The sequence below is a fragment of the Gorilla gorilla genome, chromosome 22 (assembly GCF_029281585.2).
Source record: "Gorilla gorilla gorilla isolate KB3781 chromosome 22, NHGRI_mGorGor1-v2.1_pri, whole genome shotgun sequence".
Taxonomy (NCBI): domain Eukaryota; kingdom Metazoa; phylum Chordata; class Mammalia; order Primates; family Hominidae; genus Gorilla; species Gorilla gorilla.
Window position 1 is genome coordinate 40,855,632 of NC_073246.2, and position 130,224 is coordinate 40,985,855.

The 130,224-nt window shown below is 46.7% G+C and overlaps 2 long non-coding RNA genes across 4 annotated transcripts; both read right to left on the reverse strand.

Annotated features, from left to right (window-relative positions):
- Positions 1 to 9,146: 9,146 nt before the first annotated feature.
- On the reverse strand, positions 9,147 to 17,911 carry LOC129529370 (uncharacterized). 2 transcript variants are annotated; one of them, XR_008674869.1, is made up of 4 exons: positions 17,825 to 17,911; positions 16,987 to 17,101; positions 15,238 to 15,381; positions 9,147 to 9,628 (listed from the first exon to the last, which is right to left on the reverse strand). It is a non-coding gene; the product is annotated as an uncharacterized lncRNA (long non-coding RNA). The 2 variants fall into 2 exon arrangements; XR_010132427.1 differs by lacking the exons at positions 9,147 to 9,628; positions 17,825 to 17,911 and adding an exon at positions 17,245 to 17,308 and having other exon boundaries at positions 13,964 to 15,381.
- Positions 17,912 to 28,133: 10,222 nt separating this feature from the next.
- On the reverse strand, positions 28,134 to 121,611 carry LOC129529369 (uncharacterized). 2 transcript variants are annotated; one of them, XR_008674867.2, is made up of 4 exons: positions 121,581 to 121,611; positions 50,747 to 51,108; positions 45,316 to 46,438; positions 28,134 to 30,576 (listed from the first exon to the last, which is right to left on the reverse strand). It is a non-coding gene; the product is annotated as an uncharacterized lncRNA (long non-coding RNA). The 2 variants fall into 2 exon arrangements; XR_010132426.1 differs by lacking the exon at positions 121,581 to 121,611 and adding an exon at positions 55,127 to 55,241.
- Between the last annotated feature and the right edge of the window lie 8,613 nt (positions 121,612 to 130,224).

Below are 130,224 nucleotides of genomic sequence, written 5' to 3' on the forward strand. Positions count from 1 at the left end.
TACTCCACTTTCTTTCCAAAGGAAATTCAAGTCTGTTGAAATGCTTGCTCTAAAACAGTTTCCAGTGATATTAAACAAATTGGCGGCTCTCAAAATACCTTGGGTGATGATCAATAAGAGTTGTATGCGCTTTACATGCTGATAATCACACCTAACCCACAGCATTTGTCTGATGCCTAAGTGGGCTCAGATTTGCCCAAGGCCCTGGTCCAAGGACCTCTGAGGGACACAGCCTCGTCACTCAGACAGGAGAGCCCAACTCAGTGACAAACAAAGGCCAAGGGATTCTGCACATGAAGACAAAACAGAGTCTTCCTTCTCAACTAGAGAATGGCTTATCTAAGAAAAAAATCAACTGGAGAGAAAAAAAAAGTGAGGATGTCAGCATTTAACAGGAATCTTGAAACTTTGACAGGAAGGGCGACACTTTTCGGTCAATCTGAAATGTATGCAGACAGGTCACAGATATATTCCAAATACATTTTTTTAATTGCTAAATATGTTTAAAGAAGATTTTTAAAATAAAACTCAATGGACCAGTTTATACACTGCAAATTCATTACATTTTTCCAACCACGCAGAGCTAGGCTTAAACTCAACTATACTGAAGGTTAAACTCAACTATTACCAGTGTTATTCTATCCCAAAGAACGAGCCAGGTCTAAGCTGATGTTTCCTCCTGTTGTGACAATAAGAACTTTCCCCATTGTCTTGCACCTTTCCCCTTCTCGCTCCACTTCCACCTCTCCAACGAGCAGGGAAGGCAGATTAGAGTTCACTAGAAACACAATACCTGAAACATAAAGGCCTCACACCTACCCACCTAGGAGTACAGCTCAGATGATCTTTCTAATAAGGAGTGGCAATGGAGCTTGCAGGCCGAAGAAAATATAACTTGGGTGTGATTAACAAGAGCTTAGGCTAACACATGCCTGCTTCTATAATTATATTCTGTTTGTCTAGAGAGAAAAAACAAAAAAACAATAAATCATCCAGTGGTGCATGACTGGCTTAGTTCTCTGTCTCTCTCTCACTGGGAAACTCACGATGAAGTTCTTCCAGGAAGAGGTTGCAACCCCACCTGCCCACCATTCTCCCTGACACCTGTCACTGACCAAGATGACTGGCACATGCAAGAAACACACGGGCCCCTGCAAAATCTCTCGATTCATTTTACTGTTTCTTGGTGAACTGACTTGTATTATCTCCCTTTTCTCTACCCTTATTAGTTTCCTGCAAACCACTACAAGTTAGCAGCTTAAAACCACACATGGCGGGGCGTGGTGGCTCACGCCTGTGATCCCAGCACTTTGGGAGGCCAAGGCAGGTGGATCACGAGGTCAGGAGTTGGAGGCCAGCCTGGCCAACATGGTGAAACCCCGTCTCTACTAAAAATACAAAAATTAGCCGGGCGTGGTGGCACGCTCCTGTGGTCCCAGTTACTCAGGAGGCTGAGGCAGAAGAATCGCTTGAACCCGGGAGGCGGAGGTTGCAGTGAGCCGAGATTGCACCACTGCACTCCAGCCTGGGTGACAGAGCAAGACTCCATCTCAAAAAAAAAAAAAAAAAAAAAAAACATGTACTATCCTACAGCTCTGGAGGCTGAAAGCTCAAAAATCAGCCTCACTGGGCTAAAATTATGGTGTTGGCAGCGCTGGTTCCTTCCGGAGGTTTTAACGGTGAATTGTTCCTTTGCCTTTCCAGCTTCCAGAGGCTGCCCACGTTCCTTGGCTCATGGCCCCTTCGTCCATCTTTAAAGGCAGCAGCAAAACCCAAGTTTTCTCCACCTTCTCTCCCTCCTTCCATCATCACATCACCTTTTCTGACTTGGACGCACCCAAGTCCCCCTCATAAAGTCCCTGTGATTACACTGGGCCCACCCAGATCACCCAAGACCATCTTCCCCCCTCAAGATCCTTCACACAATCACGTCTGCAAAGTCCCTTCTGCTGTGTCAGGTGACACATTTGCAGCTTCTGGGAACATTACTTCCTCTCCCACTGCATTTTGGCGAGCACAAAGCTGAGACATCTCACAAGAGTGATCCCTGATCTGGGATTTGAGAAGTATGGTCACTAGAAATCAGACAGAAATCTGCCCACCTGCACTGTGGGTGTCATCCCACTATTTAAAAACCAGCTAAAAAGCTCTAGGGTGTCTGCAGATGCCATCAGCCCAACTTCAATAATGACCATATCTATGTGGGCCTGTGTGCTTACCCACTGCAAATCTAAACAGCTGTCACCAAAACATCCCAGATCCATCCCCTCTCTCTGCCCTACTGCTCCCCCTGGTCCAAGACACCACAGTCTCTCCTGGGGACACCTACAGCAGCTGCCTGAACAACCTTCCCACTTCCTGCTGGGCCTCCTGTAGCCCCTGGCCCATGCAGCAGCCAGTGGCCTCCCCAGAAGGTATACCCAGTCCCATCAGTTCCAGCTCAGAAGCCCCCACTGGCTGCCCAGAACATATGGAGTTAAATTCAAGGCTCAAGGGGCCTCACAGCCCTCATCCTATGGCCCTAGCTCCCTCTCCAACCCCATCTCACTCCTCACCTGCTTAGTTCATCCTCCCTATGCCCAGAGTTTTCTCTTCAGTTCTTCATATGATACTGGGTCTTCTTCAGGCCTCTGGTCCCAGCAGTTCCATCTGCTGAATCCACCTCCAGGCCCCACCTTTTTGGCCTGGGATGGAGTGTGCTGACTTTGATCACCAGCCATTCTATCCTCCTCCAAGGCAACTTATGACTGCCTTGAGGAAGCTGGATGTCATGTCCCCCCAGGTTTCACATACCGAAGTCCTAACCTCAAGTACCTTAGAATGAAACTGTATTTGGACATGGGATCATTGCAGATGTAATTAGTTGAGATGAGGTCATCAGGGTGGGCTTTAATTCAACATGCTGGTGTGCTTATGAAAAGGGGAAACCTAGACATGGACACGCACACAGGGAGAACACCCTGTGAAGACAAAGGCAGGAATCGGAGCGATGTGTCTACAAGCCAAGGAGCACCAAAGATGGCCAGCAACCCAGCAGAAGCTGGGAAAAGGCCTGGAGGAGATTCTCCTTCACAGCCTCAGGAAAACCAACCCAGCTGACACTTTGGTCTTGTACTTCCAGCCTCCAGAACGATGAGACAAAAAATGTCTGTTTTGTTGTTGTTGTTGTTGATGATGATGGAGTCTCACTCTGTCACCAGGCTGAAGTGTAGTGGCACGATCTCGACTCACTGCAACCTCTTCCCTCCCAGGTTCAAGTGATTCTCCTGCCTCAGCCTCCGAGTAGCTGGGACTACAGGCATGTGCCACCACACGCAACTAATTTTTTTGTATTTTTAGTAGACTGGGGGTTTCACCATATTGGCCAGGATGGTCTCAATCTCTTGACCTCGTGATCCACCCGCCTCGGCCTCCCAAAGTACTGGGATTACAGGTGTGAGCCACCGTGCCAGGCCAAATGTCTGTTGTTTAAGCCGCCCGGTCTGTTACGGCAGCTCTAGGGAGCTGATATGCTGGGAAAGCTACCATCATATTTTCTGATCTGTTGCAAGGACTCTAGAAGAGTAGGCCCCCCAATTCAACTCAATGCCCTTGCGTAGGGTTTGGATGGTGGAGGTGAGTGGAAGCAGGCAGCTGTGTTGCTGCTTCTTGCCTGGTGCTCTTGGGTGGCCCAGCTGTGGCAGCACTGGGGGTTCCTACAACAGTGTCAAGAGGCTTTGTTTTGTGAGTGTCATGAGGCAGTTCCATGGCTACAGGCAGGCTGCTCCCAGACCCCTGGATCCAGCCCGTAACACATTCGTGTGTGTGTGTGTGTGTGTGTGTGTGTGTGTGTGTGTGTGTGTGTGTAGAGATGGGGTCTCACTATGTTGACCAGGCTGATCTCAAACTCCTGGGCTCAAGTGATCCTCCTATCCTCCCACCTCGGCCTCCCAAAGTGCTGGGATTACAGACATGAGACACTGTGCTGGCCTGTCACACTTTTTTTTTTTTTTTGAGACAGAGTCTCGCTCTGTCACCAGGTTGGAGTGCAGTGGCATGATCTCGGCTCACTGCAACCTCTGCCTCCCGGGTTCAAGCGATTCTCCTACCTCAGCCTCCCAAGTAGCAGGGACTACAGGCGTGCACCACCACGCCCAGCTAATTTTTGTATTTTTAGTAGAGACAGGGTTTCACCATGTTGGCCAGGATAATCTCGATCTCTTGACCTTGTGATTTGCCCGCCTCAGCCTCCCAAAGTGCTGGGATTACAGGTGTGAGCCACTGCGCCCAGCCCTGTCACACATTCTTGAGCCAGTGGCTACTACCCCAGCTACTGGTTCCTGATTTTCCTGACAGCAGGAGTGAGCACAGCTCCAGGCAGCCCACGGGGTGTGATGTGGGGAGCTGCTGTGGAGGCCCAGCCTTCTGAGGGATTCTGAAAGCACCTAATACCCTGCATTAAATCCTGTTCTGCTCAACTTAGCCAGAAGGACAGCCTTTCCTGCAGGTGGACACTGGCAGCCTCACGTTTAGAAACAGATGCTGCTTTCCTCACGGACGCCATCCACTCTTACACCACCCTCACTCTCACTGAGCTGTTTTCTATTGCACTCACAGGTATTTAAATGTGCTGCGTTTACTTGTTTGTTTGTGTACTTATTGCCTGAATTGTGACCTCCATGGAAACATTGACCTTGTCACTGGGCCTCTCTTCCGACATCCTCATGCCTAGAACAGCGCTTGGTGCAGTGGCCGCTTTGGGGTATTTATGGAAGAAGAGAGAGAGAGAAGGAATTTCTAAGTTTGGCTTCTCCTTGAAGAAGCTTCCAAAGGCATTTCTAGAACACTTAAAATATGTGAAAATAAGGGCTACCTGGATTATATGTTAAATGAATTATGCTAAAGAAGACTCAGCAGTTGCTAACTTTTCTCATCTGCTCTTAAATATCCCATTCTGCTGTTTCAAATTAGAAACTCAGTGTTCCAAAACAGTGAGATCGTTTACTTCTTTTTCTAAAAAAAAAAAAAAAAAAAAAAAAAAAAAGTCATTGGAATAACGGGAAGTACTTTAAGAATCTATGGGGCAAGAATAGAAGCTAGTCGTCGTTGTCTGTATAAACCAAAAATAAAATAAAATTCTAATGCCCCTCAGCTATCTGAACGGACCGCCCCTCTCGGCCAAGGGCCTTCCAGAGTTAACCTGAAAATCAGGCCAGGACGGGAAGTGGGGGTCAGACATGCCTCATCACCCCAACATCAACACAGACCTTAAGTCTGACAAGAAACATGTACAATATCTTGTTTCTGAAGCCTGCTACCTCGAGGCTTCCTCTGCATGATGAAACCTTGGTCTCCACAACCTTTCATCATAACTCAGACATTCCTTTGTATTGATAGTAACTCTTTCAACCAATTGCCAATTGGAAAATGTTTACACGTGCTTATGACCTGGAAGTCACCCTGCCCCCGCCACCAACTTCGAGTTGTCCCACCCTTTCAGACAGGACCAACGTACATCTCGCAAATATTGATTGATGTCTCATGTCTCCCTGCAATGTATGGAAGCAAGCTGTGCCCCACCATCTTGGGCACATGTCCTCAGGACCTCCTGAGGCTGTGTCACGGGCGCATTCTTAACCTTGGCAAAATAAAACTTTCTAAATAGACTGAGACATGTCCCCGATACTTTTGGGTTCACGTCTGTCACTGAGATGGTAACTGTGGTCATTTGAATACCCCCTCACATTATCCTCATCTCCTCACAGCAGCCCTATTCATCTGGCAAATTGAGGGGGATCACCTGGAATATTATGTTTTTATTAAAAATACGATTTTGGTTTTCTAAGAGATGCTCTGGGCTGCTCCAAACCAGGGACTGCAGGGCCCGCCTGTTTCTGCAAATGAGGTTTCATTGGCACTCAGCCGGGTCCATTTATTTACACATTGCCTAGGCTCCTTTCTAGAGCTGAGTTGTTGCGTCAGGGACCACATGGCCTTCAGAGCCTAAAATATTTACTCTCTGGCCCCTTAAGAAAATGTTTGTCAGCTCCTACTCTAAACAAAACCCCCGGCCACATGGCCTCTGGCGCTGTGTAAGGTCTTTGCTGTGCCCTTTGCGGACACGGACACGCTAGGGATGAACTGACTCCGAGCCGGCCAGTTTCAGGCTCCTTCCTGGAGGGATAGGAACCTGTAATTCTCAGCCCATGTGACCAGTACTGGCCAATGAAATGCAAGCGGAACTGACCTGCGCCTCCAGGCTGAGGCAGTGAAACGCTCCTGAGCCTTTCCCCAGTCTCACTCTTCTCCCCCATGGCAACCAGCAAACTTCCAGAGAGCAGAGGCAGGGCGCCTGCACCGGGTAGAGCGCAGACTCCGCCACTACCTACCTATGATGGGCTTGCAGTGAGCAAGAAATCAGCTGTTGCATATTATGGCACTGAGACTTTTAGGGTTGTTTGTTACAGCACGATAAGCCTAGCTCATTCTGACTAGGATGGTGGTCTTTTTGCTGTCATAATTAATTTGCATTTCTCAGGGTTTAAAAGGGTGCACTGCCCCCCTAGATCTCAGGTGGGCATTTTTGAACTTAACTAGATAACAAAACACAGCTAAGATAAGTCCTTTTCTCCAGCAAAGATGGCAATGCTCTAATACCTCTGAGCATATTAAAGATTCTCCAAGACTCTAGCCTCTGCTGCAAAAACACATACAAATACCTACTACTACTGCTGCTGTGATGATGAGGATGACAGCAATAGCGAGAATATTTTAAATATGCCAGGCATGGTGGCAACTGCTTTCCAAGTATTATCTTATTTAATCTGATCACTGCCCTATGAGGTAGGGAGTATTCTGATTCCCATTTTATAAATAAGGAACCCGAGGCTTAGAGAGCATCAGTGACTTGTTCAAGGTCACCCACAGCTGTCAAGTGATAGAACTTCGATAAAAATCCAGACTCCTTTAATGGAGTATGGAGGGAGGTCAGAAAACATAGGAAGTAAGGGATTGTGATTGACAATGCGTCCTTGCAAAGGGACAGGTTGAGAGACACAAGGGAAGCTGTCTGAGGTGTGCCATTCACCAGCTTCAGGAGAGAAGTGGCAGGCTACCTCCAGCTATCCAGCCCTATCCAGCCAAGGAAGCTTGGGAGACATGTTAGTTCCCGCCTTCATTTCCATCAGCAACCTCAAAGCCACCCCTTGAGATGATGAAAATAACATTGTTTGATAAAGAGTTGATATTCTCAATCTTATGAAAATATGGATTAAAGCATCTTACTGATTTATTTAATCTGAAACAAAACAGCTGTTAAAGTGAACTAACTATGGTCTGAGAAGGACTCCGTACTTCTTTCTTTTTTTTTTTTTGTGGATGGAGACTTGCTCTGTTGCCCAGACTGGAATCCAGTGGCACAATCTCGGCTCACTGCAGCCTCCACCTCCCAGGTTCCAGTGATTCTACTGCCTCAGCCTCCCGGGTAGCTGGGATTACAGGCACACACCACCATGCCCAGCTAACTTCTGTATTTGTAGTAGAGATAGGGTTTCACAAGTTGGCCAAGCTGGTCTCGAACTCCTGACCTCAGGTGATCCAGGCGCCTTGGCCTCCCAAAGTGCTAGGATTACAGGCGTGAGCCACTGTGCCCAGCCAGGGCTCCATACTTCTATATTTGAGTCCTTGTGGATGAACTGCAACCTAGCTTAATAGGTAGACAAGATTGAAAACCTAACTTAGGAGTATGCGCCTGTAACAATAGCTGAGTCTTGGCCAAGCCCAGCGGCCGTACTTCAACCACTCATATGCTGCTGAGTCTTTAAGCTGTGTTCAAATAAGGCAAACGCCATACTGCAACCAATCCAGCCATCCTGTACCTCACTTCCAATTTCTGTACATCATTTCCCTTTCTTTGTCTATAAATCTTCTTCCACCACGTGGCTGCATGGTAGTCTCTGCTGTGACTCTGGGGGCTGCCCGATTTGCGAATCGTTCATTGCTCAATTAAACTCCTTTAAATTTAATTCGGCTGAAAATTTTCTTTTATCAAAGCTAAGTAAGAATTTGCCAACATGTTGCATAAACTCAATCATTTCTTCCAACCAGATTGCATCCCCGAGTCTCTCCTTTTGGGAAATTTCAGAACCTACACTGCCACCCAGCTCTCTGCCTTCCTACAACTCAGCCCACCCATGACCGCACCTCATTCACGGCCCAGATGTCAGGGACAGGGCAAGGGTAAGGGGGGCTCATCCCCCTGATAATAAGAAACCCAATGCTCTTCCTACCTTCTTGGTAGAAATAGCCTCTCTGGGACTTCATGACAGCCGCCTTTCCTATGGCATACATCATTTCTCGTGTTTTAGTGGCTTTGGTTTGCTTTTGAATGTGTGGTGGGAAGTTCCATGAAATTTATTAAATAACCAGGATATCCTGTTACCTTATCAAGGCCTCTATAGAAAACCATTGCCCTGGGAGAAGGGATGAAGGCACCTGAGACATCTCATATGAATCATGATGGCAATGTCTCCCCTGCCCTGAGACAGCAAGACTGAGAATCAGGAGAGGTGGTTCTCATTATCCCTGAAAGCATTTTAGCTTGGATGTGGCCACTTTGAGGACTATAGCTGTAGGCACCCTAATTCGTGTTTTGTGATTATCAAAATATCTTCCGAATCCTGGACAGATCATGACATCCTTAAGCCCACTATCGTGAAGCCACATGGAGGTGGTGTCAGGTACAGAGCAGAGAACATTCGAGAGGCACTGGGTTGTCTGGGGGACCTCTGGGCTCCAGGAAGGTCCACATCTGCAGGGAGACAGTCCCACGGTTGATTCTGGAAATCCAAACTCTTACGAGAGTCAACCACCAGCTTCACTTCACTGTAATTACCCAGGCGAAGTGAGTGAACAATCTGAGCCTCCCCATAAAACTAGCCCTCTAATTGTTGTGGTTTAACAGCCTCAGACCTCAGGCTGGGTGGAGAGGAGGGCAGGCCTCGCAGAAGCCAGACACAGCCACCCCCGCAGGCAGCCAGGAGCGAACACAGTGCAAATACAACTGGCTCAGTCCTACAGCTCCTGTTTGGTTTACAGAGAATACCACCTCCAAGGCCATTCGCAAGCACGACGTCACTCTAGTGAGAAAACAAGTAAAGCTGAGCTATTGACAAAAATATCCCCAACCACCTAACAAAATAGTAAGCCCAGCATTATTTTATTCCAGTAAAAACCCAATGACATAGGCCAGGGCCACAGTTACTATACCTTTGGTTGATGATTGTACTGAGGTTTAGGAAAGTCCCACGGCCTATAGGAGGTCAGACAGCCACAGTGGCAACCCTGGGCAGCCCTGGGCCAGGCTCTGGACCAATACACAGGCCACAAACCTTTTTCAAAACCAAAAAGGAAGCACACTAGCAACTTATCCCCCATTCTAAACTCCTGTCACTTCCTGGGAGACCAGGTAAGGCTCTCCTGGATGTCTTCACAGAGCGGGCTTCATACGGGATCAGCCTTGACCTCCATTCATGCAGACAGGGATGGCAAGACAAAGCCTGAATACAGCATTCAACAAACAGACCCTGTGTCCAGGCTTGGAATTTCCCACTTAGGGCTGGTGATGGACGAGGACTCTGAGAAGTTCGTTCTGTTTGAACAAAAAAGAGGCCATGTCAATTTCAGAACCATGTATCTCTTAAATCATGCATAGTAATGTCCTCCATGCCTCTCTCTTGGAGGATCATCCAGAGGGTGATAGCATCAGAGCTTCGATCTTGGATTTTTGTGTCATCTATTCTGCCAATTTCTAATTCATTTGTCTCAACAGTTTTGCCACCGTCTTTTCCTGGATCAGGTAAAGCAAAATCCAGATCAGCCCAGGCCTGTTTGCAAACAGAAATGCAGAAACCGTGCTAAATCTCAAAGATTCTGTCCTGCCCAAAGAGCGTCCTTACTTATAAATGGAGCGAAGCCTCCTGCACCTGCTACATGGGCTCGTGTGCGCACCGAACCCAAAGCTGCTTTCTGGGCTTACCATGCAGTCTCTCCACCTGAGGCCCCCACCCAGCCCCACCCTGTGATGCCCACACTGTGGGTTCACCTCGAAGTGCTGACATTCATCACCCTTTGAGGGCATTCTGTGTTTCAGGGTCTGGGCTTACACCTTTGCAAGGGCATGTTTGTTTTGACTCTAACTTTCTTCTAATAGAAACTGAACTCTTATGTCTAATGGAAGTGATAGCGGTGTCAAGCACCCCCTTCACTTTTTTGTGGATGACCAAAACCTCATGCATAGGGACCCAGCCCACTGCCTTATGCAGGGTGGTGGGCATGCAGAAGTGTTTGTGGGCTGGATTTGAAAAGCTCCCACTTCAAAGATTAGGGGTCTATTTAATCCTGTGTTGTAATGTCAGAGCAGAAGGTTGAATCAGAGAGAATCTGAGAGGAGAAATTGCAAGCGTCATGGCTGATTGCTTTCCTTTGTGTCTGGTGATGTCGCTGTGCCTGAATCCACGTCACTAACAATGGCCAACTGGCTTATGCCACCTACCCCCGTGGTCAGGGGTGGCAAGGTCTGACATCAGAAAGGAGGGCAAGAGGTTTGGGAAGGTAAAACCAACATCCCCTCCAAGAAGAGAGAACCGGCCTTCCTGCAAGGCCTACCCTTGATGGCCCTACCCAAGGCCCACCTGCCCTCTCTTCCCACTGAGCCCTCTAATCTCCCCACAGCACCCATCTATACCCCCTTATGGGCCCAGCCACCATCTTCCTAATATTGCCTTTATTGATGGGCAGTTCTCATCACGGCTGCTAAGAGAGTGAGCAGCTTACATCAGCATAGCCTGTCGGTAAATGCTAAGTGATTGAAGGAAGGAAGCAAGGAAGGAAGGAAAGAAGAAGGAAGGATGATGTGTTCTCACATCTGTCTGCTAAAACAATAAAAAGTCATTGCTTTTGTCATGCTGTGATCTCAGTCAAGCCCCCTTTCCTGCCCTTAACTCCAGGAAGCTGGACTCCAGCAAAATCCTGCCCTTACACAAAGGCAAGCCCAGTAGGCCCTTGCCACATTGTTGGTGGTATTGTCCTTGTTAACCTGAGTGTTGGGAGAGGAACCCAGAGAGAGATCAGTGGCTTAGAAGGGCCCAGACCCAGCCAGTCTCCAACAGGGTGTGAGGACAGAGAAGAGGAGGTTGTCTTGCTGGGAATGGTGAGCACAGCCTCCCCAGAGAGGTGTGAGGCAGGAACAGGTGTGTTTCCACGCACCTGAACTCATGTCCCTCCGCAGGGCCCCAGCCTGCATTTTATGCCCCAGCCTTGTCTTCAGGGCTTCCCACCCCTTTTACTTTGTCCATCAGAACCCTTAGCCAGGTAATGATGGTTATTTGAAACTCCCCATCTGATCACTCCAACCTCTCTGTCACATCTGAGTCAGATTCTGATGCTTGCTCTGTCTCTTCTAACTCTTTTTTTTTTTCTCTTAGTAACCCTTGTAATTTTTTATTCAAAACCAGATATGTTGCACTGGGTAAATGGAACCCAATGCTGCTTCCCACAGAGGCTTTTGCTCCTGTAAGTTGTGATATTCTGCATTTGCCTGTCTGCCTCTCCAATTTCTGGGTCAGTGGTTTGCCCTGTGACCTCAACTCCCTGACAGATCTGAGAATTGCTGCTTTGGGGTTTGTCAGGCTCTTTTCTTACTGTGTGGATAGGAGTGATGACGTCCAAGCTCTTCACATGCCAGACCAGAAACTGCAAATGTCTCTATTCTTTCCATTCCCAGAATCCGCTACCTTCTGATATCTGTCTATGGCATTGCCTCCAAGGCTCTGATGACCGTGAACTCCACCTGGGGGCCCTCTCCCTTCCCTACTCTCCGTTTCTATGTTTGCAACCTCTGTTAGGTCTAGTGAAAGGCTCTTTCCTCTAACAGAGGTTTCCCTGACACCCTGACTGAATCTTTGGATGCCCCCGCTCCATCCCCATCTTGGCACATTGGATACACACCAGTCCCGTCATTGAGTACTGTCTCTCTTATGAGACGGAAGGCACCTTGAGCACAGAGCATTGGCCTGGTCACCTTCCCACCCCTAAGAGTGGATGCTTCACAAGTATTAGCAAGATAAATATCTATGATTTTAAATTCCCATCGTACCGCCAACCCATTTGTATGCATTTCTAAAAATGTATTATCTTGACATTAGAATACCTTTTAGGGAAGCACCTGTTGCTGTTTTCCAAAATATCTCAATACAGCTGCTTGGGGTGGAAATTAAGGATATGAGGACATGGATCAGTGTAAAAGAAATCACTGAATTGTGGCATTAGGAATTATCTTAAGAATTTGAGAAACGGGCCCGGCACAGTGGCTCATGCCTGTAAGCCCAGCATGTTGAAAGGCCTAGGTGGGAGGATCACTTGAGCCCAGAAGTTCAAGATCAGCCTGGGCAACATGACAAAACCCCATTTATACAAAAAATACAAAAATTAGCTGGGCACGGTGGTATGCACCTGTGGTTCCAGCTACTTGGGAGGATGAGGTGGGAGGATCACGTGAGCCCCAGGAGCTCAGGGCTGCAGTGAGCCATGATCACACCACTGCACTCCAACCTGGGCAACAGAGTGAGACCCCATCTCAAAAAATGAAACCAAACAAACAAAAACAGAATTTGAAAAAAGGAAAAGAGCAAAGTAGAGAGGCAGGAGAGACAAGGGGGCAGAGAGCTGAAAACCGTGAAGAGAGATAGGAGGCTGGAACCAAGCAAATGGCGCATGAAGGATGCTTTTAAGCACAGAAATATGTTTCCCAAAGTTGTTGGTGTTGCTGCAGCATAAATGCTCCAGCTCCCCAAGCCATTGGCCAAATCTGCACACACACACAACGTTTTGTGTGAATGTATTTATAATGGAGGGACCTGGAACTCCATGTCTCAGTAGACACAGAAAGAAATGGGGATTGTGCATGTGTGCGGGTGATGACATGGTCCCTAAACAGAATCAACTCAGCCAAAGCAGGAATTCAGAGGAATTGGACTTCCCATGACCAGCAGAGTGGGTTTGATGCAGCCTAGAACTTAAGAGGCCAAGTTACCACAGTTGACATCTGCGAACAGATGCATGAAAGCACAAATGAATGAACTCATGTAACATTCAGAGGGGACCCGATGTGTGGGCTCCATTTGTGATGTAAGAGTCAACACTGGCCGTGGGATAGAGTGTCAAAGAAATACCAATCGAGGCAGAAGTTATATGGAGAAAGGAGGCCCTGGCAGGTCTGTCTGTTCCGCTGTATTTTGCTAAGGAGACTCAACAATGACTTAATCTACCCCAAATGGGGAGAACTCGTAGGGATTTGCAGCCACAATCAGTCAGCCATGAGCTAGGCAGCCATGCAGATAGAAAACAAAGACAATCTGACCACTGGATTCCTGGCCAGCCTCCTGTGTGGGTCTTCCGGGAACCCAGGGTGACTGGTCCTCTCTGGAGGACAGAGACTGGGCTCAGGAATGGCCAGGAGTGGGATCACCTGCCTGGGTCATCAGCCCACTCTCACCTGGGTGCAAGCCTGGACTGGCCCTGCTGCCCAAAGTTGATTAACCTGGGATTAAAGAGCTAAAGAGTCAATCTTCCTCTCTCTGTCTCTCTGTCTCTCTCTCTCTCTCTTTTTCTCATTTCTATTATTTCTTTCCTAGAGCGAAAGTTCTGAGAAGCCTGCACCCTCATATCCCATCTGTAAAACTTCTAGCTACACGTCCCTTCAATAATCGCATTATTCAATGCGAGGAAGAAACCCAAGATGTTCCCCCAAATATATAATACAACATTAATGTAGCTGCTGGGAGACATCACCAGAGATTGCATGGAAACTCTACAAAAGCAAAGCAAATCCAAACAAAAAACCCTCTGCACAAGGCCAAGGAGCTGAAGTAAGTTAAAATGAAACATCAGTAATATTGTTTGGGAAAACAAAGAATCATATAACACATGGCTTCTAAAAGAAATTTATTGAATGCTTTCAAACAGCTTGAACAACAGAGCTTGGCAGATTAACGGCCGTAACTGTACCTGCAGGTGTATATCAAGTTCAGACATCTGATGCCAGGTCCCAGGCCCTGGCAAGGCCAGAAGTCCCAATATTAGACATAATCATTCTCGCTTAATGCCTTTTTCAAAGCCCATGTAATTCATTGCTGGGGTTGTATTTCATGTTTAGGTTGTCTGGCTTTCTTTGTTCTTAAGAAAACAACCAACCAATACCAGGAGGCCAAACGTTGTTTAGAATCATGAAACCATAGAATGTTACCACTGGGAGGCATCTTGGAAATTCAGACTCCAATTCTTCTGTTTTTCAGAAAAGCTAACTGGGGCTCAGGGAAAGAAAGCAAGTGGTCTCTTGGGCCAGAGGAAGGAGGAGTCCAAAAGAGGGAAGGGACAGCCCTAGGTAAAGAACCGGATTCCAGAGGGCACATAAAATACTGCTTCCTGGTTTCACACCACCTAGACTTAATGATAACAATGACACTCACTGTGTGATTTTTATTTCCAGTTTATAAAGAGCTCTCAATTGGAATTTCTTTTGACTTTCACAATCTGTCTCTAAAGGCATGGATATGACCTGCATATTTCAGAGTAGGAAACCAAGATGTAGAGAGATTGGACCAAGATTCCAAGGATTGGGGCTTAGAAGTAAGTTAGCCACATCCTTTTCAGTTTTGAGAGTTGAATGGTCACTAGTATGAATGATGACTGTCCCAGGGAAACCAGAGGGCCAGGTCACCCCACCCGTGCCCCAAGCCCATGCCAGTCCCATTCAGCCATGTGGCTCCCAATCCCATCCTCTATTGCATTAGGCCTCATATTTTTCAAAGCACTTTTATGGTTCTCGTGTGCCAAGTAACCCAGTGAGTTGGGCAGGATGGGCATGCTGTGCCATTTACACAAGAAGAAATGGAGTGTTCAGAAGAGGCCACGTAAACCACGAGAACCGTGCAAAGACAAGTTTCCTTAATTCAAATGCACATCCAGGGACCTTTAGTCCTGGTACATCGAGGGTACCTCGGACCTGCTGTAGATCCAGATGTCTTAGCAAATCCAGGGTTCCTTACTCCTGCTCTAGAATTCTCTTTCCCACATACATTTACTCCACCCAGGGAAGAAGAGAGGAAGGAAGTATTTAATAGATTGTAACATATGAGATCCCCCAAAAAAGTGTTTTTAAGTTAAAGAAATAAATGATGGGGGGAGGGAAGAGGGACCTACCTTCAGTTCAGCCTCCAGGCAAATTTCCAAAAGGCCGGCATGTTGGAGTCAGCTCTGGAACAGCAGCCCCATCCCACTGAGTCTTGGGGGAGATAAGAAGGGTCTCAAGTCCCAACAGTCACAGAGCACTCAGCTAGTGGTCTCCTAAAAAGAATAAAGCCTCAGCTTGGTTAGGTTGGCTCTCTGGGCCAAATGACAACCTGAACTGGGGGCCCCAAATCTGGCAGCCCATGGAAATCACTTGGAAGCAGGGTTATTCCAGATCTGCGGAATCAGAGTCTGCTTTGAACCAGCTCTCCAGGCAATTCCAATGAGCAGGCAGATGGGAAGCAGGGATTTGAACAAGACTTCATTACTATTACAATTATGTGAAGTAATTTCTAAAATCTCCCTCTTCTTTCACATGAGATAATGAAAGAAACCCATTTGATACATTTTTTTACATAAACTATATGATTGCTTTTTTTTACAACGTAGTTTTAGGGAATTTAGGGTCAGGCATGGGTTTGGGAAGCAGGACTTGGGTTGAGACTCTGGCCTTGACCCTAATGAGCAGTGAGACCTCAGGCAAGACATGTGACCTTCCCAAACCTCGGTTTTCTTAACTGTGAAATGGTGGTGATGATTGAATGAGCAGTGCAGGGCTAATGTGAGAGTCAAATTAAATAGATTTTATAAACTGCCTTGTGCACTGGGAGCATTTGGAAAATGGAAGCTTTTAGGAACATTGTTGTGCTGTCTCTATCCTTGGTAATGTGGGCAATTCACAAAGTGAAGGGTAATTTTTGCTTCTCTCACTGTATCACCGTGTCAGCAGCCCAGTTTAAGCCAGCACAGTAGACCATAGACTCCCCACACTCTACTCCCAGCCCTGCAGTCTAAGACAGCATCTTGTGGGGCTGAGTCTAAGGCAACTGCAGGGGCACAGATAAGTCCTTTTATTGGGTATTTTCCCCAGCTCAGGGTCAGACACGGATGCTCTTGGGTAACAAAGGAGTCCAGTGAAATCCCCTCCCAAGAGTAAAGCAGGAGAATTGCCGTGGCAACCCCAACCTGAAAACAATGTAGGCATGCCAATGGCGCAGTGGGGGTTCAAGGGCGTGATTGGGAAAGTGTTATGGAAGTGTCTCAGCTAGACTTTGATGAACGCATGGGATTCGTGCAGGTAGAGATGGCTGGAAGTGCTCTCCGGGTAAAGGAACCAGCGCAAAGAAGAGCTCGGAGATGGGTTGTGGTGGGTCTGAGTTAGGGTGGCCATGCGACTTCATCAGACCAGTTGGTGCTGCTCCCACACTTGGGGGAGGGGAAGCGTGTTGTCAGCCCTACCCACCCCCACACTGCCTCCCCAGCAGACTGGGGCTGCCAGGGAGCTGGGATGGGCCCCTTCCTCATCCGTGCAGGGTGTTTCATTCCACAGGATGTGGCCGACCTGAACCAAGGCCACGGCTTCGGCTCTACAATTAAGAAACCACCACAGTTCTGACTCTGCGAACAACAGAGGTGTTTATCCTGAGAGTTATCCAAGTTAAACTGGAGGATGCCTGTATGCTAGAAGGTTCTATGGAGGCACTGAAGAGGGGTGAAGCCACCATGATGTAAATTAAAGGTGACATCCTAGTCATGTGGTCTTTCTGATGGACAGCACCAGAGCCAGGTCTGGATTGGTTTAAAAAAGTGGAGTTGGTTTCAAGGGCCACAAAGACAGCCTTCATAACTTTAAGACTCATTCCATATGGGTTTAATACTTACAGTTCCTGAGAGCTAGGTGCTTTGCTTAGGTACTGAACGCATTGCCTTGCCATCCGAAGCCCTGCATTCAAGACCATGAACTGTGAGTCAAACTAAATGTTGAGTGTTCCTTTTTCTGCAAGAAAATGGATGCCTCAGTTGAAAAGACAGATAAGAAGTGCAGAAAAAGAAAGCAAAGCAATCAGCGTTTCAAGATAACGATCCCACTCCATGGAATGTGCGCTCCAGGAGGCAGGCATGGGGTCCAGTCTCATTTACCTTTTTGTCACCTGTGTCTGGCAATTGGAACTGCTCCATAAACAGTGGTTCAAGGAATGAAGTAAGAGAAACTCCTCTCCAGCTAAGGAAAGTGAATGTTTCTATGGGGATGTGGCAGTTATGAGTGGCAGGGGCACTTGCTTTGTATTTAGGCTTTTGCATTTTCTTTAGCCCTTAAAAGAACATTCTCTAGGTAGAACATTTATCAGGACAGGCCCTGTTTTGAGAAAAATTGAAATATTGGCACTTTGTATCAAAAGCACAGGAGTGAGAACATGCGGTGTTTGGTTTTCTGTACTTGCGATAGTTTGCTCAGAATAATGGCTTCCAGCTTCATCCATGTCCCTACAAAGGACATGAACTCATCTTTTTTATCGCTGCACAGTATTCCATGGTATATATGTGCCACATTTTCTTAATCCAATCTATCATTGATGGACATTTGGGTTGGTTCTATTTTTTATATTTTATTTAGAATAATGTATATCTATATTAATAAATGAGATTAACTAAGAAAAAAAAAGCACAGGAGAGCTACCGTGCCCTCTGGAACAGTTTCACATGGAGGAATTTTGCTTACCTGACCCTCAGCAGGGTTCCCCAACCTGGAGTTCACTTGGAGGTGCTCATTAGAATGCAGGTTCCTAGGCCTACCAAACCAGATTACCTGGGACAGGGCCAAAAATCTGCATTTTAAAAAATAATTTCAACTTCTATTTTAGATTCAGGGGGTACACATTCAGGTTTGCTTCACAGATATATTGCATGACACTGAAATTTAGGATAGGAATGATCCTGTCACCCAGATAGTGGGCATAGCCTCCAACAGTTAGTTTTTCAACCCTTGTCCCCCTCCCTCCCTCTCTCCCTTTGGAGTCCCCAGTTTCTATTGCTGCCATTTTTAGGTCCATGAACACACATTGTTTAGCTCCCACTTATAAGTGAGAACATGAGGTATTTGGTTTTCTGTTCCTGCATTTCATTCCCTTAGGATAATGGCCTCCAGCTACATCCATGTTGCTGCAAAGGACATGATTTTGTTCTTTTTTAATTGCTGTGTCATATTCCATGATGTGCATGTACCACATTTTCTTTATCCAGTCCACCATGGATAGGCACCTAGGTTGAGTCCCTGCCTTTGCTATTGTGAATAGTGCTGTGATGAACATATGGGTGTGTGTCTTTTTGGTAGAATAATTTTATTTTGGGTACATACCCAGTCATGGGATTGCTAGGTCAAATGGTAACTCTGTCTTACATTCTTTTTAAAAATTTTTTTTATTTTTAATTTTTGTGGGTACATAGTAGGTGCATATATTTATGGGGTACATGAGATATTTTGGTACCAGCACACAATGAGCAATAATCACATCATGAAAAATGGGGTATCCATCTCCTCAAGCATTTATCCTTTGTGTTACAATCCCATTAGACTCTCTTCTCTTTTTAAAAAATTTGAAATATATTGGAAAACATGGTTTTTGTTTAGTTTTTTATTTAACTTTTAAGTTCGGGGGTACATGAGCGGGTCTGCTACATGGTAAACTTGTGTCATGGGGGTTTGTTGTACAGATGATTTCATCACCCAGGTATTAAGCCTGGCATTCATGTCAAGTTATCTGAGTAATCTCCAAGCTGCTTTCCTCAGTGGCTGAACTAATTTACACTGCCACCAACAGTGTATAAGCCTTCCCCTTTCTCCCCAGCCTCGCCAGCATCTGTTGTTTTAGCCATGCTGCCTGGTGTGAGATAGTATCTCATTGTGATTTTGATTCACAGGGAATCTGCATGTCTGAAAGTTCCTCAGATGAATTGAGTGAATACTAACACTTGTGAGCTAGCACTGACTTCTTCAAGCAGCATGCCTATCACCTGTGACAGCTCCTTCTGGGGGATGTGGTGCACACAGTACACAGCCATCTCCCCCAGGACCACCCTTTGACCTCTTTCAGTGGTGAAACCATCCCAGCTACCAACAAGTGCAGAGGCAGCAAAACCAAAGTAAACCAGGAAGAGAAGTAGGCAAGACCATATATGTAACTAATAACAAAGTTTCTTGCAAAATAAAAAAGACCTGTTATTTATGTCTGCAGTGACCCTGACCACACAGTCAGTGAGTGAGCAGGTTTACAAGTTCTTGAAATAAATGTAAGCAGCACTACGGTATAACTATCTTTCCAAACTGCATTTCATAACCAGAAGACTGGCCTCCACTGGCGCCATTCCCCAGGCACCATCTACCCACACCTGGGAGCAGCCCCCAGTGGGCTTCAGATAATCCGCTCGCCAACCTTTGCAATCAGCTCTTCATTCTTTCCTGTGTTCCCTCACACCACACTCCTTCAGCTGATTGTGGCATGTCTCCTTACCCTTGGCAATTAGCCATTATAAAGAAAAAAGTTTCACCTCCTGCAAGAAGCCTTCCTAGATTACAAGAGAGCTGGTTCCTCCCACCTCCTCACCCCAACATCCCCAGTGAACATTTGCAGATCCCTGAGTTACTGAAGCCGTGCAGGAAGAATAGAAAAACAAAGGAGAATCTAGAAGCAAATGCCAATTTTTTTTCTCTGTTTCCTGGTGGGCTTCAGCAGACGTAGGCTGAAAATGCATAGGCAAGGTGACCTGTGGGCTTTTCCTGCTGGATTAGACAAGCACATCCCAGGGTCAGCCTATGGGACATGGACGCAACTTGGTGCAGGGAACCATACTGAGTGCAGGATGCGGATGGGAAAGGATACTCAGGCCTTGTCCAAGGGCTCGGAGGGGTGCCTCTGCCCATTGTCCATGTGTCTGGGCACCTGGGTGATGGAAGATGCCCCATTCGGTCGGGGGACAGGGCTGCCTGCACTGAGCCCCCAGGAGGCTGAGGAAAGCATTTCCCCACCCCACCCCAGGCTCTGTTTGTGGATGTGGCCAGGTGACCTCAGAGAGCCGGCTGATCTGGGTGGGTGCAAGGAGCAGTTTTGTAAGTTCAGGGTTCTTGCCTCTCTCCCCTCCCCATGGTGCAACTCTGCGGGGGATTTATTGGCATTTTGGCAAATCTCAACTTGGTTCACTGCTGCCTCTTCTTCCTAAAGACTTTCCAGGACTTCTTGGAGTGTGGGGGTGTTTTCAGAAGGAATCTGAGAGCACCTCCCCACCTCCCGCACACATACACTCAGCCTGCAATGGTCTCTGTCATGCCAGGTTAGAGGAACCAGGCAGGCTGAGTGACCCGGTCATGTCTCCTTGTTTTCAGGAAAACCGTACAACTCGACAGAGAGGCATTGAAGCCACTCTTTCATGAATGAGTCAGGATGACAGGTGGAGAAGGATGTCCCCAGACCCCAGGATCCCAAGCCTTTCACAGGAGAGGTGGGAGCATCCACCAGCCCTCCCTTAAGATAAGGCCACCTGCCACTGTGGTTTGGCTTATACCACAATATAAAGTCTAAAACAGCAACTTCTCTGTAAGAAAGCCAACCAGGGGACCCAAGGCACACAGGGCAGGGGGAAGGTACCTAGAGTGGACCCACAGGCCCCCGGCTGCCTTGTGGCTCCAGAGCCCCTGAGGACAGCAGCCCGGGGATGGACTTCGGCGCACTGTCATCCTGTGACTCCCACGCTTTCCCGTGGGTGCGTTCTGGACCTTGATCACAGGCTTCCTCTGTTTCCCCAGCTGTCAGCAAGAACACAGAGTGGGTGATTCTTGTCCGGACCAAGGTATGCACAAAGGTGATTACTATGGCCTCCGAGATTTGCCTACAGCTTGAACCTTCCTCGCCTAAAAGGGCACAGGTTATGGAAGTCACCCTGTGTACCTGCCAAGCCCCAGCCCCAGTCAAAAGTGCTAAACAACCCTGGGACAAAGCCAACTCCATCTCTGCTTTCAATGCACGCCAGCCACAGTGAATCCCTTAGCCCACTGGTGTCTTCGGGAGCCCCTCTCCATGCCCCGTTCTTCCAGCAGCTCCCTGTTGAGGAACCAAGTGTGCCCAGCCAATTTCCCCCAGCACCCACTCCCTAACAAGCCCTACTCAGGCTGTCATGGTTGGAACATCAAAGAGTCACCTCCCTTTGGAACTTTTTCACTAGCATCATTATAAAACACAGATCAATGTTCAAGAAATCCCCCAACCATGAGGAAATGAAGGAATTGGGGTTCAATGGCCAGCAATTGCCCTTCCCCCAATCTCTGAACACAGTTAAAACTTAATCAAGTGAAATGCTCAAAAATGAGGAGTATAAGCTCATTTTCCCATCTGGTTCAAGGAAGCCGTTGCAGTCTCTGCACATCAGTGGCGAAAATCACAGTCTATCTTCTTGCCTTAGCAAGGGCAGTAGAGTCTATATAATTTTATCTTGCTTGTTTGAATGCAGGAGTCTGTACCTGGGGGTCACATTTCTTTTTTTTTTTTTTTCTTTTGAGACAGGGTCTCACTCTGTCGCCAGGCTGGAGTGCAGCGGCCTGATCTCAGCTCACTGCAAGCCCGCCTCCTGGGTTCAAGTGATTCTCCTGCCTCAGCCTCCTGAGTAGCTGGGATTACAGGTGTGTGCCTGGGGATCACATTTCTATGGCAATTCCACAAGACCCCACAAGAGATGGTGCTACAGTTGGCTGCTCCCTGGCGTTCATTGGAATGCGGCTGCATTTTCTAAATTCCTTTGTCCTCTTGTCTGACTCTCCTTTGCTTCTTTCTCCACAGAATTATTTGTCCAAAAAAAAAAAAAAAAGTTGAGTTAACTGGGGACTCTGGTTAGCTGTTCTGTAGTTAATGCAGGTATAATTATACAATACACGTGAACATTGGTCTAGAGCAGCGCCATCCGCTCACGACGCGCCCTGTCCGTGCTATGCAAATGGTAGCCGCTCATGACAATGGCAATGGAGGAATTGGATTTTAAATTTTATTTAACTTTATTTTATTGTATTGTATTTTCGAGACAGAGTCTTGCTCTGTCCCCCAGACTGGAGTACAGTGGCACGATCTTGGCTTACTGAAACCTCCACCTCCCGGGTTTAAGCGATCCTCGTGCCTCAGCCTCCCGAGTAGCTGGGACTACACGCGCGCATCGCGGCGCAAGCCACCACGCCCGGCTAATTTTTTGTATTTTTAATGGAGACGGGGTTTCGCCATGTTGCCCAGGCTGGTCTCGAACTCCTGAGCTGAGGCAATCCACCTGCCTTGGCCTCCCAAAGTGCTAGGATTACAGGCGTGAGCCACCGCGCCCGGCAACTTTAATAATTTTAAATCTAAATAGCCACATGTGCTTTGTGGCTAGCTTCCTGGATGGGGCGGGAAGGACATTGATAGGCAGCTCACGGGAGCACTGGGCAGGAGGCTGTCTGGATTCAAATACAACAGCCCTGTGCTGTCCACGTGTGGTTGTGGGAATTCACCGAGACGACTTAGCGGGAGCCCCACGCTCAGTTTCGGGCACAGTGTAGATTCTCAGGAAAGCAAGGCCGTGTTGTTCTGATGGAACCCAAGGTTTGGGGTCTAGATTAGGCCAGCTTCAGCTTCTCCATCCCCCCTGGTTTCTACACTCCTTCAGGCCCTTCCTAAGTCAGGCATTGTAGCAGGCTGGCTTGTGTCCTCAAGAAGGATGTGTTTAAGTCCTAACCCCTAGTACCTGTGAATATGACCTTGTTTTGAAATTGGGTTTTTGCAGATGTGATCAGTTTAAAGGTCTTGAGATGAAATCATCCTGGATTGAGGGTGGGCCCTCCATCCGAAGACTGGGTGCTCTTATTTTAAGTTCAAAAGTACAACTGCAGGTTTGTTACACAGGCAAACTTGTGTCATGGGGGTTTGTCGTACAGATGATTTCATCACCCAGGTATTAAGCCTAAAACCCATTAGTTGTTTTTCCTGATCCTCTTTTTCCTCCCACCCTCCAAAAGGCCCCAGTGTGTGTTGTTCCCTTCCGTGTGTCCATGCGTTCTCATTATTTAGCTCCCACTTATAAGTGAGAACATGTGGTATTTGGTTTTCTGTTTCTGTGCTAGCGTGCGAAGGATAATGGCCTCCAGCTCCATCCATGTCCCTGAAAAAGACATGATCTCGTTCTTTTTATGGCTGCATAGTATTCCATGGTGTGTATGCACCACATCTTCTTTATCCAGTCTACCATTGGTGGGCACTTAGGTTGATTCTGTCTTTGCTATTGTGAATGCTGCTGCAATGAACATTCCCTTACATGTGTCTTTATAATAGAATGATTTATATTCCTTTGGGGATGTACCCAGTAATGGGATTGCTCAGTTGAATGGTATTTCTGTCTTTAGGTCTTTGAGGTATCTCCACACTGTCTTCCACAATGGCTGAACTAATTTATACTCCCACCAACAGTGTAAAAGTGTTTGAAAGGGGTTACATTCCTTAGCCTCATCATGAGGACCTGGTTCAGTGAGCAGAGTTGAGGGAAGGTAAAACAGGACCTAGAAATGGCCACAGCTAGAGCGCCACCCGAGCTGCCAGGACCAGGCTGGACTCTGCACACGAGGTTGTCCAGGGCAGGGCAGGGCCAGGGCAGGGCCAGGGCATGCCTGGAGCTGCCACCACTGTAGCACAGAACACGGGGTCTTAATCTGGGTGAGGAGTCAGGAAGTCTGTGAACTTAGATAGGAAAGAAATTCCACTTTTATTTTCCCTGACTTCTAACTACATGTTGGCCTTTTCTTCCTCTCGAAGTCTTAACCTGGGTGAGGAGTCAGGAGGTGTGTGAACTTAGATAGGAAAGAAATTCCATTTTTATTTTCCCTGACTTCTAACTACACGTTGGCCTTTTCTTCCATTAGGAGCACAGGCAATGAAGCACACTGTGGGGGACACACCTGCGATTGTCGAAATCACGGATATTTTCATACTGCATTGCAGCTGTTGCCAGTATCATCAGTGACTTTCATCCTTCTCTCTGCTTTGTAATTATGGTAGTTATAAGGCGGACAACTCAATCTTGTCTTAAGCTATTAATAAAAAACACGTGCACTATCATATCACAGTTGGGAGGGCGGGGTGGGGATTGTTACATTTTGTTACATTTTGTTAGCTGTATTTCAACATACTGGTTTCCTTGGGAAGCCCATGTACTTTATTTCATGCATTTGAAGTCTGAATTCTGAGAAAGGGTCCATAGGCTTCCCCAGGCTGCCACAGGGGTTCATGACACAGAACAGGGTAAGAGCCACTGGCATGGACACTAGAAACCTACACCAATGCTGTTGTATCACTTTTCAGACAAACTCTGTGCAATAGGAATTTTTTAAAGATGCACTGTCACTTGAGGAAGACAGGTGATCTTCCTGCGGCACAAATAGAAGCAAAGAGATTTCTCTTCTTCTCTGTACAGCAACACAATTGATAAATGGCCGATAATCTCCACCAAATTGGCAGCAGTAGGCTGCCCGAAGGCAGCAGGCATATTCATCTTTGTGAATTGTTTTACTATGATGCTGTCACATTTCCAGGAATCAGACGGTTAAAATGATATATTTTTGTGGTTTGGCATTTGCAGCTTTGCTCTGACTTCGCTGGTAACTGCCAACATCTGCAAATTATTATGTGCTTAAAAAAAAATCAACCGCCACCGCAGGCTGCCCCCACGGTCCCCGGCTGGGCCAGGCCTCCTGCCAGGCCACAGGGCAGAGTTCTTGGACCAGGAGGCAGCAGGGTCAAAATCCAGGTTGCCTAGGAAGCCCCCAAAGACAGTTATGGATAGAGCTGGGAGCCCGAAACACACGCGGCAGTCTCTCAGTTTCCAGGTACCAGTTCTCACATCATCCACGCATGTGTTTGAGGAAAAACAAAAAAAACTGATGGTTGCCAAAAACAAAAATGCTTCCATATCAAAGTTTATCAGTGTCAATGTCAAAAGACTTCTGGTTCGTAGACTCATTTTGGCTTGAGGCCACCAGAAGTGAACTCTGGTTTATAAATGCAGAAGCAGAGGCACTGGCCGATCATGGAAGATGCATGGAGCTGTTCAAGAGGCCCAAGCCTGGTGCTCAGAAACTTGGCAGGATCAAGCATCTCGCCCAGGAATTCATCCCCTGCTTGTCTAAGCCGGCTGGCTCTCGTGACTGACTCGGAACAACAGAGCAGATGTTTGCGTGGGAGGCAAGCCTCACCCAACATCTGTCCTGCGGCGGGAAGGCCTGGGTGTTCACAGATAGAGCTGGAGTTCCCCGGTGGGTGGCACAGACAATTAGCTGGTGCTGCGTCACATGTAGTCTAATTACAGGGGGAAATAGGCTCAAACACCGGGTGATAAGCAGTGCAACTGTTTCGGGTGACTCTGTAATTTTTCCTCCGTTAATTTTCTCCATAACGCACATGACTGTCATAAGGGTTAATTAAAAAGAGCGTGAGTGGCCTCATGTCACATGTAGCTGGACCAGAAAGTGTTGAGTACCTGCTCATGCGTGCAAGAGGAGGAGGGAGGAGCACATCACTGAACTTCACATGAAATCGGATACCCGGGACTAGAGACAGTAGAGGGTTTTGGTGAAATCAGATACACATTGCAAAGCAGCACACCGCGATAATTCAATTTAGATATACTGAGATGGGCTGTATAAACAAGGAGAATGGAAGGCAAAAGGGTGATTCCAGGGAGGCTTCCTGGAGGAGGTGAGCTCTTCAAAGAGGTCATGTGCACAGGTAGAGGAAAGAAATAGAAAAAAAAAAAAAAACAGCACTAGAGCCAAGGACAGGAAGGATCACAACCATAGGGACAAGGATCCAAAACCATGAGGTTAGAACCTGAAGACAAGGAACCAGACTCAAGGAAAAAGTTTCCTTCAAAGATAACGGCTGATGGGTGCAAGGAGGTATCGAGGGATAGAGGATGTCCAACCCCAAGCTATAAGCAAAAGTCCAACAACTGATATCTCTTGTTTGCAACCCATCTCAAAGCCACCAAGCCTTGTGTAAATATCACCCAGAGTGGCCAAGACACCAAGTGAGCAGAGCCTGGTGACATCTAGGATTTGCACATAGCAGGTGATGAATAAACCCATGCTGTCTGACTTGGGAACTTTGACCTCAAGCTCATCACCTCTAGTATTTGTGGATGAAGTCAATGATAGAGTTAGTTCTTGCTTGTTCATGAAGCGGATGGTGCATCATTCTAAGCAACGCATAACATATCTGTTTTTAAAATGTTTTTATATGCATCTTGGATCACATTAAAATTACTTTGCATTTTGAACCATACAAAAACTGATGGGGTTGGGAGTAGGGAGTGGACACTCCAGCCCTTCCTGCACTGAAAGAATGGATGTGCAAGCCACATGCTCTAAGAGGGTGGAGGCATCCTCTTACCTAAATACTAGACTGGCATCAGCAGCTGCAATCCCCGATCTAATTGCCTTGCTGGCAGTATCTGAAGCAATTGTTTTAATTTGAGACTTCATAATGACAATCCAAAGCTCACTTGATTATGATTATCACTGAGGAAGGCACTATTCAGAGTGTAGCAAATAGATAATATAGCTTTATCTACACAGCATCGCTCAGAGTGCAGCAAGTAAATCATATGGCCTGATCTACACACACACAAACACACACACGTGAAGTCAGGAATCTCTGACAGTGCAGTTCTAGTGTCCCCAAGCCTGTGACGGGTGTGCAAGATAGCGCCGTCCTGGGTCTGGCCCAATCCACGGGGGTTTGGATTCTGGGTTTGCTCATCCCCTGGGCTTTCTCTGCTTCTGTGGATCCCACTCCAGAGAGTGCTGGCATCGCCTCTTTCTTCAGGCTCTGAAGCCTCTTTCAATTCAGAACTTGAAATTCATTGCAGAGAACCCTCAGTTGTTTTGTCTGCAATCAAGTGACGGTGACTGCATTAGTCCCTGGGGCTGCCATAACAAAGCACCACAAATGGGAGGCTTAAAACAACAGGAATTTATTCTCTCACCATTCTGGAAACCAGAATTCTGAAATCAAGCTGTCGGCAGAGTTGGTTCTCTCGAAGGACTGGGAGGGAGAATCTGTTCCGTCTTGCCTTTAGATTCCGCTGCTTCCAGCAGTCCGTGGCTGTCACATGGCCTTCTCCCTCTGGAGTGTGTCTCTGTGTCTGTCCTCCTCTTCTTGTGATATCACGAGTCATATTGGAATAAGGGCCCACCAGACACCAGTATGATTCCATCTCACCTAACTGCACTGGCAGTGACCCTATTTCCAAATAAAGCCAAATGCCGAAGCAGCAGGGGTTAGGACTTCAATGTATCTCTCGCAGGGACACAACTGAACCCACAGCAGTCAAATACACGGTCCTCATTAACCATACATGTAGGTCTGCTTTCTGCTGTGTCTAACAGATGCGCTTTTCTGTCCGAGGTTGAAAATTAAGGCAGCTTCCTCCCTGCCAGGGTACCCCCTGCACAGGCCCCTGCCACAGCTGGTGGTTACTAGAAGTCTTTCATACTCTTCAGTCCTGTGACAATAATTTCGTGTTTCCATGCACCCATATATAGACCCTAGCGCTTTTGGCAGGAAGAGAAGAATTTCTAAGTTGAGGCTGTTTAAAAGCGTCTCCCTAGTGAAGGGTCACCAGATTTAGCAAATAAAAATACAGGACACCTAGTTAAATTTGGATTTCAGATAAACAATGAATAATTCTTCAGGATAAGCATGTCCCATGCAATATTTGGAACACACTTACACTACAAAAATTACGAAAGTTCATGTTGCTGGGTGTCCTGTATTTCATCTGGCAAGCCTACACTGCCGGCACCAGAAAGTCCTTGAAGTGAGTCTCCTGATCCTTCTCCACCCCCACCCTCAGTCCTGGCTCCATCTGCCCTAGAGGCTGAGGGCTTTCTATGTAACCCCCATGGAGACAGGGCATTATAAGATGCAAGGATGTGAATGGAAAAAAATCACAAGATCTATACATCTGGAAAGGGGATCTTTATTTCTTCTAAAGGATTACAGCCTGCAGGGTGGCCATTCTGACAGGCCGGGAGACGCAGCCTCTGGCAGAAACAGCTGGCAGGCACCTGGAAGGAGGGGGCGTTGCGGCAGGAGCCTCATGCTGAATTGAGCTGGCCAAACATACATATTCAGGTTCCAGGAGGAGCTATGAATATTCACAAAGAGAGTCCTGAGCCGTGCCCACTGAACATGCACGTTACATGCGTCCCATGTTCACTTTGGGGTGGAGGCTTCACATTTAAAAGCATTACAATGAGTCCCTACACGTCAAAAGGTGAGGCAGGGACTCGAAGGCATACAAGTGTGCAGCTTCCATAATCAGCCTGAACCAGGTCTATGGTTGGCGGTCTCTTACCAGGAGACTGAAATCAGCCTCTCGTCCAATCAAAGCTATAGTCACAGCTGTGGAACGGGGTCAGCCAGCGTCTGCAGGTGGATGAGCTGCAGTCGTTTGAATCTCGGGGCCGGTGCGTGTTTAGCTGCTGGAGAAAAAGAAGGCGCTGTGTGTGAGAGCAGAGCCCGTTCTCTAAGTGTAGAGTGCGCGGCTTGACCCTTGCCTGGCGTGGCCTGAGGTGCTGCTTATAATTTGGTGTCTTATTGCCATAAGGAGTCTGTGCTGTCGGTCTCATGTCTCTATTTTAGCATGACAGCCAATCATCGTCGTCTAAACCACAAAGGGGAGGGACTGTGATGAAGCGTGTCCGATCGCCCGTCCCCTCGTGGCTGGGAGCTCAGCTTTCAGGTTTCTCTGGGGTCCCCTTGGCCAAGAGGGAGTCTGTTCAGTCACTTGGGGGACTTCGGATTTTATTTTAGTTCTGAAAGAGTAGCAAATGGGGACCAACATGGAATTTGAAATGTATAGGAGGTAATTCCCAAAGTAAACCGCTCCGTGGACGTGATTCAGATCTGACTCCATGACAGTGCTGTCCCCTTCCCTGCCACCGTACTCCTCAAGGAGCTGGACGCGTCCTCGCAGGAGTGAGAGCTGCCTCATCCACACCCACAAAGAAAGAACTCCGCTCACATATTTCCCTGCAAACAAAGGGGCTCTGTATGTAATTAACTGACAAAAACGCGGGTGGAATTGCAGGTTTGGAAATAAAGTATAAGGCTCTATAACTCAGCCTGGCTCCGCACACACAAGCCGTCAACTGACACCTGAGCTGGACTGAAGCAGGAAGGGGGCTGGCCCCTGGTCAACACACACTGAACCCAGCGGCCAGTACACACCCTGCTCAGCTGACATGGGCTCTGCAGAGAATTCCAGCTCCCTCTATTCCCCACCCCTCACACAGAAACCTCTTATCCAGTTTGAGAGAGGTGTGTGCATGCATGTATGCACGTGCGTGTGCAGGCTTGTGTGCATGCCTAATGAAAAGCAGCTTGTTCAGAGTTAGTCAAAGGCTTTGGGAATGAAACGCGGCTTTGAGCCCTTCCACAGCAGCTTTGAGGGGAGGTGTGTGTTGGTCAGAGCATGAAACCAGACGCCTGGAACACCGCCCAGCCAAACCCACCCGCAGCTCTGATGCAGGAGCTCGCACAGAGCATGACACGTTTCTCTGGGTTTGTTTTTTCTTTATCTACAAAGAAGTAGAAGGAGAAGGGAAAAGGATAGGAGTCCTAAAAGGCTTATTACTGCCCACGAGGGTCACTGGAATTGACTCAAGTCAGTGAAACGCTTTGAAGATTAACGGGCCCATATAAATGTTAATTTGTTATGAGGTTTCTGCTAGGACGTTAAACAGAGCAGGGAAGACTTGCCCATAAAACACAGCATGCAGTCCTTGGTTATAATTAGTGCCTATAAAGGTCTCTATATTGGATTCAGTCGAGGGCCTGGCAGGAGGGCAGTAAGGAGCCATTCCAGCTCCTTTTAGAGGCGAAAGTGGGGCTGTGGACGAATAGGTTCCTCAGAACAGTCACTGCCTGGGAAGCAAAACCACGGAATGAAAAGCTAGGGACAGTCCCCTAACGTGGGGGTGGGGCAATCAAAGGGAGCCGCCTTTGAAGAGCCCTGAGTCCCTTGAGGGAAAGGCAGCAACAAAGCGCCGCTTGTCCACCATCACCTGCAGCATGCTTTCCTTAATGAGGACGAGACCCAGGTGGCTCGGTCACTGCAGCTCCCTGGAAGGGACCCTCAGGCCCCCAAAATGGGAAGTCCCCACCTTCCCGCAGACTCAGGATGCTTCTTGTGGGAAAGCACACCCACACTTACAGTGACAGCAGTCATGCTGACCTCAAAAATCCTCCAGGAAAATCAAAATTACACCAATTCACAGGATGTTCCTCAAAGTCCTGGTTTCACAAACTGGAAAACAGCGCAACCCAGCTGTGGTCCAGAGGTCCTGGTGACCTGGCAGCGACAGAATCTTCTCAGGCTGCCTCTGTGCTGCCCTTCTGTGCTGGGATGCACCTGTTGGGGAAAGCTGGGGTTAGGAAACCCAGTGGGTGACCAGGGAGAACTCAAGAACCAGCAAAGAAAAGCAACAACAGGCATATTCACATTTTAAAATGCTTCAGGTGCAGTTTACATACTCTGTAGAGGTTGGTAAAAGTTACACAAATTATGCAAATATCGTGTGGCTCACCTACTGTCATGGACAATATTGTGCACCCCACAAAATTATGTTGAAGCCGAACTCCCAGTTAGGGGTGACTGTATTTGGAAGCAGGGCCTTTAAAGAGGCAATTAAGTTAAGATGAGGCCGTTTGGTGGGCCTTAATCCAATCTGACTGGTGTCCTTATAGAAAGATACAGAGACCCCAGGATGCATACAGGAGGGGCCTCTGCAAGCTGAGGAGGGGACTCAGGAGAAAGCAAACCCACAGGTGCCTTGACCTTGAACTTGTGACGCTGAGCTTCCAGAACTGTGAAAAATAAACTCCTGCTGTTTAAACCTCCAGTCTGTGGTCCTCTGCCATGACAGTCCCAACAAACCAATACAAAGACAATCAGAGAGCCAGAGGCCACGGGGCTCCCACCGGCTTGGGTGCCTTAGGCAACACGCCCCATCCCTGGGGTCCTGGGCGCACCAAACCCACCCCTGGCTCCTGGGCGCACCAAACCCACCCCTGGCTCCTGGGCGCACCAAACCCACCCCTGGCTCCTGGGCGCACCAAACCCACCCCTGGCTCTTGGATACCACCTCAGGACCACAGCTCCATTCATCCAGAGGCCAAGTGGGCAGCCTGAGGCAGTAAGAACACCACTCACTGGAATGAGCCGTTCAGGGCTTTGGGATCCCCTCCTCCAGGCAGCCTTCTCTGGCGGCAGCCACCCTCCTCTGAGCCAGGTACCCTGCACTCCTCCTCCAGGCTCTCAAAGAACCCTGGAGTCCCACATATCAGAGCACTTTCCACACCGTGTGCTGACTTCCTGGCTCCCAGAGCCCAGCCCTAGGAGATCCTTGTTCTGGGGCACGTTTCTGCCTTTCCTTATCCCTATCTTTCTCCTCCTCACTCAGCACCTGGCCCTCGATGAGCAGGGTTCTCATATTTAACAGCTGTCCACTGGTCATGACACCTGGGTGCTGGAGGGAGCAGGAGCACAGGCACTGAAGCCTGCCGGCGGGGGGTCCGGATGCTACTGAGCGGAGAAGGAAAGGTGTCTCGGCAGAGTGAACAGTGTGTGTGCCGGCCCAGAGGTGAGCCGCAGCAGCTGCGGTGGCTGGAGAAGTTCAGGAGGGTTGTGGGAAAAAGCAGGAGGAGGTGGGGAGGGCTTCAGAGTGGGCTGGAGAGGTTGGTAAGGGCTAGGCCACCAAGGACCCTATGAGCAGTTCAGGGCTTTGGGATCTACTGAGAAGGGAGCAACCCTAGGGGTTCTCTGCAGGTTGCAAGCCCTCTGGCCCCCAGTGGCCAGGAGTCTTCAAATCCCATAACCCCCACCCATGGTATTCTGCCCCTAAGGATGTCCACAGATGAGAAGATTGGCCTTCCAAGATTCTCCATCAACCCCTCAGTGAGGCTTCAGCAGCACTGAGCCCAGCAGAGACTTCTGTAGCACCCGAAAGCCTCCTTCTGTCTTGGGAGCCTCATCTGATCTGCTGTATCATGCGTCCCTGCCCTCTCCTCTCTGGGGCCTCTTTCCTTCCATCATCAGGGGAACTCGCTCCCCTGAAAGGAGAGGGCCAAGATGGGAACATTGTGCTATGTCAGCAGCCAGACACACAGCCCGCTGAGCTCCAAACAAAAGAAGTGCCAGGACCCAGGCACCTTTGTCAAAAGACAGCCAATGTAGCCTCTGTTCCAGGAAGGCTCCAGCCTGTGGCCTGTGGGGGTGAAGACAAGCTCCTGCACAATCTGGCCCATTGGATATAAAACATCTATTTGACTTCGGAGAGGGGAAAATATATCACATTGCTAAAATGTCCTTGGTTGCAGTGAATAGCCCAGGGAGAGGTGGAACAATTCATTCCAGAGACCAGCATGAGTGAGGAAGTTGACAAGCACAACGTGGGGCTTTCCAAACAAAAGAAGGAAGAGGCCAAGATAAGGATTTGGTACATTTGGCCAACAAATGGAGGAAATAATCATTTCCAAACCATTCTTGAATGTGCATTTCATCCGTATTTATAAGAATGCAAGCCTGCACACGCTTTCCACCCTGTGTCACCCCATCATGGGCAGGGACTTGGTTTACAGACTTTTATATTTGCAGATGGCATCTCTCATGCACATACATTTTGCGTATACTTTGACATAAATAAACCCGGTTTGGTTTTAAGAAATTTTAAACAAGTGATGTAAAAATATTGAAATAAGATGCTAAGGTTTATTTGGAGTTCTCCTAGGATGCTGAAGAGGTGGAAAGAATAATTTCCAGAATGAAATTATTCCTCAAACATGTTAGACATTATATCAACTCTAGCACAATGCTATGTATGCAGCAAGAGGGTGATAGTATCTGTGATTGGCTGAATTAATTAATCAATCTTAGGCATTCAACAAATATTTATTAAACAGTTAAATGAATAAATGAATGGAGGCAAGGGATAGGATTGGTGCATTTAAGTTCACATGTTAACGAACCCCCATAATAAGCTTCAGTAGTTGTGCAATTTGTTGTTGGCATCCTAAGTTCTGAAATGCAATATATTCTACATTTTCTCCCCCTTATTTCCTTTCCCAAAGTTTCTAAAAAATGAAACAAAACATCCGTGTGCATGAGTGATCCCTGGCAACCTGCCATAGTCCACATTCCTTCTCTCTGAGACTCTCTCTGATATTCAGTTCTTGGCCTCCACTTGTCCCCAGATCATGTCCAGACGGCTGCAGGCTCCAAATGCCCAGAAGTCAGCTAATCCCAGGATCGGCAACAAGCCTTGGCTCTGGGTAGACCTCTTACCTTTTCAAGAGCTTTTTCATTGGGTCTTTGATTTTATTTCACCAACTCTGTGAGTCAGGACAGGCATGTTCTCGTATTCTCACTCTCTCTTTCATACAGACACACACATGCACAAACATGAACACTTACCCCACATGCTCATGCTCACCTGGTCCAAGGAACCCAAGGCCCTGGCATCCAGAGAATGAGAGCTCCCAGGGCTAGCTGCTGAGGGTCAAGGCCGAAACCAGCTCAAGATTTCCTTCCCCCACCAGTGCCGTCCCTGTCCCCATGCAGGGCAATGGTCCACCCATTCCCAAGAAAAGGCCTCCAACTCCCTTCGTCCAGTTCCCTGCCCCTGGGCCTGTCCTCATTCTCGCTCTGCTGAAGTTGACACAGGCCTCGCTCCTGTGCAGGGGTGGGACGGGGTGGGGGAGCTACATTTAGACAAGGAAAGGGCCCCCAGGCTTCTGAGTGCGCGTACACACAGACAGGCCTCTGGGACACATTCTGGATGGCTCTGGGCAGATGGCTGTGTTTCCTCTTTTTTCCAGAAAAAAATTCCAGACGACGCAATGATCACAAATGCCAATATCCTAGTAATTGACAGGACTGGATCACACTATGTGAAAAGAAAAGGCGCCCCACAGGCTTTATATACATGTGCGCCGGGCACGCTCTCTGTGTCTCTAGCTGTGTCTCTGTGGACCTGTGTCAATGCTCTGTTGGTCTCTGTCTCTCTTTGTGTGCCTCTGTCTCTCTCTGTAGCTCTGTCTCTCTCTGCCTGTGTTCCCCTATATCTCTGTCTCTCTGTCTCTGTCTCTCTCTGCCTGTGTTCCCCTATATCTCTGTCTCTCTGTCTCTGTCTCTCTCTGTAGCTCTCTCTCTCTGCCTGTTTCCCCTATGGCTCTGTCTCTCTGTCTCTGTCTGTCTCTGTCTCTCTGTGTGTCTCTCTGTCTCCCCTCTCCCTCTCTCTCTCTGTCTCTCACACACATATCCCTCACTGTACGTCCAACTCAGCTCAAGCCCGTCTCCCTTGCACTTCCTATAAGCCCCTCCTGGAATGGCCCACCCAGAAGGGGCACTCAAAAGTGGGGATGCATTAACTTTCAGAATATCTGACCTCACCACATGACCTCAGCCGGACTCTGGGTCCAAGCAGGGAGTGGAAAATATCCCCAAGTGTAGCTGAGATGAGGCCTTGGAGTTAAGAGGTGAGCAGAGGAGAAGAAACCAGAGAAGAACATTAGAAAGAGGAGATTTGGAAAACTTTCTTTCATTCAACAAATGCCCGCCATGGCCAAGCACCTTTTGTATGTGAGGTGCTTAGTCACCGGGCCTGCGGCAGGAAGGATGAGACAGCCCACCCGCAGGAGGCTGACTGGAAGGGAACAGCCTTGGGAGACAGACGAAAGACAGGAATGAAGCGTTGGGCACAGCCAGCAGTAATACATGCAGCAGAAGAATGAAGCAAGGTGAGGGAAGAAAGCGTAGGGGGTGCCTGCAAACTTAAGCAGTGAATTCATCCACCAGGGCTGCCATCACAAAGTCTGCAGACTGGGCGGCTTAAACAATACACATTTAGTTTTTCACACTTCTGGAGGCTACTAGTCTGAGATCAAGGCGCCAGCAAGGTTAGTTTCTCCTGAGGCCCCTCTCCTTGGCTTGCAGGTGGCCTCTTTTCCTCGCCAGGGCTTCAAACGGTCTTCCCTCTGTGTGTATCCTAATCTCTTCTTATAAGGACACCAGTCGGATTGGATTAGGGCCCACCCCATGACCTTCTTTTATCTTAATTACATCTGGAAAGACCCTATCTCCAAATTCAGTCACATTCAGAGGTGCTAAGGTTTGAGGCTTCAGCCTATGGATTTTGGGGGACACGATTCAGCCCATAACAGATGTGGTGCAAGCTGGACACCCTCTGTGTGGACACGCAGACCCACCCTTCCTGCTTTTCTTCTCTGCCCTTTGCCCCAGGACACTGACCTACAAAATGCATTTATGACTCCCTGCCTCCCAGCCCCATGAAGCGGGAGCACATGAAGACATGCCAAGGAGGGAGGAGGGTGTTTATCCCCAGCCCCTCCCTGCTTGCTTGCTTCAGGCAGGCAGCATCTCTCTACCCTGAGGCAACAGCACCTGTTAAGAGATGCACCTGCTCCATCCAGCTCTCTCCCCAGGTTCTGCTGATGATAATTGCTGCCTCCCCTTGGCCCTTCAGACAGAGCACTGGTAAGTTCTCCCCACTGTCTCTAGACCTGGGGTGTTGCAACAACCTAAACCCTGCCCCCAGCTTTGTAATAGTACCTTTACTAAATTCTACTCTTAAATTGCCACATCTTAGTGGGCCATCCGACCAATACAGGGGGATCAGGCAGGAAGAATCAGAGAAAGAAAAAGGAAATCAAGAAAAAATGGTGTCCCAAGATCATTTCAAGAAGTGGGGCATGATCTTATGATAAGAGTTGCAGAGGTTAAGAACTTGAAGAGAGGCCATGCATGTAGGAAGATGTGGGGCCCAAGCAACCCCAGTGGTTGGGGCAGTGGAAGGCAGGATGCTCATCAAAGCAAAATAAACTTAGTTAAGGAGAAGTAGGGGCAGATTTCATAGTCAGAAAACACACAACAACCTTATCCATGCCACAGTCCACATTCAACAAGCACTTGTTGCCTTGAAGCCCTCATGACTCCCCAGTCCTGCGTGCAGGACACCCATGAATGTGTGTGCATGTGTGTTTGTGTGTGCATGCGTATATGGACACATACACAGACAAGTGAATGACCTGTGATATGGGGTTTTATTCAATTACTGTATATAGTATACAGATATCTAACTCCCAGAATGCAAGGCTGAGCAATAAATATTAAATAACAATAAATATTAATCTAGCTTTGACAATAAAGCCTTGTTTATGAAAGCCAAACCTCTCCAAAGATATGTTTTATATTACTCCTTAATTTATGATACAATCTTTATATTTTTGTTATTTTGGCACTAAAGCCCTTTCTTTTTTAATAGACTTTATTTTTAAAGCAGTTTTAGGTTCGCAGCAAAACCGAGCAAAAAGCACAGAAAGTTCCCATGTACTCCCTGTCCCCGCGACCCCACACAAGCCTCCCTCACGATCAGTATGCCACACCATAACGTCCAGTTTTAAAATATGCTTCAACCCATTTAAACAACCATAGAACGTTCCCAAAATCTTCCTGACAATAAACAGCATGAATACATGCCTACTGGCCGGGAGTGAGAACCAAGAGGTTGAAGACTTTCTTCCATATTGTTCTCAAAGCCAAGACTTAGGCCTACAGCAAACATCCAGCCACCTCCCTCTGCCTTGGCCGTTCTGTCTTGATAACCACAGCTGTATACTTCAGCAGTTTCAACCACTTACTTCCCAAGCCTACAAAATCTTCCTTTTGCTCCAGTTGCAAGGGGGAGGCATTGGCTAAAGCAAATCATAGTCTCTGTGGGTACACCTGGGAGGCAATGAAACGCAATAGCTGAATGCCCCCATCCCCACAGAGACAGAACTATAGTGGCCTGCCATTCACTCACACTGCAGAAACATCTTTGTCTAAGCATAACTTCGTCCAGCCAGTTACAGGAACAAGTGGCTTCATCTCAAAGTAAAAGTTAAAAAGAAAAAAAAAATTAAAGGAAACTGGGATCTTTTGGCTCAACTAGCCAGTCTTGCATCTGGAACTAAAATCAGAGGCCAGCCTCAAAAATGGACAAAGGACTTGAATAGATGTCTCTCCAAAGAAGGCATACAGATGGCCTGTAAGGACCTGAAAAGACCTGCAACATCACTAACCATTAGGGAAATGCAAAGCAAAACCACCATTTACTACCGCTTTTCAACCATCAGGATACCTAGTGGGTTTCTTTCTTTCCATTCCTTTCTTTAAAAAAAAAAAAAATTTTATTTTAGGTTCGGGGGTACCTGTGGAGGTTTGTTACATAAATAAACTGGTGTGTCATGGGGGTTTGTTGTACAGATTATTTCATCACCCAGATATGAAGCCCAGTAGCCAATAGTTATCTCTTCTGCTCCTCCTTCCTCCCACCCTCCACCCTCAAGTAGACCCCAGCGCCTGTCATTTCCTTCTGTGTTCATGAGTTCGTATCATTTACTTCCCACTTATAAGTGAGAACATGTGGTATTTGGTTTTCTGTTCCTATATTAGTTTGCTAAGAATAATAGCCTCTAGCTCCATCCATGTTCCCACAAAAGACATGATCTTATTCTTTTATATAGCTGCATAGTATTGCATGGTGTATTATGTACCACATTTTCTTTATCCAATCTGTCCTTAATGGGCATTTAGGTTGATTCCATGTGTTTGCTATGTGTGCATGTGAACAGTATTCCATGTGAACAGTGCTGCAGTGAACATTCGTGTGTATGTGTCTTTAAGGTAGAATGATTTATATTCCTCTGGGTATATACCCAGTAATGGGATTGCTGGGTCGAATGGTAGTTCTGTTTTTAGCTCTTTGAGGAATCGCCGTATTGCTTTTTACTATGGTTGAACTGATTTGCACTCTCACCAACAGAGCATAGGAGTTCCCTTTTCTCTGCAACCGTGCCAGCATCTGTTATTATTTTTTTTTACTTTTTAATCATAGCCATTCTGACTGGTGTGAAATGGGATCTCATTGTGGTTTTGATTTGCATTTCTCTAGTGATCAGTGATGTTGTGCTTTTTTTCATATGCTTGTTGGCCGCATGTATGTCTTCTTTTGAGAAGTGTCTGTTCATGTCCTTTGCCCAATTTTTAATGGGGTTGTTTTTCTTCTGTAAATCTGTTTAAATTCCTTATAGGTGCTGGATATTAGACCTTTGTCAGATGCATAGTTTGCAAATATTTTCTCTCATTCTGTAGGTTGTCTGTTTACTCTGTTGATAGTTTCTTTTGCTGTGCAGAGGCTCTTAGGTTTAATTAGATCCCATCTGTCAACTTTTGCTTTTGTTGCGATTGCTTTTGGTGTCTTTGTCATAAAATCTTTGCCCATTCCTATGTACAGGATAGGATACCAAATATTTTTTAAAAAGAAAGAAAGAAAAGAAAAAGTGTTGTCAAGGATTTGGAAACATCAGAACACTCGTGCATTGCTGGTAGGAATATAAAGTGGTACAGTGTCTGTGGCATGGTAATTCCTTGAAAAATTAAACATGGAATTACTACATCATACAGCGATTCCACTTCTGGATATCTACATTAGAAAATTGAAAGCAAAGACTTGAACAGATATTTGCACAACAATGTTCATTATTCACAATAGCCAAAAAGTAGAAACAACCCAAATGTCCATCAATAGATGAATAAAATGTGGTACATACATGTAATGAAATATTATTCAGCCTTAAAAAGAAATGAACTTCTGACTCATGCTGCAACATAGATGAACCTTGAGGATATTATGCTAAATGAAATAAGCCAGACACAAAAGGACAAATACTGTATAATTCCATTTACATGAGTTACTGAGAATAATCAAATCATAGAGACGGAAAATGGAATCGTGGTTACCAGGAGATGAGAGGAGATGGGAGGGAGGGGGTTGGTGTGTCATGGGTACAGAGTTTCAGTTCTGCAAGATAAAAAAAAGCTCTGGAGATGGATAATGGTGGTAGTTATGCAATAGTATGAATGTCTTTAGTGCCACTGAATTGTACACTCAAAAAGGGCTAAAATGGTAAATTTTATGTTAGGTATTTTACCATGATTTTTTTTAAGTTCACTTAAAAACAAATCAGGAGCCTGCACCCCTTTTTGCACCAAGTCTTCCCATCAGAGCAGGGACAGGCCAGGGAGGCTGCCTGTGTCACAGCCACAGGGGACAGTGGTTTCAGGTGGGGATGGGTCCTGGAGACATGGACAACCTCATTCTCTCCTGTCCAATCTCTCACCAGGGATGACATGCAGCTAAGTGGTGGAGCCAGCAGCCAACCCAGAGACCCTTGTCCTTATCCATCTTCTGCTGTCTGTGCCCACAACCCAGTCTCCACCACTGTGCTGAGGTCCGTCTACTCAGGCCCAGGCAGACCAGGCACCATACCTCCCTCTCTGTTCCTAGGTTCAATCTTTGCCTCAAATGCCCTTTGTTCTCTCGAGCTGGAAAAAGAACATCTGAGGAAGATATTGATGGCTGACAGCAGGAAAATCAGAAGTATCTTTGCCAATTAGAAAATAAAGTAAAAGACCTCATAGATACACTTTCTACAGAAACTCAGCTTTGTTTCCCTATTCTCGTCCCATCATTGTTACATTCCTGGCCCAGCTCACCCTCGGCACCGGGTGGCACAGCCCAGGAGTGAAACCGTTCCTCACCTCGACAAGCCGGGGGGACATACAATCCACAGAGCCCCCAGTTTATTTGGCCTCCCCGTAGGTTTCTGCTGCAGCCTGAGTGAGGTTTACATTTATAAGGAGACCCTCATTCTCAATCTTATAAGGTCCTCTTGGAATATTCCAGACAGGAATGGAGCTGACAAGATGCTTGGAAGGGTGCAGGGCTGCACGAAGCCACCTGTCCATTTCCCCACCCTGAGACAGGGTCGCAGTGGATAAGCACCCACTTTTAGGGACATTGGAGGTGGGAAGCCCATTGTCACTCCTGTGTTGACATCACACGCTAGAAGGGAGTCTGTTTCCTCTCCCTGAATCCCTGACACTGCAAGGAAGTTATTTCCTCGAACTCTTGGGAAGTAGGGGAACTCCTGGCCACCAGCCTTTGTTTAACAGCCCTTCCTGTTGTCAAGGAGTGATGCCCCCACCGCCCCCTGGCTCTGCTGCAAAGCAGGTGATTTAACTTTGAGTCATCTGGGTGAGTTCTCAGAAGCCATAGAGGCTCACCATGGCCTGTCACAATGGGAAGACAGCTGAGTGTGAGACACATGGAGACCCAGCCTTGACCACCACTGGGGAGGACAAGCTCAGGAGAAGGAAGAGGAGTGACTGGGAGGGAGGAAAACGCAATAGGACAGCCAGTTAGGACAGTGGCTCTGCAACTTGAGCGCCACAAAATCCCCTGGGGCCTGTGAGAACACAGATGTCGGGGCACCTCCCCAGCATTTCTGATTCAGGAGGGCTGGGCAGGGCCTGAGAATCTGCATTTCCAATGAGTCCAGGGTGGCGCTGAGCCTACTGATGTGGGATTGGATAAGGATGCCCCGTGCTGGACATTTCTGGAAGGGACCCACCCACCCTCTACTGCCTCAGGACCAGCCTTGGTGCCCACCCTCCTCCATCCCCACCTTTGTGCCCACAGCAGGGCTGAGTCCTCCCCACACCCACCAACCACCCCATCTCTGCTGCTGCTGTGCTCTGCTCCTCGGACAGTCCTGGGTATTTCCGTGTCCTGCTCTGCTCTGCATCTCTGAACGCTGCCCCGGGCCTACACCCTTCGCAGGGGCCCTGACCTCCGTGACTTGCCAGTTACCTGCTCCTTATAAAGCCCCCACCTGCAACCTGACTGACAGACTCAGGGATCCTTGTACCTGCCTGTGATGTCTTTTCCTACCCAGCCTGACCTCCCATCTGCAAAACCCTCCCATCCTTGGATGCCCAGCTTCACATCCTCCAAGGATTCTCCTCTCCAAGACTTTCCAACTCCCAAGCATTAAAAATACCTCTTTCTTCCCTAGTGCCCACAGAGCAGTCACTGTTTCTCAACTATGACTTCTTATGAGTAACACTGAAAACACAGATAGATTCCTGTCTCTACCAAAAACCTTTAAAAATTAAGAATTAGCTGGGTGTGGTGGCATGTGCTTATAGTCCTGGCTACTCCGGATGCTGCAGCAGGGGGATCGCTTGAGCCCAGGAGTTCAAGGTTGCAGAGATGTTGCCACTGCAGATTGAAACCCTGTCACTAAAAAAAAAAAAAAAAAAATACATAAAATAAAATAAAAATAGGTAGATAGATGATTGATAGATATGAAGGTATGATATAGAGATATATGCCATACTTCATTGTTATTGAGTGTATGCTTTTGCAGACTCATCCCCTATGCACACTGCCCCACCTCTCCAACTCAGATCTGGAATACATCCCCAGGCAGGAGCTCCAATAAGTCACTCATCTATGTTGTATTATAGTAATTGTTTATACATATACAAACATAAATTTACACTTATTGTTACTATTTGTGTGTACATATGTTTATGGTAGGCAGATTAATATCCTCCCCACCTCCAGCAAAACATGACAAAATAGGGCTATCTCCTAATCCCTGGAACCCATGAATATGTTACTTTCCATGGCAAAAGGGACTTTGCAGATGTGATCAAGGTTGAGATGGGAAAATTCTTCTGGACTATCCAGATGAGCCCAATCTAATCACACGAGCCTTTAAAGTGGGGATCCTTTCCCCGATGTGGGCACGGAGAGGTGTGAGCATGGAAGGCTCAGAGACAGACGAAGGGGCCACCAGCCCAGGGGCAGGAAGAAGCCGGGAAGCACAGGAGAACAGAATCTCCAGAAAGGAGAGCAGCGCCGCCACCTTCACGTTAGACCCAGGAGACCTGGGTCAGATGGCTAGCCACCAGGAGTGTAAGATGCTAAGTTTGCATTGTTTTAAGCCACTGTGTTTGTGATAAGTTGTTAGAGCAGCAGCAGAACTAATACAGCGTGTGTGCGTGTGTGTGTGTCTGCATACACACGTGTGCACTTGTATCCCTGCTATGCCAGAGTTCTTAAAGACAAGATGCATGCTCAAATCACCTTTGTATCCCTTATGGAACCCAGAAGGAACCATCACAGTGTGAATATATTAGTGTAATTCCACCCATATATTAGTAATTCTTAAATGACACAGAATGTACATTGACCGGGGCTGACATCCATTTCTAAGCCAAGAAAAATGGTAATGAGGTGCAAAGAGGAAACCTGTTGCCCTTGGGATTATCAAAATCTCTCACCTCAGAAGAGGCTTTCTGGGAGACGTCATGGCCCAAATCAGGCCACAAGGAACTGCGTCTCTGGCCTGTAATTATTTCCTTTGACAACGATGAGCTAGACTCATGCTGCTGCCAGTAGAACCCTAGAGCCACTGCACCTCCTTCCAGGGCCTCCACCTCCCACTGATCCGGCCCGGAGGCAGAGCAGCAGCTACAAGGGCCAAGTCACAGCATGGGGCATCAGAAGACCCCAGGCCGGGCCCTGCCCTCTAGCCCCTCACCCCTCTCCTTGCTGAATCTGGAAGCCAGCTAAGTCCAGGCAGGTGGTTGGAGGGATAGAGAAGCCCCAGGGAGGTTCTGGGTGCCAGACGCAGGAGAGGAGACCAAAGGTGGGGAGAAGAGGGTGTTCCCAAGAAGGAGACGCCCTGCTGGGAAACCCTGACCCCAGCCAGTGGTCAGGATGCCAGCTCTCTGCTGAGCCTAACAAGCCTGGTCGCACATACAGCATCGAAGCCCCAGTCCCAACCAGCTGGCCAGGCTCTAATGACCCCGCCAGGTGACCAAAATCAACCTCAGGTCTGGGATAAAGAGTCACTGACATGATAAATACTGAAAGCCAAGCCGATAAGATGAAATGCGTGGGTGGTTTCCCTTAAAGAGTTACTGAAGGGTTGTCCAAGCCTTTGACAACCTTCATCAGATGAACAATTATTGGTTGCATGGTTGGTGCGAGCCAGGTGTGGATGCAAAGGTAAGCAACATGTTCCCCGTCTAGGAGGAGGCAGAATAATTAAGATTTCTTGGGAATAAAATCTGACCCAGCTCCTAGCACCTGCTCAACAATCTTAGCTCTTTTATTTACATTTATTCAGTCTCAGATTTGCTCCCCGCTTCCTGTCCCCATCCCTCAGCTTTTTCTTTTAGTGTAAGCATCTAGTCCTTCTCTTGATACCAATGCAAATAGCCGAGACCCTTCCATTCATGTAAGACCCCATCTTCTTCCACTGCTAAAGAACTCTTGACTTAGTACAACATAAAAGACTTAAATTGTTTTCGGTTTATCTACATGAAGCCTGGCACTCTAAAATTTCCAAAGGATATGGAGTTGCTTTGTGACCTTTTGCAACTTCCTTTCTTTGCAAACCAAAAAAAGGTGTCCATCCTTCAAGCAGTCAGTTAGGTGGTTGATAAATACCCGAGTTCTAAGAAAGAGGATTACCAAGGGAAGAGATAACTTCTGCACCTCCTCACAAGAGTACAGTGTGCTTGGGATCCTAATTTCTGAAACTGGGTCTTCCATTTCTAAGTCATTCTAATGGCAGATATTATGAAAATATTCTCACTCCCCCACATCGCTCAGAATCTTCTTGTCATCAGATAATGTCTCATAGAGGAAGGAGTCATTTTCTGGGAGCTCTAACCACAAAAAAACATCTGGAGCCTTCTTAGAATCCAGGGTTAAAGGTCAGGGTGACTGGAACATTTGGGATGGTCACATCGTTCCTCTCCTAGCTTTACGTCAGGGAAACGTGGTACCACAGTGTGATTCGGTACCACAGTGTGATTCAGGGCTACGTGTGACATCAACCCGCATGCTCTGGGGGCACGAGTGTGCCCTCATTAAAAACAAGCCCTCAAGAGATGAGAACCAATCTTTGGAGACACCAGCATTAAATGCCAGGAGCTTGGCGGTTGGCTGTAGGAATTTCCCAAACAGCAACATCTGTTACTAAGGAAACGACAATATCACTGCAATCCTCTAGCAGCTACTGTTTTACGGCACGGACCAGAGAGACAATAGTCCTGCACCTGCTCACTCACTCTGTCCTCCCAGCAGCCTTGCCAGGGATATGTGTATGACATCCTCAGCACACCCTCGGATGTGATATTGTGTGAATCAGCCCATTCCTCAGATGAGGAGACTGAGGCAGCTGGGAAGTGTATCCTGCTTGGGTCACATAGTGAGTGAGGGGCAGAGCTGTGACGACGAAGGTCTCCCACTCCAGCCTCCTCCGTAGAGCCCTGTCCACGGCATTGAGGCCAACCCTCACACCCGCTGGGTGGCTGTTTCTCAGAGTGTTTCCATCGGTTTCCTCAGCTCTGCAGACCCGGCCTCCTCCACTTCCTCCCTTGCCTTTATCTCTCCAGCACATGCCCACAAAGAGGAAAAAGGCCACCGCAGTAAGCCAAGCTGTCTGTCCAGCATGGACCGTGGGCTGACACCACGTCAGGCCTCCTCTTGAACCTATTCCCTACAGAGGCCTTGCCAGCAGCCACAGAGCCTTGAGCAGGAAGCGGGCGGAGGGGGGGGGAAGGCGGGGGGGCGCAGGGGGGCAGGGGGAGTGGCAGGAGGGTGGGGGAGTGGCAGGAGGGTGGGGGAGTGCCGAGGCTGGGCCATCACCCTGCCAGATGCTGGAAGGCACTTGCTTTTATGCTTTCAGAGGCAGGTCCCTGGAAGAAGGTCTCCCCAGCTGTATGCATTTCCTAGGGCTGCTATAAAAATGACCACAAACTAGGTGTTAATTCTTTTGTTCTTAAAACAACAGAAATTTATCCTTTCATAGTTCTGGAGGGCAGAAGTCTGGCAACAAGGCAGTGGCAGGGCCACGCTCCCCTGAAGGCTCAGGGAGGAACCTTCCCTGCCTGTCCCAGCCACCATCCTCGGCATTCTTTGGCCGTGGCTGCACCGCCCTCATCTCTGCCTCTAGCTTCACGCGGCCTTCTCCCTGTGTCTCTCTCCCCTTCCTAGAAGGAGAGCAGGCATTGGATTTGGGGTCACTCTAATTCACTATGACCTCATCTTGACTTAACATCTGCAAAGACCCTGCTTCTAAATAAAGCCACATTCTGAGGTTCTGGTTAGACATGAATTTGGGGGGGGGACATTATTCAATCCACTTAGCAATGTCGTGTACTCACCTCCTCTGCCAGGCCTCTCCGGCAAACAAGCAGGAGTCTACCTGTCACCTTCCAACTCAGGAAGGTGGGGCTTGGGTCCCAGCTTCCCGCTTCCTGCCCCCATCCCTCAGCTTTTTCTTTTAGTGCAAGCGTCTAGTCCTTCTGTTGATACCGACGCAAATAGCCAAGACCCTTCCATTCGTGTAAGAGCCCATCTTCTTCCACCACTAAAGAACTCTTGGCTTAGTAGAACATAAATGACTTAAATTGTTTTGGTGTATTTACATGAGGCCTGGCACTCTAAAATTTCCAAAGGATATGGATTAGTGGATGGGATGGGGGGATGAAAGGACATCAAGTTTGACTCCATCCATACTTGGGGAACAACTGCAAAGTTTCCTGGGGTCTATGTAGGCTGGAAAAGACATGGTCCCAAAGTTACACAGCCTTCATTTCTCAGAGATTCAGTCTTGCACAGAATGTCAGGCAACCCGTTTTCCAACTTCAGGTTTCTAAGTCAATTTCTTCTCAAGTTGTATGCATCTATCTATTGGAAAGTCCTGCAGCTGGGGTCGGACGTCCTGGCTGAGCTTCAGGACTTTATCACATTGGGTGAGCCCATGGGTCCTCAGTCAGAGATTCCACGGTAACATATAGAGAGATGAGGGTAGAAACGTAGCTCACTGTGGCAACCCCGTGACCACCAATGGGGACCGCCACAGTGAGAGTGCTTCCCAAGCTCCACGAGCCACCCAACCCTTCCTGGTCAGATCAGATCACCCCAAATGACTGTGGAGATGCACTCAGTGGGTCAGAAAGGCAAGTGGGTAAGAGCAGATCACAGCCCTCCAAGAGCAACGTTCTCTAGGAAGGAATGATCCAGAGAACAGAGTGAGTGTCAGATGACTTGGGAGAGACACTGTTCCGTGTAGTTGAGGAGATTCAAGATTTAAACTTGAAGAGCTGAATCAAGTATGAAATGGGGCTTCTGTTTTTCCACTGGGTTTATTCAAACAGTAGGTCCCCTGCTTCTTCCAGCCCTTTCTGTGGTCGAAAGACATCATCGGTCATGTACTTTCTGTTTCCTCTGTCCTGCTGGCCCCCAGGTTCCAGGGAATCCTTCTGCCCTCCAGCAAGATGACACCTGATGAAAAAAAAAGAATATCAAGTCAGTTCAAGCTGTGTGCATCTCCACAGCACAGCTAGCTGCCCCAGGGGACTGCTCAACTCACTTTGTACTTGAAACATTTCTTTTTTTAACCTAAACTAAATTTAGGAGCTAGCCAACAGAATAGAATAACAGGAAAACTCACGCCAAAGCCCTGGCACCTCCCACCCTGTCCCACCCAGCTTCCAGCTTCCTCTTTCCTCAGCCAAGAACCCTGACAGCCTGACCCTGCCGGCAGAAGGTCCTGTATTTCCCAGCAGCTGATGGCGAAGATTCAGAGCCTCACACTGGAGCCCACCCTGCAGAGCTCCTTCCAGCTAAGGAACAGGGGCCAGAGAGCTGTGCACAGCCCACGGCCCCTCACAGAGGGGGATCCCAGGCAGAAAAGGACTCAAGATCCAAATCTGGCCATTCACAATCCCCTTCCTGCATTTACTTCCTCATTACGCTTACAAGTATAGAGAGAACAGAATCGTTTCTGTTTCAGCATAATGTTTGTTAGACAGGTTGTACTCCACGGGTGTGAATTTTCTAGAAAAATGTTTCCATTTTATATTTCCATTCAGTTGACAATATAAATTTTAAAAATTAGTCTACTTTCATAAATTCACAGTTGAAAGACAGTTTTGTAGAATAAGACTAACACAGTATTTTACAAATGAGAAGAGAACCCATTGTTTTTCCCCCTTTAAATGGGATCTAAGCATTACTCAAATTTGGAAGAGAGAAAAAAAGCAGCATTAGAATAGAATCGATAATCCAGTGGTCCTCAAGGTGTGCTCTTGGGGCCAGCAGCGTCAGCATCACCTGGGAGCTTGTTAGAAATGCAAACTCCTGGGCCTCACCCAGATCTTCTGAATCAGAACTCTGAAATCCGTGTTTTAACACGCCCTGCAGGGAATTCCGACACAACCTAAACCTGAGAACCGCTGTTGCAATCTAATGAATATTCAAATTGTTATGCTAGAACCTGGAATTCTAGCATCTCTTAGCACATATTTTTAATTGAACCTAGGGCGTTTCTGCACATATTTTCACCTGTCACCTATTTCCCTTTGGAATGGGTCCCTTTGACCTATTACATGATGCCTCAGATCCCAAGAGAGATTTCAGCACAACTCCTGGAGTTGCTGTATGATGGAGTAACTACAATTCACAGGGTTTGCACCATTCGCTGAGCAGGTACCAGACACCAGGCACTGCACAAATTCATTTAATCCTCCCAACAACCGATGGGATTTAAAATAACAAACTAAAAAAAAAAAAAACCAACAACAAAAAACACTCTATTAACTTCATTTCACGGATGAGAAAACTGAGGCCCAGAGAAGTTAAGCATCTTGCCCAAGGTCACACAGCTGATTGGGACAGAGTTAGAGCTGGAGCTCACGTTGCCTGGTCCCCATACTCACAAGATGTTGACCCTGCAGGAAAGAAAAATTATCTGGGATGCTTTCTAGAACAGGATAGACATCTAAACCTCTAGGGACTTCAGAGGCAATGAAGTCCACTCCTCTATTTCACAGACGAACATACTAAGGCCCAGGGGTCTTACAGGGCAATGGTACAGGGTCCCCCAGCTGGCTGCAGCAGAACCAGGACAACCCTGAGGTCTACCATACTGTACTCTTCACTTAGAAAAGCCACAGGCCCTGGGTGGCAGATGGAGAGGACAGGGCTTAGGTCACGCGTCCACAAGCACTTGGCCCACTTCAAAAGCTTTCACGGTTCCCAAAATGCAAGAACTAGAGGCCTGACCTCATGTGAACAAAGCATTTTTGAATTCTAATTAATAATGAGCCACATAATTATCTTCTTTGGAGGAGCATATTTAACAGGAATAACTCCAGCGCTAATAAATCAGTTTTTTCTAAGGAAGTCACGACTTTTCCCACCTTGTCACCTCAGACAGGATTTCTGCTCTAAGCTGTCTGAGCCTGTTCCTGGTTTCTATGAGGCAGAGAAGCCAGACTGTGCTGGTGGAAACCTCTCTCTTTTTTTCTTTTTCTTCCTCCGCCACCCTGTTGCTTGTTTTCAGGTGCTCTTGGCCCCCCGACCCTGCTCCCGTCTGTGTGTCTTCTGCTTTTACAAAGGGTGAGTTTCCACTGTTTCTTCTGCAATGCTCAAACATGATTGGCGTCCACCCCTCTCCCTGTGTCCGGAACTGGTGTTTGAGCCTTAACCATTTCCACAGCCTTGACTGTTTTTCCCTAACAAAATATACCTTTGAATAAATGGCCTTATTGTGCCACCACCTTGGCCTCTTGAATGACAGTTTCTCCTCATGTGATTACCGTGTAGCTTTCACTGGAGATTTGTTTTTCCCAAAACAGCCTCTGGGATAAAACCCCTCTGGCCCTGCTGTGGGGTCACTGGTAGCAACATGCCTGCCTCGTGCCCACTTCCACACAAGGCATGGGGCCATCAGCCATCATCCCAGCCCTCCAAGAGGCCTTGTAAATTCCCTGGGAAGACAAGGCATATGCTGAATTCAGGAATATAATGCATCATTCAGTAACTTCAGTAATCCCCATCCTGGGGGAGCCACAGACCGGGGGTGAGAAATCACAGAATTACGACAAGGTGTCTGGGAACTCAGGTGTCCAACAAGCATTGTCTGAAATCTGAACAAATCTGATTGACTGTTTTGCAATAAATATGTAGGTGCTATTAAGGCTAGCAAAACCCCAATTGCCTTAAAAGGGTCAATAATTTATTTATAACACCTATTTGACAATAGTTATTTTCTCAACCAACAAATACCAACCTATCCCATGAGTCTTTAAGAAGTGTTGACATTACAAAGGACCCTTATTCCAAAACACCGGGAACCCCTGATCCAAGCAGTGTGTGTCCTGGGAGGTGAAGATATGGGGGTCACCTCCGCAGGGCCTGGGGAAAGGCTCTTTGTGGGGAGGGGCTTCTCACCTGCTTTTGTACAGGCAGTGGGGTGGCAGTGGGACTTAGGTAAGTGGGCAGTGAGTGGGCAGGGCCCACGTTCCCCAAAGGCAAGAGACTGTGGAGGTGTGGGGGAAGAAACAGTCTGACCTCAGCTTTTGTTGTGTCCTCCCTGCACTTTCTTACTAGCAGCTGGAGGTCAGAAAAGGGTGTTTGTTCAGGGCTGCTTGAGTGGGTAACGAGCTGAACCTCTCTGAACATGGCTTCCTCTTCACAGCCTCCAGCACCCATGACCTGGCTCACTCCCCTCCTGGCCAGCCAAGACCGGTCAGTTGGAAATACAGCCCCCAGAGCCAAGGCTGACGCTGGCCCAAGGCACTGGCTGTGTGTTCCACTCCAGCCCTGTTGGGCCAGTGCCTCCAGTAAGGAAAAGAGACTTGCTCCGTGGAGCTTCCAATGTGTTTTGGGGTAGGAGGTAGGGATTTGGAGAGGAAGTTGGATCACCTAAAATGCTGACAAACAGATGTACCTTTGCACAAACAATGCCAACATGCTGGCAGGATTAAAGTCATTCTTGTTGCTGTGAAACCATTTTGATTATATAAATAAAATAGTGCATCCCCATTGCTGACCTCCAAGATAAGGAAAGCTTGCCCCACATCCATAAAATAAGAATATTCTTTTGAACTAGCCACACCTAGAGGCTGGCTGTCAGGGCTCCTGAGGGGCCCTACTGGAATCAGAAGCCATCCTAGCCGGCTTCTGTGCCCTCATTCCTGATGCAGCCTCTTCCTGGGGGGATAATTGAGAAAACCCAACGCGGATCAGGCCCTGGTCTCCACTGGCTCCCTGACCTTGCAGCCAGGGCTACTATCCTGAGTCTTAAGGCTCAGTGGCACCAGTAGCTTTACCTCCAACAGCCAGACCCCGCTCCCAGTTTCAATCCTTGCTCCTCCCCATGGCTTCCAGGATGGACCCAAGCTCCGGAGAGATGTGCAAAGCCCTCCCAGCTCTGGCCTGCTGGCCTCCCAGGCCACGACCACATACACCCTCTCTCCTGCCACCCCCAGGCCTCCCTCCAGCTCCCCTAGCCAGGCTTCCCTAGCCGGTGTCCCAGGAGCCCGGCCACTTCATCTGTGCCGCTGCTGTTGCACAAGTTCCTGCCCCCTTTGCTCCTGGTGTACACACCCTCAGCCTTTGCATTCCATGTTCATCTACCCCTTGGTCACTCCACAACTCTTTGTGGCCCTGCCCTGGGGTGGGTGCTGGGGGTTATTGAAGAAGACAGAGGCTCTGGGGTCTCATGATGCTTATGATCTATTCTACTAGAGAGAAGCTGAACAGTTATGCATGTTGCTATTTAGTGACAACTGGTATCAGCGCTACCTCGGAAAAGAAGGCTGAATGCAGGAAGAGGATGCCAGGCTGGGGCACTGAGGAAGAGGTGGCGTGTGGCCCACAGGAAGGCATGAGGGGCTGTCCTTCTGGAACAGGAAGTAGAACATTCTGAAGGGCGTGTCACACGTTCTTCAAGCTCACTCTGCCAGCCACTGGAGAACGGACATAATGGAGCCAACGATGGCACCAGGAAGTCACGGGGGCAGTGTTTGCTGTTGTCCAGGTAGGAGATGGTGATGGGTGCCCTGTCCCGGGGGGAAGTTGTGGAGGCTGATCCAAGTGCACAGAACAACTCTGTGCTGTAGGAGAGGAAGGGGGTATATCCTTCAGAATTCTCCAGGAAACTTAACCTAGAAGACATAGACAGATAGAGATGTATTACAACGAATTGGCTTGCGTGATTATGGAGGCAGAGAAGTTCCAAGATCTGTGGTCAGCAAGCTGGACACCCAGGAGAGCTGAGGGTACAGTTCCCATCTGAGTTCAAAGGCCTGAGAACCAGGAGAGCCCAGAGTGTAGGTTCCAGTCCAAAAGCTGCAGGCTCAAGACCCAGGAAGAGCTGGTGTTTCAGTCCTAGTCCAAAGGCAGGAAAAAGCCCATGAGCTAGCTCGAAGGCCGGCAGGCAGGAGGAATTCTCTCTTACCTGGGGGAGGGCCAGCCGTGTTCTACTCAGCTCGGGACCCTCAGCTGATCTCATGAGGCCCCCCACACTGGGGAGGACAATCTACTTTGCACACTCATCACCTTAAGTGATAAACTCATCCAAAAACAGCCTCACAGAAATGCCCGGAATCAGGTTAAGCCAAATATCTGGGCACCCCATGCCCCAGTCAAGTTGCCACATAGAATTATTCATGGCAGGGAGTTATGGAGGTTCTGAGAAGCAGTGTGGGGAGGTGGGTGCAGGATGTGCAGACACACACACAGGTGTGGAGCTCAGACGAGAAGAACGAGCAGGGGTACAGCCAGGGAAGTACAGACATATGGAGGTTACTGGGGCCCCGGGAGGCCATGGAGGCCCTAAAGGAAACAGGCTGGAGTTCAAGGCACATCCAGGACAGAGCCCTGAGAACCCCCAAAGACCCCACTGCTGGAAGTTTGAGCAGATCGGAAGGTGCTGGAGGTAAAAGCACCTGGGAAGGGGCTGGCATGGGACTGGCCCAGATGGGTCAGAGGGACCCTGTGCAGTGGGGCTCTGCACCCAGTGCACCTACCACTGACCCCTCATGCACCTGCCCATTCACCCAACAGTACAATTCGAGGAGCGAGTGAGAAAATCCTCATCTCCAGCTACCTGTCACCCTACCCCTAGCTTCCCTAATCTCATTTAAGGAAAAGCAAACCAATTTCCTTTATAGAATGTGCCTGTAAGGCAACGTGACACACAGCTTACAGCAGCCACCAGCAGACTTCACTCATGCCATAAGTGGCGCCCTCTGCCACACTCTTGTCCTCAGAAGCCCTGAGCTCACCGCACAGGGCACCTCAAGATGGGAGGGGAGCGCCTGTTCCACTGACAAAGTTAGATGAGTAAGACACCTGCTGCAACCTCACCCCTCACACACACACACACTCACACACACTCACATTCATGCTCACACTCACGCTAACACTCATGCTCACATTCACACTCATGCTCACACTCACAAACACTCACACTCATGCTCACACTCACGCCTGCACACTCACTCATACACACTCTCACTCACTCTGGTGTCCACACTCTCAGGCTGATGTTCACCAACATACACATATGCATTCACATGCACACATACACACACATACATGAACACCTGCACATATACTCACTCTCACTCACATATGCTCACATACACTCATGTATACACAATCACACTCACTTTCCCAATACACACATACACATTCTCATTCATGTACCACATGCACACACACACATGCACATGCAAATGCTCATTCACACACACCACATGCACACATGCACACTCTCACTCACACACATTCACACACACCACATGCAAACACACCACATGCACACTCTCAAATTCTCACACACATTCACATGCACATCACATGCACACACACGCACAATCTCAAACGCTCACACACATTCACACACCCCACATGCACACTCAAACTCTCACATTCACACACACATCACATGCACACACACATGCTCACATTCACACACCCCACATGCACACACTCCTCACACATCCCCATGTTTCCGGCCACACCTGCCATTCCATACCCATTCCCTGTGGCCTGAGAGCCTGTCTGCAGGAGAAGGGGCCTACCCCAGTGCACAGGGAGTGAGGGAGGCTCAGAAGGCCAAGCCATCAGCAGACCATTTAGGGGACCCTTCCAAAGCAGCGGCTCATCATAGAAGTGGCAGTGAAACGCAGGATAAATGGAGTGAGGAGGTGAGGCAGACACTAAAGAGAGGCACTAAAGGGAGACACGTTTCATAGGAGGCTCTGCTGCCTCAGGGAAACACAGCAGAAGGCAGGACCAGGGTGCAGCCTGTATTAGTCCATTTTCATGCTGCTGACAAAGACATACCCAAGACTGGGTAATTTATAAAGAAAAGAGGTTTAATGGACCCACAGTTCCACGTGGCTGGGGTGGCCTCACAACCATAGCAGAAGGCAAAAGTCACATCTTACATGGCGGCAGGCAAGAAAGAGAATGAGAACCACCCCTTTTTCTTGTTTTTTTTTTTTTTTTTTTTTTTTGAGACAGAGTCTCGCTCTATCGCCCAGGCTGGAGTGCAGTGCTGCGATTTCAGCTCACTGCAAACTCTGCCTCCTGGGTTCACGCCATTCTCCTGCCTCAGCCACCAGAGTAGCTGGGACTACAGGTGCTCGCCAACATGCCCAGCTAATTTTTCCTTTCTTTTCTTTTTTTAGTAGAGATGGGGTTTCACCATGTTAGCCAGGATGGTCTCCATCTCCTGACCTCGTGACCCACCCACCTTGGCCTCCCAAAGTACTGGGATTACAGGCGTGAGCCACTGCGCCCGGCCTGGTTTCCCCTTATAAAACCATCAGATGGCATGAGACTTATTCACTGCCACTAGAACAGTAAGGGGGAAACTGCACCCATGATTCAATTATCTCCCACTGGGTCCCTCCCACAACACATGGGAATTATGGGAGTACAATTCAAGATAAGATTTGGGTGGGGACACAGCCAAATCATATCACAGCCCTCCACTGTCAGGTGCCTGGCACTGTACAGACGTGGGAATCCAGGCAGGATTCTCTGCCTGAACCTCTCTCATGAAGACAAGGAGGGAACACACAGCAGGCAAATCCCAGGCACAAGCCAGGTCGTGACTTTGTGCCCCTAGTGAAAGAAGGAGCTGATCATTTCATTCATTGTGAGGCAGTCTATGTGCAAACAACATGTGAGCACCATGATTGGCAGTGCTTTAAGACTTCTATAAATTAATATTCAAAATTGAAAATAATCAGATTAGATTATTTTGGATTTGGACTTTTTGAATTCATTTCTCTAGCATTTTCATTTCACATATTTTTTAAACTTTTAATATTGAGAGAAGTATGAGCCAATTATCTTTTTCAGGCAATCACAGTATTGGCGTTGTGTCTCAGCAGGCCGGGGGTTGGGGCCCTGGATTCAAAGCATCCATCTGAACACATTGTCACCCATGCATCCTGAGAGAGACAGCTTCATGGAGTGGAGGTGTGTGGCCTGGAGGCCCCAAGTAGGCCACCAGGCACGTTTTCCACGAAAACCGAAACTTCTGACGGGATTACTAACATTGGGAGATTTCCGTTTCTTGGACGCCAGTGGAGGGGCTGCACCAACCTTAAAAGAAATCATGTGAGCCTCCACGAATCAGCAAACAAAGGAGAAATTAAGGTTCTGCCCACTTTTGTGGTTTTTGCTTTTCTGGAAAGTTTACGTTGTGCATCCTTAAGTCATTACGTAACACTGTATTAATAAGCAGTTGACTCAGAACTCCAGAGGGCTTCTGAGCTGGTGAAGTCCATTCATGTTACTAAGTTTATTCTTCCTCCCAGAATAAAATCTTCCATCTTCTCTGAGTTAGGCCTTCCTCATCAGAACCATTTCTTTTCTCATTCAGCTCTCTGAGGTTTTCTACTTATCATCCAACTGTAGTATCCACTGATAAATTACACGGATTCACAATCCAGCCACTTACTTTGTTTCCTCCTAACATTTGGAATAAGCTACTTCCTGCACCAGAGCCTCTGTCTGTCATGCCTTTACCAGATCTTATTTTGGGGGGCTGACCAGTTGCCTAAACCCACATGCACCCTCTCACCTGGGTTCTCAAGAACTTCTATTTTGGACATCCACCAAAAAAAAAAAAAAATCTTGTTAAGTAAGATGAACACTTACCTGATGGCAGAAGCCTGTTGTGCTCATCCAAACTTTGAGATAACCAGGGTTCCTGGAATCTAAATCTTCCTATATAAAATAGCAGAGTAGCCGATCAGATAAGAGTCAGACAAGTAAGGTTCAACTTTGGAATCAATAAATGGGGCTGGACGCAGTCATTCACCTACATTCAAACAGCAAATAGGCTGGGTGTGGTGGCTCACATCTGTAATCCCAGCATTTTGCGAGGCAGAGGCAGGCAGATCACGAGGTCAGGAGTTTGAGACCAGCCCGACCAACATGGTGAAACCCCATCTCTACTAAAAATACAAAAATTAGCCAGGTGTGGTGGCCTGCTCCTGTAATCCCAGCTACTCAGGAGGCTGAGGCAGGAGAATCACTTGAACCCGGGAGGCAGAGGTTGCAGTGAGCCAAGATCACACCATTGCACTCCAGCCTGGGCAACAGAGCGAGACTCCGTCTCAAAAAAAAAAAAAAAAAAAAAAACAACCAGCAAATACCTGTGAACAGCCACCTGGGCTTTGCTGAAAGGTTCTCCCATTTCTGATGAGGGTTTGTCTCTTTTTAAAATTTCATGTACCTAAAAAGTGAATTGATCACAAGAGATTGTATCCAAGGAAAGCCCCTCTCCCAGGAATGTTAAGGGGAGAAATAAATTTGAACGTAGAGCTGCGGGCTCCTGGGGAAGGAAGTGCTCAGTAAGTATAGTACAAGGCAGCATGACACTAATATGAGGCTGAGGTGACTCTGTAACCACTGGCTGACTACAGTATCAACATCCATACAAAGACAGATTAAAGGAGGACACACATGGCCTGCCCTCAAGCTCATTCACAGCCCACCAAATCAACTCTTTGTTCAGCTTCTTGACTTTTCACAGTCTGCTGGCTTCAAGATGTTTTCCCTGGCCTTCTTCCAATGCCTCTTCCCTAATCCCAGGTAACATTACTGAGGGGGGTTACTCATTTGATATATATGTAAGTTATTTGAGAAAGTTTATTAAGGCACAGTGGCTCACGCCTGTAATCCCAGCACTTTGGGAGGCCAAGGTGCGTGAATTACAAGGTCAGGAGTTCAAGACCAGCCTGGCCAAGATGGTGAAACACCGTCTCTACTAAAAATACAAAAATTAGCAGGGCATGGTGGTGAGCGCCTGTAATTCCAGCTACTCGGGAGGCTGAGCAGAGAATTTCTTCAACCTGGGAGGTGGAGGTTGCAGCGAGCCAAGATCGTGCCACTGCACTCCAGCCTGGGTGACTGAGCAAGACTCCATCTCAAAAAAAAAAAATGCTATCCACAAAGTTGGATAAGTACAGAAACATTGTCCCAGGAAATGAAGCCAGTGATTAGGGCAGGGGTTGGCAAGTGTTTTCTGTAAGAACCACATAGTAAATATTTTCGGCTTTTACTGGCCCATTTGGTCTTTGTTGCAACTGCTCAACTCTGCCATCAAAATGCAGGCAACAGCCGTGGATAATATGTAGTGAATGGGCATGAGCATTGTCTTAGTTAATTTTCTGTTGCTTAAAACAGAATGCCTAAAACTGGGTCATTTATAAAGAAAAGGAATTTATTTCTTACAGTTATGGAGGCTGAGAAGTCTCAGGTCAAGAGGCCACATCTGGTGAAGATCCTCTTGCTAGCCAGGACTCTCTGCAGAGTCCTGTGGTGGTTGGTGCAGGGCAACCTGTGGTGAGAGGACTCAAGTCTCACTTCCTCTTGCTACAAAGCCGCCAGTTTCCCTGCCACGGTCTCCCTTCCTCTTCTTACAAAACTGCCAGTTTCCTTGCGATGATCAACCACCAATCCGTTAATGCATTAATCCATTAATCCATGAATAGATTAATCCATTCATGAGGGCAGAGTTCCCATGCCCCAATCACTTCTTAAATGCCCTATCTCTTAATATAGTGACATTAGAGACTAAGTTTCAACATGAGTTTTGGAGAGGACATTCAAACCATAGAAGCGTGTTCTAATGAAACCACGTTTATGGATGCTAAAATGTAAACATATAATTTTCATGTTCCACAAAATATTCTTCTTCTGATGTTTTCCCACACTATTAAAATATAATACTATGACTAGCTTGTGAGCCACATGAAAAGAGGCGGCAGGCTAGATTCGGGCTGTGGGCTGCAGTTCGCTGGCATCTGCTCTAGGGCCACTCTCTCAGTAACAAAAGTATGCATTCGCCTCTAATAACACGCATGTACATGTGACACTACTCAAACAGTGAGCAAGCTGAGACTGAAAAACGTATCAGTTGACACTCCAGAATTTTCTTGCTGAAATCTTTCAGTGGATCATCTTATAAAGTCCTGGGAATGCATGCTGAGGCAACTGACCTAGAAAATGAGATGAGAAACTCCTGTAAGATTGGAGTTTTCTGTTAGCCCACCATCTCCAGAGATTAAAAAATAATCATAAATAATAATAACTGTGGTGCATTCAACATCTCAATCTGAGATGTTTTAGTAAAATGAAGGCATGCTCGCATGTATTCACAAAGCCTAGAGGTGAGAAATAGAAAAGATCTCAGTATTTCAAATCTGAGTAGCGCTGTGCTTGTATCATTCAGCTCAAAATCTGCAGAAGCACTTGGACCAGTTAAAACTGTGCAATGGGGTCAAGAGTTCAAATATTTTATCTCGATCGAGAAGGAGGATGTGGGATGATGTGGGATGCCCTGCATCCTCTCCTCCCTTTTTTCCTGGAGGGTTTGAAGCCATCCCAATTCATTTTTTTCCAAAGTCTGACAATAACTCAGTGGGTCATCCCAGCCTTGGAACGAGCCATTCCTGGATGCCATGTAAATTGTCTATGGGGGATGCCTCCCCAGCTATCTTCTGCAGCCTACATCTGGACCAGTCAATAATCCGAACCCTCAGCTTCCTGGATGTGAATCTTTCCCCAGACTAGCTAAGAACTAGGGGTTGACTCAAGAATGCACTAAACAATTCTTCCCCCACTACCCTGTACCTCCACAATCAAAAGTGTTAGGGGCCAGGCAGGGTGGCTCATGCCTGTAACCCCAGCACTTTGGGAGACGGAGACAGGTGGCTCGCTTGAGCCCAGGAGTTCAAGATCAGTCTGGACAACATGGCGAAACCCTGTCTCTACTAAAAATACAAAAAAATTAGCTAGGCGTGGTGGTGGGTGCCTGTAATCCCAGCTACTCAGGAGGTTGAAGCAGGAGAATCACTTGAATCTGGGAGGTGGAGGCTGCAATGAGCGGAGATCGCACCACTGCACTCCAACTGAGGCAACAGAGCGAGATTCCATCTCAAATAAATGAAGAAATAAAATGAAAATAAAAAAGAGTGTTAGGAATAAAGCCTGTCAAATCATCATTACTGCTCCTAAGCATCTCTGGGTGCTTCTGAAATTGCTGTTAGGCTATTTGCAAGACACTGAACATTCCAGAAAGTGTGCTAGAGCATTGAGAATTTCCCTCAGGGACTGTAGCTGCAGACCTTGCTCTCACATGCAAGGTGACCACGTGGCCTGCACGTTCCAGGACAGTGCCTGCTGCAAACAGTCTACCCCTTTACCTTTTACATAACTGTACTCACCGATCAGGAAAACAGACCTTGGTCAGACAGAAGCGATGGTCATAATTTCTCTGCAGATGGACTTATAACTACATTTCTTCAAATTGCAACAAATGTAAATACAATCAGTCATACACACTCTATGCTACCACCTTCTCCCATTTTAGGGTGTTGAAAGCCCAAATTCATCACGGCTGGGTGGGGCAACTCACACCTGTAATCCCAGCACTTTGGGAGGCCCAGGTGGGGGTGGATCACTTGAGTTTAGGAGTTTGAGACCAGCTTGGGCAACACGGCAAGGCCCCATCTCTACAAAAAAATACAAAAATTAGCCAAGCATGGCGGTGTGCTCCTGTGGTTCCAGCTACTCAGGAGGCTGAGACAGGAGGATTGCTTGAGCACAGGAGGTCGAGGCTGCAGTGAGCTGTGATCACACCACTGCACTCTAGCCTGGGTCATACAGTGAAATCCCGTCTCAAAGGAAAAAAAAAAAAAGTCACATGTGAAAACTTCTGGAGAGTCCAAAGACAAACACCATAGCTCATGGGCCATTAAGACAATCTGTACAAACACTCAATGAACCAATATGAAGACAGAAATCCTGGTGAATTGTATATGTATTCCAGAAGATTAAAATCAGGAAGGCAAAGGAAAATGGAGAGCTGGCACTTGGCACCCATGAAAGACCCACTCTCCCTGCCCTACCAGGTGGCATTTCTCCTTCCCACCCTCAGGATCAGCCTGGCATCAGCGATTATCTCAGCCCACTGAGGCCTGGATGCTGCTGGCTGATTTTTGTCTCTGCAGTCAGGAGCCAACCACAGGCCTCCTGAACCTCCAGCACCCTGGCTCACCCAGGACAACAACACAGATCAACTCCCAAATAAATTCCTCTCTGTTGTCCTGCAATGTGCTAATTGCCCATAATGAGCACATCATAATAATTAAGGATGACTACGCCAAACCTTTGACTGAGGTAGCAATCCTTCACCGACAAATGGCAAGGCCTTTCCTAAATCTTAATTAAAGAGCACACCAGCCACCTGAGCTAAGGCAGAGTTCTCCCACTTTCGAGATGGGGAAAATGGAGGCTCAGGGTGGCAGTTTTCTTATTCTATTCCATAAGGCACACTTGTACATTTTAATTGGTTTAAATTAAGTGCTATACATAACCTATAAGGAGGTTGTTAAATAAATTGCTTAGCCGTTGCAAAGAATGATAGGTAGTTGTAAAAATTCATGTTTTGAAGACATGGGAAAATGCTTGTTATGGAATTTTAAGAGAAATTAAGAAAGATAAGTGTTGTATTTGTAGGACGGTCTTGGTCGAGTGTGAAAATACGCGTGCTGGTGTGTGTTTGTGTGTGTGTATCAAGAGTAGATCATAGTGTTAACACGGGTTCGCAGTTTCTTGGGTGATTCAAGATGAATTTTCATGTTTTCTATACTTTTTTGTCATTTCCAGATTTTCTACAACAAACATTTAATCTTTTATAATAAGAAAAAGATACATGTTTTAAAGATTTTTAAAGGTATTTTACTTTTTTTAAAAAAAGATATTTTAAAAGACTTTCCTATTCTGTTTTAAATCAGGCCCCTTGGCCCTCCCTTATTAACTCTTTAAATGCATGCAGGACATTCGCTCGGCAGCCCTCTTCTCCTGGGTCACCTGTACTTGGGTTTGTGGTGAATTGACAAGCATGTCATCGGGGTGGGACTCCTGCTTCAAGGGATGCCTCCCTGGAATTCACTCAGAGCGGTTGGGAATATCCAGCAAAGTCTGGGGATGCAATGTGGGGCCAAATCCCAGGTCTCCATCCAGAAGCCCCCATGGCCCCTGCTCAGAGTCCATGGAGTGACCTTTGTGGCCACAGCTTTCCAGGAAACGGACGTGTGTGCCGGGCACCTCCTTCTCAGCCCACCCAGCTGTCTGGTGGTCAGCGAGAGGAGAAAAGGCAGCCCCAACATCAAAGACATAGCAACTGCCTGGTGACATCCTCCCTGGCCAGCTGGAGGTGTCAGCTCGAGGCCGGACTCTGTTTCCTGCTGCGAGGGCAGCTGCTTCCCTCTTCCCTTCAACTCAGAGGTGAAAGGTTCGCACCATCCTGCAAACGCCACCCTCCAGCCTTTGACTCCCACACCCTAAACAAAACAGCAACCAGACATCATGAGCCCAAACTGAAACCCACCCCCCACCCCAAGGATGGGCAATGTGGAGAGACCTTTGCCCACCAACAACATTTTCCCACTACACCCCAAAAGGAAGCAGCCATCCTCCCTTAAACGCCTTCCGATCTGACCCTGGATGCTCAGGCCACTTGGCTGTTCCCGGGTGCAGGAGCAGGGACCCTGGGAGGCTCCGCGTTGCTCAATGCCTCTGAGCACAGGCTGACTCTCTTCACAGCAATCTGGGGAATTTGGGCTGTTCTGGGGTGGAGCTGGGGACAACGGTGTGTGTCGGGCAACAGCAGCGGCCTCGACTTGTTCTGGCTTTTGGCTCTGCAGGGAAATCCAGGCAGACTGGGACTGAGGAAGGCTGGGTGGGTGGGCAGGGCTGGTGGACATGGGGAGCAAGGTCGTGGGCCACCCCGTTGACAGACCTCTCCGGGAGAGAAGCCTGTTGGAGCTGGGCCTGGGCGCAAAGGGGGAGAGAGGGTGAGGCGCTCTGGGAGGGAGCCCTGAACACAAGCTGCAGGAGGGGGGAAGGGAGGAGGAAAGGGGACGGGCCTGGGTCCCCCTGTGGAGGGCTGAGCTGGGGACAGGCACAGAGCAGAAAGGAAGCCATCTACCCTTTAAAATGCCTTCAAAAAAATAATCCCAGGACTCCCTTGTACCTTCCAACTTGCCTGTCGGCATCTATTGAGTGTTTTTCGTGTGAAAAACAGTCTGTGCCACGGCAGGCTGGCCAGCTGCGGGGAACCCTCCCATTTGGAGGGAAAATGAAGACTGCAGGATGGTGGAGAGAAACGTGGGGGCCTCCTGGCCAGCCCCCTTTTCCCCGGCTCCAGAAAGCACTATGAGAATTCCTCAAGCCCTCTCATGTTTATAGCTTCTGACCCACACCTGGCTGGTCTTCCAGGTGGGTCCAGTTCTTTCCTCTCTCCTAGCACCCACCCAGCCCCCAACACGCATCCCCAGGATCCACCAATACCACGCCTCCAACTCCGCCTCTGGCGCCCTTAGGTTCCCTGCGAGGGTTCCTCCGGCATCCGCCGTGGAAGCTGTGGCTCAGGAAAGCCTCATTCACATGCTCGGCAACCGCACACTGGAAAGCAGCCAGCAGCCCCAGGAGCCACACTTCACCTGATCCATCCACAAAATGGGCTGAACGGACCCAAGGCGAGAGAGCCAGGTCCAGCCGCCCAGCTGGCCAGACCTGTGCACTCGCTAGGGCACGATGTCAGTCATAGCCTCGACTGTTGTTAATCCCACAGACAGGTGTCTTTTGGTCCCAAATTTGTGACAGGCACGAATCACGGAGCTGGGAATCTGGAAGACTTGGATTCCCACCTCGCTTCTGGCTCCCGATGCTGTGGAACTACAATTCAGCCTCCACTTCCTCATTTATCAGAAGTTGTTGATGAGATGCCTTGGAAATTCTTGCCAACTGTAAAATCAAAGAGATGGCAAGGACAAACCACGTGCCTTCAGAAACTGCTTCCCCAGGCACCTGCATGCTCACTCTCTTACCCATGTCTCCACCCCTAATCCCTCCAATGCCCCAGGAGGGGGCTGGGTGAGTGTTGGGTGGCAGTGAGGCCCAGTCACCCAGCTGGTGAGCAGGTGAGCCAAGACCACACCCAGGGCCGCCGTCCTACCTCCCAGTCAATCATGCATATGGGAGATAGATAAAGCCCTAAATGCTCATTTGGAGCTGCTTGAGAAGAGAATATAATTCATGGGCCAAAGATACAGAAATGTCTTTCCCAGTGGGAGGCAAGCCGGTGGCACCTGCTCTCCAGGGCCTAACACCCTCATTTCCGCCTCTCCGGTACCTGATGCTATCAGAGGATTGACTCCCTCTAAAGGCCAACCTGAGACCTTTACTTAGCTCAAAATGTGGTTCAGGGAGAGAAACTAACAAAAGGGAATGGGAGTGGGGGGAAGAAAAATCATCTTTTTCTGCCACCAAAGAACAGCTGCAAACATAGAGAACGTGAAGTAGCCGGGAAGTCGTCGTGGCTGGTGTGAATTCAGTCCCAGGGGAATCGGCCGCACTGAAGTGCTGAGCGAATGCTGCCCAGAGAAAGGCAAGCCCAGCGAAAAGGCAGGCCCCTCCCAAGGTCAAGGCTTCCTCGATTCGGAGGCAGCCTTCCATCGCAAACTGCACCCCCGCCCACAGTGTCAGGCTGCAGCGTCAGGAACAAAACCAGCAGCCCAGAGCTGATGAGGCGCAGGCGGTGCCCAAGCCCATGGGAGGGTTAATTAAGGCCGCCCTGAGCTGCATACCTGAGTCTCAACACTTGGGCTGAACTGCAGACCTGAGTGCCGAGGACATGGGGCCAAAAGCCGAGAAGGAATGTGAGGCTGCCCACGCGGCCATCTTGGCCGGCAGCCACGGCTGACCTGGAGGGGTGAAGGCCTGGGATGCCATTCCTCCATAGGAGACTGCATTAGCCAGGGCTGGAGGAACGCCAAGGCCATGACCCACAGAAGCCCATGAGAGGCTGAGGCCCAGCCCGGCCCATCTTCTCAAGCCTGGCTTGACCCCCACCTGTGACATCCTGCTTGGTCCCGGAATCAGTGTGATGTGATCAGGAAAGGCGAATTTCTGCTGTGTATTTGACAGAATATCAACTCAGAGTCCCTGGGGCTGCCACAACAAAGTAACACAAACCAGGAGGCTTAAAACAACGGAAATGTATTGTCTCACCTTTCTGGAGGCAAGAAGTCCAAAATCAAGGCTGCTGTCCCTCTGAGACTCCAGACAGAGCCCCCCTTGCCTCCTCTAGCTTCCGATGGTGACCATCAACCCTTGGCACTCCTCAGCTGGCAGCTGCATCGCTCCACTCTCTGCCTCCATTGTCACACTCCATGTGTGTCTATGTCTCCAAATCACATTTTCCTCTACCTATAAGGACCAGCCATATTACAATGGGATCCCACCCTAATAACCTCCTCTTTACTTGATCACAACCGCAAAGACCCTATCTCAGCATCACTCCAATCTCTGCCTTCATTGTCACAATCCATGTGTGTCTGCGTCTCCACATCACATTTTCCTCTACTTACAAGAACAAGCCATATTAGATTGGGATGCACCCTAATGACCACCTCAACCTGGTTACATCTGCAAAGAGCCTATCTCCAAATAAGGGCTCGTTTCCAAACACCAGGGGTTGGAACTTAAACACATCTTTTTGAGGGACACAATTTGACCCACAACAGAATCCTAACACTCGGGCTCAAAAGAAAGAAAAATGTCACAGCTCAAAAATCTTTATAAAATAAGCATTATTGTTTAAAAATATAGAGAAATAGCCTGAAGATACATCATCTGGAGCTTTCATTTGTTGGACTATTATGCAGTCACTGAAAACTATTATTCAGAGACAATGGGATGAGGTGACAATATATTTCTAACAATCTTAAGTGATACCTATGGTGGTGATGATGTGAAAACGTCACATGAATAATGAGGCCGGGGTGGGGAGATGAAACTGCTGTGGGGGAGTTGGGAGATTATGGACAATTTTTCTCATTATATTTTTTATCTTAAACTTCTTTGTATTTAATATTTATTTATATATTTATTTTTAAATTAATATTAATTAAGTGTATATTTGTATTTAAATATTTTTAAATTAAAAAGAAAGGGGAAAAGGTGAGCTTCAGTTTACACTCAGCGACTATAGGATTTGGGAAGGTATTAACCTCTGCACTCAGTTGTTTTTTTTGTTTTCTTTTGTTTTGTTTTGTTTTGAGACAGAGTCTCACTCTGTCACCCAGGCTGGAGTGCAGCAGCATGCTCTCAGCTCACTGCAACCTCCTTCACCTCCCGGATTCAAATGATTCTCCTGCCTCAGCCTCCCAAGTAGCTGGTGTTACAGGCATGCACCACCATGCCTGGCTAATTTTTTGTATTTTTAACAGAGACAGGGTTTCACCATGTTGGCCAGGCTGGTCTTGAACTCCTGACCTCAGGTGATTTGCCCACCTCGGCCTCCCAAAGTGCTGGGATTACAGGTGTGAGCCACCTGCACCCGGCCTGCACTTAGTTTTCTAAGTGCACATTAGGCGAAACATACATCCCTTCCACCTCTGAGGGCAGCTGGGGTACTGACACAGCTGAAATGAATGTGTTAGGCCATTTTTGCATTGCCATAAAGAAATACCTGAGGCTGGATAACTTTAAAAAAAAAAAAAAAGAGGTTTATTTAGCTCACAGTTCTGCAGGCTGTACAGGAAGTGTGATGCCAGCATCTGCTCAGCTTCTGGGGAGGCCTCTGGGAGCTCTCACTCATGGTGGAAAGCAAGGGGGTGGGGTACACACATCACACTCGAGAGCAGGAGCATGAGAGAAAACGGGAGGTCCCAGACTCTTTTAAACAACCAGATCTCACGTGAAATGAGTGAGAACTCGCTCATCACCAAGGGGATGGTGCTAAGTCATTCATGAGGATCCACCGCCATGACCCAACACCTCCCACCAGGCCCCACCTCCAACATTGGGGATCGAATTTCAGCACGAGATTTGGAAGGGGCGAACATCCAAACAGTAGCAATGTCCTAAGGATACAACCCCCCCACCCCCCGGAGAACTCTATGGCATTCTAATGAAACCATTCACCCTTCATGTTATTACAGAGCAAGGCTGCATTTCCATCATTGTCCTTTTAAATGCTTAAGTGAGCCCAGTTACCAATCAATACTACTGACAACAGGAAGAGGAAAAGAAGGAAGAATCAGCGATACAAAGAGCACAAAGTCAAAGTGAGTCCAACCACTGGACATGGGTGTCACTGGCAGAAACTTCCAGAAGCTTGGTTCAACATTACCTGCCACAGGCTCAACCTTAAGGCTTTGAGCTGCTACAAGAACTCCAAGAATTGTTTCCTGGCACAATTTCACTCATTTGCCAAGTTCTACAGCGTGGGAACCTGCAGAGCCTCCCCATCTCATCACCACTACGTGACCCATTCATTCCACACTGGCCTACGGGGCGTCCATCCAGGGAGGCGTGTAGCTGTGGCCAGGATGCAGCAGAGGACATCTCGGAGTCCCTGCCCTCATGGGTTCCTGGGACTGTGAAGGGGACAGTCAACAAACAGAAGAGTGCTGGGAGTGTCAAGAGGTGATGATCGCCCAGAGGAAAAGACAAGGTGAGAGGGGAGCCCAGCCCAGGGTCGAGTTCTCGGGGGCGGGACGTTTGCACAAAGATGCTGTGAAGTGAGGGGGAGCAAGCATTCCTGTACTCAGGGGACAGAATGTCTCATCCAAAAAGGACCAGCAGGTGCTTCCAGGAACATCAAGAAGCAGGTGTGTCTGGGGCAGAGCAAGTGAGCAAGAGACAGGAGGAAAGAGGCCAGAGGGAGGCTGGGGCCAGAACAGTCAGGGCCTGGAAGCAAAGGTCCAGACTACAGATTTTATTCTTCGTGAGAAGGGGGCCGCTGCAGGGCTTTGAGAAGGCAGTGTCACTTTTTTTTTTTTTTAAATAGAGTCTTGCTCTGTCACCCAGGCTGGAGTGCAGTGGCATGATCTCAGCTCACTGCAACCTCTGACTCCTGGGTTCAAGTGATTCCCCTGCGTCAGCCTCCCAAGTAGCTAGGACCACAGCTACATGCGACCACGCCCAGCTTATTTTTGTATTTTTAGAGACGGGGTTTCACTATGTTGGCCAGGCTGGTTTCAAACTCCTGACTTCAGGTGATCCTCCAGCCTTGGCTTCCCAAAGGGCTGGGATTACATGTGTGAGCCAACGAAACCAACCAGCAGTGTCACCTTTAAAGGGATATCTCTGGATGCTGTGTAGAGAACAGCTGGGGTATGGTACCCAGAGTGAGGAAGGGGCCAGGGCAATAGCTGTGGGGTTGCTGAGAGGGGGCAGACTCTGGACAATTGTTGAGGGATTTGCACAGAGCATGCCAGGATTCAACAAGCCCAGCATGTCCACCTTTGGAGCCAGGACCCCAGGGGAGCCACAGCAGGGCCAGAGCAGAGGAGAGAGAAGACACACTGGGATCCATCAGCACCTCTGCCTCCATCCATTGATTTTCTGAGACTCACACTAGTTCCTCTTGAGGGGTTGTTATGTAAAATACAGGATGTCCCACTAAATTTGAATTGCAGATCAACAGTGGATAATTTTTTAGGCATAAGTATTTCCCATGCAATACATGGGATATGGTTACACTGAATATTTGCTATGATTGATCTGCAATTCAACTTTAAATAGAGGTTCTGTTATTTTGTTTGTTAAATGGGCCAAGTTCTATCAGAACTCCCCAGAAAAGGAGACTCTGGAAAATGTATTCCCAGCTTGACCAAGACAGAGCTCCTGTCCCCAGGAACTGACAAAAACAACCACTACCAACACTGAGTGCTTACCATGCACCCAGCACTGTGCCCACATGTTCAGCACTTCATCTAATTCCACAGCCCAGAGGATTACATTTTATTACTACTGGTTTGCAGATGAGAAAACTGAGGTTCACAAAGATACACCAACTTACCAAAATTACACAGGTGGGCATAATAATAGCTAACACTTACACAGCACATGTAAGCTCAGGCATGGATCTAAATGGATCTCACTTAATCCTTTTTCACAGCTCTATGAGACAGGAACTGTTATTGAACCCATTTTACAGATAAGGAAACTAAATCGTATTGGTGTTAAGTGGCCCAGTCAGGATTTGAACCCAGGCAGTGTGGCTGCAGAATCTGTGCTCTTACCTAGCATCTTAAACTACCACTGAACCACTTCTGAGGCCACCTCCCCACTCTTAATGAAACAACATTAATGCACAAGAAACACTCAGAGAGTCCTAGTGGCAGGAATGGGGCAAACTGACAACAGAGGAGATGGAAATCATTGAGGATTGGGGGAACCTAGGGAGGGTTCATGGAGGAGGAGGCAGACAAGTAGGATATCTGAACAGTTGAAAGATGTGACAAAAGGGAGGCTGACTAAACACCCATGTTAGGAACTATAAATACATGAAGTAAATATCACTGATTACTGAGTTCTTCATATAAGCCAGGTGCTGTACTAAGCTTAGAATTTATCTCCCTCTAGACTGGGTAATACAGTGAGACTCCATCTCTACAAAAAATTGAAAAATTAGCCAGGCATGGTGCTCATGCCTGCAGTCCCAGCTACTCAGGAGGCTGCAGTGAGAGGATCCCTTGAGCCCAGGAGGTTGAGGCTGCAGTGAGCTGTGATTGCACCACTGCTGTCCGGTTTGGGTGACAGAGCAAGGCCTTTGTCTCAAAGAAAAAAAAATACCTCTCTCAGTCCTTGAAGTCATCCCCAAGGCAATATGGTCCCCATCTTGCACACTAGAAAACTGGGATTCAGGGAGGCCAAGCAACTTGCCTGATGTCACCCCATCAGGAACAGACAGATGCAGGATTGCAACCACCACGGCAACTTCAAAGCCAGTGCACCTGCCATGTTTCCTTCCCTCTTGGCATGCCTGGAAGGACTTCCATCCCTAAAGTCAAAACAGGCACTTGCAGAATGGCTGGATTCAACAAGGTCATCATGGCTTCTGAAAGAAACAGAGCAAGGGGATTTGCTCTGAGAAATACAGCCTCCATCTCAGAACCCTGCAAAGATGCCCTCCCTGGCTGTCTGAGCAGCCTTTGCTGTCAGGCCCTGTTGGCAGAGGAAAGGTGAGCCGCCTGCCCTGGGTCAGGGAGAGCTGCAGCCCCCTCCTTGGGCAGAGATTTCACCCAACAGAGAAAACCTGGGTGGAAAATTGCATCCAGGAAGAATAGAGGAAAGACAAAGGAAATGGCTGCCTTCTCCCCTGGGCACCCGCCCCCATGGCCACCACCTCTGTTGCTCACAACTTTATCCATTCCTTTCCTTGGGAATCCACGGGTGTTCCAAGAGCTCTTTAGTGCAGTGCTTCAGAGCTTTGACTTTAGGGCAAGATTTGGCCACTGTGAGCAATCTGATGACTCCGTTTCTGTTTCTAAAAACCTTCAGGAGGCAAATGCAGAAATAAGTACAAAAAAAGTGAGCAAACCTAGAGAAAACCTGCCAGCCTGGAAGAGAGAATGGATGTGCCTATGGGCAAGGCCATCCATACACATGATGACCAGGCTAACTGTGAATCACAGATTAGAACTGGGGCAGCTCTGGGTGTTAGAATGCAACGTGGAAGCACTAATGAATCCCAGCATTCAGCTGGGATTCAAGAAAAATGGAGTTTGGCAGATGCAGACTCCTTGTCTAAGACTTCTTTTAGGAGCCCTCCTTGCATTGCGGTATCTTCTATTTGCTCCATCAGCCCTGGGCTCTCAGTGATTGGAGGGGTCTGTGTGAGTGGTTCCAGACCAGCTCAGCATGTTACTAGGTTGTATTATCAAGTAGAAGCCTGCAGCTTCTGTAGCAGTCTCTGTGCTTTTTCTCGATAGTGAGCTATGATTAGGGTGAGCTCAGAGCTGAAAGTCAAACAGAAATGCAGATGGAACCAATCAGCCTCAGATTCCAAAGCAGCTGATAAAAACATAACATACCAAAAAGAATGTTGGTCGCACAGGAAGGAAGCCATAGCCCCTTGCCGTCTGCATTAGGGAGGATTTTAACTTTTTGCTAGTTAATTTTGTAATTTTTTAAATCTTGTATAAGATTGTGCACCATTTGAAATAAGAAAAAAATCTTTAAAAAAACTTTTTTAAAGGAGATAAAGATAATGAAAGAAAGGAGCCTTGAGGACAGTAATTGCCAAACCATACTGCTGAGTTCAATGCCTGGGTGACAGACATTTTACCTGCAAAACACATAAGGTTTTCCTTCTTAGTAAACTCATGCAGGCTTTACTATTAAAACACAGAAGCACTATCGCAGGAAGGACATTGACATAAAGTGCTTTCAGGGCCCTTGAAGCACGGACTTTAATCAATTTTCCTGTGTCTACTGAAGGAGGCTTCAGCTCTTTGGTTTAAAACAACCCAGTGGATGGCCCTTAATTTCAGAAATTGTTCTATGCAGTTTTTTTCTCAGCAGGATGCAGAAAGCAATCCCCACTGTGGCTGAGAGGAGAGCAGGCCTGGTGGGCTCCACTCAGTGGCAGCCAGTGGTCACTTCTGGATCGGTTCCTGGCTGGGGTCCATTGTCCTGACCTGCTGGTCCCACACCCCACAGAGGAAAGTTGCTATTAATACCCTCTTCAGGTCCCTGCAGGAAGCTTGGCCTTCTCCAGATGCCACTTAGGAGTCAATCCTTGTTCCAAAGAAAGAGAGCATAGAATGCAAACTTGTGTCAGGTTGAAGAGGCTGGGGACAGGGGCATTCCAGGCTGCTCATCCACAGGTCATCGTCACTCGGCTCCTAAAGAGTACATCGTCGTGGAGGAAGGACAGACAGAAAACATGATCTGCTGGCTCCAGACCCACACCTCACTGGCTGCCCCTCTGGCCTCTCCCATCACTCACCTGCAGGGCAACCGCCTCCAGCCCTCACCTGCATTCCTGGGATTCCTGCAGCTACATCCTCCCTGGTCTCCCAGCTCTGCTCTTTTGAGCCTCCACATGGGGCCCAGAGATATTCTTTCATGAAGTGAGTCAGGTGGGAACCACCCAAATGTCCGTCACCTGATGCATGGAGAAATAAATTGTTGTCTGTCCACGTGATGGACTATTCCTCAGCCATGGCAAGGGATGAAGTGCTGGCCCACACTCCGACGTGGATGAACTGAAAACATTCTGCTGAGGGAAAGAAACCATCACAAAAGGCTTGTAGGATTCCATAGATATGAAATACCCAGAATAGGCGAATCCACAGACACAGAAAGTGGTTGTCAGGGGCTGGGGGGAGGGAGGACGTGGCGTGACTGTGCATAGACTAAGAGTCTCTTTCTGGGGTGATGAAAGTGAGCCTGTTTTGGGGGTGATGAAGTTCTGGAATTAGAAAGTGGTGATGGCTGCACAACATTGTGAATCTACTGAATTAAACAGTTTAAAATCACTAAAATGGTGAATTTTATCTTATGTGCCTTTTATACCAACTTTTATTACTTTTTTGAGACAGAGTCTTACTTTGCTGCCCAGGCTGGAGTGCAGTGGCGTGATCACAGCTCACGGCAGCATCAACCTCCGGTGCTCAAGCGATTCTCCCACCTCAGCCCCCTGAGTAGCTGGGACTACAGGCGTACGCCATCATGCCTGGCTCATTATTTTATTCTTTGTAGAGACGGGGTCTCTCTATGTTGCCCAGGCTGCTCTCAAACTCCTGTCCTCAAACAATCCTCCCACCTCAGCCTCCCAAAGTGGGATTGCAATCCAATCCAAAGTTGGATTGCAAGCATGAGCGCCAATTTTTTTTACAAGTAAGCCAGAACATGACAGCACTTAGCATAAAACCGACCAGACCAGAGGCTCCCCCATCTCACCCTAAAGCCTCACCACGACCTACGCGATTCTCCCAGTGTGCTCTCATGCCTGGCCACTGCCCAGCACCTCCTACCTCCACTGTTCTGTCCCCATGCTCTTCAGCCACGCTGGCTCCTTGCTGAACCTTGAACTGCCCAAATACACTGCTGACTTGGGGTCTTGGCGTAAGCCATTCCGTTTGCTAAAAACATCTTCCCTGGGTCTTCCCACTGCTTCCTCACTCCATCAGGCCTCATCTCAGAAGCCACCTTCTCTCACACGCTGGGCTAAAATGCCTCCCTCCCCTGGCCCACTGCTCTCCTGTCTGGCCTCCTTCCTTTTCTCTTGGCAACACCCCTCCTGAACTCATACACTTGTTCACTAATGTATGTGGTTGTTTAGAGTCTGTCTCCTGCACAGCAGGTCAGCTCCGCGAGAGCAGGGACCAGGTCTGGTTTTGTCCACTGCAGTATCTCAGTAACCAGGACAGTGCCTGGTACATAGTGCTGAATAGATCCAGTGACATAGCATCGTTTATGTCTAAATTATTAGAAAACCAGGCCGGGTGCAGTGGCTCACACCTGTAATCCCAACACTTTGGGAGGCTGAGGAGGGTGGATCACCTGAGGTCAGGAGTTCAAGACCAGCCTGGCCAACACGGTGAAACCCCATCTCTACTAAAAATACAAAAATTAGCCAGGCATGGGGGTGGGTGCCTGTAGTTCCAGCTACTTGGGAGGCTGAGGCAGGAGAATCACTTGAACTCGGGAGGCAGAGGTTGCAGTGAGCCAAGACAGCGCCATTGCACTCCAGCCTGGGCGACAGAGCGAGACTCCATCTCAAAAATAAAATAAAATAAAATAATAAATAAATTATTAGAAAACCATATTTATTTTGAGTATTGATATTATCAAGTAAGATCGTTTGTACCACCTACTACAAGAGACTCATAGACACAATGTTATGGGGTTTAAATAAAGGAAAAGCTTTTCTACCTTGGCATGAGGGGGGCTCAGGGTAGAACGGAAGCCAAGGTGTGTGGCTAGGTAGTCCCTGGGCTGGGGCAGGACACAAGAAGGAATTCATTCGCTCAGGCAGCAAGGGAGCGTGATGCTTCCCTGTGCCCTTGCTGACCCTCATGATCATCTTTAAAGCTGACCAATTATATTAGGTGACAGTGGCATTTTGTATTAATTAACGCTTCTTTGATTGCTAGTGAGGTTGACTGTTTTCCACATGTATATATTAATCATTTCTATTCATTCTTATAGTTATCTGTAATTGTGTTCATTGCCCATTTTTCCACTGGATGTTTGCAGTTTGTTAATTTGTTGAAAGTGTTCCTTATTAAGACACTGATGCTTACACACACATTTATATACACGTGATACAAATATATAGCATATATAGCAAATTGAAATTTCTGGTTTATTATTTACCTTTTCATTTTAACATCATCTTTAGATATGTAGTCAAATTCTTTTTTTATGCTGTTCTTTTTGCTTCTATATCTAGAAATGTCTTAACTCTAAAAATAGATCAGTATTTATCTTTTTTGTAACTGTTTTTATAATGCAAGAGTATAGAAGATGACACTTTTACTTATAAGTAATAACTTTTATACTTGTGGAATTAATTTTGTTACATAGAAGAGCCATATGTACCAAGAATCTTTTAAAAAGTTCCCACTGTTAACCCAGCAATTCCATTTCTGCAACCCTCTGCGAAGACCTGTTTCTCACCCAGGCACCCCCGAGGCATAACATGAGAAGTAGCAGATGAGATCTGAGGCCTCAGGGTCCCCAGGGCTCATCTCCCTGGACATCCATTGTACTGAAAGCCTTTGCAGGTAGGGCTAAATTAATGACTCATTTAACGGATTAGTAATTGAAGACATTATTTTAACATTAAAACAAATCAGATCACTTTCAAGAAGAAAGCAACATTCTCCTGAAATTCTAAGAAAAAGGTGAAAACCTCAAAGCTTCTCTTTGGGGGATACACTTTGGCAAGATGTTGGAGAATCACTATCCACACCAACAGATCTGAGATATGCACTGAGATTTATTTATTTACAATGTTCACTGCAGCATAATTGTGCAAAAAAATGGACACAATCTAAATATCCAACAGTAGCAAATTGGCTCAATCAATTATGATATGATCTCATATGATGAACGGGGTCCATTGAAACTGTTTCCATGACAATAATTTTAGTTGCAATCACTTTTTTCAACATCTAATGTAATCATGAGAACATATTAGAAAAAATATCGAGCAGGCAGTCAGCCAAAAGGTTACCAGTGGCAGAACAGCTGAAGGCGGTTATTTTCTCCTTGATACTTTTCTGAACTTTCACTTGCTCCACAGTGACTTTATGATTTTCTACTCAGAAGAAGAAAGTGTGGGGTTTGTGGCTGCTGTTTGGTTTGGCAGCTCGCTTTGTTTTTGAGAGAGAAGTGGAGCGGAGGGAGCGGCGCTGTTCGTGTAGAGGGCCTCGGGGAGACGCCTGGGAACGGGGCCCCTTCATGCCTTGTCTGCATGTTAGGAATAGAGACACGTGAATATTTTTACATCGGTTTTAACACCTTTGCAGGCCTGTAGGTTGGAAATAGCTGGTCAATGTCTGGTGCGTCCCAGCATGGGAGGCGCGTCCCTCTCCAGCCCCATGCGACATTCTCGGGGTTGACTTGGGGTCACAGTTGTCTGCTCCCAGTGTTTGATCAGCTTCATTTCCAAAATGGGTCACTCACAGGGCGGTGTGTGATCATGTGTGTGACGTGGCTCTTCAAAGCTGTTTCCTGGTTGGGAAATCTTCACACACACACAAAGGTCAAGTCTGCTGTCTGTCCAGCGTTGACGGTGCCTGCCACACCTCACGTCTGCACCCTCTCCTGTCCCCGCCTCCGGGCCTTCTGCCCATAGCCAGGTGTGACAGCCAGGGCTGCCGCCTCCCGATCAGGCAGTGCACAGCCCTGGGACCCCCAGGGACACAGACCTAAGGGAAAGTGAGCCCCCAAACCTGCCTTCCAGCCAGCCTGCTTGGAGGAAATGCCCTAGCTTTATTGAACACTTAATTACTTAATAAATATTAGATGATACCATTCTCCACAAAAAAAAAAAAAAAAAAGATTGAAACCCAGAGAGAGATGGGCAAGTCACGAAAACAAGAATAAAGAGGATTATTCTTCAAGGTAACAGGATATGAAGAGAAGTGCCCCCAGGCTGGTCCGCTGGAGCATTTAGGACAGCAGAAGAGAGGCCTCTTTATAATCTCCCGGCCTGAAATTCACCCTCATCGCTCCCAGCTTCACATACAACCTGGAACTCCGGGGGAGATGGGGAAAGCCGGGGGGCAGCCCCTGTGACCTGGCTGACCCAGGTCTCATGACAGAATGTGAAAGACTCCTTTATTTATAATTCTCTGTACTCCCAAGTTGTAAGCCCCGATTTTACCTACAGGTACCTTTTGAGTATTTAAAGATGTGCCAAGCACACAGTAGAGAAGTATCATAGGTGGAGCCCAGGGCAAAGAGCTCAGGCCTGGGTGAATCAGCACCATCTCCCACCAGCTGTGTGACCTCAGGTAGGAGATTCAACCTCTCTGCTTCAGACTACACAGCTCCCAAACAGACAGAATTGCCAACCTGCCCCACAGCTATTGTCAAGGTTAAATGAGGGTACATCCATGAAGTGCTCAGAGTGGGGCGCATCCTGAGTGTCACAAAGGTTGGCAGCTGTTATTGTCTTGTTTTGATGGTTGGGTCATCGTCATCATCATCATCATGATTATTATCCCCATTTCGCAGCAGTGAAAACAAAGGCTCAGGTCAGTCTGATTCCAGGGCTCCTTCTTTCTCATCTCCACTTTGCTTCCACCAATAACACCCAGTGGGGGCCCCAGTACGAAATCGTCTAACTCCTTACCTTCTTCACTATCTTTTTTCTTTTTCTGTCTCCTTTCCCCACTCTCTTTCCCATCTGTAAGCCAAAAACCCCAACATCTAGGAAAAGCCAATCATGAAAAAAGTCATCCTCCCACCAATTTGTGCCTCCAGCCCAGACCTCTCTCCCAAATTCCCAACTTACATGTCCAACAGCCAACTCCACACCTCAGCCTCAGCATCTCACACTCCCTTCGCCCAAGACTAAACTCCTGCTCTTCATACCCAACTTGCTGCCTGCAAAGACCTCCCCATCCCCAGTGACACCATCCTTTTGGCTGCTCCAGCCAAGAGCCCTGGAGCCCCTGTCCATTCTCCTCTTGCTCTCACTCCCTCCCTCCCCTCTTCCAGTTGGTCAGGAAGTCCTGCTGGCCCTTCCTTCAAAGTAAACCCAGGAGCTAACCACTTATTATCCTCCTGCTCTGCTCGCTCCAGGATTCCTGAACCAGCTTCCTGGCAGTCTCCTAAGGTCAAGTGGCATGTGTCTTCTACTCAGCCTCCTGTGTGGCCCCCATATCACTCAGCGCTAACTGCAGGGGCTTCATCATGGTCTCCAAGACCCTGTGTGATGCCTCGCCCACATCTTCCCTCTTCCATCCATGCCTCCTGCCCCCACCACAGTGGCCTCATTGCCCCAGCTCAGGGGCTTTGTCCCAGCTGCTCCTTTGCCCTGGAACCCACCTACTGCAGGGAGCTGTTTGGCTTCCCGGCACCTCCTCTAAGCTCATATCCCACCTTCTTTTCCCTCCGTGGCCTACCCTGACCACCTGCAGTGGGTTGAATCACGTCTTCCCCAACATTCATGTCCATGGGGAGCCTGTCATTGTGACTTTATTTGGAATTAGGGTCTTTGCAGATGTCATTAAGTTAAAGATTTTGCAATCAGATATCCTAGTTTTAGGGTGAGCCTTAAATCCAATGATTGGTGTTCTTATAAAAAGAGGATAATACACACAGAGATACAGAGACAAGGCCATGTGAAGATGGGGACAGAGACTGGGGTAATGGGGCCACAAGCCAGGGAAGCCTGGAGCCACTAGAAGGTGGAGGAGGTAGGGAAGGATCTTCCCTAGAGCCTGCAGAGGGAATGCAGCCCTGCCAGCAACTCGATTTTGGATTTCTGGCCTCCAGAAGTGTGACAGGATAAATTTCTGTTGTTTTAAGTCACACAGTTTATGGTGCCTTATCAGGGCAGCCCTAGGACCCAAGTCCACTGTCCTATTGAACATCGAAGCCTGTCCCACCCCTCAATCCCCATAGCCCCACGTCTTCCTGCCAGTCTCTGCCACTTCTTTGTCCTCGTGCAGTTACCACTGCTGGCACGTGCTGTCATTTCTGCCCAACTGTGCTTATTTTTATCAGCTGTCTCCCCACACTGGGACCAAAGGGCTATGAGAGAAACTTCTTTGTCTTGATGAGCCTGGCAGTTCACAGGGCTGAATCAATATCTGTTCAATCAATAATGGAATAATAAACAAACTCCTAAGGAATTGGAAAGGACCAGAAAACCCTTTCGGAATCTACATGAACTCTCCATCTTCCTCCTCAGCCACCTTCATTTAACTTCATCAAACTGACAGCCAGCTTTGAAAACTAATGCTTTCTAGTTTTTGTTCTATTGAGTTTAGTGACAAGCATTGCAATAGTGATCGTATCTACTATACTTCCCTGCACATTCCCTGTGTGGCTGGTAGAATCAATCAGCTCTTCTACAGCAAGATGGAAGAGTACTTGTCACTAAGCCCAGGAAGCAGAGGTTGCAGTGAGCTGAGATCAGGCCACTGCACTCCAGCCTGGGTGACAGAGCAAGACTCCACCTCAAAAAAAGAAAAGAAAAGAAAAGAAACACTGCAGAGAGCTGTTGGTGGAAAGCGTCCCTCGTCATGCCCCCTCCCAGGCTCCCCATTGCTTGGGATCTAGTGTGGTGCGCTGTGCCCCGCCCAGCACAGGCAAAGAAGAGAAACTGATCTTACCGGCTACTCTGGGTCCTTTCACAACCACACACCCCAAAGAAGGATAAAGCCATCCACGAGTAACCCCAAGTCACCATAAGAGGTGCCCTTACTTCAGAGCTAACCTAGCCTCTGGGAGCCAACAAGAGCAAAGAAAGCCCCAAGACACGGATCTCAGCCCTTTGTCACTGGATGGTGTCCTCCCAGCCTGCTCACTCCTATGGGGCAGGGGGCCAGAAGCAGGAGACAGCTTCCCTCTAAGATCCACACAAAGAACACTAGGAGGGCATTTGGGGAGTGGATTGTCACCTACAGATCAGAGGTTGAACGAGCTCACTGGGGCCTCTCTTGGCTCCAGTTCACTAAGGAACATGAAATGCTTTAGGGAGCATGGAGTACATACGCTGGGAAGAAAAGATCCCCAGCAAAGCAAGGAGAGCCAATGCCAACATCGAATGGTGACCGGAAAGGCTAACATCCATTTACCCAGCAAGTCAGGCCACCTCGGAGCCCTCTGCCTGCCCCAGGCCGCTATTCCCAGGCCAACCCAGGGCCTCTCCTTCTGGTGCAGGGGTTCTCAAGATGGCGTCCCCTCTTGGTTCCAGGTGGGCAAGGGTCAGGCCCTCCTACCTGGGTCCCTCAGTCCTGTCCATGTTCCAGGGTCTCAACCTCAGCCAGAGGCCTGGAGGGGCCTCTTGAGGACACTCGTCTATACCCTGGTCTCCTCTCTAGCTCCCCCACTTTCAGCCTACAGGTTGACTCATTGGGAAATGATTCCTACGTCATTTCCTGCATCCTCTCTGCTTTATGGAGAATCTGTGATGTCTGAACAGGAGGCCTGGCCCTGGGGCCTGTCTCTGACAACATCCCGACTCCTCTGAAAGGTGCAAATGACACATCCTGCTCTGCAGAACTTCTGTCTTGGCTGGGCTGTGGTAGCCAAAGCCCCTGGGCTTCACGTTCTTCTAGAGAAGTGCCTGCCATGCCCAGCCTAGAAGGCTGGCTCCCAACGCTAAAAGGAAGCTTTTCTCTCTTAAGAACCCAGCTTTGTAAATAAAAGCCTCCTGTGTCGTTATTATTGTTCTTTTAGGTAATTTTTTTCAAGTTGGCATTTTGAAATAATTTCAAATTTACTGAAGAGTTGCAAAAATAATACAGAAATGTCCTATATAAACTTTGCCTACCTCCACCAATGTCTTAAAATTATTAACACCATTGTTAACACAATCATCCCGTCTTAGCCTCAGTTTCACTTTCTGAGGTTTCAGTTACCCGCCATCAACTGTTGTCCAAAAATATTAAGATATTTTGAGAGAGACAGAGAGAGAGAGAGATCATATTTACATAACCTTTAGTACAGTATATAGAAATCATATTTACATAATCTTCAGTAGAGTATATTGTTATAATTTTTCTATTTCATTATTTATTATTGTTGTTGATCTCTTACTGTGCCTAATTTACAAATGAAACTTTATCATAGGTATGTGCATATAGGAAAAAAACATACAATGTGTAGGGTCCAGTACTCTCCGAGGTCTCAGGCATCCCCCGGGGGTCTTGGAACAGATCTCCATGGATAAAGAGGGCTGCCATATTTGAGGAAAGGAAAATGCACGAAGTAACATTTCCAACTTTTGTCTCATCAACTAAACTGAAACTTTGACACGTCTATGTAACAGAATGAGAAACATGTGCTTCTGAAACATTTTGAAAGTGATGCTTTTCTGTCAGTACTCAACCCTTTTCTTTCAAGACTCTTATGCTTGAGATATCTACAAAGCCCATATACATTCCTCACTTGCATTTAAAAAGCCGCTACTGTCCATTCCTCACCCTTTGTTGCTTGAGAGCTTCCCCAGAGATGTAAGCCAACCATGCTACCCCTCAGAAGCTAAACAGCACCTCCTTCTTGTAGGAACTCCTTTAGGGGTGACTCGGGCTCCAACCTAATGAATTTGCACACTCAGGCACTCTCTCGGGGCATGTTCACAGCACATGAAACCTGTCCAAAGACAACTATTAAAATTCTAAAATTCCACCCTCTGTCCAACAAGTTTCTGAACACTTGGTCTCTATGCCTCCCTGCTAAAAACCAAGCTAAAGAGATGAACCATGGATCAATAGAGGTTTGCTTTGCTGAGCCAACTAGTGAGGACTTGGGTTGGTGCCTTTCTGCATTTATCATGGTTACATGGTCATTAAGGGTGACATTTGTTAAAACTGAAAAGTCATTAACCCCAGGGGCAGGACTGCCCCGGTTCACAGTGGGGCTATTCCCTGTCTAGAAAAATGAAGGGGTTTTAGTTAAAAGGATTTGAGCTGCTTGCCATCTGGATTTTATTTTGCTTTTCTATTATTTTTAAGCAGATTTAATGTTTGAATGGGTAATGCATCTACATGGTATCAAAAAGTTTAAGAAGGTGTATATATGAGCAGTTCCTTCCCTTTCCTCTCTCACAGTCACGTTATTCCCACCATGGCCTATGAGTTTCCATTCTTAATAGATGGTTTTATAGTCTTCAAAGGTTACTACACGAATACAAGCAAAGGTATACTCCCGCCCCCACCACAAAGACTGGCACTCTACAAAACTTGCTCTGTGCCTTCATTTTTTATTTAACACTACTTCTTGGAAATTTTTCCCCACTGGTACAAGAAAACACATTTTTGTTTGTTTCAGCCCTATTGTATTCCATTTATATAGACATCCCACAACATACTTAACTAGTCTTCTCTTAGGGGACAATTACATGGTTGCCAACACTGCAATTATAAAACGACGCAAATCTATGTGTCAGATGGTACCTGTTCACTAGCGACTAGGATGGTGCCAGAGGAGGACACGGAAATGGTAAACAAATCACATGCGGGGGGACCCTCAAAGGCTGTGTCTCAGTTGTGAAAAACAGATTTTCATCAGGTAGTACACATCTATACTCCATTTTACACTTTAGATGGAGCTAAAGATGTTTCCCTCTCCACCTGAGTTCTGCCAGAAATGTGTCTGAGAATTTGCCCCCAGTCTAAGGACATGAAACCCCTTGTTCCCAATATACAAGCGTGGAGGGGCACCACAGATTAAAGTAAGATCAATGTTACCAGAACAATAAAAGGGCCCGCTAGCACCTTTAAATTTCCACTAATACTTTATTATTTTTACTCCAAACCCTTTGTTACGTTAAGAGACAGCAAATTCCAAAGAACAAACTAGTTTTAGCCAGAGAGAGCACAAGCAACATGCCTATCCGGGAGGAAGTGCTCAGGAAATGATAGCTTCAGATAATACACCACCCATATCCTACTTCCTATAGTCAGTAAAAAGAGCACTAAAAAGTCCCTCAAAACACACAAAGAAACACTAAAAGTAAAGTCCAATGCCTGCAGCCCACTTCAGTTTCCTTCAGTCCCCAATTTCTAGGTTAATGCTCCAAGATCACAGCCAGACTTCAGCCCCAGGCCTCACCATAGCACTAGATGTTGCTTCTAGAATCAAGCACTGAGTGGCTTCTAGAACTGAGGCACTACATCAAACCTTCAGAAAGGCCAATGCCCGTGGTTCTCAAAGTGTGGTCAGGCCAGGGACCCCTGGGAGTCCCCAGACCCTTTCAGGGCCCCCATAAGGTCAAATGATTTTTATAATCATACTAAGATGTCATCTACCCTTTCCACCCTTACTCTGTCAGTGTGCAGTGGAGTTTTCCAGAAGCTTTGTGATGTGTGGTAGTGCAACAGATTGAGTACAGAGGCAGATAGGAGAATCCAGCCATCTTCCAGCTGTTAAAGAGACTTGAAAAAATGTAAAATAATACTGCTCTTCTTATTAGACCATTTTGCCCTTAAAAATTTAGGGTTTTTTAAAATAAAAATGTTATTTATATCAACATGTAATAAGTTTATTATGTTAAATGAATTAATAAATGTTTTTAAATGTCTTAATTCCACTTTCTAATATGGTAAAAAAAAAAAAAATGCTCAGCTTACCATAATACACACACAAAAAAAAAAGCTCTTTGCTGTCTTCAATAATTTTTGAAAATGTAAAGGGGTCCCAAAAACAAAAAGTTGAGAACCACTGCCTCTACAAGAAATGAAGGTATGCCGATGATCAGCTCATTACCGTGAAGTGCTAGGGGGTCAGTGAGCCTGCTTTCTCAGGTCACTCTTCCCTTCTTCATTTTCCTAGCACACAGCACAGTGCCTGCCCAGGGTGGGTGTCCCATGCATGACAGAGGAAAGGAGGGACGGCATAAGGAAAGCAGGAAGACCTTTCCATTGATTATTATTGAATAACACAACTAAGTCAAATCTAGAAAAACTCTCTGAAAGTAAATGGCAAGTTATTCTGGGTGCCCTGCTTACCAGTGAGGAAAACAGACAAATGGAAAGAGGTGTGGGGATAGATGGGGAAGAGGAGGGACGGGTGCATGTGAATGGAATGTTCCCCACCACCAGGGATTGCCCAGAACATCTGGCCCACCCCTCTTCCCATTCACTGCTCTACAAAGAGCTTCCCCACATCACCCACCACTACCCCAGCAGTGGGCACACAAGTGTGTGCAGCTTCCCAGGACCACCCTTCACACCACACACACACATCCTCACCCACGTCCCAAGCATTGAATCCCTGCCCAGCAGCACCACAGCTGCAGAACGGAGCGTCTGTGCCAACTTGGATTAAGTGTCCCCATGTGCTCTCAGCCTTCTGCCCCATCTGCACCTCCAAAGCAAGGCTGGAGGGCTGCTCTATCCACTCACCCACCAATGCTGAGTATAGATGGCTTTCTTGTGTGGCCTAATGGATTTGAAGTGATATCTTCTTCTTGTCTTTGCTCCTCTCTCATTCCTAATGAGAGTCTCCTCATATGCTTGGGTATTTGGGGAAGGTTACCTCTCTTGTAAATTACTGTTTATATCGTTCACTCATTTTCCCATTAGAATTCCTGCTTTCTTTTATCAATGTGTAGGTATTTCTCAGATATTCTTGATTGATTTTAGTTATGGACATAACCTTCTGCAAGCTGACACCCTCTCCAATTCCATCATCTTTCCCTAACTTTGTCTTATGGACAATATTTTAACATTTTTTTATAATATCTTTTGCGTTTTTGTTCACTAATCCTTTCCCATTCCTAGGACCAAAGATATCATTCTACATTTTTTCCTACTGAATTTATGATTTTACCTTTCACTTTTAGGTCTTTAGTCCAGCTGGAGTCAAAGTTTCTAATAAAGCATTTTTTAATTACAAGACAAACAGGGCAGTAGCCAATTATAAAATCTAGGCATTTCCTCAGCAGTCATGACAGGCAGAGGGTCATGGTTTTGAGCCTGTACCTCTGGGGATTGCTCTGCAGGTGTAATGGCTACCTTCATATGTCAACTTGCCTGGGCCATGAGGAGCCCAGATATTTGGTTAAACGTGATTCTGGCTGTGTCTGTGAGGGTGTTTTGAAAGAGATGAACGTTGGATTCAGTAGGCTGAGTAAAGCAACCGGCTCCCTCATGCCAGTGGGCCTCATCCAATCAGCCAAAGGCCTGCGTAGAACAGAAAGGCTGACTTTCCAAGAATAAGGAGGAACTCTTCTCTGCCTGGCTGTCTTCGAGCTAGAGCACCAGTTTTTTCCAGCCTTCAGACTCAGGCTGGAACCACATCCTTTGTTCTCCTGGGTCTCCAGCTTGCCTGCTGCAAACCTCCATGACCACATGAGCCAACTCCTTATAATAAATATAAATCTCTTCATTTAAGGAGCATATGAGACATATTTATACACACACACAAGCAGGTACACACACACACACACACACACAGAATCTGTCCTGTTTCCCTGGAGATCCCTAATACAGTGGATATATACAAAATTCAAGTGGCTGATGGCACTAGTGATGATGATATTTGCAATTCTGGCTGGTGGCACCACAGAGGATACTTTAACAGAGCTGTTCCATTCAGACCACCTGGAAGAACATTGTTGTCTTACCATGAACAGCCCCACTGAACACCACCATCTTTGGGCTCATTTTGGTCCATAGTTTCCAATAAAAATGAATGCAGGTTCATATGTGTTAGGAATGGGTGTCACCTGGGAAGTGTGTGAAACACATCCATGTTTCAATAAGCAGCACCTGCAGTCACTAGGACCTGGGTGAGCGTTCTGCACACTTCATCCTGTGGCCTCATTGGTGGCCTAAGTTCCCATTCAAGCCACAATGGAGACACTCCAGGAAATGCTGAGACACAATCAGTGAACACAGAGGGACACATCACACCTGGAGAAGCCTCCCGAAGGTCATTGGCCAAATTTCCTTCCAGCACCAGCTTCAAAAAGCGATTCTTGTGTGACTTTGAGCCCAGGCTTTGCTGGGGAAAATGGTGGCAACTCGACTTCTTTAAATCCAACTGAGGCAAAGTCAGACCCACTGTCAGAGACTCTCACTATCAAAGCTGTAGCCAGATGTCAGGTGGAGTTCCCCCTTCCCCTCAGGCCTAGATGAAGTGGGCCTAAACCCCCAGCTCCATGTGGACTGTGGCAATACCAGGCCCTTTCCATCATCTCCGATGGTTCCTAAGGTTACAGCCTCAGAGTCCCAGTGCCTGGACACGTACTCCTGTATGCACTGTCTCTGTCTCCATCTGTGTTGACCTGGCTGGAACACACAACCTATATATACATATAACTATATACAACTATATATATAACTATATATATAACAATATATGCATAACTATATATATAAAATATATATAATGGAATATTATTCAGCCCTAAAAAAGAATGAGATCTTACAATTTGCCACAACATGGATGAGCCTGATAAGCCAGACACAGAGAGAATATTGCACGATCTTACTTATATGTGGAACTCAAAAAAATCAAATATATATATATATAAAATGTTTATTTATCCCTTCATCCATTGATAAACACTTGCGTTGTTTCTGTATCTTAGCTACTGTGAATATTATTCCCAATGGCATCTCTTCTCCTAAGGATACTAATCCTATAAGATTAGGGTCTCACACTTAAGACCTTGTTTAACTGTAAGTACCTCCTTAGAGGCTCCAAATATAGCCACAGTGGTTGTTGGGGATTTAACAAATGCATTTGTGATGCACAAACATTCAACCCACAACATGGTCTTTAACCACTTCATGCTACCTCTCTGCACCAATATATCAACGTGCAAAAGTGACATTAATATTTTAGGTATTTTCAGTCACAACATCCTAAACTGAGACTCAGGTCTTCACTGACCTAAACAGTTTTTCATTTAAACTTTTTTTGTTTAACTTTTTCTTATTTATGAAGGAGAGACATTGGAAACACTCAGATGCAGGAATCCAAGTTAGGAAGATAGAGCCAATTGTTTGCTTGATGATTTCCAAGAATTCTTTGTGCCTTTGAACCTCGCTTTCAATTCTCTAACAGTTTTAGATATTACAAATATTTTCTCCCAGTCTGACACTTGCCTGTTCACTTTATCGAAGGTTCCCTATCTTGGACAGAAATTCTTCATTTTAATGTGATCGATAGGATACTGATGTGATCAGGACAGATACATTTGGAAAGACAAAGAACAACTTGCAATTTTCCTTCGCTAGGCTAACCCCCATAGTGCCAGCCATGCCCAGTAAATCTATTCCACATTCAGAACACTGTAGACTTAAAATATTCCCAAAAGAATATTGAGACTTCAAATCAATGAAAGATAGGAACAAGAGGAAAATAAGACTTGCTCCCAGCTGTGAAAGACAGTTCATCGGAGTCATAGGGGTTCTCACCACAGGAGAAAATTTGAAATGCAAAGGGTGGGACTTCACATGGCCATGTGATTTCATGCAAAAGCTCCTGGGATTCACAGATAGGCAGGGCCTGATTTTTTTTTTTTTTTTAATTTTAGATGGAGTCTCACCCTGTCACCTAGGCTGGAGTGCAATGGCATGATCTCGGCTCACTGCAACCTCTGCCTCCCAGGTTCAAACGATTCTCCTCCCTCAGCCTCCCAAGCAGCTGGGATTACAGGTGCCCACCACCACGCCCAGCTATTCTTTGTAGTTTTAGTAGAGACGGGGTTTCACCATGTTGGCCAGGCTGGTCTCGAACTCCTGGCCTCGTGATTCACCCACCTCAGCCTCCCAAAGGGCCTGATTTTTACATACGGTTGGAGAGGAACCCAAGAAGCAGCACCGACATGACTGGTGCACTCAGTTCTATGCAGAGCATGGAGCCACACACAAAGGTGAACAAGACCCAGCCTGCCTCAGAGGGTCCCTGGGTCTCATGGGGAAGGCAGGTGGGCAAACGAGTAAATGAAACATAGCAGACTTCACCCTGGAGAAACAAGGGGCAATGAGAATGTGCCAAAGGCAACAGCTCCCAGTCAAGAGACCCAAAGATGCTTTCAGAGGGAAGGGAAATCTGAGCTAGGTTTTGAAAAATGAAAGACAACAAAGAAGAGTAGTCCCACCTGTGGGCCTTGGAACAGACGGACACAGTGCAATCCAGCTTCCAGAACTTTCCATGTGTGGGCTGAGGAAGTGAGGAAGTCGTGCCTCACAGTGTCTTTTTTTTTAATATTTTCAAGTTTTTTTTCTACTTTTTATTTTACCTTTTTTATTGTGGTAAATTATACTTAACGTAAAATTTATATCTTAAGTGTTTTAAGTGCCCAGTTCAGCAGCATTAAAAACATTCAGGCTGTTGGGCAGCCATCACCACCATCCATCCACAGAACTTTTTCATCACCCCAAACTGAAACTTGTATCCATTAACCACTCCCCTTTCCCTCCCAGCCCCTGGCACCCACCATTCTACTTTCTATCTCTATGGATTTGACTGCTCCAGGAACCTCATATAAGTGGAATCATATATTCGGTTTTCTGTGATTGGTTTATTTCACTTATCATAATGTCCTCAAGGTTCATGCATGTTGTAGCATGTGTCAGCATTTCCTTCTTTTTCAAGGCTGAATAATATTACTACGTGGATAGACCACATCTTGCTTCTCCATTCATCTGTCAAAGGACACTTGGGTTGCTTCCACCTCTCGGCTTCTGTGAATGACGTGTCTGTACACAGCAGTGGACCCGTGCCTGCCCATGTCCCCGTCACTCCTCATAGCACCTACCCCTGACCTCGGCGCCGGGGGTCTCCCCTGCATTTGTGTGGTGTCTCTGATCATGCTGGTTCCTAGACATTCACCCTTCAGTCTCAGTGGTAGCAATGCTGACTTTGTGCCTCTTCCGCAGCCCCTCTGTACTCATCTGAGGAGGTGACTATTCCAGGAAATGCTCCAGAACAATTCTCTGCAGAATGCCTCAGGCCCTGGCAGCTGGAAAGGACATCTGAGTCTTCTCTTCCTGAGCAAGCATGCATTTCAAGGAGGGTAGGTCAGATGACACAGTACCAACCCACCTTCTGAATGTCCCAGAGAAGCCATTGCCAGGCAATATTTTTGGTACCTCCATGAACAGAGAACAGCATTTTTTCCTGGAGGTTATTAGCAGGCTCAGTGCAATGCATACATCAGATAACAGCATTGCACTCTATAAAGTGTGTGTGTGTGTGTGTGTGTGTATACATGTGATGCAGACTGGCACCCAACAGCAAAAGACCTCCATGTAGCCTGGGTCACCAGGCCACAAGAATGACTCTCTAGGGATCATATGTCCCAAGAGCAAGCTCAATGCTCCTCTAACTGGACAATTCCCACCCACCCCTGGGATGAGCCAGGATGACTGTGCCATTGATACCTGGAGCAGGAATTCAACCTGAAGATCTAGGGGTAGGGGTGGGATTCCGATGGAGGGAAGAAGAGTGAAGTGTTTAATTGGTGATCAATATATGCATATCAAGAACAAACAACTGCAGTATGAGGTGGAATACAAAAATTCTCACGAATTTGTGCAGAACATGAGAAAGCATCTATCTGTTTAAACAGCCTCCAAGGACAGTGCCATATTGGTACCAGAAAGAAGGAACGGTCCTGCTCCTTTATTCCTTCCTCTCCTGGCCCCTCCCCTCCCTGGAGACAGGGAGGGGGAGGGGAGAGGAGGAAGGAGCTTATATTAGTCTGTTTTCATGCTGCTAATATAAGACATACCTGAGACTGGGTAATTTATAAAAGAAAGAAGTTTAATGGACTCACAGTTCCACATGGCTTGGAAGGTCTCAAAATCATGGCAGAAGGCAAAGGAGAAGCAAAGGTATGTCTCACATACGTCTCATGAGACGTATTCACTATCACAACAATAGCACAGGAAAGACCTGCCCCCATGATTCAATTACCTCCCATCAGGTCCCTCCCACAGCATGCAGTAATTATGGGAGCTACAATTCAAGATGAGATTTGGGTGGGGACACAGCCAAACCTTATCAGAGCTATCCTAAGTAAAAAGACAAGAACCAACCCCCCATTCCCAAGGCATATTTTCTGTCTGCAGCTGGCCCTGGAAGAAAAGAATCTTCTATTTTGAGTGAGGTGAGGAGTTTTCATGAGTAGATGAGGCTGGACATACTAATTACTGAGCAGAGAGAGACTTTATGGAGATGAAATGCCCAGAGAATTTTTGATGATGAGAAAGTCACCAGGGGAACGAAGGAACCTGCCTTGATTTCAATCAAGGCGTCAGGGAAGAGGAGCTCATCTCATGGGGACAACATGCAGAAAAGAATCCAGTTGTTTTCCTGTAGCCTGTAAGTCCTGTCATTCACTGTTCTGGGAAAACCCTCCCTGGCCTGCAGGCTGGTTGACGAGTTGTTTGGAGGTTACCAGGGAAACGCCTCAAGGTGGGGCTTTCAGAGAACAGGAGCCACAATAGGGCCTCCGCGCTCAGGAGCCACAGCCGTGATACAGCCTCTGATAGTAAATTCCCTAGAGGGATAAAAAGATAGGAGCCCTGGAGGGGATGATTCTTAAAGTCATTCTCACATGCAGTCGACATGCATGAGGTTGCCTGATAAAATACAGGACACCCAGTTAAAGTTGAATTACAGATAAACAATGACTAATTTTTTAGTATAAGTATGTCCCAAATATTGCAAGAAATATATCTGAAATATATTGCAAAAAATAAAAAATTAGCATTGGTTATCTGAAATTTAATTTAACAAGTCATCCTATATTTTTACAGTTTTACTGAGTTTTAATTTACATACTATTCAACCCTACCATTTAAAGCGTACAATTCAATGATTTCTAATATATTCACGAGGTTGTGCAACCATCACCACAATCAATTTTAGAACATTTTCATCAGCCCCAAAGGAATCCACACCCATTAGTACGCCCTCCCCACTCCCTATGCCAGCCCCAGCCCCAGGCCCTGACATCCACTAATCTACTTTCTGTCTCTAGAGATCGGCCTATTCTGGACATTTTGTATAAATGAAAGCACACAACATGTGGTCTTCAGGAGTGGCTTCTTTGATTTAGCATATGTTTTTTCAAGGTTCACCCATGTTGTAATATGTATCAGTACTTCATTCCTTTTTATTGCCAAATAATATTCCACTGTATGGATACAACAGATTTTATTTATCCAATCATCAGTTGATGCACATTTGGGTTGCCTCCACTTTTTTGGCTATTATAATAAAACTGCTGTAAACATTTGTGTTTCAGTTTTTTGTAAACATATGTTTTCATTTCTCTTGCATATATATATATAGGAATACAATTGCCAGGTCATATGGAAACTCTATGTGTAACATTTTGAGAAATTTCCAAACTGTTTCCCATAGCAGCTGCACTTTTTAAAAATATATATATATGCGGCCAGGCGCGGTGGCTCACGCCTATAATCCCAGCACCTTGGGAGGCCAAGGCAGGCGGATCACGAGGTCAGGAGATTGAGTCCATCCTGGCTAACACTGTGAAACCCCGTCTCTACTAAAATACAAAAAAAAATTAGCCGGGCATGGTGGTGGGTGCCTGTAGTCCCAGCTACTTGGGAAGCTGAAGCAGGAGAATGGTGTGAACCCAGCAGGCAGAGCTTGCACTCCAGCCTGGGTGACAGAGCGAGACTCCATCTCAAATATATGTGTGTGTATATATATACACACACACACACACACACAAACACACACACATTCTCACTAGCAATGTCCAAGGGTTCCAATTTCTTCACATCCTCACTACATTTATTAGTTTCTGGTTTTTTCATAATAGACATCCTGGTGGTGTGAAGTGGTATCTCATTGTGATTTTGATTTACATTTTTCTAATGGCTAACGAACATCTTTTCATTTGCTTATTGGTCATTTATGTATCTTCTTTTTCTTTTCTTTTTTTTTTAATTTGAGACATAGTCTTGCTCTGTCACCCGGGCTGGAGTGCAGTGTCACGATCTCAGCTCACTGCAACCTCCGCTTCCCAGGTTCAAGCAATTCTCCTGCCTCAGCCTCCTGAGTAACTGGGATTACAGGCACGCACCACCACGCCCAGCTAATTTTTTTGTATTTTTAGTAGAGATGGGGTTTTGCCATGTTGGCCAGCCTGGTCTCCAACTCCTAACCTCAGGTGATCCACCTGCCTTGGCCTCCCAAAGTGCTCAGATTATTGGCATGAGCCACCACACCTGGCCTGTGTATCTTTTTTGGAAAAAAAAAAAATCTACTCAGATCCCTTGCTTGTTTCTTAATTGAGTTGTTTATCTTTCTGTTATTGATTTTTAAGGGTTTTTTATATGTTCTGGATACTAGACCTCATCAGATATATGACTTGCAAATCTTTCCTCCCATTCTGTGGGCTGTCTTCTCATTTTCCTGATGGTCTACTTTGAAATACAGAACTCTTTCATTTTGATAAAGTCCAATTTATCTATTTCTTGTTGTTGTTGTTGCTGTTGTTGTTGTTGTTTTGAGAGAGAGTCTCACTCTGTTGCCCAGGCTGGAGTGCAATAGTGCACTCCAGCAACCTCAGCCTCCCAGGTTCAAGAGATTCTCCTGCCTCATCCTCCCAAGTAGCTGGGATTACAGGCATGCCATCATGCCCAGCTAATTTTTGTATTTTTAGTAGAGACAGGGTTTTGCCATGTTGGCCAGGCTGGTCTTGAACTCCTAACCTCAAGTGATCCACCCGCCTCGGCCATCCAAAGTGCTGGGATTACAGGCATGAGCCACCACACCTGGCCTTATTGTTATTGTTCGTGCTTTTGGTGACATAGCTAAGAAGGCTTTCCATGACCCGAGGTTATGAAGATTTACTCCTATGTCTTCTTCTAAGAGTTTTATAGTTTTAGCTCTTACACTTAGGCCTATGATTGATTTTGGTATACCGTGGAAGGAAGAGGTCCAACTTCATGCTTTTGCCTGTGGGTGTCTGGTTGTGCCAGCACCACTTTTTACAGGCATCTGCTAAATCTGGCAACCCTAGGCAGAGGTTTAGCAACTGGAACAAGTGTAGGGCCTCTGTGAGCATCAGTGGGTTAGAGTTGATCTCTTCCAGGAAAATGTTCATTCTCTTCTTTCCTCTCCACATGAATCCACACCCTCCTTCAGCCCTTGGCCTTAAACACTACATGGAGGCTGGAAAGGAGAGACCACTGGGCCCAGCCTCTGGTGGCATGTGATGACAGTGGTGCAATTGTTAATTTTATGATATTGACGTGGCCTTCATTGGAACCAGCTCTTGGCTAGGGCTCAACTATCTGGACTAATCTTCACTCCACTTTAAGTTTGGAACCTAAATCCTGCAACAGCAACTAAAATTTATGAATGTTTCTTTTTCCTGGAACCAAGGCCCCTGGTCCAGGTCTCCTATATCTCCTCCATTCCCTTTTAAGTTGTGTCCTTAGCCATGATGACAGGCATCAGAAGGCCTTCCCTCTGTTCAGGGCCTCTGAACCGAGCCAGTAGCAGCTCTTCCTGTCCCCTGCCACCTTGGTTCACAGAAATCCTCTTCCAGTCCCCTAGGCCGTCAGCCAAATTGCACAGTGAATTCTGCCTATGAGAACTTAGAGAAACACTTGTTGGACTGTGTTCCTACAAGCAGGTGTTGAGGCTGCTCAACAGAATGTCTGTGAAAAGACCCAGCCCCCATTGCCTATGCTGTCCCCTTCCTGGCATTGAGCCTGAAAGCCAACTGGACAATTTACTTTAAGGCTCAGACTTGACATGGCTCATAACTTTCTTCTGAGCCCATGAAGTTACTTCCCCAGACAAGCTCTGTCATCTGCGTGAGATGACTTATCCATTAGCAAGGATGAATAATGCCTAAACACATCACTGCATCTTCCCCAAGCCCCGCTAGGGTATGGAGAACAAGGAATAATCCTGCCTGCAGAGCTGGAATCAGGCAATCACCCACAATGCCTTGAGTCCTTGATTCATCCCCGGGAATCATGGCTGAACATGCAGCCCAGGCCCATCCAAAACTCGAGGGATGGGGAGGGACAGCTACACATTCCAAAGAATTTGTGTCAACAGAAGCCTTGGTGTCTCTTAATGACCCTCTGGGATGAAGGCAGAAGAAGCAAAAATAGATCAACCCCCTCCATTAAAGAATGATTATTTTTTTCCTACCTTCATAGTGGGAAACATACTATTGAATTTGCACTTTATTAATGAAATGTATCATCAAATTTACCTTTACTATGTGTATCAGTCAGGTTCTACCAGAAAAACAGATCAGTTTCATATATATGTGTGTATGTATTCACACATTCTGATCATGTATATACACATCATATATATATATACACACATACACACATAACACATATGTACATACATAAACACACATACATACACACAAATATATATTACTATTATGTATATAACTATATATAAAATATACGTTAGGTAAATATATATTAAATGTGTATATATACACACACATTCTGATCATGTATATACACATCACACACACATACACATATACACATACACACATAAACATACATACAAATACATCTATTACTATTATGTATATAAAATATAATGTATACTTTATAAATATATATTAAATGTGTGTGTATATATACACACTCTGATCATATATATACACATCATACACACACATATAAACACATACATACACACATATACACGAATATATATTACTATTATGTTTATAAATATATAATATATATTTATAAATATATATAATATATATTTATAAATGTATATTAAATGTGCATATCTATGGATTACTTTTTTATATATGAATACATATTACTATTATGTATATATATAATGTATATTTTATAAATATATATTAAATGTGCATGTGTGTGTGTATAAAATGTATGTAGAGACAGAGGAGAGAGAGACTGATTTCAAGGACCTGGCTTACACGATTGTGGGCCCAGGCCAGGCAAGTCTGAACTCTGCAGGGCAGGCTGGCAGGCTGGATACTCTCGGGCAGAAGCTGACACTGCAGTCAGCAGATGGAATTTCTTCTTCCACAAGGAAACCTCAGTTTGCCTCTTAAGGCCTTTCCACTGATTGGATGAGGCCCACCCAAATTATCAAGGATAACCTCCTTTACTTAAAGTCAACTGACTGCAGCTGTTAGCCACATTGACACAATGCCTCCACAGCAATGCCTAGACCAGGGTTTGATTAAACAACTGGGTATTGCAGCCTGGCCACCTTGACACACAGAACCAACCACGGCGCCAGAAATGCTTCTCTGTTGTTGGATAAGGTGCACGGGTGCAAGGTTTAGACGAAGCAGCTGAGACACACACAGGATGCGGAACCCGCTAAGTGACCCAAGGTAATGCAGACGTGAAAGGCTGAACTTGGAAGACTCGAAGGAATTATGAGCCAGAGCCCTGGACCAAACTTGCAGAGAACTCAGAGCTCACCCAAAGGTCCTCAAGCCAGGGCCAAGCATCGGCTCCCACACGCCAAATCCCACCCACTTCGGGTCTCCTCTTCTCACTACCCTCCCAGTTCTGATCATGTCTGCCACCCGCTTAAAACTTCTCAACCCAAATTCCTTTGCCTGAGATGTGAGACCACTCAGACTCGGTCTTGGCCGGCTTTCCCAGCCCCCTCTGCTGCTGAGGTTAGCCCCCCTGACCGGGGCAGTTACACTGCAGAGTACATGCAGGGTCCCCCACACCCCAGCTCTGCCGCATCCCAGCTCCTTTGCACGTGCTGTGTGAATTTCCCCTGAACACTCTTCTGGTTTTGATATGGAACTCATATTATCCTCAAAACCCACCTTAATCACCACTACACCTGAGAAACCCCCACACCCTCTCCACCTAGAAGTCCCCCACTTGGGCAGGTGAGGGGCCCCTCCTTTGTGCTCCACTAGCTACATCCCTCCATCTGTTCGACATTCCTCTGTTCTTACCACAGTATGATAGAACTATGCCTTTATAGTCAATAAGCTAAGATCGTAAGAAAACTAATTCATGCCCCTTCCTTTTTTATGGAATGAGAGCTACTATAGCCAGGGAGTCAGCAAACTAGAGCCCACAAGCCAAATCTGGCCCACTGCCTGTTTTTTTAAATAAAGTTTTACTGGCACACGGTCACACCCATTCACTTATATATAGTTCATAGCTGTTCTCAGGCTAGAATGGCAGAAGTGAGTACTTGCCCAGATGGCCAGCAAAGCCTAAAATACCCACTGTCTGGCTCTTTATAGAGAAAGTTTACCAATCCCTGCTATGGACCCATCAGTGAGGTGATAGCTGGAAGATGAGGGTGGTGCCACTTCCCAGGGAAGTAGATACTTGATAATGAATGGGATTTCCACCATGGTACACAGCTATTTCATGACAGTTGCTCATCTAGAGAGGGCAGACCGGCATGCACATGTTCAAGCTGGGAATGTCGCCCTGTCAGGAACAGCAGGAATGGCAGCATGCTCTTTGGGTCTGGAGTTCCTCACACTGAGGGAGTTATAATAGCTGTGGGGTTTCCAGGACTGCTCGTGAAGATTTCACTAACCCTAGCTTTGCCCAAGAAGGAGTAAGTGCTTCACGGAAAAGGCCCTGGAGGCAGAGTCTTGGATCCGGGAGCTTCCAATGTTTCTATGAATCTATGCAAACATGGCTTAACTGCTGGCTCAGTTCTTATTGACTTGAGGGCCTCAAGAAAACTCCAGGGAAGACACCAGTGAATTAGAGGATCTTTCTCAAAGACTTTGAGATTCTCAAAAATCTGATGATGAACTGGAACATGTGACCATTTCATGGTGCTAGAGGTTATGGAGAAGGGGAGACCATGATTTCACTCCTCAAGGAAAAATCAGCCCATGGAGGGTCAAGGAAGAAAAGGACAAACTCCTTCTTCCTCTCCCATCTTCAGATACCCAGGTCTCTGGGGTGGAGATAGCAACACCTGGGGTTGGCTATGTCTTTGTAACCAGGGGCCCCATGAGTGGGACTGTCCTCTCCAAAGAGCTTGCAAGTGTGCAGTGACAGTAGCCAGAATCCACACAAAGACGCATTCCAATGTCATTTTCCCCACTGGAAGGGGCTCTGCTTTCCAGGTTAGTGAATTACTCTCGTAATTGCAAGCCGGAACAAGAGCCCCAGGGGAGATCATCGTTTGGATGCCACCCCAGCATAATTGTAGCTGAATGCTGACCTGAAGTTCCAATTGTGGGACAGAGCCACACCGGCTGCGGGTGGGTCTCAGAGAGCTCAGCCACCCCAAAAGCTGAGATTGGTCAGCATTCCCAGCTTAGACATGCACACGTTGGTCTGCCCTCTCTAGGTGGGCAACTGGCATGAAATAGCTGTGTACCATGGTGGAAACTCCATTCATTATCAAGTATCTACTTCCCTGGCACAGTCCTCATCTTCCAGTCTATTCAGAAAAATTTCCCCAGGATTCCAAATTATTTGCAGAAACTGTGGCCATCAATGCCATCTGCTCCCAAGGTTCACACAATGGAATCTGGCAAAATCACACACTGCTCAAGAGTGGGAAAAAAGATTCCATCTTCCTCTTCCCCAAGAGAAACGAGAAATGACACTTGTTTTTTCCGAGACACTCACTCCAAAGGAGTTACAAAGGATCCAGAGAGATTTCTCATCAAAGGGATTCAAGACAATGACAATTTCTAACATAACTGAAATGACTGATCTGCTACTCAGAAACTTCTTAATTGCCTTGACCGCTCTCTACCCTTGCTTCCAGTAATTTCGTTATTATTATTGTGTTGGTTGTTTCGGAAAACATCTCAATGTGTTTTCAACAGTTGTCATGGAGAGCTGGCATCATAAGGACTTCCTGGAGAAAAATCACCTCAAAGGCTCATGTCCTCCACACACACCCCCAGCACACATGCAAGGATTTTGCAGGAGAAACAGGAAGGAACTTTGAAGACAAAAATATTGTGATGTGATCTATAAATTCATTTCTTTCTTTTGGCACTCATGTGGGTCCTCACCATCTGCCATCACCTACAAATTATTGGCTTTTATTACAATGTTATGATTACACATGACAGCAAACACAAAACTTTAACAAATTAACAAAGCATAATTAACACAACTGAAACGTGATTGAGAAACAGCTGCAAACCAAAGCTCTGACCAGTAAGGAAAGGCACCAGAGAATGTGTCTACATGCAAGTGTTTAGCAATATCTTCGTATTGAGACTATTTGTCAGCTCAGAGGCACAGCTACCTGCCAATATCGAGACATTTTCTAACATCTAAGCAGTTGTAGAGAGAATGATTACTGAAAAATCCACAAAATCACCCAACAAGGATGTACAAATTCCATAGTGTTGGGCAAAACAAAGCATTCTGCATTTTTCACAAATAGATACCTGCATAAATCATTCAATACTGTTCCTTTCAATCATCAGGATCATCTTTGTATTTGGAGTCCTGTGAAAAGTGTACCGTATACAAAAGCACATGGAACAAAAGAGCACCAAGATGTCACAGGTGGAAGAAAATGGAATCTGTGCTCCAAGACTCTGCAATCTCTATTAACAGCATTACTATTCAAAAAGTTTGTGAAAGAAAGTGCATGAATTCCGAAAGCCATTTGTTCCCTCTGACATGATGGAGCTTTGAGGAAAGACATCTAATAGAAGAGAAAAGATCAGAAGAGAAAAATCAAACAATTGTGTTTGTGAAGCATGCCTCCCTTCTTAGATCTTTCTAACGTTTAGGGCAATACCCAGACTTTCTTTCCTTGTTGTACTTCCATCCATGTCCCCCTCTTTGGGAGACAGGATCACCGGCAGGTGCTATGCTTTTCTTTGGGACCCCTTCAGTTTCTTCTCTTTACTTCCCATCTCACCCCTGACCATTCAGGCCTATTGCCTAATCCCATTTTTAATTTGCTGTCACTTTTTTTCTCTTCCTTCCCTTTGAGATGCTGCTTGGAACATTTTTCCTTTTCAGTATTCTCCTTTTAGAAATTTAGAACATTCGCCTTTGAAGTCTTATCTGCAATCTTTTTCCTCCTCATTAAGTTCCAAGTTCCACTGGAAAACTAGGAGAGAGGAACAAGTGGCAGATGACAAGAATATTAAAAAGGACTTAGAAACAGAAAATGCCACTCTCACAACAACGAGAATACAGAAAACTGAGCTCATGTAAGCTTCCTAGATCTTAACTGCACTGATGTGAGACAAATTGCAAAGTCACAGAATTCCTGCAAAGGAAAGAAAAATTCTCTTCTCACAACATAGAGGGGGTTTGGTGTTATTGAGCCACGGTGCACCTGTGTGCTAATTTTAAATGCTCCTTTCCCTCCTGCCCCCATGCCCTTAGGAACATGTTGAAGACTCAGTAAGATGAAGGAGGAGCCCAGACACTCCCTCCTGGCTCCTTTTCCAGCCTCGCCTGGAAACCTCCTCAGAGACTCCAATCCCTGCCCATGCCCACCCGCCAGACGCTCCTCTTCCCTCTGTGCTCATTCTACAAACAAAATGCTTCAGGAGCATGGCCAGCAGCACTGGCTAGTTGCCATCAGGAGGGAGGGCTCCTGGTGAGCCCCCTCTCTCCTTGCCAGGTGTATTGCTTTCCTGCTGCTGCCATAACAAGTTCCCACAAACACAGTGGCTTACAACAACACAAATGGATTATCTTGCAGTTCTGGAGGCCAGATATCTGCAATGGGAAACACTGGGCTAAAATTGAGGTGTCAGCAGGGCTGGTTCCTTCTGGAAGTTCCAGGGGGGAATCTGTTTCTTTACCTTGACTGGTTTTCTAGACAAGGCTGCCTGCATTCCATGGCTCCTTCCTCCTCCTTCAAAGCCAGCAACAGCAGAACCATATCAACATGAGTTGGCACATGCAGGAATCATTTTGGGGTGGTAGGTGTTTTCATGCATGCGATGGCTTCCACGTGGTAGAGAGAGTTGACAGTAGCCCTTAATTTCTGATTTGGGCAACTGAGATGTGAGACAGGGGATACAGGGAGAGAAAGGGACTTGATGAGAGTAGGTCATAATAATAGCTAGCATTGGCCAGGCCTGGTGGCTCACGCCTGTAATCCCAACACTTTGGGAGGCCGAGGTGGGTGGATCACTTGAGGTCAGGAGTTTAAGACCATCCTGGCCAACACAGTGAAACCCCATCTCTACTAAAAATACAAAAAATTAGCCGGGTGTGGTGGCAGGCACCTGTAATCCCAGCTACTCAGGATGCTAAGGCAGGAGAATCGCTTGAACCCGGGAGGCAGAGGTTACAGTGAGCCAAGATCATGCCACTGCACTCCAGCCTGGCAATAGAGCGAGACTCCATCTCAAAAAAAAAAAAAGGAAATAATAGTCATAATAATAATAGCTAACATTTACCTGTTCACTCATTCATAAATACTGATTGAGGGTTCTGTGTGCCAGGCTGTGTTTTTCCAGGCACTATGTAGACAACAGTGAACAAGACAGATGAAATCTCTGACCTGGGAGTGTTCTGCCAGAATCCATGAAACTATGGCAGGCCCACTTGTTAGTTTGCAAGTAAGGTAAAATCTCAGACAGCTCACAATTCTTCACAATGCTTTTTAAAACTGTGTATCTTAAGGCCTTTATACAAACACGTTAAATCTGGTCTATGGAGTCTGCCTAAACCCTGGGAAAGACTTTAATCACAAAATATTAATTTTACACACCTTCTCACCGAGTTGAAAAGCAATGGAATCCCAAGGAAACACAGTAGATGCTAACACTATCCTCTGATTCCATGGAAAGCTTATTTGTCATTTCTGGGATAGTTTGCTATACCCATTCGCAGGTTGGCCAGGATGACAGAGAACACCTTGTGTTCACATCTATTCTTGTCACCTGCTGCTCTGCTTCCTAGACACATGGCCAGACCAAATTTCCCAGTGTCTTTTGCAGATGGGTGAGGGTGTGACCATTCTGGCCAATGGAATAGATGCAGAAGGAACTTATGCCCCCTCCTGGTCTGGCTCATAAAAAGCTTCTGTGTGGGCCGGGTGCGGTGGCTCTTGCCTGTAATCCCAGCACTTTGGGAGGCCGAGGCGGGCGGATCACCTGAGGTCAGGAGTTCGAGACCAGCCTCAACATGGAGAAACCCTGTCTCTACTAAAAATACAAAAAAATTAGCTGGCGTGCTGGTGCATGCCTGTAATCCCAGCTACTCGGGAGGCTAAGGCAGGAGAATTGCTTGAACCTGGGAGGCGGAGGTTGCAGTGGGCCGAGATCGTGCCATTGCACTCCAGCCTGGGCAACAAGAGCGAAACTCTGTCTCAAAAAAAAATAGCTTCTGTGTGGTCTTTCATGCACGCACTCTCCTCCCACATCCACCAGCTGAATGGAGGAGATGGGAAGGCCCTGGAAAATGGAACCACCGTAAGGCAGGAGCCTGGGTCCCTGAGTGATGCTGTGGAGTAGACTTTCTCCCCCGCAAGTTTCTGCCATCACCTGGACTTTACATGAGTAAGAAAGAAACTCCATTGCACTGAGCCACTGAAAAATTGGGGTTGTGTGTTACAGAGGTTAGCCTACGCTGACTAACTCAAACGGTTTCAGTATGTGGACCTCAAGTTTGTCTCACACACACATACAAATATATACACATAAATCAATGACACAGAAGCCACGCAGACAGAAATGCCAGGACACAGCCACCACCTATGATCATGTTTAATCTTCTCTCAATTCTTGCAAGCTCCTCTCACGCACTGAGAAATGTCCCAGATTCAAGCATTATAATTGCTGTTATTTTTAGCAAGTTATTAAAGTTATGTAAGTTATAAAGTTTTATAAATTATGTAAGTGACCACTCTTGCTCGTGGAAAAATACCTTAAAATGATGCATGGTTGAGGAGGCTCAGATTATCAGCAAGACGAGACCCTGGAAATATCAACGCTCCTCATGGATACTTGGAATTCAGTGTCTGTGAACTCCGTTTCGGGGACTTATGCCAAAGAGAGTTCCTTGTCACTTTCCTTATGGATCAAACGATCTCCATTTGGGAAGCTTCAGGAAACACCCAGCTAAGGTGAGAATGCAGCCAGCCTCTCCGTCCCAAAGGAAGACTTTGGGCTGTTTTGGGGTTTGTTTAAACCAGGCCCCTTTGTCAAAATTCTGTGAAGCAAGACCCACCTTTGTGGGTAGAGAAGAGTCCAACCCAATGCATGGATTTTAGTCCTGCCTCTGCTTTCTCCTTTTCTAACCTGTTGCTATTCAGGGAATCTTTCTAAAACTGGATAAAAATGTAATGCAGCAAATGCTTATCCAGTATATGCAACGTGCAAAGCTCCAAGTTCGGCACTTAGAAAGACGCTAAGATGGGGAGCGACACGGCCCCTGCCCATCTATCTCTGTCCTAACTCCCAAGGGTCTCTCCTTCTCCACTCCCAACAGTGCTGGTAGGTAGACAAGGGTTGCTGCCCCATTTAATGGATGAAGAAGCTGAGGCTTACAGAGCACAAGTTGTCTGCTGAAGATCACAAGGATCGATGGTGGCAGAGCTGAAACCAAACTGCAGATCTGTTGGGCATCCAGTCCAGCTCCACGCTACTCCCACCTCACTGCACACGCATGGAAACTTTATTGCAAACACTCCAAATTATGTTCAATTACTGGAAATATCAAAATTTGAGACCCAAACAAATTATATCTCAACCAACAACATTCAACCCAGGGGAAAGGCAGTTAAAGGGTATTTTATACACACACACACACACACACACACACACACGTGCACACACATGCATGCACACACATACACACACACTCAATCCCTCACTCCACCTCTGAATTTCCTAGAGCATCATTCCACTCTGCCCTTTGCGAGGCCCATATTCGTAGCCTCTCTTGGTGTGGAACCACAGGGATAAGTCACAATGTGTTCCCTCCCGGAATAAATCACCTGTCAGCTGACCTGCAGCTAGAATTTCTCGGTGACCTGTCCCCAGCTGGTCCTGCTGTGACAGCCGCAACTTGGGATTCCTATTTTCCCTGGGAGCAGGTGACAGCTTGCAGGCTTGCTGAAAGACACCCATCCCAGCTTTGATGGGGCATCTTCAGAGCCCTCACCTTCCTCTGCAGGGTCCCCACCTTCCTCTGCAGGGTCCCCGAGCCTCCTGCTCATCCATTTCCCCTCCAGCACCCCCAGAGCAGCCTGGAGCCAGCCTGCAATGTCAGACACAGGCAGCAGGTCACTCAGGCCCATGCACAGAACCTGCTGTCCCATCTGCCCAGGCTGTCCCCAAGGCACAGGGGCTGCGGACACCCACCAACAGGGGGGAACCCAGAGGAGGGGCTCATAGAAGCAGGAGGACGGAGCAGGGCTGACCAACAGGCACAGGGACACAGCCCGTCAGCAGTACCTCTGCTGTCTCTCTCGGTGTTTTTTGAAGGACCACTTACTGCTCAGCCCATCTTCAGCCCCTCTCCAGATCCCACCAACAGGGTTTAAGAACCTTTGCTATTTCTGCACCAACAGTTTGGTTTTCCAAACTGGGAGGCTTGTGATCAATGTGCCCTGATTGGAACCACCACCGCCACCCCCCACCAGCTGGACTGAAAGGCACCTCACTCAGAAGGAGCTAAAATCCACAGCTTGCAGTGTGACAGAGCTGGAGGAAGATGTAATAGAGGAATCAACGCATTTTCCAAGCCATTTGGGGACCATGGTATGGTTCGGCCCATAGAGTCTCAGTCACCCCATGGAGGAGCTCATCAGTGAGGCTTCAGAACAAGGCCTTAGCTCACTGGCTGGGTTCACATGACCCCACCATCATCCTCAGAACAGGAGCAGAGGACGAGGGATGGACGAGAGCAGCTGGGCATCAGTGTGACCCGCTCTGAGACTCCCCAGACCTGGCATCTCATTTGACCTGAGGGACAAGCCCTCTGCCTGCCTCTCACATGGCCAGGCCACCCCCAGCTCTGCGTGGACACGCTGCTGTCTACGCTTGCAGAGCTGCTGTCATCTGAAGGTATCACCCACTCCTGCTAGATGGGACCGGATGAGCCACCACCAGGGGACGAACTTCCTGCATCCCCATGTGCCCCTGGGCAGTTTCCACACTGCTGGCCTCCCCAGGTATGTAACACCATGCATGGGCCGACCTCACCTTCCTAATGAGACCTGGTCCCTTGGGGCCAGGACAGTGGGGCCACTTCCTATAGCACAGCGCTGGTCAGACAGGACAGAGGTGATGAATTCGCAGGCAGTGAGCCCCATTCTCCTTCCCCTCCTCACCCTTCCTAGAGCCTGGGGAAGCCTGCAGGCCATGGCCCCCCTCTGCGGGGTCCCCACACATGAGTCCCCATGCCTGATCCCAGACGTTCCACCCACAGCTGCCCAAGGCAGGCATGGAGGTGACCAGCGCCTAGGAGCTGCCTGGCCTGAGGCCTCCAACACACAGGCTCACCAGCACAGGGGAGGGCTGCAGCCCAGCCCAGCCCTGTCGCTGCAGGCAGAATATGAGACCCACAGGAAGGCACCAGCTTTAGGGTGAGTCAGGCTGAGAGTCATACACAGTGTGGGCAGCTGAGGCCATGAGGCCTCAGGCCATGTACAGGGATCCTGGATGAGCCTCCACTCCTTCCTGCCCATACCTGAGACGAAAGATGCTCAGGGTAGCAGCAGTCTCGAGGCGGTAAGGCAAAGGTCAGCGGGGACGCTTGTAGGCAGCTAACACAGTGAGAGCAGAAACAAGCACTCAGCCCTCCAGGAGCTGCCAGCTTCACGGGAACGAGATCCTCTCCAGGGGATCTGGGGCGGCTGCGTGTTCCACACATTAATCCTCTCCATGAGACCTGGTCACCTTTCTCCCCCTGAGTTCCTGAGCATCTCAGCTGGGGAATCTGGGCAGGGCCCCGTCAACGCCTAAGAAAATCGCTGGACCATGACAACCTGCAGCTCACTAACCCCATTCTGCATTCATCTCAGCCTTCCCTTACTGCCTGTGTCTTACGTAATTTGCAAACATCTTGCACCCTCGCTTTCACCAGATCCTGGACTTAGAGGCAGTGTTCTTGTCCATAGAATTGTGCTCCGAGGCTGCACACCCACCTCTCCAATGCTATTTCACCTTGCTCCATTCACTCGCCTCTCCAGCCCCATGTTTGTGGTGCCAGCAGCAGTGGGGAAGGTAGGAGGGAAGCTGGTGCATGGGGACAGGCAGCAGGGCTGGTGGATGGAGTGTCCCAGTGTGTCACACAGTGGCATCCAGCTTCCACCCTCCGAGCCAGTCAAGGTCAACCAAGAGCCACCAGGTGTGATGTCTGGAGATGGAGAACAACGGCGGGCAAGAGATGTAGAGGGATGCGGAGCCTTCTCAGAGCGGACATGTCTTTCTCACTTCTACCTCATGACAGGTGCCCGAAAATATTGTACAGGTGTATTCAGAAAGAGTAGAGAGCCACGGATGTGAGTAGTGGCGGTGAGCATTAAATGCCACACTTACCTGCAGAACTAAGGACGAGTGATGGTTATGATGGAGAGAGTGTGGCTGGCAATGGCGTTATGCTCTGAGAGTGAGACACAGAACAACCCTGTCAAATGGTGGAATGATGGGAAGTGCATATAAAGAGTAGAATAAACCTCCTGATTGCCTTACAGGTATTAACCAGTAATAAAAGAATGTTTTTCAAATCAGATGCTGGAGAAGAGGTAGGAGAAAGAGAAGAAGAGGTTAATAGCTGCTTTCAATATTGCTCACAATACGGAACTGAGAGACCATAGGCAAAAAGAAAAAAGAGAGAGAGGATGATTATTATATACAAGTATTAACAGAGAGGTAACCAAAAATATACACCTTTTGTGGTAGATTTAAGACAGCCACATAGGCTGGTGTCTCACACCTGTCATCACAGCACTTTGAGAGGCTGAGGTGAGAGGATCACCTGAGGTCAGAAGTTCGAGACCAGCCTGGGCAACATAGTGAGACCTGTCTATACAAAAAACATTTTAAATTAGGCAGCCATGACAGTAGACACTAGTAGTCCCAGCTACTCAGGAAGCTGAGGTGGGAGGATCACATAAGCCCAGGAGTTAAGAGGCTACAGTGAGCTATGATTGCACCACTGCACTCCAGCCTGGGTGATTTTTTTTTTTTTTTTTACAGACCCTGTCTCTAAAATATATATATATTCTTTGCTACTTCTTTGCTGGGTGCTGTGGCTCACTCCTATAATCCCAGCACTTTGGGAAGCCAAGGCAGGAGGATCACCCAAGGCTAGGAGTTTGAGACCAGCCTGCACAATGTACCAAGATCCCATCTTTGCTAAAATAAAAAAATTAGATAGGCATGATAGGCAGCTCTATAGTCCCAACTACTTGGGAGGCTGAGGTGTGACAATTGTTTGAGCCAAGGAGTTCCAGGCAGTGAGCTATGCCACTGCACTTCAGCCTGACCCTGTCTCTTAAAAAGAGAAAAGAAGAAAGAACATGGTGGAAGTGAAGTGACATTCTGAGACTTGTGAGGTTAGGCCATTAGAACTCTTGCAGTTTCTGCCTGGCCCTGCTGAACATGCTCTCTAGGAGCCCTGAGGCCAGGTGAGGAGTCCAAGCACTCCGCAGGTGCTCGGCCTAAGCCTCAGCTAAGCCTCACCCTCTGGCATCCACTTCAAGTCACCAGACATGGAAGTCAACAGCCACTCAAATACTCTAAACCAACCCATTCACAGCTGAATATAATTAAGTGACTTCTATCCAGGACACCTGAAACAGAACAATCACCCCGCCAGTCCCTACTCAATTGCCTGGCTCACAAAATCATCTGTCAGTATGAGTTCATGATGCATTTGATCTCAAAGGAAATATAAACTATCTTTAAGAAGATACTGTCCCCTGAAAAGGCCTAGAAATGTATCATCAACCCAACAGTACTGAGCACTGTCATGCTGCACTGTGGTCTCTAAATACCATTTCCTACCAAAAAGAACAGGGCTGCCTGCAGGAATGGCTGATTCCAGATCTGAAAATGAAAATACACACAATGAATCTAAAATTGTGTCATCCAGAAATCAAAGAAGCTACCAAACATTACCAGGGGCATGCCAAAAGAAATCAGGAGTTCATCTGAATAAAATCTTACTCATCAAAAACAAAGGCCAGGCATGGTGACTCATGCCTGTAATCCCAGCACTTTGATAGGTTGAGGCGGGTGGATCACTTGAGGCCAGGAGGTCGAGACTAGCCTGGCCAAAATGGTGAAACCCCGTTTCTACTAAAAATACAAAAATTAGCTGGGCATAATGATGCACACCTGTAAGTCCAGCTACTTAGGAGGCTGAGGCACAAGAATGGCTTGAACCTGGGAGGCAGAGGTTGAAATGAGCCCAGATTGTGCCACTGCACTACAGCCTGGATGACAGAGGAAGACTCTGTCTCAAAAAAAAAAAAAAGATATAATTTAAGCATCAATAAAAATAATAACTACAATAGGCTGAATCCATAGGTTCATAATAATATTAAAAAGCTCACTGCTCACAACTGGAAGATGGTCATGAACCACATCGCTACTCTGAAGTTGATAAAGAGAAAAGATAAGGCATTTACTAATCTTTGCCTTCACAATACAAACTGCAGGATAACAAAAGAATTGATGGGCGAAAGGATTCCAATTAGTAAACAAAGAAGGGATGATCTAATGTCACATTTTGAAACTCCTAATGAATTCATGGATCAAGGCAATGGAAACCACAAGAAAACCTGAGAGAAGCTGGCTTTAAATACTTCCTGATAGAAGAGCCCAGCAACATCTGTGAAGTCATCTTAACACTCAAGAATTTAAACTCAAATCTGATCAAACCTCTAGCTCCAACTACTAAAGTTTAGGAAAAGCAAGGCATAGAGAAACATGTTAGACAAAAGCATGGCACTATAGGAAGTTACAAGGCAAATGCGTTGATTTTTTCAATTAATAAATGACCATACAACCAGAGAGGGACTTATGAACCAATTTAAACAAACTAACCTTGTTTGGATCCCAATTCAAACAAATCATCCAAAAAAATTCTTAAGACAATTTAGGAACTGTAAACACTGACTAAGTATTTGCTGATATTTTAAAAGATTGTTTTTATATGAGATAACAGTATAGTGGTTATTTGTTTTTAAGTTCTTTGTCTTTTCCTTATCTTTCAGATACACACTGAAATATTTAGAGATAAAATTATCTGATTCTTGGAAACTGCTTCAAAACAATTGGGGAAGGGCAAAGATTAAAGAGGTTAGAAAAAACAAGATTGGCTAAATTGATAATTTTTGAGGCTAGGTGGTCAGTACATTCGCTTCATGATAAATGGCTCTCTAACTTGGTATATGTTTTTAAATTTTTCGTTAAGTTTTTTAAAAACCATGCTGACAAATAATTTTCAGTAACATAGAAAATGCTTATGACACAATATTACGTGGGAAAAGGCAGGAAAAAATATCAATATAGTAAGATCCAAGCTATGTAAATCAATATGTTCAATGCCCAAATGTTTGCAGTGACTATTTTGGGTGGTGGGATTATTATGGATAAATGTCATCCTTTACACTAATTTTCCAACTTTCTTTTAATACAATGGACACATATGACCTGGCGAATTAGGAAAAACAGATAGTTATTTTAGTTTTTAAGACTAGGTGAACTATGAGCCATTTGAAATAATACTCTTGAGTCTTGAGTCTTGAGTGATGTGTTTAGGTAACATCCTCTCAGAGAGAGCTGGCACCACCCCAGGGTGCCTCTTAGCATCTAAAAGTCACATCTGGTGTAAGATGGCAAACGTGCCACTCTGTTTCTGAGGCGCCGTAAACAAAGGATTGATGCATTTATGCTTCCACTCAGTATGACCAAAGGAATGAAAAAAGTGCAATAATCTCACATATTTGACTCTCGGATGTCCCCAAAGGAGCGCAGCTTGGTAAATGACTATCACTAGGTAATCACTGTTCTAGAAACTTCTCTGCCAGAGACAACTTGGGCGTTTTACAGTTTTTGTTCTGTTGCAAGACGTGATCCAGAGGATTACGCACACTCCTCTCCTGCCTTTCTCCACAGGAAAGCAGACTGTTAGTCCCTCAGCAGGGCAGAGCATGCCAGGTCAGGGGCTCTCTCAGCAGACATTTCCTCAGAGGCCCGAAGCCCTAGCACCTCCCATAAGCAGGGCCTTGCTTTCCAGTGGAGTGTTTGTGTAAAAGGAATTTTTATGCCAGTGCCCTCTTAGGAAGCTTTCTTTAAAATCACATGAAAGAAATGCAGAGAGAGATCTGAGTAAATCCTATATAACCCACAAGCCTAGAAAGTTCCAGAAGCATTCAGAATATTAACATAGCCATCATCAGGCCTTTTCCTCTCCCATGGAGTCATTGGCACCCTGGGAGATCTGGCTGGATAGTTCTGTCCATAATCTCTTAGATTTCTTGGTGGTTTTGTTTTATTTTATTTTTCCTCTTCTTGATATCCCCGCGAGGATGATTTGACCTTTCTGGTAAAAATCTTAACTTGGGAATTTCTTGGATTTCCTGCCTGGAGATTATCACTCCAACATTTCCATATCGCATCTGCACATCTGTGTGGTTTCCAGCATTTGTACTTCATTCCGTCACTCCCCAGTGGCTCTCAAATGTCTTCTCCAATCTCAACAAACCGCCCTCTGGGGCTGTAAGCTCCATTTTTATCGATGGGAAAATAGAGACACCAAGAGGACTTGGCGAGGAGCGAATTCACCCTTGCCTGGACCCTGCTCCAGCCAAGCTGGCCGGCCTCAGCAAGGGGCACCCACACACACAAGCCAGTGCTCCACTCAGACACCTAAGGAGGCAGAGGCTCCATTAACACACCCTCATCCTCACCAGGCTTCCTTCTTTAGCCACAGGTGTGTCTGCCGTGACTGCATCTACCCCGGCATCAGTATGCAAATGAGCCAAAGGTGCAATGCATGGACTGACCTCCACGTAGATTTCACAGGATGGAACTGCCATTTACAGGAGTCCTGTATATGGGAATCTAAACTTACCCATGAAAGGCAGAAAAGCTTCGGGAAATCACTCTTCGGGAAAGTAGAAGAACCTAAATAACCCACCACCTCTCAGAGTGCACCCAGATGGAATGGATGCATCCTTCCTCAGGCTGAAAGGTCTGAAGAGAAGCTCCCTAGATCAGAGCCTCTCACCGGATTAAAATCCAGATGCAGATTCAGCAGGTCTGGCATGGCCTGACATTCTGCATGTTAACAGCCCCCAGTTGATGCAGATGCTGCTGGTCCTTGCAGCCCACACTTTAAGTAGCAAAGATTTAGAGCTGAGCTGCCCAATACAATGGCCACTACCTACTGTGGCTGTTGAGCCCTTGAAATGCAGCAAGTTATAATTAAAATGTGCTGCAAGTATAAAAGACACACAAGATTCTGAAACTATTCCAAACAATAGATAAAGAGAGACTCCTCCCTAACTCATTTTATGAGGTCATCATAATCCTGATACCAAAACCTGGCAAAGACACAACAAAAAAAACATTTTAGGCCAATATCCCTGATGAACATTGATACAAAAATCCTCAATAAAATACTGGCAAACCAAATCCAGCAGCACATCAAAAAGCTTATCCACCAAGATCAAGTCAGCTTCATCCCTGGGATGCAAGGCTGGTTCAACATACGCAAATCAGCAAAGGTAATCCAGCATATAAACAGAACCAATGACAAAAACCACATGATTATCTCAATAGATGCAGAAAAGGTCTCTGATAAAATTCAACACCCTTCATGCTACAGACTCTCAATAAACTAGGTATTAATGGAACGTATCTCAGAATAATAAGAGCTATTTATGACAAACCCACAGCCAGTTTCATACTGAATGGGCAAAAGCTGAAAGCATTCCCTTTGAAAACTGGCACAAAACAAGGATGCCCTCTCTCACCACTCCTATTCAACAAAGTATTGGAAGTTCTGTCCAGGGCAATCAGGCAAGAGAAAGAAATAAACGTATTCAAATAGGAAGAGAGGAAGTCAAATTGTCTCTGTTTGCAGATGACATGATTGTATATTTAGAACACCCCATCGTCTCAGCCCAAAATCTCCTTAAGCTGATAAGCAACTTCAGCAAAGTCTTAGGATACAACAGCAATGTACAAAAATCATAAGCATTCCTATACACCAATAATAGACAAACAGAGAGCCAAATCATGAGTGAACTTCCATTCACAATTGCTACAAAAAGGATTAAATACCTAGGAATACAACTTACAAGGGATGTGAAGGACCTCTTCAAGGAAAACTACAAACGACTTCTCAAGGAAATAAGAGAGGACACAAACAAATGGAAAAACATTCCATGCTCATGGATAGGAAGAATCAATATCATGAAAATGGCCATACTGCCCAAAGTAATTTATAGATTTAATGCTATCCCCATCAAGCTACCAATGACTTTCTTCACAGAATTAGAAAAAACTACTTTAAATTTCATATGGAACCAAAAAAGAGCCTGTATAGCCAAGACAATCCTCAGCAAAAAGAACAAAGCTGGAGGCATCACGCTACCTAACTTCAAACTATACTACAAGGCTACAGTAACCAAAACAGCATGGTACTGGTACCAAAACAGATATATAGACCAATGGAACAGAACGGAGGCCTCAGAAATAATGCCACACATCTACAACCATCTGACCTTTGACAAACCTGACAAAAACAAGCAATGGGGAGAGGGTTCCCTATTTAATAAATGGTGCTGGGAAAACTGGCTAGCCATATGCAGAAAACTGAAAGTGGACCCCTTCCTTACACCTTATACAAAAATTAACCCAAGATGGATTAAAGACTTAAATGTAAGACCTAAAACCATAAAAACCCTAGAAGAAAACCTAGGCAATACCATTCAGGACATAGGCATGAGCAAAGACTTCATGGCTAAAACACCAAAAGCAATGGCAACAAAAGCCAAAATTGACAAATGGGATCTAATTAAACTAAAGAGCTTCCACACAGCAAAAGAAACTATCATCAGAGTGAATGGGCAACCTACAGAATAGGAGAAAATTTTTGCAATCTACCACCTGACAAAGGGCTAATATCCAGAATCTACAAAGAACTTAAACAAATTTACACGAAACAAACAACCCCACTGAACAGTGGGCAAAGGATATGAACAGACACTTCTCAAAAGAAGACATTTATGCAGCCAGCAAACATGAAAAAAAACTCATCATCACTGGTCATTAGAGAAATGCAAATCAAAACCACAATGAGATACCATCTCACGCCAGTTAGAATGGCCATCATTAAAAAGTCAGGAAACAACAGATGCTGGAGAGGATGTGGAGAAATAGGAATGCTTTTGCACTGTTGGTGGGAGTGTAAATTAGTTCAACCACTGTGGAAGACAGTGTGGTGATTCCTCAAGGATCTAGAACCAGAAATACCATTTGACCCAGCAATCCCATTACTGGGTATATAACCAAAGGAGTATAAATCAGTATACTATAAAGACACATGCACACGTATGTTTACTGCAGCACTGTTCACAATAGCAAATACTGGGAACCAACACAAATGCCCATCAATGATAGACCGGATAAAGAAAACGCAGCACATATACACCATGGAATACTATGCAGCCATAAAAAACAATAAGTTCATGTCCTTTGCAGGGACATGGATGAAGCTGGAAACCATCATTCTCAGCAAACTAACACAGGAACAGAAAACCAAACACTGCATGTACTCACTCATAAGTGGGAGTTGAACAATAAGAACACATGGGGACACAGGGAGGGGAACATCACACACCAGGGCCTGTCTGGAGGTGGGGGACTAGGGGAGGGAGAGCATTAGGAGAAATACCTAATGTAGATGATGGGTTGATGGGTGCAGCAAACCACCATGGCATGTGTATACCTACATAACAAACCTGCACATTCTGCACAGGTATCCTAGAACTTAAAGTATAATTTTAAAAAACACACACACAAGATTTCAAAGATAGAATGAGACAAAGAAGATAAAATTGTTCACTAATCATTTTTATATCAAATATATGAGATGATACGAATATATTGGTTTAAATTAGCTATGGTATCAAAATGAACTTCACTATTTTTTTTTTTTACTTTAAATACTGGGATACATGTGCAGAATGTGTAGGTTTGTTACATAGGTATACACGTGCCATGGTGGTTTGCTGCATCTATCAGCCCATCATCTAGGTTTTAAGCCCCGCATGCATTAGGTATTTGTCCTAATGCTCTCCCACCCCTTGCCGCCCATCCCCCGACAGGTGTGTGATGTTCCCTTTCCTGTGTCCATGTGTTCTCATTGTTCAACTCCTACTTAAGAGTGAGAAAATGCAGTGTTTGGTTTTCTGTTCCTGTGTTAGTCAAAGGACATGAATGAAGCTGGAAGTTCACTATTTCTTTTTTACTTTTTAACATGTGACTACAAGAAAACTTTCCATTATAAAAACACTCCATGTTTCTATTGGTCAGCACTGATCTGCAAGACTCTACAAGCTTTAAAGCTAAAATTCTTGAAAGTGCTCTTAGAAATGGTTTTATATGCTTGCCTTCTCCTTGGAAATATACACAATTTATCAACCTGCCAAAAAGGTCTTATCCATCCACCTCTTCTCACTAGGAAGTAGCAAGAGAAAGGACTGATCAAAGCCAGATAACCTGTCCCACACAATGGCCAAGGCTTCCTTTGAATAATATCATGGTGGCTTTTGATTTTACATAGCCAATTCCAGATAAGAGAGGCCCGTCCTTGTTAAAATGACTGTTAAGTCCATTCAACATAATATTATCTGAAGACTGACTATCACTCCAATTTCTGATAAAAGCAACAAATGTGGTTAGAGTCCCAGGCTGATCTTTTGCTTGATTAACACAATCCAGTCCATTTTTTTCCTAATGATCACTTCTTTTCTTTCAGCTGAAATGTCTTTCTCATTAGCAGACATTTTTGAAGTAGAGGGGTTGTTTGTTTAAGGCTTCAAGACCAAGGCAAACATTTGTTATAAGGCTCCAAAGGAATTTGCAAATGATTTCCATCCATGATTTCCAAAGCCACAGGCTGCTTATATAACATTTGTGCAAAATGCGTGGGCTGTTCCCATGAAGCAAGCATTGCCAGAAATGTTTACTCTGCAGGAGTAAAGCTGTGTGTTTGTCACTCTGTTTGAAAACTTCCACATGGCAGCTCAATGGGTAGAGTGTGGAATAGACACTCCATGGATGGCCACGGAACTCTCCATGCCTGTGTCCTCTGACGAGCTGCCCTTGCAGGATTTGACACCTCTTGATTCACTGTGGCTGTCACCTCTTTGAATTGTCTTCAGTTAAGACTGATTACACAAAGGCCAGGTACAGAAGGGTTCTCCAGCTCTCTAAATGCAGGCCATCCCATGAAGTTTAAGAATAGAAAAGCCCTGGACAGTCATGGGACAATGTTATGGCATAAATTGTGTCCCCAAAAAAGATGTATTGAATTCCTAACCCCTGATATCTCAGAATGTGACCTAATTTTGGAAGTAGGGTCTTTACAGAGGTAATCAAGTTAAAATGAGGGTATTAGAGTGGGCTCTAACCTAGTATGACTGATGTCCTTGTAAAAGGGGGGAATGTGGACACAGACACAAAGGAAGAACTACATGAGGAGACACCGAGAACCATGAGAAGATTGGACTTAGGCTGTCACAGCCAAGGAATGACTGGGGCTACCAGAAGCTGGGAGAGAGGCCTGAAACAGATCTCTCCCTACGGCTCTGCAGACCTTGGATTTGGTCTTCTCTCCTCCAGAACAGCAAGAGAATAAATCTCTCATGTTTTCAGCCACCCAGTTGGTGGCATTTTATTACAGCAGCCCCAGGACTAATACAGACTTGAATTCTAACAGTTCCCATGACTTTTGGGGGTTTTTTTGCCATCATTCTCACATGCCATCCCACCTTGGTCCCTTAGTATGCGTCAGTGATCTGGGGGTGACCACATATAGTGGCAGCATCTTAAAAATGCATTCTATAGGTTGCCAGATTTAACAAATAGAAATAGAGGATGCCTAGTTCAAGTTGAATTTCAGATAAACAACAGATAATTTTTAGTATACTTAGTATACTATTTGTAAGTGTTTAGTATAAGTATTTACTATAAGTAATGTCCTTCAGACATACTTATACTAAAAAATTTTCTGTTGTTTATCTGAAATTCATGTTGAAACTGGATGTCCCGTATTTTATCTGGCAACCTAAATAATAAGCATCTTTGAAATACTCTAAACTCCCTGGAAAAGACATGTGTTTGGTGCCACGAGGCGGGCTGGGAGAATTTCCATGAGGCTGGGCCAAAACACAGGGTTCATTGCTTGGCATCAGCTCACTTCTGCTTCCACAATGAGAAGCAGAAACTTAATTCCTCCAAGGAACAATTAATTGGAGTAGAAAGCTTGATTCTTGCATTTCCCACGTAGGTCACAAATTTCTGTTGTTGCAATGTACCTAATACCTATGTTGTGGTTCAAAATGTAGCATCGTCTTAATGCATGCCCATAACTGAATTGTTCCGGTTCCGCCTAAAATGAGTGTAATCACCCTAACCCTAAACTATTCATAACAGACAGGTGAGCTTCAGGGGTGCATGACCCACACAGCCACACAAGGCCTTGCGCTCAGGACCCCACACTTGATTCAAAACTCTGCAGTCACCGTATTAAAATTCTCAATAATTTTTGAGCAAGGGGTTCTGCATTTTTATTTTGCACTGGGCCTCACAAACGATGTCACCGGTCCGAGGACAGATGTACCTAATAACACGTCAGCTGCTGCACAAAATGCTTCCATCACTGAAAAGTGACAGATGCCTCAGCCTGTTCTTTGCTGAACTTGCTTCTAAGCAACTAGAGCCCTTTGGCCTGGCACCTCTCCTCTGCCACGTGCTGCTGTCTCCAGCATTACTTTAATTTAATTAGTATCTGGCTGGTTGAAAAGATTGTTTTTGATTCTGTGTGTGCTGTATGAGCTGTTGTCTGGATTCTCTTCCAACTTGGCCTTGGGAACACCCAGTGTCGAATCTGCTGTCTTTGGCTCTGTAAGACTGTGGTTTTTAAAGGACAATTGTTGCTCATAGCAACTTGAAGGCTGGATGGAGACTTGCCTGAAGCCCCATGAACCAGCAGATTTGGGGCTATTTAATTTCCCACCAGTAGCTGATTCCAAAGGTGTGCTTGTGTGGAATCAAATCTCTCTGCCATCAGCCACATTTATTTTCTAATCTTCATTTTTTCCCTCCCTTCTCATGTACAGGGTTCAGCTTTCTTTCTCCTCCTCTAAGGTTTTCCTTCCGAATTCCCCTTATCCCTTTCCTTGTCCTCTCCCTGTTTGTAACCCATCCACTATTCCACATGCCCCTAGCTGACCCACTTTTTGCCCAGGTCTTTCTCCAGGGGAGAAGAACCAAAAGATGAGATTCAAATTGATTTTGCTGCTCATTAATGTCCCTTTTAAAGGTCTTGACAAGGGTGATGAAGCCAATGCCTAGGGGAAGAAATTTCAAACATTGGCTTTCCAGTTCCATTCCAGTTCCCCACCAATGTCTTCAGTGATGCCACCATGCAAAGAGCATCAGGAAAGGAGCACTGAATTCTGGCTCAAAGTCACTTCTCTGTGACTTTGACTAAGACACTGAAACTCTCAAGATCTTGATTTCCTCATCTACAAAATAAGAGTGCTCAATTACATAATAATCTCATAGAAACCTATAATTTGCACACCAAAGTTATAACCATTAATTATCCCACAAAGCACAGCAGGAATTTTCTAAATCTGAGGCTCGTGATCCACTGTATTAGTCAGCAATTGCTGTGACAATTGCTGTGACAATTGTGACAATTGCTACGTAACAATCCCAACTCTTGTGGCTTAGAACAACAAATATGTATTTCTTGTCTGATGGGCCAGAGATCTGATTTGGTCCAAACCCATCCAAGGATGTCTCTATAGCCCCAGCATGCTCCAAAACACACATGACCCTTGAATACAGGGAGCCCTGACCTTGTTCTTGGTCCTCTCATTGCTGAGTCCAGTTGGATCTGTTTGTCTCCTATCAGGGAATCTACCCTGATATTCATGTAGGTTCTTTTCTATTTTCCCTAAGCATTGGCCAGCTTGAGAAATAAAGGGACAGAGTACAAAAGAGAGAAATTTTAAAGCTGGGCATCCGGGGGAGACATCACACGTTGGTAGGATCCGTGATGCCCCACAAGCCACAAAAACCAGCAAGTTTTTATTAGAGATTTTCAAAAGGGGAGGGAATGTGCGAATAGGTGTGGGTCACAGACATCAAGTACTTTACAAGGTAATAGAATATCACAAGGCAAGTGGAGGCAGGGCGAGATCACAGGACCACAGGACCACAGGACCAAGGTGAAATTAAATTGCTAATGAAGTTTCGGGCACCATTGTCATTGATAACATCTCATCAGGAGACAGGGTTTTGAGATCAACTGGTCTGACCAAAATTTATTAGGCAGGAATGTCCTCTTCCTAATAAGCCTGGGAGCACTATGGGAGACTGGAGTCTATTTCATCTCTGCAGCCTCAACCATAAGAGACGGCTACGCCCAGGGGGGCCAGTTTAGAGACCTACCTGCAGGTGCACATTCTCTTTCTCAGGGATGTTCCATGCTGAGAAAAAGAATTCAGTGATATTTCTCCCATTTGCTTTTGAAAGAAGAGAAATATGGCTCTGTTCTGCTCAGCTCACCGGCAGTCCGAGTTTAAGATTATCTCTCTTGTTTCCTAAACATTGCTGTTACCTTCTTTTTCAAGGTGCCAAGATTTCATATTGTTTAAACACACATGCTCTACAATTTGTGCAGTTAATGCAATTATCACATGGTCCTGAGGTGACATACATCCTCCTCGGCTGACAGGATTAAGAGATTAAAGTAAAGACAGGCACAGGAAATCACAAGGGTATTGAATGGGGAAGTGATAAATGTCCATGAAATCTTCACAACTTATGTTTAGAGACTGCAGTAAAGACAGGCATAAGAAATTATAAAAGTATTAATTTGGGGAACGAATAAATGTCCATGAAATCTTCATAATCCACATTCTTCTGCCATGGCTTCAGCCGGTCCCTCCGTTTGGGGTCCCTGACTTCCCGCAACAGTCTCCTTGGGATTTTGATTTGTCTTTGATCAAGAAGGGTTAGGCTTGTGCAAACGGCGGTATACCTACAATCTCAATTGTCGACGTTTGCCAGACAATGGCTTTGCTCGGGGCCTGGGGCATTGGCCACAAATCTGTTCAATTAATACCAACTGACCAAATAACCAAGATGTTATATTGGCCAAACTAACAGACTGCAGTGTTTTACAGGATTGCTTAAGAACTTTAACAGAAATGTTTTAACATTAAAAAGAATTTGGTTTTGATTAATAGATATATAGAAACACATATTTTATCATCAGTAACTAAAATTGTAGTATTTAGCATTGAAGTTGTTTATATTATGCTAACATCTAAGAGACAAAAAAATAAGCTAATTGATTGGCCTGGTGAATAGATTTTAACCCAAGACACCATGTACAGTTGCACAGGCTGTGCACTATACCACCTCAAGAACTCTATGTGCATAGCCATGATGTGAGTGTGCCTCCAAAACTGCATAGCACAGCAACCATGGCTTCAACAAATTCACTCCTCCTCAACCTAAGACCCCTGTCTTCATATTAATTGCCCATTTCTCTGTGACCATGGACTTTTTCTCTGGTTCCCCAGAGAAAAAGAGAGATGACTTTTTCTCATTCCCCAAAGCCATCACCATCCTGTCCTTTTCAGAACCCCATAACAAGACCCTCTTTGTTAATGCATTTCCATTCTGTTCTCTGACTCCCCTGCCTGCTTACGCCCAACCCCACTCTGCCAAGAAATGTATGCACATCCTAACGCAGACATGTTGTGCAAACAAGTCTTTTACCTAAGAACTACTGCAGGTGCAGGAATCCAGCACCATGAAGGTTGGAATGGGGAAGTTTACCAGCAGCAGATGGGGCATACCTGATGGAGAAATTCCAAAGAGGGATAATAAGACTCTGCCTGCCTCCTTCATGGAAATATACTCTGAGGTGGAAATGTACACAGTGTTCCCATAAGAGGCTTAGAACCATCATAAATGCATTATGCACAGATACAGCATAAATGTGGGGATGGGGGGGGGTCACAAGTGGCTGGTGCATCAAGGACTCCCAGGCTGTACGTGACACTCTGGGATGTCATCATACCACTTAGCACCCCCATTATTCTTTTTAATTAAAATGAAATTCACATAATATAAAATTAACCATTTTAAAAGGAACAATTCAGTGGCATTCAGTATATTCACAATGTTGTGTAACCACCACCTCCTCCATCTAGTTCCAGAACATTCCAGCACCCCAAAAGAAAGTCTCATACCCATTAAGCAGCGACTCCCCATTCTCCCTCCCCCATCTCCCACCCTGACCCTTGGCAACCACTAATCTGCTTTCCGTCTCTTTGAATGCCCCTATTCTGGGCATTTTATATAAATGGAATCGTACAACATGTGACCTTCCGTATCTGCCTTCTCCAACCTAGCATAATATTTTCGAGATTCATCCAGGTTGTAACGCGTGTCAGTCCTCCATTCTTTTTTATGGCTGAATAATGGTCCAATATATGAAAAGACTACATTTTGTTTAACCATGCCTCCAATAACGGACATCTGAGTTGCTTCCACTTTTTAGCTATCATGAATAATGCTGCTACAAACATTTGTGTGGAACTATTTCTTGAGTGCTGTTTTCAGCTCTCTTGGATATATACCCAGGAATGGAATTGCATCTTCATCATGATATCCTCTCATTTTTCCAGCCTTTATTCTGAATCTTTTTAGAGGTCAAGGAAAGCAAACTTTTCCTGTAAATAAGCAGATAGTAAATATTTTAGGCTTTGCAAGCCAGATGGTCTCTGATGCAACTACTCAACTCTGCCTTTGTAGCATGAAGCAACCACAGACAATCCATAAAAAGTTTATTGTTCTTCAATAAAATTTATTCACAAAAACAGACAAAGGGCCAGATTTGGCCCTCAGGCCATGGTTTGCCAACCCCAGCTCTAGGACAAGCCCAAGTGGATGCAGCCTCTTCCAAGTGCCCCATTTCACAGGAGAGGCACCTCCTCCAACCCAGCTTTCTATTGCCAGTGAGGATGAGCAAGGGAGACGGACTTAGCCTGTGGCAGAAGAGAGTTGAGGAACTGCCTTTAAAACTGATTATGAAATATGTGAAATCTTGGGATGTGCTTCTGCTATGAACAGCAGCATTGTGCTCTCTGTTGATGTTTAAGAGTTAGGCTACCATCTTTCAGGTGGTTTTTGAGAATAAAAGTTTGATGAGTACCTTGACCAATCTCTTGGTGTCCTTTCAAACACTCACCCTTTCTGAGATTTATCAAGGGAGAAAGGGTCGCTCATGCTCAAAAGCTCATTCACCCAACAAGCATTTACTGAGCCTTTACTGTGTGCAGGCACTATGCTAAATCCTCGGTATTTAAAATGATGCATTCCTGGATGTTTTCTTTGGCAAGTTGGCTTGGATACCTCTAGTAATGGGGAGCTCACTACCTACACAGGGCATCCTACCCCATGGCTGTGCAGTTCTTTGCTCCTCAGAAGTACCTAAACCTCACCAGTATGCTTACACACCTCCCTCCCACCAGTCAAATATCAACAGGCACCCCCACCATAAACAGGTACACAGAGAACAGGTGAGGAAATGAGGAAATAGCAAGCAAGCAAACAAACAAAGAAACACTGATGGCAGCTTTTCTTACTCCTGGTATTTCTAAAAAGCAGAACAAAATCAATTTCACACCCAAGACATCTTGAAATGTTTCCAAACTTGGGCAAAGTTGACAACTGAATTCTAAGGAGCTGCTTCCCATTAAGAAGAGGATATTAGGAAAGAAAATTATCAGAACTCTTTGTTTAAACCATGGTCTCAGCCAGGCACGGTGACTCAGGCCTATAATCCCAGAACTTTGTGGGGCCGAAACGGGCAGATTGCTTGAGCCCAGGAGTTAAAGACCAGCCTGGGCAATGTACTGAGATCCCATCTCTACAAAAACTTAAAAACTTAGCTGGGCATGATGGGGTGAACCTGTGGTACCAGCAGCTACTCAGGAGGCTAAGGAGGGAGGATTGCTTGAGCCCAGGAGGTCAAGCCTGCAGTGAGCCATGACTGCACCACTGCACTCCAGCCTGGGCAACAGAACACAGTGAGACCCTCTCTCAAAAAACAAAAACAAACAAATAACCTTGTCTCCAGAAGAGGTAAATGAGAGGCAGGACAGCACAGAGACGGAAAACACAGGTCTTGGGGACTGGCAGGTCTGGGTTTGAAGGCCGCTCTTTCCCCCTTTAGCTGAGGGACCTGGGGCATGTCATTTCTTAGAGGAGGCTGAGTTTCCTCAACTGTAAAACCTGGTTAGAACAGTACCGATTTCACAGGATGGCTGTGGGATGCAATGAGACACGCCATCTGTAGTGGTCACACAGAGCCACGAGCTATTAGTAAGTCAGCGGGCCTTCCCACCTGGCCACTCTCTTGCGGCTAAACAGAAGAAGGTGCAGAAACACCGCAGAGATGGCTCATAGGTGCCACATGGGGCTATGGATTCAATTAAAAGAAAAAATAAAGTCTGGAGGAAATGGAGGCAGGCAGAGGTCAGGGACAGGAGAAAAGTGGAAAAAGCACAACTGAGGCACCCAAATGCAGAAGCCACTAGAAGCGGCACCCCAACCCCACCCCTGCAAGAGCCTCCAAGAAATACTTGGCTGCATCACAGGCTTCCCCCCTTCCTGCCCACACGCCTGCAAGATCCTGTTCTCAAGCTGCAGTCTGTGCAGAGTCGCAACCCACGAACAAGTTACGAAATCCATTCCAATGGCTGCAGCCAGCAATGGACAAACGTGAAACTAGAATAGGTCAGAGTGCATAGCACATCTAGGGGAAATACTGTATTGTTAAACCTTTTCAGTAATACGCACATGTGTATACCTGCTTATGTCATCTACATAAGGATACAGGCACACTTACAAAGACTAGAATCAACAATGTCAGCGTGCAGTGTGCATAGTGTATGGTAAGAGTAAGTACTGGTCGGGCGCGGTGGCTCATGCCTGTAATCCCAGCATTTTGAGAGGCCAGGGTGGGAGGATTTGATGAGAACAGGAGGTCACAACCAGCCTGGCCAATATAGTGAGACTCTATCTCAAAAAATACAAAGAAAAAGGTGGAAAAAAAGGAGTATTATTCAGATAAACCTTTCCTATTATATATATGTATATGCAATGTATATATCCATACATTCACACATATATACATATGTACGTACGTATGTATATATATACATTCACACATATATACATATGTACGTATGTATATATATACACACATTCACACATATATACATATGTACGTATGTATATACATATTTTGTTAAATTGTTTTTGGTTTTACACATATGTATATGCACACACGCAATAGAACATGGGCTTCTTGCTGTGAGTTACAGCCGGGGAGATTGAAGCTGCTGGCTAAAGCACCCTTCAGGAGCAGCTCTCAGGGCTCTGGGAGCCCCTGGCAGTTCTATCCTGTGGCTCCACCGTGCTGCCAGGGAGAGCAAGCAGGGCAGAGGCCAGCCAGCAAGGGCTTTCCCTGTGGGGAGCAATGGGATGTTCATTTATTTCCTGAAGAGCCCAGGGCATAACATTAATTCTAAATGGAACAATTAAATTCCAATTAAAAATCAATTTTAAAATGTGAAAAAGTAATAGGTACCAACCGATGTCTCTTTGCATCCGTGAGACTTTCCTGGTCCCCTAAGCCAAAGTTATAAGCAAAGCTCACACCAGAGAAAATTCCGATTTTTCATGAACCTGAGTCAGATTCTCAGGAACCAAAGATTAGAGTATTGATTCTTCCAGCATTCAGCACATCTGATAGCACCCAGGGGGTTATAAATGGCAACAAATCCTGTGAAACATCAGCCCAGAGAATACAGTCTTTATTTTACAACACTTACAAAGAGATCCCCTAAGGTTTATTTTAAAAATAAATAACATTATAAAAAGCAATTTTAGTCACCAGCCTGTTACAGCAAAATATCTGAGCCCCAGAATCCTAGGCAGACGTCATCACCAGCCTGTGTGTGATTAGGAAAACGGGGTCTGGTGAGGGTGGCGCCCCACTCAGTTGAGAGGCTCCCCTCTCAATCCCTGTCCATTTATCCTGCTGGGAGCTCTGTGGTTTGGGTCTCTATGTCTTCCTTTTTTTGAGGTGTTCGATTTTTCCCCAAGTCAGAAAGGGTGGCATCCTTCTAAGTCACCAGCTAAGAACATCAAAAACCCCAGGGCTCCATGTCCTGCTGAAGGTCAGGGCGAGGCCTCCGCCCCTCAGCACCAGCCCTCACTCTCCTTCCCCCTCCATAAGAAGGAGGGCCAAGTGCAGTGGCTCACATCTATAATCCCAGCACTTTGGGAGGCCAAGGCAGGCAGATCACGACATCAAGAAATCGAGACCATCCTGGCCAACATGGTGAAACCCCATCTCTACTAAAAATAGAAAAATTAGCTGGGCATGGTGGCGCGTGCCTGTAGTCCCAGCTACTCCGGAGGCCGAGGCAGGAGAATCGCTTGAATCTGGGAGACGGAGGTTGCTGTGAGCTGAGATTGCGCCACTGCACTCCAGCCTGGTGACAGAGCAAGATCCCATCTCAGGAAAAAAAAAAAAAAAGGAGGAGGAGGAGAAGGAGAAGGAGGAGGAGGAGAAGGAGAAGGAGGAAAAGAAGGAGAAGAAGGAGGGGGAGAAGGAGAAGAGCACAGGTGCCAGGCAGACATTCCTGGTAGGGAAGCTCTCATTCGAGGGGTCTAATCACAGACCCCCAGAGTGTCCTGTCTGTGGACAGAATTCCAGCAGTCTGGAACTTGCATAGAGAAACTATGACTTTTTTTTCACTAATCTCTAGCTGAACATTAGCATTTCCTTCCATCGTGAATGTACACAACAAGCCACAGAAGCAAAAACAGTACCTGGTACTTGGTCACCAGTTAGAAATCACAGCTACTTTCATATGACACTACATCTGTTCCAGGAATCTCAGGATAGCGTTCATGCCCATCACTACATGGAAATGAGAGTAGTTATCAGGACTGTTGATAGATCTATGAAAAAATTAATTTTTTTTAAAGAGCACAAATTAAAAAAAAATATTTGGGTAACTATGTATCAGTGTAATTGATTTCCTTTGTAATCCAGAGTGTTTTCTTTTATACATTTAAAAGCATTCTCCTAATAAGGGGTCCATAGAGGTCATGGCACCCAAAGAGGAAGGAACCCCTACCCTCATCAAAAACTCAGCTCACGGGGCTGACACACACAGGAGACCCCTAACCAAGGCTGTGGGTCAAGTGGGTGCAGACTCCAAGAGAGGCTGCGGGGAGATGGCTGCTCCTCAGTCATCCATCAGCATCTTCACCACATTCACACTTTATAATAACTAAACTGACTCAAAGCGTTTTGTGGAGCAGAAATGGATGACAATAAATGTTTTATTCTCACATAACAGTTTACGGACGGTACGCAAGCCACTGCACTAGAACCCCACAACTGCTAGGCTGGCAAGCTGGGTATGTTGTCATTTCTTAAAGAAACTGAGACGCAAAGGAATGTAATGCTTTGTTCAGAGTCATTGAACCCACCTGACGGTGGCAGAGAAAAGCCTCACAGCTGTCTCCTGACGCCAAGTCCCGGCACCTGGCTGGGCTGCCGCTCCCCGTGCGGGCATATACTGCGCATGCGCTCTGTGCTGGCCCCTCCCTCCGGCCCCGCCTTCCACACCCCTGCCCAGCCCCCTGGTATGAACTTAGGTGCATGAGACACCCTGTGACGACGATCATTAGGACAAGTATGCACTTGCTTATTGGCCTGGGAGTCCCTTGGCTTCTCACAAGCTTGAAGCGCTGCGCCCCCATTGTCCCAGTGCTATGACAAGCCATGCAAAGGTAAACAATAACTAATGGTCACAAGGCGGGACAGTCCACTTTCCCCAGAATATCTGCAAAAATGCATGCCAAAGGTAGTAAGCCATTTCCATTTTCCGACCCGCTGCTGCACTTACAGTCCTCCTGCTCCTCCAGCTGGGTCTCCCAGTAAAATCCAACGCCTGGAGAGGGAAGGTTCTGGCTCCTGGCCCGTCACTGGGCTGGCCTGGATGGTGGCCTGGTGATGCTGGGGGAGCCAGCTTCATCCACGCCAGTCCTCTCATCTCCCCGTGCAGGGAGTAGAAAGGACACTTTCCTCCCATTTTTACGGATTCACAAACAGAGCCCACCAGTGTGTGTGCGAGCCGGGTTGGCACCTGAGTCCCCACCCCACCCCTTGGTTCAATGTAGGACAAAGAGGGCTCACGGGCTCCACGCCTGCTGCATGAGACTGAATTATCCTTCCTCTCTGTTTTACAGTCATGATTGCCCTGCAAAAGAACTTTCCGGCAAAAACAGCCCTTCGTCCTCTTCCCCCGTCTTCTGACCTCTCAAATTTCCCTCCAGTTTCTGGAACTTCTTTGAAGGGAATCTCCCTAAACTACTCGTCACAAAATTACATGGGGTGGAGCTGGAACATTTTTGTTTAGGATGCAAGATCCTGTTTAAACTGCACTCTGTTTTGCAAGCTCTGGTGTTTAGCCTCTCTATATCTCCTGGGCTTGTGGGGGTGGGGCAGGGGTGGGAGTGGCGTGACTCACTGCAGCAGGTTGCATAAACCTTATTGGTGCAAGATGAGTGAGAATTCAGGTGCACATCTTTGAATGACCACCTGCATATCATCAGCCCTTGGATAGCATCTCTACTTTCTTGGGAGATTGGAGGTAAGGATACAAAACACCACAGAGACTCACCGAGTCTCCAAGCAAAAAAGAGTCAACAGCAGCTGAAAGTTGGTGGGCAGGGACACCCTGTGACGTTCAGGTGAAGTTCAGGACCCAGCCCTGTTGAGCTTGAGCAAGGTCAAAATTTTCCTAACATCTTCTGGGTATTTCCACAGTTGAGAACACCAAATGATGTGGGCAGCTTGCTGGGTGCCAAGTACAACATGACGGACCCACTTACTGGGTTCACTTACTGCCAAGCCGGGCACTTACTGGACCCACGCTAGTGGCTGTACTGCTGTGTGGCCAGACCTGGCTGTGGGAGGTGGGAGGTAACCAGGGCTTCACAAAGAGAGAACAGACATTTCCACCACAGTGAAGGAGGAGCTGCCACTCCCACCTTCCCTCCACCTTCTGGCCAGTGTCTCTAACATGCTCAGCACAAGTGTCACCTGGGGTGCCTGCTAAAGATACAGGTTCTAATGCCTGTAATCCCAGCACTTTGGGAGGCCGAGGCAGGTGGATCACGAGGTCAGGAGATCGAGACCATCCTGGCTAACATGGTGAAATCCCGTCTCTACTAAAAATACAAAAAATTAGCTGGGGGTGGTGGCGGGCACCTGTAGTCCCAGCTACTCAGGAGGCTGAGGCAGGAAAATGGCGTGAACCCGGGAGGTGGAGCTTGCAGTGAGCTGAGATCACGCCACTGCACTCTAGCCTGGGCAACAGAGTGAGACTCCATCTCAAAAAAAAAAAAAAATACAGGCTCTAGACCCTGTTCCACAGCTACAGAAGCCAGCTTCCCACTCTGGGCAGCTGCCATTCAACAAGCACCCCCATATGCCCGTGGTTCTCGAATACTGATGGGCATCAGAATCTCCAGACACTTGTCAAAATCCACGCCTTTACATTTACCCCAGTCTATGAATCAGCATCTCCAGAAACCAGGCCAGGTGATTCTCAGGCATCTAAAGTTTGAGATCCTACTTTGGATGAGTGATTTTCAAAGTGGAGTCCCCAGACAAGCAGCTCCTGTGTCACCTGGGAGCTTGTTAGGCACATTCTTGGGTCCCACCCCAGACCTCCTGAGTCAGAAACTCGGGATGAGGCCCCACCCTCCAGGTGAGAGCCACTGGAGTTAGACTGTGAGCTTCCCAAGGCCATGCACTTGTCCTGGTCACAGCTTAGAGTGTGGTACTTGGTGCTGAGTCAGCACTGGGGCTCTCCCTGGCTTCTAAGAGAAGTGAATGAGTTTTCCTCACCACTGACTGCCCAGGAGACCCCACCTGGGCCAGAAGGAGCTGCCTGCTGTCTCCCTCTCCCAGGGGCCAGAATACAGCTCCTTAGGCACCTGTATTTGCAGGGAAGGCTGCTGTATGGGGAGAGAGCAGGCCTTGCCCTCAGTTTGGCTAACTTCTCACAGCTCCAGTTTAATCTATCTTGCTCTACAGCTGCAAAAGAATTGCCCCATGCCTTATGCATTTTGCCTCAGAGTCCCAGGAGTGCAATGTCCAATGTGGGGTGTGCTTTCTCTACTAGCTTAAAGTACAGAACAAATACCCCTCTGCTCCTATATGAACATGAACTGTTCATTCTAGTGATGGCTCTGAACAAAGCCGGGGGTCCCCTTTAAGTTGGCTTGAACATTTGCATTGCTGTTCCAGTCCTACTCATTTACAGATAACACACGGAGCCCTCCAAGCCCTTGCCACCCCTTTCCAGTCCTATTCCACTCTTCCCTCACCCTTCCCAGACCAGCTCAAGCACCCCTCATCCGGGAAACTTCCCTAGCCCTTTCCAGCCCTGGCTGATCTACCTGCTCTCCAAAGGTGAAGAAGCCGTTGCCTTCAGTGAGTATTTGGCACTTTGGGGCTCTCTTGAACCTTTGTCTTATTTCCCCAATAAAAGTGATAGTCCGATCAGGGCAGGGTCAATATTTATTGTCTTATTTTCATTCCATCAAATTACTCAGCACCCCAGAGAGTTTTGATCATGAAGGTGCTCAGTAAGTGTTGGATGGCAGCATAGAGGTCAATCACAAAAGCAAGAAACCACACAGCCACTGCTGCAGATGAATGTCTCTGGATCTGCCCACACCCTTAGAATGGTTCCAGATCAACTGGGCATCTGTCCAGCAGCCTAGGAGTGAGCTTTGGATCCTTTACAAAAACAAGAAGGCAGTAGCACCCCCTGAAAACCATGCCTTACAGTCAACCTGCCTCTAAGGTACAGGCCCTTCCAACCTGCTGTTTAGCAGGGAGAAGGGGGCCAGGCATGGTGGCTCATGCCTGTAATCCCGACACTTTGGGAGGCCAAGGCGGGTGGATCACTTGAGGTCAGGAATTCGAGACCAGCCTGGCCAACATGGTGAAACCCTGTCTGTACTAAAAATACAAAAATTAGCCGGGCATGGCGGTGCACACATGTAATTCCCAGCTACTCAGGAGGCTGAGGCAGGAGAATCATTTGAACCAGGGAGACAGAGGTTGCAGTGAGCCGAGATCAGGCCACTGCACTCCAGCCTGGACAACAGAGCAAGACTCCGTCTCAGAAAAAAAAAAAAATAGCAGGGAGAAGGACCTTGGATTTGGCTTCAACAGACCTGTGTTCAAATTAATCACTACGTATTATTAATATCAAAATAACTGTTAACCTACAGCTGACCTCAGCCACTGCCCTCTGCTGGCCCACTCTGGAGGGATCTGGCTCTGCACCCCGGATTTCTGCCCTTCCTGCACCCTCCCAGGAGGACGCTGCTCCTGCCCTATGTTGGGACGCATTTGAGTTTGGAGATCAAGGAGAACTGCGAAGAGAAGAGAAGAAGAGCTTCAGTCATGGCTGGAGGGAGGCATCGGAAAGGAGGTCAGAAGAACGCAGTCAGAGAGTGTGGGAAAATTGGAATGCCGGAAGAAGGAGAAATGAAATGAGAAGGGGTGCTGGGGATAAGTTGGATCCCCTTTAATAAACTTCCAGAAGTGCAAATAAATGATGGGATTTCCTTTACATTGATCTTCAATGATCAAACTGTGCTTCTTAAACTAAACATGATTCTCAGAGACAGTCACGGCTGCAATGCGGTTACAATGATGAGAAGCCTTTCCTGGCCCTGGAGCTAACTATATCCCATGCAATTTGGCCCCAACACAGGTACTGCTGTCATAATGACCTTGCAGGTGGGGACAGTCAGGCAGACAAGAGGTTGCCCTGGGCCCCACAGCTGGGCAAGGCAAAGCCCAAATTGGAGTTCATGCTGGTGCCAGGTCAGTGCTCTCAGACACTCATGTCCTGTCTTTAGGCAGGGCCAGCCCCTCCCCGTGCAGGGCTCCAGCCAGGCTCTCACCCCTTTCCTTAAAAGTGAACCGGATCCAGGACCAACAGCTCGAGACAGCACTCTGGGAAGCTGATCCCCAAGTTGACGTCTGAGGCTCAAATTCTCTCTGATTCAACCCCACGAGGAGCCAGCTGGGGTCTGAGCCGGGGCAGCAGGGACAGAGCTGCCGCCGGGGGTCTGCTGCCAGCGGGCATCGCCGAGGAGGGCGCAGCCTGCGGGCTGAATGGAAACCAGACAAGGGGCACTCCAGGCCCACCGGGCCGGCCATCCGGAGGGTCTGCAGCTAATTAAGACTGAAGGGAGCACTGAATAACCCTTTTGTGGATCAAAAGCACTCTGTTGGAAACCCAGCTGACAACTCCAACAAAACTGACTTCATGGTTTCTTATGAGAAAACTGTGAACACATCGAGGACTGAAGAAGCACTTTGTTCCAGACCTTCGTGGGAGCACCAGAGATTCAGATTACAAAGCGGCCCTGCCCGGCTGCAACAAACAGTGCCTCGCTGAAGCCAAGGCTGTCTCGGTGTAGGAAAGCCAGAAATAACACATTACACTGAAGCTGAGGCATGGTGTGGCCACGACTGCTCGCTCATGTGCTTCATTTACAGAAAAGGACACACATACCCCACCACAATCCGATTAGAACCAGACAAGACTGGAAGGCTGGGCACAAATCACACTGAGCCCCTCCCCGAAGAGGGTCTCCACTGAGCCTGTATCAGGATGGGTTCTTCGGACATTTAAAGACAACTGAAAATACAAAGGCTCCTTTCACCTCTGCACTCCAGGCTGCTCTCGGGAATCACCCAGAACTTCAAACACGCCCCATGCCAGGATCCCAGCCCCAGGGACTGTAATGTAATTGACCTGGGTGCAGCCTGACGTCAGCATTTGTAGGAGCTACCTGGGTGTCGTGAGTTGGATGGTGCCCCCTCCCAGAAGATATGTCCACCCAGAACCTCCAAATGTGACTTGACTGGAATAAGGGTCTTTGTAGATATCATTAACCCTTTTCCCACTTGCCCAAGAATACTCCCCAGCAGCATTTACCCCAAGATAACTTTGCTGCAAAATACCTTGCTTTTATTATTATTTTCAAATCGCTCTAGTGTATTGACTTTGGAAACAAAATACATCATTCCATTTATAGCATTCTGGTTTTAGTAGTGGTATTTCCATTTACAAAACTATAGTAATTCTCGAGTGCTGAAAATGTCAAATCCTAGAAAACGTAGCATTCCTGCACGTGATGTTAACATTGTTCTTGAAAACAGTTATTGGCCAGAGATTCATCTGATGAATCCGATTCTTCCGAAACAGATGATTCTGATGATTTAGACGATTCTGATGTTAGTTCTGTGTAGAAATAACTCCAAGAACAGTTTTTTATTTTATTTTCACATTGAAAATCCATCAGATTTTCTTCAGCCTCAAAGAGCATGTTTATGTAAAAAATGAGTACTGGCAGCGAGCTGCACTTTATTTTCTAAACGGAAAAAGGGTGAAGGTAAAGATCTCTAGATGAGATCATCCTGGACGAGGGCGGGCCCTAAATCCAATGACTTGTGTCCTCATAGGAGACAGAAAAGGAGATCCTGCAAACAAGGCCATGTGAAGACAGAGGCAGAGACTGGAGTGATGCTGGTTCCGTACAAGGAAGGCCAAGGATGGGGGTCATGAGGAACAGGAGGGAAGCCTAGAATACATGCTCCCATGCAGCTGCCAGCAGGGGCCACCCTGCCCACACCTTGACTTTGGCCTTCGGAACTGTGAGGGAGCAAATTTCTGTGTTCTAAGCCAGCGGTCCTCAACCTTTTTGGCACCAGGGACCAGTTTTGCAGGAGACAATTTTTCCACACACCGGGGGGATGGTTTCAGGATGACTCAAGGGCATGATGCGTATTGTGCACTTTATTTCTATTATTATTACACTGTAATATGTAATGAAATCATTACACAACTCACAAGAATGAAGAATCAGTGGGAGACCTGAGCCTGTTTTCCTGCAACTAGACAGTCCCATCTGAGGGTGATGGGAGACAGTGACAGATCATCAGGCATTAGATTCTCATAAGGAGCGTACCGCCTAGATCCCTCACAGTTCATAATAAGGTTCAACCTCCTATAAGAATCTAACGCCGCCACTGTTCTGACAGGAGGTGGAGCTCAGGCGGTAATGGTCACTCGCCCACACTTGCCTCTTGTCCAGTACTGGTCCATGGCCCGGGGTTGGGGACCCCTGTTCGAAGTCACCCAGGTTGTAGTGGTTTGTTACAGCAGGCCCAGGAAACTCATTCAGCAGGTGGATTTGGGTGGCCCTAATCTAATAAGACTGAGGTACTTATAAGAAGAGGGGATTAGGACACAGACACACACAGAGGGATAACCCTGTGAGGATTCAGGGAGAAGAGGCCTTCTACAAGCCAAGGAGAGAGGCCTCAGGAGGAATCAACCCTGCCCACACCTTGATCCTGGACTCTAGCCTCCAGAACTGGGAGGAAACAAACGTCTATTGCTTAAGCCACCAGTCCGTGGTATTTTGTTAGGTGGCCCTCACAGACTCATACACTAGGTACTTGCTGTATGTGATTTTATCTGATCCTCATGGCAATTTTCTAAGTTGTGTTTAGGCCCTGCATGGTGGCTCACACCTGTAGTCCCAGTTTGAGACTACAGGAGTTTGAGACCAGCCTGGACTACATAGTGAGACCCAATCTCTGAAAAAATTAAAAAGTAGCCAGATGTGATGACACATGCCTGTAGTCCCAGCTACTCAAGAGGCTTAGGTGGGAGGATCACTTGAGCCCATGAGTTTGAGGCTGCAGTGAGCTGTGATTGTGCCACTGCACTCCAGTAGCCTGGGTAACAAAACAGGACCCCATCTCTAAAAAAAAAAGGAAGTTGTTGTTTTATTATTATTCCCTTTTTGCAAATGAGGAAAATAAAACTATAAAAGGTTAAGTGGCCCATCCAAACTCACATATACAGTAAATGTCAGAGCCAGGATCCAACCTGGCCTATCTCAGGCCACAGCTGGCACTAGGGCCCCGGGTTCTAGGTGGCAGCCCCTGGACACAGGGGCCTTCAAGACTGGGAAGTGCTCCCTCTGAGCGGGCAGTCCAGAGCCGGTGATGCTCACTGTTTTGCTACCCTTGGGCCTAGAAAAGAGGGCTTTGCACGTCTCTTGCATTGTCTCAGGGCTGTTTAGTCCCAGGTTGAGGGTAAGAGGAAGGAGGAGCCCCCAAGGCCACAGTTGGGGTCCTCAGTGAACATCCGGGGGCAAGAAAACCTCCAGAAGGTACACCTTCCATCAGCAACCTGGGAGGGGAAAGATACGTTTCTATGAAGAAAAGATGCATTCACTTACAACAGGAACTAGATTTAGTTCCCTTTAATAAGAACAACACTGCCCATATTCAATATTGAAATAGGCTGTTTTTCAGTATTTTTACCCAAAGTAGCTAATTTGATCCTCA